Here is a 144,179-nt window from a genome sequence, read left to right as displayed (position 1 = left end):
AAAGTGACTTTGCTATTCTGTGACTTTCCCATGAAAGCTTTGTCCCTAATCTCACTGCTGTCTTTTTTTTGTTATTTAGTCGACTACTACTACCACTTCTCCTGCCACTACTACCATTACTTCTACAACTCTTTCTACTCAGGTAAACCTAAACTGTTCCTCATGATATTTTTATTTCTTTTTTATTTTGTTTTATTTTAAAGTCATGATAATTTTATATGTTTTTAGTTTATGACATTGTTTTATTATCTTGTATGTACTCTTTTATTGATTAATGTTATTCATGTATTTTTTATTGATGTATATTATATTGTTGTGAACCAGTATGATTGTATGAATGCATCAGTCTATACAATTAAAAAAGCAAATAAATAAATACATGTTATTGATTCACATTAATAGATGCAAGGTGTTACTGTATCAGTTAATTCCCTTTTCTAACCTCTGTTTCTATTCTCTCTTGTATGTTGACAATTTCCTTCACAAATCACTAATAAATAGAGCAATACTCCCCCGCCTGCGCACACACTAGAAATCTGTCCTGTTGAGATTCTCCCTCTCTGAGTTTCTGCCGCATTGGATATAAGAACACAAAACTTTCACTCACAAACCAACACCTACTTCTTATGCCAAACCATCCCCTCACCCACATTGTCTTTACTGATCTCTCAACCCTCTCTGAAATAATCTTCACCTGAATTTTACCACAACATTGGCAGAATGTGGCAATTCTGCTTCCATGAACCCCCAATTCATTCTCCTCCCCCCAACATTAATGCAGCTTTAGGGGAGTCTATGTTATGTTTAAATGTTCACACAAACTTAACTGGGACTATTTTACTACAGACATTTACCCATGTAAATCCAGGTTGCATCAGATGTTTACAGAAACTGAGTCCCAGTCTATTTTAGTAGAGACTTATAGATATAAAACCTGGTTTTATGGTCACCTCTAAAAAAAAAAAATTGTGTCTCAGGCTATTTTCGTACAGACATTTATTTATTTTTATTTATTTATTTAATTTGTTTACTAATTTTTTCTTTACCACCTGTAACAGAAAAACAGTGCTAAGTGGTAAGCAATAAGACAAATAGTAAAAAATAACATGTTACAAATATTTCCAAGCATTAAATAACATGATCATAAAAGCTTGCATAATTAAAATACCTCAAGGAAAAGCAAGATGAAAGAAATATGCCTTCAACTGTTTCCTCAAGAAGAACATAAGAACATAAGAAATTGCATTGCTGGGTCAGACCAAGGGTCCATCAAGCCCAGCATCCTGTTTCAAAATGGACATGAAGTCTCCAAGATTCTTCTGCATCGGCAAATACTCCTGTGCTGAATGTTATTCAGATGCCCCTGAGGAAACTTGTTATGCGAAACACCGGCCGTGTTGTTGGGCTGTGTTTATACTATGTATTGAGAGAGTGCTCATCAACTTACCTTCTTCACATTGTCAATGGAGTGGAGCATTCAATTAATTTTGTTTCTTTGAAAGTCATCTTGACTGAATTTTTATGATATATTTGAAAATTCAAAAAAATCTACAAAAAATTAGTTCAATTAATAAATATAGATTTTAGAGTGATGGTGAATGATTAGAGGTCCGGTTGGATTTTGGGTGGAAATCACAACGTCTGGCTTGATGACACCGTCACTATAGGCAAAAATTTAAATTTGAATCAGTTTCCCTTTTTTGTTGACGGTAATTGAAGTCTCCCATTATTACTGCACTACCAATTTGGTTAGCTTCCCTAATTTCTATTAGCATTTCACTGTCCATCTCACCATCTTGACCAGGTGGACGGTAGTATACTCCTATCACTATAGTCTTCCCCGACACACAAGGGATTTCTACCCATAAAGATTCAATTTTGTATTTAGTCTCATGCAGGATGTTTATCCTGTTGGACTCTATGCCATCCCAGACATAAAGCACCACACCTCCTCCCGACTGCTCCTCTCTGTCATTGCGATATAATTTGTACCCCAGTATAGCACTGTCCCATTGGTTATCCTCTTTCCACCATGTCTCTGAGATGCCAATTAAGTCTATGTCATCATTTACTGCTATGCATTCTAATTCTCCCATCTTACTTCTTAGACTTCTGGCATTAGCATACAAACATTTCAAAGTTTGTTTTTTGTTTGTATTTTCATTCTGCTTTTTAATTGATAGGGATAAGTTAGAATTGTTTAGCTCAGGTGAGTTTTTAGTTACAGGCACTTGGACTACTTTTCTAATTATTGGAACCTCACTGTCGGGATGCCCTAATTCTAATGCATCATTAGTATCCTTTGAAGATACCTCTCTCCGAACCATGCGCTGCTGAGCGACTGTCGGCTTTCCCCTTGTTTCTTGTTTAAAAGCTGCTCTATCTCCTTTTTAAAGGTTAGTGCCAGCAGTCTGGATCCACCCTGGTTAAGGTGGAACCTATCCCTTTGGAAGAGACTCCCCCTTCCCCAAAAGGTTCCCCAGTTCCTAAGAAAAATGAATCCCTCTTCCATGCACCATCGTCTCATCCACGCATTGAGACTCCGGAGCTCTGCCTGTCTCTGGTGACCTGCGCGTGGAACAGGGAGCATTTCAGAGAATGCTACAGTTTGTGGCTGATGTTTATAGTCAATGATCAAGGGAATGAAAATTAAATAATGGACGGACTACAACATAGGAGCAACAGAAAGACCATCCTGCCATCCAAAACCCAAGTCTCAGGAACCCATAGCAGATCCAATATATGACCTCCCCAATGAGTGGGAGAGTTGATAAGCTGGGACAGATCTATGGAATTAAGAAGTAAAAAAAACTCAGTAATACAAGATTAAGCAGTGTTACCTTATTTATACACAGAAATCAATTTACCAGCATACATTTATATAAAATGAGCCCCAGGCTATTTTAGTACAGACATTTACAGATATAAAACCAGGTTACATACACACAAACTGAGCAAAGATATATTTTAGTGCAGACGAGACTTAAAATCCAGTGGATGATAAGAAGAAAACCAGAAGGAGGATGGAACATCTGCTGCTGATCTTGGAAGCTTTTGCTTCTGATGCTCGGATCAGGTCTGATATCTCCTGATGTGGGAGGTTACTTTTATGTGTAAACCACATCGTGTTATGCACTACAATGGAGCTCCCACAGGGACTCCCTTTACTGAGGGTTCTAAATAAGAAGGATATAAATAAAAAACAAAACCTTAGAATGTACCAAAGTCTCATGGTGATCAGGAGTTTGTTTCTCACCCTGGTGCATCTTCTGTAAAGTGACTTTGCTATTCTGTGTCCTTCCCAGGAGAGATTCTTCCCTAATCTCACTGCTCTCTGTTTTTTTTTTTTTTTTTTAAATAGACAACTCCCGGCTCTACTACTACAACTACTACTACAACTCCTACCTCTACTACTACCATTACTCCTACCACTCTTTCTACTCAGGTAAACCTAAACTTTTCTGCATGATATTTTTATTTATGTTTTTTGCTTGATAATGTTATATATTTTTCTTTTATTACATTGTTTTATAACATTTTATGAACTCATTGATTAATGTTATTTATGTATCTTTTCTTCATGTTTATTATATTGTTGTGAATTGGTCTGATTGTATCTAAATAATTAAATAAATAAAAGATATTGATTCACATTAATTGATGCAAGGAGTTACAGTATCAGTTAATACCTTTTTCTAATCTCTGTTTCTATTTCTTCTGTATGTCCTTAAGAAATCACTAATACATTCAATTTCCTGATTTTACTAATTATAACAATTCTTAATCAGCATGAATCCTCTGGTAGTGAAATAGTAAATGATGGTAGATACAGAGCAATACCTCCCCCCCCCCACCCCCACCCCACTCCACTCCACACACTGGAAGTCTGTCCTATTGGGATTCTCCTGCTCTGAGTTTCTACTGCATTGGATAGATGAGCAAAACATTTTCACTCACAAACCAACACCTACTTCCTATCCCAAGCCTTCCCTTCACTCACATTGTCATTACTGATCTTTCATTCTTCTCCCCATCCCTGGCCTCTGAAATAACATTGTAAACTGGTGTGAAGGTAAATACCAACATCGGTATAGAAAATTAAGTAAATAAATAAAAATGAATAAATAAATATTCACCTGAATTTCACCACAACATTGGCAGCATGTGGCAATTCTGCTTCCACGAACCCCCAATTCAGTCTCCCCCCTCCCCTCCAGCATTATGCATCCTAGGGGAATCTAGGTTGCATTTATTAATGTTGGCAGCCAGGATATGCCCCTCCCATTCACCCCATCTTCCATCTTTTCCCTATCCCATTATGACACGAGTGTCTTCCACACCTTAATAATACATGGGACTCCATAGTGGGTAACAATGGCTGCAGCTTTATTAACAAAACACTAACAATATTTATTGTACCAGAGCCATGGGAAAAACCATGCAGTATCAACGCGCTTCTTGCAATCATCCATCCACCGCACGTCGAGCAAGGGGTACCACACCTCCAGGCACTTCCACACCCCACAAACCTGTTGCCAGTCATCCTATACTGAACATAACCCACTAGGGATGTGAATCATTTATGTGACGATTGAAAATATTGGACGATATTTTCAATTTCATCAGATATCGGGGGGTCCCCGATAGCGATAGGAAACTCCACGATTAATTTTGTGGGTTCTCTTATCATTATAGGGGGGGGGGGCAGGAAGAAAGGGCACTTACAAAAACACAGCCCGACCCTTTAAAATTAGTTCTTTAATATCCCCCCACCCCCGGACCCCCCCCCCCCCCCCCCCCCCCCCCCCCCCAATTTTTAAGTACCTGGTTGTCCAGTGGGGGTCCCAGGAGCGTTCTCCCACTCTCGGGCCATCGACTGCCAGTAAACAAAATGGCACCGATGGACCTTTGCCCTTAGCATGTGACAGGGTATCCGTGCCATTGGCCGGCCCCTGTATGGCGTGGGCCATTCAGTGATCCTACCATGTGACAGGGGCCGGCCAATGGCATGGCCCCTGTCACATGCTAAGAGCAAAGGGCCATCAGCGCCATTTTGTTTACTGGCAGCCGACAGCCAGAGAGTGGGAGAACGCTCCCGGGACCCCCACTGGACCACCAAGTACTTACAAATTTTTTTTTTGGGGGGTTGGAGGGGTCCGGAGGGTGGGGGGATACTAAAGAACTAATTTTAAAGGGTCGGACTGTGTTTTTGGGTTATCAGCTCGGCGCAGCCCATAAAAAAAAAACGATTGGACCGTGGGAAAAATAATTTCCCGATAGTCCATGAATCCAAAACCGGAATCAATTCTGGTTCCAATTCACATCTCTATAACTCACCATTTTTCTCCTAATTAATACTTTCGGCATCACATTGCCATGCCACCACAGTTCGGGTATCCCACCACCAGCAAGTGGTAGTTGGTAACTTGCCTCATGCCACCCACCACCCCCCAACTATAGCTGTGGCCATGTATGCTTAGATGCCCAGGCACACCTCAAACTCTTCCTGCATGGAGTTATTAAATAGGCCCTGCCTGATATCAGACAGGTGAATCAGATCATCCCGATACAGCCCTTTGCATTACATATCGGTCCACTCATGCTAGATCTGATGACCACTAAACTCTCCATGTGCCTATCTACCAATTCAACTTCTGGTGCCCCCTGTTCCATAGTCTCGAATCGCGCCATTTTTTCCAGATATCTGACCATACCAGGAAAGTGTGCTTGAAAAGTGCATCTATCAACTAGAGGACTTCCCTGATAGCCTTCAACAGATACCTAGTGGGCACCCTGTCCAGGTCGTTACCACCTAAGTGAATGACAATGACTTGTGACTGAGTAGGAGTATCTGCCTGTTGCCTCAGCAGTGGTACAGTTGTTCCCATATCATACTGCAATAACCAATCCATTTGATGTGTACCCCATATGATGTCAGCCCAGGGTGCACCCCTTAGGGCTTCTCACTTGCTCTTTTGGCTGACCAATGAACGAAGGAGTCCAATGATCCAGAAGTCCTTCACCCATTGGGACCCCTGTAACATAAATGACAATATTGTTAGTTGCACTCAGCCCCATTTCTAATGTACAGGTAAACCGTCGCTGACGCCCATCTTCCTATCCTCTGTATTGTTTCCTTGCTTAAACCTGACCTCTCATCGCTGGTTGCTGCATCGATCCAGAAGTATTGAGGTCCGAACTCAGATTGTTTGAAACCCAATTGAGTCAATGCCTTCTTGAGCACTGCCGTGAACTGATACCTCATGGGCGGTGCCCCATTGGCATGTGTCAACAAATGATTCCCTCCCGCCATTCTGCATGCCAAATAATGTTCAGAATTACCTAGTGAAATGTGACCTTGGACTCGACCCTCCTCAGGCATAATGCAACCCCCCTACCTTCCTGATCGGTTTTTGAACGGTTTATTAGAGCAATCACCGCACCGTCCCTAATATGCCCATTCCCTGCTAGTAGGCCATTGGGCCAGTGTCTTCTTTGAAGCCCGCTACCAACTTGCTGACCCTCAGTGCTCCGAAGAATGCCAGGGAGAAGGCAGCTCTAAAGAGGTGACTCAAACTCTTAACTGCAGTCTGCAGGTAAAGTATTCCATAACCGCATAAGCATCTTGTGTGTGATAGGCTTCCTGCCGTCCTTCACATGACCCACTCCCTGACTCCACCCAGACAGGATCTTCCTTATCAAGAAGTCTCTGGTCGGGTCACCCCACTCTTGCACCTTGATGAAAAAAGTGAAGCCGGTAAGGTGGTTAGTAACCATACCCCTGGAGACCCCCACTTCCTTCACCCTCACAATGTAGTGCACTATCATGTTCAGCAAAGCCAGTGTTGTGGGAACGCTGGTAGCGATCCCATCTCTGAGGAATTTGTGTGCCCCTGGCCCATGATGCAACCGCAGAGGAGCTCCGGGAAACACAGAGGCAGGTGAGAAGTGTCCCAGCATGGGCTGAAGATGTCGGCATGTTGGCCCTGACCACTGCCGAACCTGATCAAAGAGAAGAGAGACCCAACAACACAATGTTGGTCTCTGGAATAGTCCTCCAACCACTCGATAGCCCTTTCTGACCTGCTGCATGTGAGCAGCAACTGCAACAGGATGGACAGTGGTTGAAGGACGAGGACTCAAATGAAGACATGAAGTGAGACAAGACTCTGGAATACATGGAGTGAGATGAGACTCTGGAATATGAGGAGTGAGACGATACTCTGGATACGTGGAGTAAGATGAGACTCTTGACGTGGAGTAAGACGAGGTTCTGGATACATGGTCACATAGAGAAGAAACACAGGAAGAGACTTGAGTTGCTTGAAGAGTACTGAGTCACTACTGTCATGTCATGCGCCCTACACAGCCAAGATGAACTGGTCACGGACCACGCAGGTAGGTGCGCCCTACACAGCCAGACAGGGCTGGTCGCGGACCACGTTAGTGGTTCCCCACTCAAGTTGCTTGCATAATGCTGAGTCTGAACTGCCACATCACGTACTCTACACAGCCAGTGAAGGCAGGTCATGGACCACACTGGTGGTTCCCTACACAGGAGGAAAAGAAGATGAAGCGAAGACTCCGACGAGGCCTGGACCGAAGCGTGTCCTACACAGCCAATCAAGGCCAGGCACGGACCACACCAAGATGGAACGGGAAACAGAGTTCATTCATGAAGTGGAGGCAAGTCGAGGACTCCGAGGATTCAGGCAAGGTTCAGGATTCGAGGGAATACCTCTGCGACGAAAAGTCAGGATAAGGAAGCTGTAACCTATTGGAGACTTGCGCTGCCAGGTAGAAAATCATCTGGAGAAAGGAGACATCAAGACAAGAAATCATCTGACGACGAACATCTGGAACACAGTTAGATGAGACAAGAGACCAGAAGAAGGATGAAGACCCGGGATCCCACATAAAATGAAGTGCCTTGGAGAAGCTGAAGACGTGAAGACCTAAGGAGGACTGGCTCCTTGCAAAGCCAAGGTTGAAGTGATGATGAGCCCCTTTTGTAGGGCTGAAGAGGTGACTCCCTCAATGACATCAGAAGCAGACCACGCCCCTCGCTGTCCCTTTAAGAAGGGAAGTAAGATGCAGCCTCGCCCCCTAGGAGGAAGGCATGAAGTGCAGGACCATGGACAGCTGCGATGCTACACAGGAGATGCTGAAGTAGAGCTGGAGCAGGAACCAGGCCTCAAAGCAGGCCCCGAAGTGGAAGGTGGCTTCCAGGCCGCTGAAGATGGACCAAGTATGGCTCCAGGTGCCAGGCAAAGCCAGGGATGATGGCCCTCTCCCCACGGAGGGACCGAGGTAATGTCAGTGGCCTCAGGGCCACATGGGGATGCCTATCGGCTACTTCCTAGCTGCATAGGAAGTAGCAGCGTGGCTCCTGCCATGAGAGGAGCGGGTTGGCGGCCTCCTGGCTGCGTAAAGAGTAATAGCACGGCTCCAGCTGCATGGGAAACACGTTGGCAGCCTCCGGGCCACTTAGGGTGAAACAGCACAGCTCCAGCTGCGTGAAGAACATCAGTGGCCTCTCAGTTGCTTAGGAGCACGGTCTATGGCCTCATGACCACAGGATAGCCCCGAGCTGCTCCAGCCACGTTTGAGAAGTGGTGGCAGCCTCCAGGCCATGATGGAAAAGAAGAGCTCCAGCCACACTGAGGAAGCAGCTAAAAAGATCGCAACAGCCAGGCACTGTGCCCAACCTAATTCCTTTAAAAATGCCTGTACATGCTCATATCCTCAAGAATAGGTGGCCCACATAGCAGGAGCTACTGCATTGTGCAACAATTCCTTGGTGGTCACATCCCAAGGGTCCTTAGGCACTCCAGAAACCTCATGGCTTCCTGGTCTGCAGTTAGAACCTCCATGCAAAATGAATCCTATTTAGCACATGATAAGGCATTAGCCACACCGTTGATTGCTCCAGGCATGTGGCATACCCTAATGGTCATGATTAAGGGCAAACACTGCAGAACTATCTCCCTGCACAGCTCGCCAACCAGAGGGCACGTCACAGAATGTCTATTGATGACTTCGACAACAGCTCGATTGTCACAACAAAATATTATTCATTTGTAGGTTAGCCGCTTACACCATATAACCAGGGCCACCCGCTTAGGAAACAACTTGAGGAATGTTATATTCCTTGTTAAACCCCTTTCCTTCCATGGTACTTGCCAGGGTTCAGCACACCATAAACCTTGAAAGTATACGCCAAATCCTCAACCACCTGAGGCATCAGAGTAAATGCCCAGATCACAATTGGAAACCGGGGGGGAGGGGGTATTGTCATATAGACACTTTGTATTTATCCAGGAAGTTGGCCCACACTTCCAAATCCCTCTTAATGGATGAGGACATGTGAATAAAGTGATGTGGCCTACTAATTACCACGGTAGCCTGTGACAATCTATGGTGAAATACCTTTCCGATGGGGATGGCCCAGCACATGAAATTAAGACTGCTGATGAGTGACTGTATACCTGCTAAAGTCAACTTCTTTGCTGAAGTCAACTTCTTTGCTGCTGACACATTTCTAACCATTTCCCTCAGCTTGCATAACTTGTCAGCCCGGAAACTGGATGCCATCTCCTAAGAATCCAACTCAATGCCCAAGAAAGACAGAGTCATAGAAAGGCCCTCGGTGTTGCCCCTGGCTAATGGAATTCCAAACTCATAACAACATAAGAACATAAGAAATTGCTATGCTGGGTCAGACCAAGGGTCCATCAAGCCCAGCATCCTGTTTCTAAAAGAGGCCAAGCCAGGCCTTAAGAACCTGGCAAGTACCCAAACACTAAGAAGATCCCATGCTACTGATAGCAGAGGTCATTCCCTAAAACAACTCGATTAATAGCAGTTAATGGACTTCTCCTCCAAGAACTTATCCAAACATTTTTTAAACCCAGCTACACTAACTGCACTAACTACAACCTCTGGTAACAAATTCCAGAGATTAATTGTGCATTGAGTGAAAAAGAATTTTCTCTTATTAGTCTTAATTTCATGGAGTGCTCCCTAGTCCTCCTATTATCCGAAACTGTAAATAACCGATTCACATCTACTTTTTCAAGACTTCTCATGATTTTAAAGACGCCTATCATATCACCTATCAGCCATCTCTTCTCCAAGCTGAACAGCCCTAACCTCTTTAGCATTTCTTCATAGGGGAGCTGTTCCATCCTCTTTGTCATTTTGGTCACCCTTCTCTGTACCTTCTCTAGTGCAACTATATCTTTTTTGAGATGCGGCGACCAGAATTGTACACAGTATTCAAGGTGGGGTCTCACCATGGAGCAATATAGAGGCTAGGGATGTGAATCGTGTCCTCGATCGTCTTAACGATCGATTTCGGCTGAGAGGGGGAGGGAATCGTATTGTTGCCGTTTGGGGGGGTAAAATATCGTGAAAAATCGTGAAAAATCTAAAAATCTAAAAATCGCAAAACCGGCACATTAAAACCCCCTAAAACCCCACCCCCGACCCTTTAAATTAAATCCCCCACCCTCCCGAACCCCCCCCAAATGAGTTAAATAACCTGCGGGTCCAGCGGCGGTCTGGAACGGCAGCGGTCCGGAACGGGCTCCTGCTCCTGAATCTTGTTGTCTTCAGCCGGCGCCATTTTCCAAAATGGCGCCGAAAAATGGCGGCGGCCATAGACGAACACGATTGGACGGCAGGAGGTCCTTCCGGACCCCCGCTGGACTTTTGGCAAGTCTCGTGGGGGTCAGGAGGCCCCCCACAAGCTGGCCAAAAGTTCCTGGAGGTCCAGCGGGGGTCAGGGAGCGATTTCCCGCCGCGAATCGTTTTCGTACGGAAAATGGCGCCGGCAGGAGATCGACTGCAGGAGGTCGTTCAGCGAGGGTTCCGGCGCCTCGCTGAACAACCTCCTGCAGTCGATCTCCTGCCGGCGCCATTTTCCGTACGAAAACGATTCGCGGCGGGAAATCGCTCCCTGACCCCCGCTGGACCTCCAGGAACTTTTGGCCAGCTTGTGGGGGGCCTCCTGACCCCCACGAGACTTGCCAAAAGTCCAGCGGGGGTCCGGAAGGACCTCCTGCCGTCCAATTGTGTTCGTCTATGGCCACCGCCATTTTTCGGCGCCATTTTGGAAAATGGCGCTGGCTGAAGACAACAAGATTCAGGAGCAGGAGCCCGTTCCGGACCGCTGCCGTTCCGGACCGCCGCTGGACCCGCAGGTTATTTAACTCATTTGGGGGGGGTTCGGGAGGGTGGGGGATTTAATTTAAAGGGTCGGGGGTGGGTTTTAGGGGGTTTTAGTGTGCCGGCTCACGATTCTAACGATTTATAACGATAAATCGTTAGAATCTCTATTGTATTGTGTTCCATAACGGTTTAAGACGATATTAAAATTATCGGACGATAATTTTAATCGTCCTAAAACGATTCACATCCCTAATAGAGGCATTATGACATTTTACATTTTATTAACCATTCCCTTCCTAATAATTCCTAACATTCTGTTTGCTTTTTTGACTGCTGTAGTACACTGAGCCGACTATTTTAAAGTATTATCCACTATGATGCCTAGATCTTTTTCCTGGGTGTTAGCTCCTAATATGTAACCTAATATCGTGTAACTACAGCAAGGGTTATTTTTCCCTATATGCAACAACTTGCATTTGTCCACATTAAATTTCATCTGCCATTTGGATGCCCAATCTTCAAGTCTCACAAGTTCCTCCTGTAATATATCACAATCCGCTTGTGATTTAACTCCTCTGAATAATTTTGTATCATCCACAAATTTGATAACGTCACTCATCGTATTCCTTTCCAGATCATTTATAAATATATTGAAAAGCACCGGTCCAAGTACAGATCCCTGAGGCACTCCACTGTTTACCCTTTTCCACTGAAAATATTAACCATTTAATCCTACTCAGCGGAGAAAACCTGAAATTCGTTTTGGACCCCCCAGGGCTGACAAACAGGAGGTTGTGCATGTAATGAATGACATTTGGGATGTCAGTCCTCTGCTCAATAGAGATGTGCAATTGTTTATCACGAATTAGGCAATTGCAACCAAATTGCCTAATTTAAGTTAAACCCCCTCCCTCCCCCCCATCCCGATCCCTCCCCAAATCTTACTAACATCCCTGGGGGTCAAGAGGGGTCCCGGGTTCCATTTGTCCCTCCGTGCCCAGTGTGCCACTGCCAGCCGTGCTCAAAATGGTGCCGAATAGCCTCTGAACTACTATGTCACAGGGGCTACCGGCGCCATTGGTCAGCCCCGTCTCACATGGCCATTGGCGCCATCTTGTGCTCATACCATGTGACAGGGGCTGACCAGTAGCGCCAGTAGCCCCTGTGACATAGTATGGGCAAAGGCTATCGGCGCCATTTTGATTCCTGGCATCCGATGGCACGAGTGCAGGAGATCGCTCCCGGACCCCCGCTGGACCCCCAGGGACTTTTGGCCAGCTTGGGGGGGGCCTCCTGACCCCCCCAAGGCTTGCCAGCGGGGGTCTGGGAGCGATTTCGTTGTCGGCTGCCGGTGGATAAGAAAGTTTTTCTATTAATCTAAATTTCCCTGGCTCCTTTTTAGGAGCCACCATCAAGGGAGAACATATCTTCTCCGGGAATGGTGAGTCTGTGAAGGGCCCAGCCATCCTTCCCAGTGCTATCTTGTCATTAATCTTCTGCTTGACTATTCCCATGTGCCGCACTGCAGAGCTCACATTGCTAACTGTGCCCCTAGGAATTTTTCCCTGGAAAGGAATTTGGAACCCCCATTGAAATCCCTGCCAGATCTTGACCACTGCACAATGCTCGGGGTACAAATCAAGCCATGCCCTCATGCTTTCCAATTTAATCAGAGTTGGTGTTCTACCGTGCAATCTGCAGGAATTTGGATTTGGTTGATCTCCCGGCATTAAGCTTCTAACTGCATGAACTGTTGGATGAAACCCCGCGCAAACCGAACAGGCATGCCTGAACTTGCAATCCTGAAAACTGCAAGTGGACCTGTTAAAACATCAGCATACCTTGTTATTGCCTGACGCTGGGGAAGGGGCGACCTGACTGTTATGGTTCTGTGATGCAGACTCCCTCGCACCCACACCCGGTGCCTTATTCTTCATCTTCCTCAGCCATAGTCCCACATCTTGGGTGCTCCATGACATGAAGCTATTCTCCTCCATATTTTCTCTAAAGCACTCATCATAGTTCAACCATGCCTACCCCTCATATTTCGTATAGGCCTCGAGTATTGTATCGGCATAATTCAGCATAGGCCTCTATTGGCTAGAATCGTTCTGCCCCACCACGCTAGTCATTCTTAAGAAAACCATGATACAATTAACTATGTTCCTAGGAACCTTGTCGCTGGACCCACTTGCGACAGCCCTGCCCTTTCCTCTCTTCCTATCATCATTCTTCCTCCTTCCTTCAAGTAAGGTGAAAATATCTATTTATTTTATTATTTTATTTAGTGTTTTTTCTTGACTGACCTTCATCAGAGATATCATGCCGGTTTACATGTAACAGGGGAAAACAAAGAAGGAAGAGAACAGTTACAAAAAACAGGATAAAGAGGAACTGGAAGGTGCAAAGGAGAGTGCACAGAGGAAAGAGAGCATTAGGCATGAATGCGATATAGCAAACTTATATACACAATAGGAGTCCCAAAATTTAAGTTGGGATGTAAAAGTGCAAGTATCCAATGGCATGTACAATGTATAGACAAATTAAATAAACTATAAAATTCACAGGATTCGGTTGTCGTGTGGCAGCACAGAATGCACAGACAATGCTTTACACACAAGAGAATAGGGATGTGAATTGTTTTTTGATGATTTAAAATATCGTCCGATATATTTTAAATCGTCAAAAATCGTTAGGGCCACGATACAATACCAATTCCCCCGATTTATCGTCAAAAAATCGTAAATCGGGGGAAGGGGGAGGGCAGGAAAACCGGCACACTAAAACACCCTAAAACCCACCCCCGACCCTTTAAATTAAATCCCCCACCCTCCCGAACCCCCCCAAATGCCTTAAATTACCTGGGGGTCCAGCGGCACACTAAAACACGGCACACTAAAACCCCCTAAAACTCACCCCGACCCTTTAAATTAAATCCCCCACCCTCCCGAACCCCCCCCCAATGCCTTAAATTACCTGGGGGTCCGTAGCCTTAAATTACCTCCGTAGCGGCGGTCCGTAGCTAAATCGGGGGAAGGGGGGAGAGCAGGAAAAGCGGCACACTAAATTGTGTAGTCTTCAGCCGGCGCCATTTTGCAAAATGGCCGCCGCAAAATGGCGGCGGCCATAGACCAAAACGATTCGACGCAGGAGGTCGTTCCAGACCCCCGCTGGACTTTTGGCAAGTCTTGTGGGGGTCAGGAGGCCCCCCCAAGCTGGCAGGAGGTCGTTCAGCGAGGGTTCCGGACCCCGGCTGAAGGACCTCCTGCAGTCGATCTCCTGCCGGCGCCATTTTCCGTACGGAAAACAATTCGCGGCAGGAAATCGCTCACGGACCCCCGCTGGACCCCCAGGAACTTTTGGCCAGCTTGGGGGGGCCTCCTGACCCCCACAAGACTTGCCAAAAGTCCAGCAGGGGTCCGGAACTACCTCCTGCGTCGAATCATTTTGGTCTATGGCCGCCGTCATTTTGCGGCGGCCATTTTGCAAAATGGCACCGGCTGAAGACTACACGATTTAGTGTGCCACTTTTCCTGCTCTCTCCCTTCCCCCGATTTAGCTACAGACCGCCGCTACGGAGGTAATTTAAGGCATTTGGGGGGGGGGGGTTCGGGAGGGTGGGAGATTTAATTTAAAGGGTCGGGTGGGTTTTAGGGGGTTTTAGTGTGCCGTGTTTTAGTGTGCCATGTTTTAGTGTGCCGCTGGACCCCCAGGTAATTTAAGGCATTTGGGGGGGGGGGGGTTCGGGAGGGTGGGGGATTTAATTTAAATGGTCGGGGTGGGTTTTAGGGGGTTTTAGTGTGCCGGCTCACGATTTTAACGATTTTCACGATACTTTACACACCCAAACGGCAACAATACGATTCCCTCCCCCTCCCAGCCGAAATCGATCGTTAAGACGATCGAGGACATGATTCACATCTCTACAAGAGAATATATCTAAGGCTGACTGGGGGAGATAGAGGGGGGGGGGGAGAAGGCTGAGAGGATCTCTATGGAGGTAAGGTTGATAGATGGAGATAGAATGATAGGTTATTGAATAGAGGATTTAAGGGTAGGTTTGTTTAAAGAGCCATGTTTTGAGTTTTGTTTTAAATTTGTGTGCACACTACTGTAGTCTGAGTTTGGGTGGCATGTTGTTCCAAGCATAGGGGCCGGTGATGGAAAAGGCACGCTCATTTGTAGATTTGGAGATTTGGAGATTTGGAGAGAGAGTGTGGTGAGTACCTTTGTAAGAGAATCTGGTGGATCTGGTTGCAGTGTGGAGAATTGTGTCTTTCATCCAGTACATGTTTTGGTTGTGGAGGGTTTTGTGTATTATTGTGAGAATCTTGTAAGTTATGCGCTGTTGGATGGGGAGCCAATGCAGATCTTTGTGTATAAGGGTGAGGTGGTCACATTTACGAGAGTTTGTGAGAATTCTCACAGCTGCGTTTTGTAGGAGTTGGGGAGGTTTAATAGTGGCTTTGGGTAGACCAAGAAGGAGGGAGTTGCAGAAGTCTATTTTGGACATGACCGTGGCTTGCAGAACTGTACGGAGGTCACTGAGGTGGAGGAGGGGTCTGAGTTTTTTTTTAGAGTATTGAGTTTAAAGAAACAATCTTTCATGGTTGAGCCAATGAATTTTTGTAGGTTAAGGCGGCTATCAATTATGATACCTAGATCTCAGGCTTGGAGTGAGAAGGAGGTGCTTGCAGGGGGAGTGCTCAAGGAGAGATTGGGAGAAGAGATTATGAGAAGTTCAGTTTTAGATGTGTTAAGGGCGAGGTTTAGAGAGGTGAGGAGGCTATTTATAGATGAAAGTGCGTTTTCCCATCTTTGAATGGTGGAGGCTAGGGAGTCGGTGATAGGGATGAGTATTTGTACGTCATCCGCATAAATGAAGTGTGTGAGGTGAAGGTCGAGCGAGAGGCATCAGGCTATAAACAAGCAAGCTTGTGAAATCCCGCTGAGACAATGTATCTGGTAGAGAAAGAATACTGAATGTGATTCTTGATACACCTCTGAGCAAACCAGTCTGATTATTAAGCCCCTGAAGTAGCTCTGTCAAATGAGCAAAACTCGGCCAAAGTCGGGCTTTATTGGTTACCACAACTTCTGATCAACTTCTTCAGGATCAATATGATTGCTCAACCTTGTCTTCAAAACAACTTCCCATCAAATATGTTGAAAGCAGATTTCCCTGTAAATGTGTTGTCAGGTATCAGAGTGCTTCATATATATTTTTTATGTCTTCGCAACTTTCCACATTTTTGTGTGACAAATTTCCACCTGTTGTAAGCTCTTCTCCTATTGCTTAATTGGAAAGTAGGCTTTAGGACTCCATTCCTATTATATATTGACCTAATTTTTGCTAGATTATTTTCTTTTGTTAAAAATAGGTTTCCTGAGATTACGGGATTGTTCCTGGTATCGAGGATTAAGATATAAGAGATAATTTCCTCTTTTTTTTCTAGATATTTCTGTTTAGGTCTATTTCAATTGTCTCTTTCTTTTGCTATTCAAGTGATTTATTGAAATGTATTTGAAATGCATAGAAATAAAAAAATATATGTTTGAAAGCAAGAGAGAACCATTCCTCCGATGCCCAGTGATTGAAATTGGTCTGGAAGAATGGTATGATCCATACAATCAAATGCAGCTGAGATATCCAAGGAACCAAAATAAGAGAATTAGCTTTGTCAAACTGCAATAAAATATAATGTAGAGAGCCAGATGCAGTGTTATGGTGCTATGGTTGGCCTGAAAAACATGTAGTTATGATTAGAAATGTGAATCGTAACCAGAATCGGTTCCGGTATCAGATTCGTGGACCATCGGGAAATTATTTTTTCCGTGGTACAATCATTTTTTTTTTTTATTGGCTGCACTGAGCCCATAACCCAAAAATACAGCCAACTCTTTAAAATTAGTTTTTTAGTGTCCCCCCACCATCCGGACCCCCCAACCCCCCAAAAATGTTTTTAATACCTGGTGGTCCAGTGGGGGTCCCGGGAGCATTCTCCCACGCTTGGACCATCAGCTGCCAGTAAACAAGATGGCGCCAATGGCCCTTTGCCCTTAGCATGTGACAGGATTTCCGTGCCATTGGCCGGCCCCTGTCACATGGTAGGAGCAATGGATGGCCGGCGCCATCTTTAAAAATGGCGAGAGCCATCCAGTGATCCTACCATGTGACAGGGGCTGACCAATGGCACTGATAGCCCCTGTCACATGGTAAGAGCAAAGGGCCATTGGCGCCATTTTGATTAGTGGCAGCCGATGGCCCGAGTGTGGAAGAAAGTCTCGAGAACCCCACTGGACCACCAGGTACTTAAAAAAATTTTTGGGGGTTGGGGGATACTAAAGAACTAATTTTAAAGGGTCAGGTTGTATTTTTGGGTTACTTCTAAGTGCCCTTTCTTCCTGCCACCCCCCCCCCCCCCCCCGCATAACGATAAGAAAACCCACAAAATTAAACGTGGGGTTTCATATCGCTATCGAGGACCCCCCAATATCTGACGAGACAGAAAATATTGGACGATATTTTCAATCGTCTGATAAACGATTCACATCCCTAGTTACGATGCAAAACATGATCGCCCTCTACAAACTCTACAAGTTACACCAAAGCCAACCATTCCAAAAGTTTAGCAAGAGTTGTGAAGTTAGAAATAAGTGTCTAAATGGTAACTAACTCAATAATCAGATTAGATTTCTTCAAAACACATTTTGCCAAACAAGTGCTTGTTTGGCAAAATCTGAAACAACACAGGATTAAGGTAGAAATGGGACTATAATCAAGTGAACAATGAGAAGAACATAATGATTTGAAGATGACCCTACCTCAGTAGAGCCAATAAACCCAATATTTGCCAACCACAGTCTCAGAATCAGATGCAGTATGATTAGCAATAGGACTACAAAGAGCAGCTGCCAATGAGTTTGTCTTTTCCAAACAGTAAGATGGAAATGATTCACTATCTACCCCAGTTATGATTATGGAACTACATAGAGACTGCAAAGGTTTACTGACTATGGCAAAGTGTTCCCGAGAACGATTGAGAGCTGACTGTAAATGAGAAGTTTAATAAGTCATCTTGCAAGAGTCAAATGAGCTTGATCGAAGCATGAGGTATCTTGTAATCAGTAGCAGTTGGATCATCAGGGTGTGTCAGAGCATCTTGTATGTCATTTGAATTGGTTAGGTTCAAATGTAAATCAAGTAACTTGATGTCTAACATAAAGTGATTTGGTCTCCTTAAGAGCAGAATTATGGTCAAGAGTGGTGCTCAGGGCACTACAGAAAGGATTTACACTCTGATTGATATAATCTACTTCTTGTTCAAGATTGGGTAAGACTGAAGCCCATTCTGAAGAAAATTTATAAATGTCAATGTGCAAATGAATCTTCTGCACGGGCAATGCTTCATTTAGTGGCTGATATTTGTAGTCAATCATCAAGGAAAAAGAAAGTAAATAAAGGACAGAGTATAACACAGGAGCAACAGAAAGACCATCAATCTTGCCGTCCAAAACCCAACCCATAGCAGAACTAATATATGACCACCCTGATGAGTGGGAGAGTTAATAAGCTGGGACAGGGCTATAGAATTAAGAAGTGAAAAACCTTGGTAATATAAGATTTAGCAGTGTTACCTTATTTATACACATAAAACCAGGTTTCAAGCAAATATTTATATAAAACGAGCCCCAGTCTATTTTAGTACAGACATTTACAAACATAAAACCAGGTTACATGCAGACATTTACACAAACTGAGCCCCAGGCTATTTTAGTCAAACATTTTCACACATAAAACCAGGTTACATGCATACATTTACACAAACTGAGCCCCAGGCTATTTTAGTACAGACATTTACACACATAAAACCAGGTTACATGCATACATTTACACAAACTTAGCCCAGGCTATTTTAGTACAGACATTTACACACATAAAACCAGGTTACATGCATACATTTACACAAAGTGAGCCCCAGGCTATTTTAGTACAGACATTTACACACATAAAACCAGGTTACATGCATACATTTACACAAACTTAGCCCAGGCTATTTTAGTACAGACATTTACACACATAAAACCAGGTTACATGCATACATTTACACAAACTGAGCCCAGGCTATTTTAGTACAGACATTTACACACATAAGACCAGGTTACATGCATACATTTACACAAAATGAGCCCAGGCTATTTTAGTACAGACATTTACACACACAAGACCAGGTTACATGCATACATTTACACAAACTGAGCCCAGGCTATTTTAGTACAGACATTTACACACATAAGACCAGGTTACATGCATACATTTACACAAACTGAGCCCAGGCTATTTTAGTACAGACATTTATACACATAAAACCAGGTTACATGCATACATTTACACAAACTGAGCCCAAGCTATTTTAGTACAGACATTTACACACATAAGACCAGGTTACATGCAGACATTTACACAATCTGAGCCCAGGCTATTTTAGTACAGACATTTACGCACATAAAACCAGGTTACATGCATACATTTACACAAACTGAGCCCCAGACTCTTTTAGTACAGACATTTACACACATAAAACCAGGTTACATGCATACATTTACACAAACTGAGCCCCAGGCTATTTTAGTACAGACATTTACACACATAAAACCAGGTTACATGCATACATTTACACAAACTGAGCCCCAGACTATTTTAGTACAGACATTTACACACATAAAACCAGTTTACATGCATACATTTACACAAACTGAGCCCCAGGCTATTTTAGTACAGACATTTACACACATAAAACCAGGATACCTGCACACATTTACACAAACTGAGCCTCAGGCTATATTAGTACAGACATTTACACACATAAAACCAGGTTACATGCACACATTTACACAAACTGAGCCTCAGGCTATATTAGTACAGACATTTACACACATAAAACCAGGTTACATGCACACATTTACACAAACTGAGCCCAGGCTATTTTAGTACAGACATTTACACACATAAAACCAGGTTATATGCATACATTTACACAAACTGAGCCCCAGACTATTTTAGTACAGACATTTACACATATAAATCCAGGTTACATGCATATATTTACACAAACTGAGCCCCAGGCTATTTTAGTACAGATATTTACACATATAAAACCAGGTTACATGCATACATTTACACAAACTGAGCCCCAGACTATTTTAGTACAGACATTTACACACATAAAACCAGGTTACATGCATACATTTACACAAACTGAGCCCCAGGCTATTTTAGTATAGATATTTACACACATAAAACCAGGTTACATGCAGACATTTACACAAACTGAGCCCCAGGCTATTCTAGTACACACATTTACACACATAAATCCAGGTTACGTGCATACATTTACACAAACTGAGCCCCAGGCTATTTTAGTACAGACATTTACACACATAAAACCAGGTTACATGCATACATTTACACAAACTGAGCCCCAGGCTATTTTAGTATAGATATTTACACACATAAAACCAGGTTACATGCAGACATTTACACAAACTGAGCCCCAGGCTATTTTAGTACAGACATTTACACACATAAAACCAGGTTACATGCATACATTTACACAAACTGAGCCCCAGACTATTTTAGTACAGACATTTACACATATAAATCCAGGTTACATGCATATATTTACACAAACTGAGCCCCAGGCTATTTTAGTACAGACATTTACACATATAAATCCAGGTTACATGCATACATTTACACAAACTGAGCCCCAGGCTATTTTAGTATAGATATTTACACACATAAAACCAGGTTGCATGCAGACATTTACACAAACTGAGCCCCAGGCTATTTTAGTACACACATTTACACACATAAAACCAGGTTACGTGCATGCATTTACACAAACTGAGCCCCAGGCTATTTTAGTACAGACATTTACACACATAAAACCATGTTACATGCATACATTTACACAAACTGAGCCCCAGGCTATTTTAGTACAGACATTTACACACAGAAATCCAGGTTACATGCATATGTTTACACAAACTGAGCACAGATATATTTTAGTACAGATATTTATACATATTAAACAGAATGAAACTTGAAATCCAATGGATGATAAGAGGAAAACCAGGGAAAGGAGGGAACATCTGCTGCTGATCTTGGAAGCTTTTACATCTGATGCTGGAATCTGGTCTGATATCGCATGATGTGGGATGTTACTTTTGGGCCTGATTTTAAAAAGCATTTACTCACTTAAAACTGGATTTTTCTCGAGTAAATGCACTTTACTCGTATAAGTGGGCTTTTCAAAATTGCTACAATACATGCCATTGAATTGTCCATAGGATTTACTCAAGTAAGTGCACTTTACTCGAGTAAATGGCTTTTGAAAATTGCTACGATAGTATGTCACATTTACATGCGTAACTCCTTTGAAAATGACCCCCTATATGTGTCAACTAAAGGAAAAGGGAGAAGCATATAATTACTTAGAAAAGATTGCCCACTTAAATGTTCATCGATCTATTTTTTATTTTTGTTATATTTTTGTATTCAGTTTTTTCAAATATTTAAAAGGAAAACTGAACCGCATCAGCAAGCCAGCCAGCTATTTCCTGTAACTGAAAAACTGAATTAAAAAATATAACGAAAATAAAAAATAGATCTATGAACATTTAAGTGGGCAATCTTTTCTAAGTAATTATATGGTTCTCCCTTTTCCTAGTGTATATTATTTGTGGGATTACCCTGCTCTATAGGTTTTCACTTTTATGTGTAAAGCACATCATGTCGTGCACTACATCGGAGATCCCACAGGGACTCCCTGCACTGGGAGCTCTAAATGGGAAGGATATAAATACAAAACAAAACCTTAGATTGGACCTGTCTCTTGGTGATCAGGAGTTTGTTTGTTTCTCACCCTGGCGTCTCTGTATGGCCGGCGCCATTTTGCATTACGGCAACACAATTCGAGTGCAGTAGGTTGTTCCCGGACCCCTTCTGGACTTTTGGCAAGTCTTGTGGGGGTCAAAAGGCCCCCCCAAGCTGGCCAAAAGTCCCTGGGGATCCAGCGGGGGTCCAGGAGCGATCTCCTACGCTCGTGATGTCTGGGGACAGGAACCAATATGGCGCCGGCACTACCTTTGCCCTGTCATATGACAGGGCAAAGGTAGCGCTGGCGCCATTTCTATCAACCCGTGGCCCGAGAGTGGAACATCACACCCGGACCCCCCCACTGGACCCCAGGTAATTTAAGACATTTTGGGGGGTTTGGGAGTGTGGGGGATTTATTTTTAAGGGTCGGGGTGGGTTTTAGGGTTGTTTTAGTGTGCCGGTTTTCCCGCCCACCCCCTTCCCCTCCCCCTTCCCCCGATTTACGATTTTTGACGATAAATTAGGGGAATTCCTATTGTATATCGCCTTTAATGATTTTTGACGATTTAAAATATATCGGCTGTTATTTTAAATCATCAAAAAACGATTCACATCCCTAATAAATACAAAACAAAACCTTAGATTGGACCGAAGTCTCATGGTGACCTGGAGTTTGTTTCTCACCCTGGTGCATCTTCTGTAACGTGATTTTGCTATTCTGTGACCTTCCCAAGAAAGCTTTGTCCCTAATCTCACTGCTGTTTTTGTTTTTTTTTTTATTTAGTCGACTACTACTACCAGTACTGCTAGCACTACTACCACTCCTCAGGTAAACATAAACTATAACTCATAATATTATTTATTCACCTTCTTTGATGCAAGGCTTAAACTATTCCCTCCTGTATGTTGACAATTTCCTTCACAAATCACTGATATAACCACCTTCACGATTTTACGATTTTACCAATTCTTAATCATCATGAATCCTCCAGTGGTGAAATAGTAAATTATGGTAACTACAGACCAATGCCCTCCACCATCATACACACACACAAACTGGAAATCTGTCCTCTTGAGATTCTTCCTCTCTGATTTTCTACCTCTTTCCATAGATGAGAATAAAACGGCCACTAACAAAGCAACACCTGTTCCCCATCTCCCCTCCTTCCCCTCACCCACATTGTCTTTACCAATCTCTCAACTCTCCCCCCATCGCTGGATTCTGAAATAATCTTCACCTGAATTTTACCACAACATTGGCAGAATGTGGCAATTCTGCTTCCATGAACCCCCAATTCAATCTCCTCCTCCCAATATTATGCCACTTTAGGGGAGTCTACGTTGCTTTTATTTTTACAAAAACTAACCAACAATATTGTAGTACAGAAATTTACACACATAAAACCAGGTTACATGCATACATTTACACAAAGTTAGCCCAGGCTATTTTAGTACAGACATTTACACACATAAAACCAGGTTACATGCATACATTTACACACACTGAGCCCCAGGCTATTTTAGTACAGACATTTACACACATAAAACCAGGTTACATGCACACATTTACACAAACTGAGCCTCAGGCTATTTTAGTACAGACATTTACACATATAAAACCAGGTTACATGCATACATTTACAGAAACTGAGCCCCAGGCTATTTTAGTACAGACATTTACACACATAAAACCAGGTTACATGCACACATTTACACAAACTGAGCCACAGGCTATTTTTGTACAGACATTTACACACATAAAACCAGGTTACATGCATACATTTACACACACTGAGCCCCAGGCTATTTTAGTACAGACATTTACACACATAAAACCAGGTTACATGCATACATTTACACAAACTGAGGCCCAGGCTATTTTAGTACAGATATTTACACACTTAAAACCAGGTTACATGCATACATTTACACAAAGTTAGCCCAGGATATTTTAGTACAGACATTTACACACATAAAACCAGGTTACATGCATACATTTACAGAAACTGAGCACCAGGCTATTTTAGTACAGTCAGTTACAAACATAAAACCAGGTTACATGCATACATTTACACAAACTGACCCCCAGGATATTTTACTACAGACATTAACACACATAAAACCAGGTTACATGCATACATTTACAGAAACTGAGCCCCAGGCTATTTTAGTATAGATATTTACACACATAAAACCAGGTTACATGCAGACATTTACACAAACTGAGCCCCAGGCTATTTTAGTACAGACATTTACACACATAAAACCAGGTTACATGCATACATTTACACAAACTGAGCACCAGGCTATTTTAGTACAGACATTTACACACATGAAACCAGATTACATGCATACATTTACACAAACTGAGCCCCCGGCTATTTTAGTACAGACATTTACACACACAAAACGAGGTTACATGCATACATTTACACACACTGAGCCTCCGGCTATTTTAGTACAGACATTTACACACATAAGACCAGGTTACATGCATACATTTACACTAACTGAGCACCAGGTTATTTTAGTAAAAACATTTACACACATAAAACCAGGTTACATGCATACATATACACAAACTGAGCACAGGCTATTTTAGTACAGACATTTACACACATAAAACCAGGTTACCTGCATACATTTACACAAACTGAGCACAGGCTATGTTAGTACAGACATTTACACACATAAAACCAGCTTACATGCAGAGATTTACACAAACTGAGCCCCAGGCTATTTTAGTACAGACATTTACTCACATAAAACCAGGTTACATGCATACATTTACACAAACTGAGCCCCAGGATATTTTAGTACAGACATTTACACACATAAAACCAGGTTACATGCATACATTTACACAAACTGAGCCCCAGGATATTTTAGTACAGACATTTACACACATAAAACCAGGTTACATGCATACATTTACACAAACTGAGCCCCAGGCTTTTTTAGTACAGACATTTGCACACATAAAACCATGTTACATGCATACATTTACACAAACTGAGCCCCAGGCTATTTTAGTACAGACATTTACTCACATAAAACCATGTAACATGCATACATTTAAACAAACTGAGCCCCAGGCTATTTTAGTACAGATATTTACACACATAAAACCAGGTTACATGCAAACATTTACACAAAGTTAGCCCAGGATATTTTAGTACAGACATTTACACACATAAAACCAGCTTACATGCAGACATTTACACAAACTGAGCCCCACACTATTTTAGTACAGACATTTACACACATAAAACCAGGTTACATGCATACATTTAAACACACTGAGCCCCAGGCTATTTTAGTACAGACATTTACACACACAAAATCAGGTTACATGCATACATTTACAAAAACTGAGCCCCAGGCTATTTTAGTACAGACATTTACACACATAAAACCAGGTTACATGCATACATTTACACAAACTGAGCCCCAGGCTATTTTAGTACAGATATTTACACACATAAAACCAGGTTACATGCATACATTTACACACACTGAGCCCCAGGCTATTTTAGTACAGACATTTACACTCATAAAACCAGGTTACACGCATACATTTACACACACTGAGCCCCAGGCTATTTTAGTACAGACATTTACACACATAAAACCAGGTTACATGCATATATTTACACACACTGAGCCCCAGGCTATTTTAGTACAGACATTTACACACATAAAACCAGGTTACATGCATACATTTACACACACTGAGCCCCAGGCTATTTTAGTACAGACATTTACACACATAAAACCAGGTTACATGCATACATTTAAACAAACTGAGCCCCTGGCTATTTTAGTACAGATATTTACACACATAAAACCAGGTTACATGCACACATTTACACAAACTGAGCCCCAGGCTATTTTAGTAGAGACATTTACACACATAAAACCAGGTTACATGCATACATTTACACAAACTGACCCCCAGGATATTTTACTACAGACATTAACACACATAAAACCAGGTTACATGCATACATTTACACAAACTGAGCCCCACACTATTTTAGTACAGACATTTACACACATAAAACCAGGTTACATGCATACATTTAAACACACTGAGCCCCAGGCTATTTTAGTACAGACATTTACACACACAAAATCAGGTTACATGCATACATTTACAAAAACTGAGCCCCAGGCTATTTTAGTACAGACATTTACACACATAAAACCAGGTTACATGCATACATTTACACAAACTGAGCCCCAGGCTATTTTAGTACAGATATTTACACACATAAAACCAGGTTACATGCATACATTTACACACACTGAGCCCCAGGCTATTTTAGTACAGACATTTACACTCATAAAACCAGGTTACACGCATACATTTACACACACTGAGCCCCAGGCTATTTTAGTACAGACATTTACACACATAAAACCAGGTTACATGCATATATTTACACACACTGAGCCCCAGGCTATTTTAGTACAGACATTTACACACATAAAACCAGGTTACATGCATACATTTACACACACTGAGCCCCAGGCTATTTTAGTACAGACATTTACACACATAAAACCAGGTTACATGCATACATTTAAACAAACTGAGCCCCTGGCTATTTTAGTACAGATATTTACACACATAAAACCAGGTTACATGCACACATTTACACAAACTGAGCCCCAGGCTATTTTAGTAGAGACATTTACACACATAAAACCAGGTTACATGCATACATTTACACAAACTGAGCCCAGGCTATTTTAGTACAGACATTTACACACATAAAACCAGGTTACATGCATACATTTACACAAACTGAGCCCCAGGCTACTTTAGTACAGACATTTACACACATAAAACCAGGTTACCTGCATACATTTACACAAAGTGAGCCCTGGCTATTTTAGTAGAGACATTTACACACATAAAACCAGGTTACATGCACACATTTACAAAAACTAAGCACAGGATATTTTAGTACAGACATTTACACACACAAAATCAGGTTACATGCACACATTTACACAAAGGGGTAGATTTTTAAACAACGCGAATAGGCGTACTTTTGCTGGCGCATCAGGCGCAAGCAAAAGTACGCTGGATTTTAGTAGATACGCGCGGAGCCGTGTGTATCCACTAAAATCCTGGATCGGCGCGCGCAAGGCTGTGAATTCTGTATAGCCGGTGCGCGCCGAGCCGTGCTGCCTACCCCCGTTACTTCTAAGGCCACTCCGAAATCGGAGTGGCCTTGGAGGGAATCCTCTAACGCCCTCCCCTCATCTTCCCCTCCCTTCCTCTATCTAACCCACCCGGCCGGCCCTGTCTGCACCCCCCCCCCCTTACCTTTCTCCGGGGATTTACGCCTCCCGGAGGGAGAAGTAAATCCCCGTGCGCCAGCGGGCCTCTTGCGTGCCGGGCCGCGACCTGGGGGCGGGTACCGAGGGCGCGGCCACGCCCCCGGACTGCCCCAGGCCGTAGCCACGCCCCCGGACCCGCCCCCATAATGCTGCCGACACGCCCTCGAAACGCCGCGACGACCGGGCCCGCCCCCGACAAGCCCCCGACACGCCCCCCTCGGAGAACCCCGGGACTTACGCGAGTCCCGGGGCTCTGCGCGCGTCGGTAGTCCTATGTAAAATAGGCTCACCGGCGCGCAGGGCCCTGCTCCCCTAAATCTGCCCGGTTTTGGGCGGATTTAGGCGAGCAGGGCTCTGAAAATCCGCCCCAAAGTGAGCCCAGGCTATTTTAGTAGAGACATTTACACACATAAAACCAGGTTACATGCAGACATTTACACAAACTGAGCACAGATATATTTTAGTACAAACATTTATACATATTAAACAGAATGAGACTTGAAATCCAATGGATGATAAGAGGAAAACCAGTAGAAGGAGGGAACATCTGCTGCTGATCTTGGAAGCTTTTACATCTGATGCTGGAATCTGGTCTGATATTGCATGATGTGGGATGTTACTTTTATGTGTAAACTCAAGGAAAAGGGAGAAGCATATAATTACTTAGAAAAGATTGCCCACAAATGTTTATAGATCTATTTTTTATTTTTGTTATATTTTTGTATTCATTTTCTTCAAATATTTAAAAGGAAAACTGAACCGCATCAGCAAGCCAGCCAGCTATTTCCTGTAACTGAAAAACTGAATTCAAAAATATAACGAAAATAAAAAATAGATCTATGAACATTTAAGTGGGCAATCTTTTCTAAGTAATTATATGGTTCTCCCTTTTCCTAGTGTATATTATTTGTGGGATTACCCTGCTCTATTGGTTTTCACTTTTATGTGTAAACCAAATCGTGTCGTGCACTACATCGGAGATCCCACAGGGACTCCCTGCACCTGGAGCTCTAAATGGGAAGGGTATAAATACAAAACAAAACCTTAGATTGGACCGAAGTCTCGTGGTGACCTGGAGTTTGTTTCTCACCCTGGTGCATCTTCTGTAAAGTGACTTTGGTATTCTGTGACCTTCCCAGAAAACTTTGTCCCTAATCTCACTGCTGTCTTTTCTTTTTTTTTTATTTAGACGACTACTAGTACCAGTACTGCTAGCACTCCTTCCACTACTATTCCTTAGGTAAACCTAAACCTTTGTTCATGATATTTATTAACTGTTATCAGTTAATTCCTTTATCTAATCTCTGTTTCTGTTCTCTCCTGTATGTTGATACTTTGTTTCACAAATGGCCGGTAAATCCAGCTTCCTGACTTTATTGATTTAAACAATTTGTACTCAGAATGAATCCTCCAGTGCTGAATTAGTAAATTACAGTAGATAGAGACCAATGCCCTCCTCGCACACAGTATGTCCAGCTGAGATTCTCCCTCTCTGAGTCTCTGCCACGTTGGATAGATGAACACAAAATCTTCCACTCACAAACCAACACCTGCTCCCCATCTCCCCTCTCCCCATCGCTGGCCTCTGAAATAATCTTCACCTGAATTTTACCACAACATTGGCAGAATGTGGCAATTCTGCTTCCATGAACCCCCAATTCATCATCCTCCCCCCAACATTATGCAGCTTTAGGGGAGTCCTGGGGTTCAGTGCCGTCACCGTGTGCATTAAACTGGAGGTTCTGGGAGGAGACCCGATCCTGCTCTGGTTCTGTGATTGCTGTGGAGGGGGGTGAGAGCTGTTTCCTGTGGGGAAAGATTGGGGAGGGGAGCAGACGTGACTCTTACTCCAGCAAATACCTGCAGCCTCCTTCCTTACAGCCGGAGTCCTCTAGGATTTCTGTTTATTAATCAGAGAACAGGAATGGGACCGGTCTTCAGTACAGAAATATTGCATGGATGAAAGGGAGCATGGACATATAGAAAATATAAAAGCAGTGCAATAGAATTTAATAACCAGGTACAGTCAATGCCAATAAGCAGCCAATCAGAAACTTCTGCAGATTAGCGGTGTTTCTGATGCTGACCTTTCAACAGACTTCCCACATTTGGGAAGCAGGAAAAAGATGACAATGACATGGGGAGGTGTGAATCAAATGATAGGGATGTTACAGAGTTATTTACACTTTCGGATAATAGAAGGACTAGCGGGCATTCCATGAAGTTAGCAAGTAGCACATTTAAGACTAATTGGAGAAAATTATTTTTCACTCAACGCACAATAAAGCTCTGGAATTTGTTGCCAGAGGATGTGGTTAGTGCAGTTGGTGTAGCTTGGTTCAAAAAAGGTTTGGATAAGTTCTTGGAGGAGAAGTCCATTAACGGCTATTAATCAATTTTACTTAGGGAATAGCCACTGCTAATGATTGCATCAGTAGCATGGGATCTTCTTAATGTTTTGGTACTTGCCAGGTTCTTGTGACTTGGATTGGTCACTGTTGGAAAAAGGATGCTGGGCTTGATGGACCCTTGGTCTGACCCAGCATGGGTCTTATGTTCTTAATAAGTAATCAGGACTCTCCCATAGCGCAACCAGAGGAAACGAGCAGCGAGTTAGCTTCTCCCCATGGTGCCCTCGGATCATCCCCCTCATTAATAGAGCTCCACTCTCACTGATCCCTTCAGAAGATTTTGTATTTTTCTGTCTCGGGCTGACCCTGCTCTGTATTTATTGCTCTTATTCTCTCTTTCAGTGAGTCCTGGTCCATACCTGAATATCAGCCGATGGATCTGCAAAGTGATGGCTGACAGCTGAATCCTCTCTGCTCCTTCTTGCTCAGTACAAGGGATCTTCTTCCATTTCTGCTGGCACATGAAGCATCTTCTCCTCCAGAGACTTCTCATGATTCTGCTCTCCCTTGTATCGCTTCTTCAATAAATCAAAAGCATTGACATTCCTGTGTCTTCTAATTTGTTCCTTTTCTCATATCAGGGAAATGGGTGATTTGAGGACACTGTGATTTAGGCTTTCCCATTTCCCAAGGGTTTTGTTTAATGTTCTTTATTCATAAGACATTGAGAGAAAAAAACGTATCCAAGAGAAATGTTGTATAGGAGAACAGACAGAGATTTGTCACCAAACAATGCAGGACTGTCCGGACTCATGGTTCTCTGAGCTTGCACTATACATAGTAAATAAACAGCTGCTGTCCCACTAGCACATTTTATTTAGAATAGAAACCCACCCTTTCACTCTCCCCCATTAACTCCATCCAGGTCACACATTCTAACATCCACACATCACATCCCTAACCCCTCCCCGGCTCCCCCAGCAAGAGATATTTCATTTACCATTTAACCGTGGATCCCCTGTGATGGTTGTCCCTGGATAACTCTTCCAGAGATGATATCTCACATTTACACATTGCTTGCTCACTGTTATTCTGGCACATTATACACTTTCAGGTTTTCCCTACACGGGGGAAAGTTGCCTTTCAAGGCCCTCACATTGCATTTATATTTTCCCATGGTAATGTCTCTTGGTACACAGCACTGATAATCACAGCATGAAGAATAAGAAAGTCATCACTCAATAATCCATACAAAAGTTGTATGGTGGTTTTCATCATTTCTCTTTTACTACTCTTAACAGAAACATTGAGTAACCTGCCCAGAGCAGCATTTCCAGCATGGGAAGCTTGTTGGGCAGACTGGATGGACCATTTGCCCTTTTTACTGCCGTCATTACTATGTTACTAATAAGGTGCAATGATTAAATAAATTCTTTACTGCTGTGTGCTTCACTTTTAAGATAGTACAAATGCTCTTAGTAAGTTTGTGGCTTCTTCCATTCTTTATTAAACGCAGATGTTCTTCCAATTTCATTATATTCTTCTAATTAATTGATTTCTTCCCTCTCATTGGGTTCATGGGCAAAGCTGTGATGCTTCCCTCCCATGGCACTTGAAGTATCAATGATGTCCTTTTAAAGCTTTCAGTCTTGTATCTCCTACCTCTTTCTGTAGTATCAGGGATGATAACTCTTACGCCTCACTCTCCCAATCTTCAGTAGGTGCTCCTGAGCATCTGAAGTGGTCCCTCTCCCATCCTTCTGTCCTCTTTCTCCTTCTTTCTCTCGGGTTGGTTGGACTTTGTCCTCTCCTTGGATCTTTGATGATCTCAGGTCCCTCTTGCATGAAGGAAACCTCTTCCATTGGTTAGAAGATTCAGCTTAACTGAGTCCAAAAGGATTTGGCTCTCTAGTTAAATAACTTAAAGGGTGGGAAGAAACTTTCATCGAAAACAAAAGTCTCCATGGAGCTTAAAGATAAGAAAAATAAAAACCAGAGCGCATCTCCAGATATGCTGCCTCCTCAAAAGCAAAGAGCATACACAGGGGTAAAATGGTGATCCCTCTGGGAAACACTGTGACTCTTCCACATGGGGAGCTGAAAACCCACAGTCACCACTCTGCCACCCCCAATCCCAATTGGTACATCCTATCCAACTTCTAGTAGGGAACTAATAGGATCCCTACAGATCTGTAACCCAGACTTAGTAATGATTGCTTTTTGTTTTCTGGCAATCATAAAATGACTCCAGTCTGTTTTATTCTCTTCAGGTTCCTTTTGAGCTGCAGTTTTCACATCCACTCTTTCTAATACCAATAAATCTATCATCTTGTCCAACCATAAATTTAGTGATTGCGGAGTTTCTTCAATCCACATATCAATCAGGAGTGCCGTATGTCAAAACAGCTTGAAGCTGTCGTAGGTTTCCCCAAGGGCAGTCAGAGAAGGACGTCCCTTCTGGAGAAAATCCACTTAGGTCCCAAAACTCAGCTCTGCGTCTTACTGTCAGATATACTTAAAAATCCTTTAGAAATAAAGACGTCGATACCAAAACCAAGGGCGGAAGCAGGAGACAAGATCAGGAAGCAAGCTGGGTCGAAGACAGAAGCAATCCAGGAGTTGCAGCAGCTAGCAGTCAGGAAAACCTGAAGAACCTCGTTGCAAGGCGAGGTCCTCCCAGCAGCGTCTGACGTCACCCGGGGAGCTGACCAGCAATTCCTGCGCTGGCCCCTTTAAATGTGGAGCCCCTGGCGGGCGGGCGCGCCTAGGGGGTGGGGCCAACCGCGGGCCGACGACAGCGTCTCCCTCCCCTGGGGAGCGCTGCGGCAGGCCGCGAACCAGGCCCGGTCGCCCCTGGATGATCCCCTGCGGCTGGGATGACCCGAGGGAGGCGCGCTGCTGCCGGCCCGGGCCAAGAGGTAGGGGAACGGCCCGGGATCGTAGCAGCACATGTGTGCACATTTGCAGGCTTGCGTACATGGCTGCGGTGATTTCAAAACATATGTGCGTCTATGCGCGTTTGCTTGTGCTTGTTTTAAAACTGGCTCTTCATACACACATTTGCACACAATTTCAAATTAACGTGCACATGTGCACACAAATATCGCCTTCCACAAGTGGGGGGATTTTGCTAGACACGGGCCCCGACACGATTACCTCTTTTCCCTGTTCACTCCCACTCACCCTAGTAAAGGAGAGGACTTCCTAATCACCCTATCTAACCTGCTTCCCTGTTACCCTGTTAACCCCGACCTGTAACACCTCGCTGACAACCCTATTTTTTTTTTATTTCAAGGCAGAAGTAATGTTACATGACCGGGGATCCTGGCGTGTGCTTGTGTGCACATAGATTTACATGCAGACTTCATGGTACAGATCCATTCTACCAATGTGCCGCCCATGCCGTGTGCAGACCATGGCCATGCCTCACACAATTTTGTGAAAATCTTTGGTGCGCATACCAGGAGGTACGCGCGTACTCGCATTGGTTTTAAAGTCACATGCATATCTCCTGACTTTGGCGCACGTAGGAGTTTCAAAATTGACCAGTTGGTGAGCCAGCAGTCTCAGAAGTGCTCTTGTTCCACGTGCAGAACGCCAGAGTCTCAATGCGTGGATGAAATGATGGTTCAGGGAAGAAGGTTTTAGATTTGTTAGGAACTGGGCATCATTTTGGGAAAGACGGGGTCTTTTCCAAAAGGATGGGCTCCACCTTAACCAGAGTAGAACCAGGCTGCTGGCACTAACCTTTAAAAAGAAATAGCGCAGCTTTTAAAATGATGGGGGAAAGCAAACAGTCACTCAAAAATGCAGGGTTCAGAATGGTGCATCTTTGAAGGATACTAAGAGAACAGGGAAAATAGGGCATCCAAGGAGAGAGGTTGCAATACATGCCAAAGGGGACCAGGCGCCTTTAAGGAAAGAGCAGAAAGATTCCACATTCCCCCTGATGAGCAGATTGTTAACAAATACAAGCTAAAACATTTGCAGGAAACAAAATGCAATGTTGAATATTTATAGATAGAAATTCCAAATGACAAGGGGAATAAAATAGTAGTGGGGGTGTATAACCGTCCACCTGGTCAGAAAGAACGAACAGACAATGAAATGCTAAAATAAATTAATGAAGCCAACAAAATCAGCAGCACAGTAATAACGAGTGATTTCAATTACCCCAGCATTGACTGCATGACTGTCATATCAGAGGTAAAGTTCATAGAGTGGAGGAGTAGCCTAGTGGATAGAGCAGCAGGCTATAAATCAGGAGACCAGGGTTTAAATCCCGCTGTTGCTCTTTGTGACCTTGGGCAAGTCACTTTACCCTCCTTTGCCTCAGCTACAACTTAGAGCATTAGCCCTCTGGGGATAGGGAAATACCTCAAGAACCTGAATGTAATCCACTTTGAATTGCTACAGAAAGTAGAATATAGATTAAATAAATAACTGCTGCATGGAGCAGCTGGTAGAGAAACAAAAAGAGGGATAACTATTTTAAACCTAGTCCCTAGTGGAAGGCAGGATTTGGTGAGTAAGGTAACAGTGTTGGAGTCCCTTGGCAATAGTGTATTACATTTGATGGACTGCAGCAAAGTCCCACAAGCTGCCACACTCACCCCCTATCTCTGACTCATGCTGCTGAGGACCTTCTGTCACTGCACACCACCCACCACTGCTGATGCATCCAGGCTGCAGCCTTCTCAGAGGAATGAATGCACACATGTGCGTGCATAATATGCATGCAGTAGCAGGAAACACCGAGTTGCACATCCAGAAATGTCAGACTCCTGTCCCACAAAAACAAAGGCTCCACAGCAGTTCCTAGCCTCAGTAATGGGTCTCTTGCTTGAACAGTGCATTTTGCTCCTGCGTCCCTGATTATCCTATGTTCCAGCTTGTTCCTGTTCCTGCCTCCTGTGTTATAGCCTTGCCTCATCCAGCCTAGCCTTGCCCAACCTTGAGTCCTCCTATTTGTCTTCTCCAGTGTGTCTTGTCCACACTTGGCCTGACTCTTCAGATTTTAACCTCTTGCGTGGACCTGCTGCCTGGATCTGACCCCTTGCCTGGACCTGATTACTCTTGCGTGCCGCCTGTTCTGACCTTGGCCTAACTCCGTTAGTTTGCTCCATGCCCAGATCCTGGTGTGCTCTCAGACTTTCATCATCTTTGCCATGCCTAAGAACTGCTGGCCACCTGAACCCAACAGTTCCACCTGCAGGTGAGGTGGCTGGTAAAGGTGAAGTACCAGACTGTACCATTACAGGACAAGTTTGCCATATGCTGGTGTAGGCCTTGGGGGTTCTCACTCAAGGCTATGACAACTATACTGCAGCAGCAAGTGCTCGCTCACTCACCTGCCACCATTCACAGATTGCCTCCAGCCTCTGCCATCGCCAGCTTGGCACACCAGCTCCAAGAGCAGAAGGAGCAGCTACATACTATGGCCTGATATCTTCAGGGCATTGCCGTCCCGCCTGCTCTGGCTCTGACACCGGTCTTGCAGCCTGCTACTCCTACTCTCCATCTATCTCCTCCTCCAAGGTATGATGGAGATCCACTAAATTTAGAGGCATCCTTAACCAATGTTGGCTGCAATTCAAGTTCAAAGAATCCTTGTTTCTGACCGACTGAGTCAAAGTGACTTACATTCTTTCTTTATTGGGTGGAAGTGTGCTGGTTTGGGGCTCATCCCTTTGGGAAAGGGATGATCCACTCTTGGGGCACCTGGGCCACTTCCTGAAGGAATTCTGACAAATATTCAGTGAGCCAATAATAAGTTGCATCAACAGTATGAAGGTTTATTGGTTAAGGGTAGTACCCACCACAACAGCAAGTTATCCCCACGCAGTCTTTCCTCATTTCCATCCTCTAGATTTTAGGGATCCACAGAGTTTATCCCATGCCCCTTTGAAATCTTCCACTGTTTTGTTTTCACCGTCTCTTCTGGAAGGGCATTCCAGGCATCCACAACCCTCTCCATCAAGAAATATCAGGAAATATTTCTTGATGGAGAGGGTTGTGGATGCCTGGAATGCCCTTCCAGAAGAGACGGTGAAAACAAAACAGTGGAAGATTTCAAAGGGGCATGGGATAAACTCTGTGGATCCCTAAAATCTAGAGGATGGAAATGAGGAAAGACTGCGTGGGGATAACTGTATTGGTTCTTAGTCATCCTCCCTGGAGTTTCATTTTGTGACCCTTAGTTCTACTGGTTGCTTTCCAGTGGAGAAGGTTTATTGAATGTGCATCTTTAAAACATTCAGGTATCTGAAGGTCTGTAACATATCTCCCCTGAACCTCCTCTCTTCCAGGGTATATATATTTAGGTCTTTCAACCTCTACTCATAACTCATTTGATGAAGACCCCCTATCATTTTTGTCACCCCTCTCTGGACCGCCTCCATGCTGTGTCTGTCCCTTTTATTTATTTATTTATTTGTTTGTTTATTTACTTATTTATTTATTTAGGCATTTTTATATACCAAAATATGTTGGGAACATCACCTCGATTTACATTTAACTAAATATAGCAAGAAGCTTCACAGGGAACCCATACAGACTCCAGAACTGAAAACAGTACTCCAGGTGAGGCCTCACCAAGGACCTGTATGAGGGGATTATCACCTCCTTTTTCTTACTGGTTATTCTTCTTTCTACACAGCCCAGCATTCTTCGGGTTTTAGCTATCACCTTATCACATTGCTTTGTCGTCTTCAGATCGCCACACACTACTACCCCAAAGTCCCTCTCTTGCTCTGTGCACAACAACCCTTCACCCCCATCACATACATCTCTTTTGGATTACCACACCCCAGATGCAATGCTCTGCACTTCTTGGCATTGAATCCAGCAGCCATATCTTAGACCACTGTTCAAGCTTTCTTTAATCACATCTCATTCTCTCTACTCCTTCCGGCGTGTCCACTCTGTTGCAGATCTTAGTATCATCCACAAATAGACAAGCTTTACCTTCTATCCCTTCCTCAATGTTGCTCACAAAGATATTGAACAGGATTGGTCCCAACACCGATCCTTGCAGCACTCCACTTACCACTGTTCTCTCTTCAGAGTAGGTTCCATTTACCATAACACTCTGGTTTCTATCCATCAACCAGTTTGTAATCCAGGCCACCATTTTGGCGCTCATTCCCAAGCTTCTCATTTTATTCACAAGCCTCCTATGTGGGACTGTATCAAAAGCTTTGCTGAAATCCAAGTAGATAACATCGAGCTCTCTTCCTCGATCTGTTTCTTTAGTCATCCAATCAAAAAAATCAATCAGATTTGTCTGACAGGACCTTCCCCTGGTGAATCCCTGCTGCCTTGGGGCCAGCAATCCTCCTGACTGTAGATAGTTCACTGACCTTTCCTTCAGCAGAGTCTCCTTTAATTTTCCCACCAATGCTAACCAGCCAGTAGTTTCCAGCCTTCTCTCTGCTCCCACTCATGTGAAGCGGGACCACCACCGCTCATCTCCAGTCACTCGGTACTATTCCTGTTTCCAGGGATCTATTGAACAGGTCACATAGCGGATCCGCCAGTACATCTCTGAGCTCCCTCAGTATCCTGGGATGAATCCCATCAGGCCCTATGGCTTTGTCCACTTTCAGTTTCCCCAGCTCTTCCCATGCATTCTCTTCTGTAAATGGAGTTTTGTCTACTCCACCCCCCTCCAATGTCTTGTTAACTAGCATTTTGCCCTTGTAATTGTTCCTTTTAGTTTGGTTCCACCTCTCCCTTTTTCACGCATATGATATGCCATACTAGGTCAGACCAAGGGTTCATTAACCCAGTATCCTGTTTCCAACAGTGGCCAATCCAAGTCACAAGTACCTGGCAAGTACCCAAACACTAGATAAATCACAGGTTACTATTACTTATTAATTACCATAATAGCAGTTTATGGATTTTTCCTCTAGGAACTTATCCAAACCTTTTTTAAACCCAGTTACACTACCTGCATTAATCATATCCTCTGGCAACGAATTCCAGAGCTTAACTTTGCGCTGAGTGAAAAATAATTTTCTTTGATTTGTTTTAAAAGAGCTACTTGCTATCTTCATGTAATGCCCACGGGTCCTCCTAATAATTGAGAGATTAAATAACTGATTTACGTTGTCTTTTCATGATTTTGTAGGCTTCTATCATATCCAGACTCAGTCATCTCTTCTCCAAACTGAACAGCCCTAACTTCTTTAGCCTTTCCTCATAGGGCAGCTTTTCCATTCCCCTTATCATTTTGATCGACTTTCTCTGCACTTTCTCCAGTGCAACTATATCCTTTTTGAGATGTGGTGACCAGAGCTGCACACAACATTCTGTTGCACCCATCGGTCACAGATGGCTGCGACCGCTGTTGTTCACCTCATGTTTCTCTGAACTAACTTCGATGGGTAATCTCGCGGCCTCTGCCCACTATCGCCAGCATGCCTGCCTCTGTTCCTCGGCCTCCCTGGATGGCATGGACACTGCCGACCGCCATCTTGCCCTTGGAGTTCCTTAGGCGCAATACAGAGGCATTATGACATTTTCCGTTTTTTTCAACATTCCCTTTCTAATAATTCCCAACATTCTGTTTGCTTTTTTTGACTGCCGCAGCACACTGAACCGACAATTTCAATGTGTTATCCACTATGACGCCTAGATCTCTTTCTTGGTTAGTAGCACCTAATATGGAACGTAACATTGTGTAACTATAGCATGGGTTATTTTTCCCTATATACATCACTTTGCACTTTTCCACGTTAAATTTCATCTGCCATTTGGAAGCCCAATCTTCCATTCTTGCAAGGTCCTCCTGCAATTCATCACAATCTGCTTGAGATTTAATTACGCTACATAATTTTGTGTCATCCGCAAATTTCATCAACTCACTCATTGTACCCCTTTCCTGATCATTTATAAATATATTAAAAAACAACCATCAAAGTAAAGCTCCCTGAGGTACTCCACTCTTTACCTTTTCCCACTGTGAAACAGACCATTTAATCCTACTCTCTGTTTCCTCTCTTTTAACCAGCATGCAATCTGCAAAAGGACATCACCTCCTATCCCATGACTTTTTAGTTTTCTTGGAAGCCTCTCCTTTGGAACTTTGTCGAATGCCTTCTGAAAATCCAAATATACTACATCTACTGGTTCACCTTTGTTCACATGTTTATTCACTCCTTCAAAAAAATGTAGGATATTTGTGAAGAAAGAATTCCCTTCAGCAAATCCATGTTGGCTGTGTCCCATCAAAACATGTCTATCTAAAGGTTTTGTGATTTTATTCTTTATAACCATTTCCATGATTTTTCCCAGCACTGAAGTCAGACTCACTGGTTATAGTTTCCTGGATCACCCCTGGATCTCTTTTTAAATATAGGGGGCTACTTTGTCCATCTTCTAATCTTCAGGTCATTGGATGATTTTAATGATAGGTTGCAAATTAATTGACATAGGTCTGACATTTCAGTTTTTAGTTCTTTCATAAGCCTGAGATGTATACCATTTGGTCCAGGTGATTTCTTTCAGAAACCTGGGGTGTATACTATCTGGTCCCAGTCTTCTAGTTCTCCCTCCAGGTACTTCCCCATTTTATGAAAGTCTGTATATTTGAAATTCCCAACTTCATATTCCCAAATTCAAAACGCGGGTCTTTGTGTGAGCTCTCCGGATCCTATTTGCAATATCAACCCATACCGTTTGATGATCACTGGTGCTGAGGTGGGCATCCTCCTGGACATTAGAGACATTATCCCCATTAGTGATGGCTATGTAAAGTATAATTCCCTCCCTCATGGGTTCCATTACCATTTGTTTGAACAAAGCCCCTTGTAGGGCGTCCACTATCTCTTTTCTTCTGGTAGATTCCACAGAAGGGATACATCCAGTCTATGTCTGGCAGATTAATATCTCCCTTCTTTCCCACCTTTTGGATGCCCAACCAGATCTCTGCCTAGTCCTTCCATTTGAGTCAGAGGCCTGTTAACCATTCCAGTAAAAACTGGATGCACCATTATCTTTTTTTAGAACGGCCCATAATGCTTCTTCTCAAACCCATGTCCCTTGCATTTCAGTTGCTTGGATATTGTTTTTGACATAAAGAGCTCCTCAATATTTAAAAAGGGCTCCAGGGGCGATCCGGGAAACTACAGACCGGTTAGCCTGACTTCAGTGCCAGGAAAAATAGTGGAAAGTGTTCTAAACATCAAAATCACAGAACATATAGAAAGACATGGTTTAATGGAACAAAGTCAGCATGGCTTTACCCATAGTGGAAAGTGTTCTAAACATCAAAATCACAGAACATATAGAAAGACATGGTTTAATGGAACAAAGTCAGCATGGCTTTACCCAGGGCAAGTCTTGCCTCACAAATCTGCTTCACTTTTTTGAAGGAGTTAATAAACATGTGGATAAAGGTGAACCGGTAGATATAGTATACTTGGATTTTCAGAAGGCGTTTGACAAAGTTCCTCATGAGAGGCTTCTAGGAAAAGTAAAAAGTCATGGGATAGGTGGCGATGTCCTTTCGTGGATTGCAAACTGGCTAAAAGACAGGAAACAGAGAGTAGGATTAAATGGGCAATTTTCTCAGTGGAAGGGAGTGGACAGTGGAGTGCCTCAGGGATCTGTATTGGGACCCTTACTGTTCAATATATTTATAAATGATCTGGAAAGAAATACGACGAGTGAGATAATCAAATTTGCAGATGACACAAAATTGTGCAGAGTAGTTAAATCACAAGCAGATTGTGATAAATTGCAGGAAGACCTTGTGAGACTGGAAAATTGGGCATCCAAATGGCAGATGAAATTTAATGTGGAAAAGTGCAAGGTGATGCATATAGGGAAAAATAACCCATGCTATAATTACACGATGTTGGGTTCCATATTAGGTGCTACAACCCAAGAAAGAGATCTAGGTGTCATAGTGGATAACACATTGAAATCGTCGGTTCAGTGTGCTGCGGCAGTCAAAAAAGCAAACAGAATGTTGGGAATTATTAGAAAAGGAATGATGAATAAAACGGAAAATGTCATAATGCCTCTGTATCGCTCCATGGTGAGACCGCACCTTGAATACTGTGTACAATTCTGGTCGCCGCATCTCAAAAAAGATATAATTGCGATGGAGAAGGTACAGAGAAGGGCTACCAAAATGATAAGGGGAATGGAACAACTCCCCTATGAGGAAAGACTAAAGAGATTAGGACTTTTCAGCTTGGAGAAGAGACGACTGAGGGGGGATATGATAGAGGTGTTTAAAATCATGAGAGGTCTAGAACGGGTAGATGTGAATCGGTTATTTACTCTTTCAGATAGTAGAAGGACTAGGGGACACTCCATGAAGTTAGCATGGGGCACATTTAAAACTAATCGGAGAAAGTTCTTTTTTACTCAACGCACAATTAAACTCTGGAATTTGTTGCCAGAGAATGTGGTTCGTGCAGGTAGTATAGCTGTGTTTAAAAAAGGATTGGATAAGTTCTTGGAGGAGAAGTCCATTACCTGCTATTAGGTTCACTTAGAGAATAGCCACTGCCATTAGCAATGGTTACATGGAATAGACTTAGTTTTTGGGTACTTGCCAGGTTCTTATGGCCTGGATTGGCCACTGTTGGAAACAGGATGCTGGGCTTGATGGACCCTTGGTCTGACCCAGTATGGCATTTTCTTATGTTCTTATGTTCTTATGTTCATCCCCCTTTTCTTTCCATTCTGTCCTTTCTTGAAAACGTCTTACCTGGTATGGCCATGTCCCAATCATGAGAATCCATGAATCATGTTTCTGTAACAGCAATAATGTCCAAGTCCACCTCCATCATGAAGGCCTACAATTCTGGGATTTGATTGCCAAAACTATGAACATTTGTGCTCATAGCTTTCCAGCTTTTCTCGTCAAAGTTACTGCTTTTCTTGGAATCCTTTTGTACCTTATTTGGCTGACTTTTGTTATCCCCTTCACCCATTTCCTTGAGATTTGGAGAAAGACATTCCAATGTCCTTCTGCCACCCCTGGCATCTAGCTTAAATGTCTTATGGCATAGGATTTCAATTTATCTCTTAGGATCCTTTTTCTTGCCTCAGACAGATGAAAGCCATCTTTAACATAGAGCCTTTTACTGTTCCATACAAGGCCCCAGCCCCCAGTATTTCCAAAACTTTCTTCCTTGCACCAAGTTTTTAGCCATGTATATAATTTAAGTTTATGGCTTAGTCTCTCTTTCCCATTTCCATGAACAGGTAAGACTTCTGAAAAGTCTATAGTCTTCACCATGGGGTAGATTTTATAAATCTATGCGCGCGTGTACTTTTGTTCGTGCACCAGGCGCAAACAAAAGTACACTGGATTTTATAAGATACGCATGTAGCCACCCGTATATTATAAAATCCGGGGTCAGCGCGCGCAAGGGGGTGCACAAATGTGCACGCCAAGCCCTGCGCGCGCTGCCCGTTCCCTCCGAGGCCGCTCCGAAATTGGAGCGGCCTCGGAGGGAACTTTCCTTCCACCCCCCCGCACCTTCCCCTCCCTTCCTCTACCTAACCAACCCCCCCCCCCCCCCCACGGCCCTATCTAAAACCCCACCTACCTTTATTTGAAAAGTTATGCCTGCCTCCGGGCAGTAGTAACTTATGTGTGCCGGCTGTCTGCTGGCGCGGCAGGCCCTGACACAGGCCACTGTATCGGGGCACTTGGCCACGCCCCCGGACCATCCACAACCCCCCAAACATGCCCCTGAGCCGACACCATGCCCCCTGGCCACGCCCCCGACCTCCCCTTTTTGCAAGCCCTTTTAAAATCCAGCCCCGTGTGTCTAATCTGCTTTGCTAGGGACTGGAAATCTCTCTGTGCCACTTGGATGCTGTTTTTAGCAACGTTGTAGGTTCCCAGTTGGAAGATAATATCAACTTCAGTCTTTGTTTTCTTCTTTGTTCGCATTGACTGTTTGAATAGCATTTCTACTAGGGATGTGAATCGTTTTAGGACGATTAAAATTATCGTCCGATAATTTTAATATCGTCTTAAACCGTTATGGAACACAATACAATACAGATTCTAACGATTTATCGTTATAAATCGTTAGAATCGTGAGCCGGCACACTAAAACCCCCTAAAACCCACCCCCAACCCTTTAAATTAAATCCCCCACCCTCCCGAACCCCCCCCCCCCAATAACTTAAATAACCTGCGGGTCCAGCGGCGGTCCGGAACGGCAGCGGTCCGGAACGGGCTCCTGCTCCTGAATCTTGTCGTCTTCAGCCGGCGCCATTTTCCAAAATGGCGCCGAAAAATGGCGGCGGCCATAGACGAAAAAGATTGGACGGCAGGAGGTCCTTCCGGACCCCCGCTGGACTTTTGGCAAGTCTCGTGGGGGTCAGGAGGCCCCCCACAAGCTGGCCAAAAGTTCCTGGAGGTCCAGCGGGGGTCAGGGAGCGATTTCCCGCCGCGAATCGTTTTCGTACGGAAAATGGCGCCGGCAGGAGATCGACTGCAGGAGGTCGTTCAGCGAGGGTTCCGGCGCCTCGCTGAACGACCTCCTGCAGTCGATCTCCTGCCGGCGCCATTTTCCGTACGAAAACGATTCGCGGCGGGAAATCGCTCCCTGACCCCCGCTGGACCTCCAGGAACTTTTGGCCAGCTTGTGGGGGGCCTCCTGACCCCCACGAGACTTGCCAAAAGTCCAGCGGGGATCCGGAAGGACCTCCTGCCGTCCAATCTTTTTCGTCTATGGCCGCCGCCATTTTTCGGCGCCATTTTGGAAAATGGCGCCGGCTGAAGACGACAAGATTCAGCAGGAGCCCGTTCCGGACCGCTGCCGTTCCGGACCGCCGCTGGACCCGCAGGTTATTTAAGTTATTTGGGGGGGGGTTCGGGAGGGTGGGGGATTTAATTTAAAGGGTCGGGGGTGGGTTTTAGGGGGTTTTAATGTGCCGGTTTTTCGATTTTTTGATTTTTCGATTTTTAATGATTTTTAACGATTTTTCACGATATTTTACCCCCCCCAAACGGCAACAATACGATTCCCTCCCCCTCCCAGCCGAAATCGATCGTTAAGACGATCGAGGACACGATTCACATCCCAAATTTCTACTGGCAGATGATCCCAGAAAGTATTAGGTGAGTTTTCTTTTCTTAAATTGAAATCTATGCAAGTACACCACTTTTGCACTGCTAAAAGAACTCAGTATTAATATTCCACATTACCGTGATGATCTATGCCCCTCAGTTATAAAAGAGACCACTTTTGCACTGCTATAAGAACTCAATATTATTATTCCTCACTACAGTGCCTGCCTATGCTGAGCTAAATAAATACTCCCCTGTGACAAAGTATAAAAGAGAAACCCTCAGGACACCTTAAGGGACTGGTCCCAGGGATCTGGTCCCAGTTCATCTTAAGATAAGGCATTTTGGGTGGAGGACGGCTTCCCTGAGCAAAGATATGGCTTAGGCTCAGAGGAGAACAAAGGGAAGTTCTGGGAAGAAGGAGAAGGAAGCTTCTAATGCTATAACTGACCTGTTGATGTATCGTTTGTTGGAAGTACTGCGAGGTAAGCAGTTTATGTTGTGTTACATTGCTTGTAAATAACTAATTTTATGCAAGGAACAGATGGAGTCCAGACCAATTTATCCTCCAGCAAAGCCTCAGACTACTCGTGCTGCGTCATATCTCCCTAAAGAAATAAACTCAGCCAGTTATAAATAGGCCTCAATTGCTGTAGTTACACAGCCTTTCTTCTAGAGATGGGCAGTCATTTTTTCTAAACAGACAATCACAATGAAATTGTCTATTTCCTCTCATTTCGTGGGGATAGGAAAACAAAGGAGAAATCCCTGAAATTGTGTTCAAAATCCATATTTTGTGTTACTGCATGGAAATGCTGTAACCATGCAGTAATTGAAGTACCCACAGTAAGTGAAGCTACCGTGTGGTGCCTTGCGCTATTGTGCAGTAATGGGAGTTACTATGCAGAAAAGGCCATGCACCCCCTAGTACTTGGGTTACCATGGCTGAAGAAGCTGGGCCACTCTGGAGCTTTCACGTTGGGGTCCAGATTGCCATGGCAAGTGCCTGATGGAAGTTTCTCCAATACCCTGCATGCCAACTACCCTATTGTTGCCTGGGTTGCCACCTCAGCATGCATCTTTCCAAGATGCATTTTCCAAAGCAGCTGCTGATATATTATCTCCACACAGATCATATGATTGCTCTATCAATTTGAAGCCTAACACTGAACCACCAAAGGAAGGGTTTACCCCCTCTCCGTAGTGGAGAATAAAGCGATGTCAGAATACATCTAGGAGAATCTTCACAAAGGCTTCATAAGACCATCCAAGTCTCCTGCTGGTGCAGGCTTCTTCTTCTTGGGGAAGAGGACAGAACCTTACGTTTATGGATTGACTATTGTGGTCTAAACAAGATCACTGTAAAAGAATGCTATTCCTTACCACTCATCTCAGAGCTATTCGATAGACTACAGGGAGCCAAGATATTCTCCAAACTTGATCTCAAAGGAGCCTATAACCTTGTTCATATTTGCTCTGGTGACGAATGGAAGACAGCTTTTAACACCCGGAATGGACACTTTGAATACCTGGTGATGCCCTTTAGTCTGTGCAATGCCCCGGATGTCTTCCAAAACATGATGAATGACATCCTGTGTGACTTACTCTACCAATGTGTCATTGTGTACTTAGATGACATCTTGATATTTTCCCTGACTACCCATATGGAAGATGTCAAGAGAGTGTTGCAGAGTCTGTGTGAGAACCGCTTATATGCCAAGCTGTCTAAATGCGAATTCCACAAGGAATCTGTGCCTTTCTTAGGGTGCATTGTTTCGAACAAAGGGTTCCAGATGGATCCTCGAAAGCTTGAGAGTATTCAAAAATGGACTCAGCCCACTGGTCTAAAAGCTCTTAGATGATATCTGGGATTTACCAACTGCTACAGAACTTTCATCAAGAATTACTCCTCATTAACTGTTCCCTTAACAGCACTAACTAAGAAAGGTGCCAACATTGCCAATTGGTCTATGGAGGCTGTTACATCATTTCAGAAACTAAAGGACACCTTCTCAAGTAAACCAAGTCTCCACCATGCGGTTCCTGAACGTCCCTTCATTGTGGAGGTTGATGCCTCAGATGTTGGCATAGGGCCTGAGCTAAGCCAGACCAGTGACTCTAAAATCTTGCATCCATGTTCCTTCTTCTCCAGACGCTTCACGCCAGCAGAAAGGAACTACGACATTGGAGATAAGGAACTACCGGTGATAAAGATGACATTTGAGGAGTGGTGCCCCTGGCTTGAAGTTGCACAACATCTGATCACTGTTTTCACTGATCATAAAAATCTGGAGTACCTCCGCCATGCCCAGCACCTCAACCATAGACAGGCGAGATGGTCCCTGTTCTTCAACATATTTGACTGCACTGAAATATCGCCCTGGAGATAAAAACATCAGAGCAGATGCCCTATCTCTCTTGTTTCTCTCTGAAGACGTACCTGATGAACCTCAGCACATCATCGACCCGAAAAGAGTTATTATATCAGCTACTCATCCAGTGCCCTCAGGCAAGACCATCGTACCCATCAACCTATGAAAGAAACTGTTATCATGGGCCCACGACTCCAAATTGGCTGGACATCCTGGTCAACGAAGAATTCTGGTTAAGCTACAGAAATACTACTGGTGGCCATCCAAAAAGGAGGACACTGTTGCGTACGTGGCTTCCTGTTCCAATTGTGCCAGACAAAAACCTCCGCCCCCACAGACTTTGTGGTGGAGTTACCACTCTCTGGAGGTAACAATACCATCTGGGTTACAGTGGATCATTTTTCAAAGATGGCTTACTTTATGGCTCTTGCGGGCTTGCCTTCAGCTATAGAATTTGCAAAACTATTCATCAGCCACATCTTTCACCTACACGGCATGCCTAAACACATTGTCTCAGACAGAGGAGCTCAATTCACAGCTAAATTCTGGAAGGCATTGTGCAAGAAGTTTGACATCTCACTTGACTTCACATTGGATTACCATCTTCAGTCGAATAGCCAAACTGAGAGAACATAAGAACATAAGAATATAAGAAATTGCCCTGATGGGTCAGACCAAGGGTCCATCAAGCCCAGCATCCTGTATCCAACAGAGGCCAAACCAGGCCACAAGAACCTGGCAATTATCCAAACACTAAGAAGATCCCATGTTACTATGCAATTAATAGCAGTGGCTATTCCCTAAGTAAACTTGATTAATAGCCGTTAATGGACTTCTCTTCCAAGAACTTATCCAAACCTTTTTTGAACCCAGCTACACTAACTGCACTAACCACATCCTCTGGCAACAAATTCCAGAGTTTTATTGTGCGTTGAGTGAAAAAGAATTTTCTCCAATTAGTCTTAAATGTGCTACTTGCTAACTTCATGGAATGCCCCCTAGTCCTTCTATTATTCGAAAGTGTAAATAACCGAGTCACATTTACTCGTTCAAGACCTCTCATGATCGTAAAGACCTCTATCATATCCCCCCTCAGCCGTCTCTTCTCCAAGCTGAACAGCCCTAATCTTCAGTGTTTACTGAAGAGGATGTTCTGAAGGTACCCGTACTGGGGAAGGTTTTCATGGGTAATGATTCAGATGTACTGAATCAAATCATGGTGAACCTAGAAGATGTGGTAGACCTGATTGACAAATTGAAGAGTAGTAAATCAACTGGACTGGATGGTTTAAACCCCAGAGTTCTGAAGGAATTAAAAAATGAAATTTCAGACCTATTAGTAAAAATTTGTAAACTATCATTAAAATCATCCATTGTACCTGAAGACTGGAGGATAGCAAATGTAACCCCAATATTTAAAAAGGGCTCCAGGGGCGATCCAGGAAACTACAGACCGGTTAGCCTGACTTCAGTGCCATAAAAAATAGTGGGAAGTGTTCTAAACATCATAATCACATAACATTCAGAAAGACATGGTTTAATGGAACAAAGTCAGCAAGTCTTGCCTTACAAAAACTGCTTCACTTTTTTGAAGGAGTTAATAAACATGCGGATAAGGGTGAATCGGTAGATGTAGTATACTTGGATTTTCAGAAGGCATTTGACAAAGTTCCTCATGAGAGGCTTCTAGGAAAAGTAAAATGTAATGGGATAGGTGGTGATGTCCTTTCATGGATTGCAAACTGGCTAAAAGACAGGAAACAGAGAGTAGGATTAAATGGACAATTTTCTCAGTGTAAGGGAGTGCGCAGTGGAGTGCCTCAGGGATCTGTATTGGGACCCTTACTTTTCAATATATTTATAAATGATCTGGAAAGAAATATGACGAGTGAGGTAATCAAATTTGCAGATGATACAAAATTGTTCAGAGTAGTTAAATCACAAGCAGATTGTAATAAATTGCAGGAAGACCTTGTGAGACTGGAAAATTGGGCATCAAAATGGTAGATGAAATTTAATGTGGATAAGTGCAAGGTGATGCATATAGGGAAAAATAACCCATGCTATAATTACACAATGTTACGTTCCATATTAGGTGCCGTGCTACTAACCAAGAAAGAGATCTAGGCGTCATAGTGGATAACATATTGAAATCGTCGGTTCAGTGTGCTGCGGCAGTCAAAAAAGCAAACAGAATGTTGGGAATTATTAGAAAGGGAATGTTGAATAAAACGGAAAATGTCATAATGCCTCTGTGTCGCTCCATGGTGAGACCGCACCTTGAATACTGTGTACAATTCTGGTTGCCACATCTCATAAAAGATATAATTGTGATGGAGAAGGTACAGAGAAGGGCTACCAACATGATAAGGGGAATGGAACAGCTCCCCTATGAGGAAAGACTAAAGAGGTTAGGACTTTTCAGCTTGGAGAAGAGTCGGCTGAGGGGGGATATGATAGAGGTGTTTAAAATCATGAGAGGTCTAGAACGGGTAGATGTGAATCGGTTATTTACTCTTTCGGATAGTAGAAAGACTAGGGGGCACTCCATGTTGTTAGCATGGGGCACATTTAAAACTAATCGGAGAAAGTTCTTTTTTACTCAACGCACAATTAAACTCTGGAATTTGTTGCCAGAGGATGTGGTTAGCGCAGTTAGGCATAATCTGATCCGGCATATTTAATATTTGAGTAATATAAGATCTAAATAGTTCTAATGCATTCATCTTTCCAATAATAGGGAAATTAATTACTCGTAGATTTAATATGCGTGAGTAATTCTCTAGGTTCTCCATCTTTCTCTGTAACTCATTCCCACTTTTTATCTGCACCACTTGTATCTTTTCAACTTTCAATAGACGTTGTTCTACTTCCTTAATTTGTTTTTGCTGAGCCATCAATATATCCGAATTGCCCTTAGCTACTTTATTAGTTTCTTTTACTACCTCAGTTAGTTTTTTAATAGAGGAATCCATTTTTATCAAAAATTCCAAACAGTTTCCAAGATGATAATTGGTGGTCTTACAATCACTTCTTTATTAAGAACATTTGTAAGCAATAATTACAGAAAGAAGGAGGACACCTCCATAAAATATAAACTAATAGGAAATCTCTGACCCTCGCAGAGTTACACTCTCACTTATTTATATAGTCCCTGAATTCAAAACCTACTTTATTAAGAACATTTGTAAGTAATAATTACAGAAACAAGGAGGACCCCCTCCCATAATATATAAACTAATAGGAAATCTCTGACTCTCGCAGAGTTACACTCTCACTTAGTCCCTCAATTCAAAACCTACTTTATTAAGAACATTTGTAAGTAATAATTACAGAAACAAGGAGGACCCCCTCCCATAAAATATAAACTAATAGGAAATCTCTGATCCTCGCAGAGTTACACTCTCACTTATTTATATAGTCCCTCAATTCAAAACCTACTTTATTAAGAACATTTGTAAGTAATAATTACAGAAACAAGGAGGACCCCCTCCCATAAAATATAAATTAACAGGAAATCACTGACCCTCGCAGTTACACTCTCACTTATTTATATAGTCCCTCAATACAAAACCTACTTTATTAAGAACATTTGTAAGTAATAATTACAGAAATGAGGAGGACCCCCTCCCATAAAATATAAATTAACAGGAAATCACTGACCCTCGCAGAGTTATACTCTCACTTACTTATATAGTTCCTCAAATCAAAACTACTTTATTAAGAAAATTTGTAAGTATTAATTGTTGCGGACAGAACGGTGGACCCTTGGGCCGGCCTGGCGGATTGTGCTGATAGGAAGAGAGAGGTCCAAGCAGATGGATCAGGCTGGGAGGCAGAACCAAGACAGAGATGGAGGTGGAGTCTTCACCCTGGAAGTCCAAGATCCCCCCGAGAGGAGCCCGAGAGGACCTGAACTTCTGGGACTTAGGTGGCGGCAGCGAGACGTGAAGAGAAGATGGAATCTTCAACCTGGAAGTCCAAGATCTCTCCGGGAGGAGCCCGAGAGGACCTGAACTTCTGGGACTTAGGTGGCGGCAGTGAGATGAGACGAGAAGACAGGCCAGCAGTCGAGGCAGGTGGCAGATACGGAGAATAGGGAATGGAGCCAGAGTCAAGAACCAGAGAAGCTAACCAAGGAGAATCCGAATGCGTAGTGGGATCAGGAGCAGCAGGATCAGGATCAGGAATGGCAGGAGCAGGATCAGGAACAGCGAGACTAGGATCAGGAACAGCAACTCGACTCTCAGAGATCTGAGGAACCTCGTTGGAATGCAGTTTCCCTTAGGCAGACACCGACCTTAAGTACTCTGCCAGCATCTGACATCAACTAGGGGGCGGGCCAGAACTTCCTGTTGCTGGAGCTTTAAAAGGTCATCCCTTGCGCGTGTGCATGCCCCCGGGAGGGGCGGAATCTAGATCGGGGCTCGGCGGCGTCTCTCTCATTGAGATGCCGCCGCAAAGAGGCCTGGTAGGCCTAATAAATGCCGAACCCCGTCACCTCCTACAGTGGGGAAAGAAAGGTAAGGACCCAGTCGCTAGTCTAGCAACCGGGACCGCAACAGTACCCCCCCTTACGCCCCCTCTTCAAGGGACCCGGTTTACCAGGATGTTCCAAGTGGAACTTTTGCAGAAGAGATTTGTCTAGGATGTTGCGAGCGGGCTCCCAGGTGTTCTATTCTGCACCGCAACCTTCCCAAGACAGCAAGTACTTCTAGGGACAGTTGAAGTAACGTACGTCAACGACTTCTCAAACCTGGCATGTAGGGTCAGTAGCAGGGGGGGAAGCCACAGGATCAGGTGGTCTACGATAAGGACTACAGGTTTTAAAAGGGAGACATGAAATGCATTGTGAATACATAGAGTAATAGGCAGGAGTAAGCGATAGGAAAACATTACAACCCTCTCAGCAATTCAGAATTGCCCGCAGAATTTAGGTGCCAATTTTTTAGAGGGCAACCGGAGGTGAATGTTCTTGGTGCTGAGCCAAACTCTGTCTCCGGGAAGGAATACTGGTGCTGGTCGACGATAATAATCGGCATACCTTTTGGCGGAGTTTGCTGATGCAGTGAGTTTGGACTGGATGGAACTCCAGAGTCTATGCAATTGCTGAGCAGACAGCTGGGCTGCCAGTGACAGCACAGACACTGACAGCGGTAGCAATGGTTTAAGTTGCTTCCCATATACTACTTGAAAGGGGGACTTTCCAGTAGCCGAGTGAATTTGGTTATTGTATTAAAACTCGGCCCATGGTAGTAACTCTACCCAGTTTTTCTGTCTGTCATTAACAAAGGCGTGAAGAAATGTCTTTAAGGAGCGGATCAGGCACTCAGTTAGGCCTTTACTCTGGGGATGAAATGTGGTAGAGAAGCTGAGTTGAACCCCAAACATTTTGCATAGAGCTTTCCAGTAACGGGCCATAAACTGGGGGCCCTGATCAGAAACAATGTCCTGCAGAAGTCCATGAATACGGAAGATGTGTTGTGCGAATAGAAGTGCTAACTCTGCTGCAGATAGCAGTTTGGCCAACGGGACAAAATGAGCCATCTTGGAAAAACGGTCCACCGTGACCCAAATGACCTTCTTCCCTTTGGATGTAGGCAAATCTACTACAAGGTCCATAGCTATATGAGTCCAAGGTTCAGTAGGTACAGGCAGTGGTTGCAATAACCCCCAAGGTTGACCTATTTGAGATTTTTGTCCGAGCGCAAGTGGGACAGGAACTCACATAAGTACGAACGTCTTGCCTCATGTTTGGCAGTTCAACAAGTCCAATGTCCTGTCTCGACTAGTGTGGCCACCAGACAGAGAATCGTGAGGCCAAATTAGGACCCTCTTACGGAGACACTTTGGAACTATTGTCTCACGATCACAGTGACTCACGATCACAGTGACTAAGTTGATCTTGGCGGGATCCAAGATGTATTGGGGATGCTCCTCCTCCCCCTCTAGCTCTGTAGTTCAGGACTCACGATCACAGTGACTAAGTTGATCTTGGCGGGATCCAAGATGTATTGGGGATGCTCCTCCTCCCCCTCTAGCTCTGTAATTCAGGAAAGGCATCCACACGGATGTTTTTGGATGCTGGATGGTAGTGAAGAGTAAAATCAAAATGATTAAAGAAAAGAGATCACCGGGCTTATCTAGGGTTCAGCCATTGGGCTTGACACAGGAACTCCAGGTTTTTATGATCCGTGTAGACTCTGATAGGGTGAGTTGCTCCTTCTAGCCATTGCCTCCACTCCTCAAAGGCTAGTTTTATTGCCAAGAGCTCCTTGTCCCCTATACTGTAGTTACACTCAGCGGTGAGAATCTTTTGGAGAAATAGGAGCATGGGAGCAGCTTGCCTGTATCTGAGTGTTGGCTGAGTATTGCTCCTACGGCAAGCTAGAAGCATCTACTTCCACAATGAAAGGGCGTTGCAGGTCCGGATGATACAAACAAGTGTCCAAGAAGAAGGCTTGTTTTAAATCCTCAAAGGCTCGGTAAGCTGCTTCAGGCCATTCCTTAGCATCTGCAACTTTACGAGTCAGTATGTTAAGGGGTGTAACTCGCAGGGAGTAATGAGGAATAAACTGCTTGTAGAAGTTCGCGAATCCAAGGAAATGCTGTAAGGCTTTCACCCCCACGGGACGGGGCCAGTTTGTGATAGCTGAGACTTTCTCTGGATCCATGTGAAAACCAGTAGATGAAACGATGTAAACCAAGAAGGGAAGCGACTCACATTCGAACATACATTTCTCAAGTTTTGCATACAGGTGATTATATTTCAAGACTTGTTTGCTTAACATATTGGCAATGGGACTCCAGATCTTGAGAATAAATTAGAACGTTGTCCAGGTATACTATGACATAAGAGTGCAGCATCTCTCGCATCACCTCATTCATGAGATTTTGGAAGAGTGCCAGAGCATTACATAAGCCAAACGGCATTACCAAATACTCATAATGCCCATCTCTTGTGTTAAAGGCAGTCTTCCATTAATCTCCCGGATGGATGTGAACTAGGTTGTAGGCTCCCCGTAGATTGAGTTTGGTAAAGACTTTGGCTTGCTGCAGTCTGTCCAAGAGTTCAGGAATCAATGGAAGAGGGTACCGATCTCACTTGGTAATGGCGTTTAAGCCTCTGTAATCAATACCTGGTCTGAGTGTACCATCCTTTTTCCCCAGCTGGTGACCGAGAGGGTCATATAAATCCTTTGGCGAGGTTCTCAGAGATGTACTCGGGCACTGCGCGTGTCTCTGGCAAGGATAAAGGATACACTCTACCACGGGCGGCGTGGTGCCTGGTAGTAAGTCTATGGCGCAGTCAAAGGGACGATGACGTGGCAAAATCTCCGCTTTCTTTTTTGAGAAGACCTCTGCAAATTCCATGTAGGGCGTAGGAGGCAAGATGGACATACTTAGCATGGGCATGACAGAAGGCCTCAGAACTTTGAGATAGTTGGAGAAGCAGAAGGAACTCCACTGAGGTATTTGTAAGGAGTCCCAATGAATTATGGGGGAATGCTTCTGCAACCATGGTAAACCCGGTACCACCGGGTGAACAGCCTTTTCCAACATCAGGAAAGATATCTCCTCTGAATGCAGCGCTCCAGCCCAGAGAGTCAGAGTAGCTAGAGAATCAGAAATACTCCCTTGGAGGACTGTACCTCAGATAGAAGTGATTCTAGCAGGGGCTTCTGAGGAACAGTAGGTAACCGCAGCTGTTGCAACAAATCAGACACGATAAAGTTTCCACCCGCTCCAGAGTCGATGAAGGCTAGAGTGTGGAAAGACCCTCCAGGGTATTCTAGAGTCACTGGTACAGTACACTGAGGAGCAGAATTAACACAGCCTAGGAGTAGCTCCCCTGAACTGCCTAGGCTTTGGCGTTCTCCGGACACTCCATGCACTGGGCTAAAACGTGGCCCTTGCTGCCACAGTATAGACAAAAGCCCAATGCACGGCATCGTCGCCTTTCCTCCGCAGTCAATGGCGTGCGGCCCAACTGCATTGGTTCTTCAGCTAACAATTCTGGGTGAGACGTCCCCTGACTTGAGGGTGTTGTCATAGGTCTAGAGAAGACAGCTGCCAAAGATATGGGACGGCGTAGTGATCGTCCCTCCTTTGGCCTTTGCTTGAGGCGATGGTCAATCCGGCCCGCTAAATCGATGACCTCATTGAGATGGTCAAGAATGTCTCTGGTGGCCAACTCGTCCTTGATGCGACTTGACAAGCCTTCCAAAAAGACTCCCCACAGGCTGTCATCATGCCAGCCTACCTCCATTGCAAGAGTGCGAAACTTGATAGCGTAGTCTGCCAGGGAACGAGATCCCTATCTTAGCTGTAATAGCTCTGATGTAGCTGTTGGCAGGCGTGTGGGTTTGTTGAAGGCTTCCTTGAAATTGAGAACAAACTGCTGTAGGTTATTCAACAATGGATCCTGGCACTCCCACATCGGTGAAGCCCAACTCAACGCCTTCTGCTCCAACAAAGACAGAATATAGGCTACCTTCACCGAATCTGATGGGAATTTACCAAGAAGTACCGAGAACCTTATATTGCAATGGTTCAAGAATTCCCGGCAGCCCTTGGCATCGCCCGCATAGCGGGTGGGGGTAAGGAGCTAAGTGGGAATAGTTACGCTTACTGTGGGAACCGGAGGTTGCACCGGTGGTGGCTCTGGCAGAGTGGCATCCAGCCAATTTGCTAATCGTTCGACGGTGGCAGCCAGAACGTCGAGGCAGTGCTGCTGCTGCTGCAGTCATTGGGCCAGCCTGGGAATGGCTTGCAATCCGGAGATGTCCACCGGCTCCATGGCCTTGCAAACGTTTGCGGACAGAATGGTGGACCCTTGGGCCGGCCTGGCGGAGTGCGCTGATAGGAAGAGAGAGCTCCGCAAAGATGGATCAGGCCGGGAGGTGGAACCAAGAAAGAGATGGAGGTGGAGTCTTCACTGTGGAAGTCTGAGATCCCTCCGAGAGGAGCCCGTGAGGAACCAGACTGCTGGGACTTAGGTGGCAGCAGTGAGACAAGATGAGAAGACAGGCCAGGAGTCGAAGCAGGCGGCAGACACGGAGAATCGGGAGCGGAGCCAGAGTCAAGAACGAGAGAAGCTAACCAAGGAGAATACGGAAGTGGAGCAGGATCAGGAGCAGCAGGATCAGGATCAGGAACAGCAGGAGCAGGAGCAGGAACAGTAGGACCAGGATCAGCAACAGAAGGATCAGGAACAGCAATTCGACACCCAGGGAACTGAGGAATCTCATTGCAAGGGAACTTCCCTTAGGCAGATGCCAGCCTTAAGTACTCTGCCAACGTCTAATGTCATCTAGGGGGCAGGCCGGAGCTTCCTGTTGCTGGACCTTTAAAAGGTCCTCCCTCGTGTGCGTGCCCCCAGGAGGGAGGACCTTTAAAAATGTCGTCCATCGCATGCGTGTCCCCGGGAGGGACGGAGTCTAGATCGGGGCTCGGCAGTGTCTCCCTCATGGAGAGGCTGCTGCGGAGAGGCCTTGCGGGCCAAAGAAACGCTGAGCCCCGTCATAGCCAACAGCGGGGAAGAAAGGTAAGGACCTGGTTGCTAGTCTAGCGACTGGGAACGCAACAATTAATTACAGAAACAAGGAGCATAGCCCCATAAAATATAAACTAATAGGAAATCTCTGACCCTCACAGATTTGTCTCACTTATTTACATAGTCCCTCAATTCAAAACCTACTTTATTAAGAAAATGTGTAAGTAATAATTACAGAAACAAGAAGGATAGCCTCATAAAATATAAACTAATAGGAAATCACTGACCCTCGCAGAAATACACTCTCACTTATTTATATAGTCCCTCAATTCAAAACCTACTTTATTAAGAACATTTGTAAGTAATATAGAAACAAAGAAACATAGAAATGGTGGCAGAAGAAGACCAAACGGCCCATCCAGTCTGCCAGGCAAGTTTTTCACTTTTTTTTTCTCATTCTTATCCGTTACTCTTGCCTCTTAGTAACCTTTTGATTCTATTTCCCTTCCACCCCCACCATTAATGTAGAGAGCAGTGTTGGAACTGCCTCTAAGTAAAATATCTAGCTTAATTAGTTAGGGGTAGTAACCGCCGCAATAAGCAAGCTATACCCATGCTTATTTGTTTACCCAGACTAAATAATTCAGACCTTGTTGGTTGTTGTCTGTATATAGATCTACTTTTCCTCATTCCACCTGCCGTTGAAGCAGAGTGTTATGCTGGATATGCATTGAAACTGAACAATGAGACTTCTCCCCTGCCGTTGAAGCAGAGAACTATTCTGGATATGCGTGATGTATTAGTCTTTCTCCCCTGCCGTTGAAGCAGAGAACTATGCTGGATATGCATTGAAAGTGAAGAACCAGGCTTATTCGGTTTGGGGTAGTAACCACAGTAACAAGCCAGCTACTCCCCGCTTTTTTTGTGAATGCAAATCTTTTTCCACATTTCCTCTTGCCGTTGAAGCAGAGCAATGTTGGAGTCGCATTAACCATGTGTATGTTTATTGAATAAGGGAATTATCTCCAGGCAGTAGCCGTTATTCCCGTGAGTCACCCACTCTTCATTCACATCCTCTAGACTTTATGGATCCACAGTGTTTATCCCACGCCCCTTTGAAGTCCTTCACAGATCTGGTCTTCACCACTTCCTCCGGAAGGGCATTCCAGGCATCCACCACCCTCTCCGTGAAGAAATACTTCCTGACATTGGTTCTTCCTCCCTGGAGCTTCAAATCGTGACCTCTGGTTCTGCTGATTTTTTTCCGACGGAAAAGGTTTGTCGTTGTCTTTGGATCATTAAAACCTTACAAGTATCTGAAAGTCTATATCATGTCACCTCTGCTCCTCCTTTCCTCCAGGGTGTACATATTTAGATTATTCAATCTCTCCTCATAAGTCATTCGATGAAGACCATTCACCCTTTTGGTCACCCTTCTCTGGACCGCCTCCATCTTGTCTCTGTCTCTTCGGAGATACGGTCTTCAAAACTGAAGACAGTACTCCAGGTGAGGCCTCACCAAGGACCTGTACAAGGGGATAATCACTTCCCTTTTCCTACTTGATATCCCTCTCTCTATGCAGCCCAGCATTCTTCTGGCTTTAGCTATCACCTTGTCACATTGTTTCGCCGACTTCAGATCATTAGACACTATCACCCCAAGGTCTCTCTCCTGCTCCGTGCACATCAGCCTTTCTCCCCCCATCGAATACAGTTCATTTGGATTTCCACTCCCCATATGCATGACTCTGCACTTCTTGGCATTGAATCTCAGCTGCCATATCTTCGACCACTCTTCCAGCTTCCTTAAATCCCGTCTCACTCTCTCCACTCCTTCCGACATGTCCACTCTGTTGCAGATCTTAGTGTCATCCACAAAAAGACAAACCTTACCTTCTATCCCGTCCATAATGTCGCTCACAAAGATATTGAACAGGACCGGTCCCAACACGGATCCTTGCGGTACACCGCTTAAAACCGCTCTCTCTTCAGAGAGAGTTCCATTTACCATCACACATTGTCTTCTGTCCATCAACCAGTTTGCAATCCAGTCACCACGTCGGCACTCATTCCTAAGCTTCTCATTTTATTCACCAGTCTCCTGTGCGGGACCGTATCAAAATATTTGCTGAAATACAAGTAGATGACATCAAGTGCTCTTCCTTGATCCAATTCCTTGGTTACCCAGTCAAAAAAGGCTATCAGATATGTCTGACAGGATCTTCCCCTGGTGAATCCATGCTGCCTCTGGTCCATCAATTCTCCGGACTGTAGATAGTTCACTATTTTCTCTTTCAACATTGACTCCATTACTTTTCCCACCACTGAAGTGAGGCTAACTGATCTGTAGTTACCAGCCTCTTCTCTGTTCCCACTCTTGTGAAGCGGGACCACCAACGCTCTTCTCCAATCACTCAGCACCACTCCCGTTTCTAGGGATCTATTGAGCAGGTCACACAGCGGACCCGCCAGTAGGGATGTGCAGAGCAAAAGTTTATGTTCATAAGTCCATAAGTCGAAAGGGGGTCCCATTTGCGGTCAATATGGACATATGGAGAATTCCATAAGTTGAGTCTATGTCCATACGTGCAAATAAAAATTTAAACCCCTCACCCTCCTTAATCCCCCCCCCCCCCCAAGACTTACCAAAACTCCCTGGTGGTACAGCAGGGAGTCAGGATGCCATTTCGGAACTCCTTTGCGAGGGGCACGTGACGTCGGCGTCACGTCGGAGTGACGCGGTGTCACGTGATTCCCCACGCGATCGCTCCAGGGGACCCTCGTTGCACCCAAAAGAAACTTTTGGCCAGCTTGGGGGGGCCTCCTGACCCCCCCAAGCTGGCCAAAGTTCCTTTTGGTGCAACGAGGATCCCGGAGCGATCGTGCGGGGAATCACGTGATGCCGCGTCACGTCGGAGTGACGCGGCGTCACGTGATTCGCCGCGCGATCGCTCCGGGGGACCTCCTGACCCCCCCAAGCTGGCCAAAAGTTCCTTTTGGGTGCAACGAGGGTCCCCCGGAGCGATCGCGCGGGGAATCACGTGACGCCGCGTCACTCCGATGTGACGCCGACGTCACGTGCTCCTCGCAAAGGAGTTCAGAAATGGCGTCCTGACTCCCTGCTGTACCACCAGGGAGTTTTGGTAAGTCTTGGGGGGGGATTAAGGAGGGTGAGGGGTTTAAATTTTTATTTAGGATAAACAATCGCGATTTCCAACTTATTCAACATAGCTATGTTGAATAAGTTGGAAATCCGATCGTTTTCGCCTCATCACTTTTTTAAGTTAAAAAAAAAAAAAAGTTGCGTTTTACATTTAAGTTCAAAACGAATGCACACCCCTACCCGCCAGCACATCGCTGGCGGGTAGGGGTGTGCATTCCTGGGATAAACTTCATCAGGCCCCATGGCTTTGTCCACTTTAATTTTCTCCAGCTCTTCCCATACATTTTCTACTGTAAATGGAGTTACATCTACTCCACTCCCCTCCAGTTTCTTGTTAACTAGCGACGGTTATTCTCAAGGGTCCTGTTTAGTGAACACAGAAATGAAGTATTCGTCTAATATATCTCTGCCATTTCTTCGTCTCTCTCCACACATTGATCCTTTCCATCTTTCAATTTCGCTATACCACTTTGAACTTTTCTGTTTTCACTGATGTATCTGAAAAATGTTTTGACACCTCTCTTTACCTACTTGGCAATCCTTTCTTCTGCTTGACTTTTTGCCATCTTGATTAATTTCTTCGCCTCCCTCAGTTCTACCAGATATTCTTCTTTGTGCTCCTCCTTTTGGGATCTTTTATATTTCTTGAACGCTGTTCTTTTAGCCTTTATTTTGTCAGCCACCTCCTTTGAGAACCAGATAGGTTTCATTTTTCTTTTGCTTTTCTTTACTTTTCTTACTAGCGGGCCGATAAAGTAAAGTCCGCGGGAGAGCGGACGAACGCCCGCTCTCCCGGCACGCGCACCGGCCCTTCGCTGGTGCGCGCGATTCTCTATTTAAATTAGGTGACGCGGTAGATCCGGATAAAAGGAGGCGCTAGAGACTCTAGCGCGTCCCTAGCACCTCCTTTTTGACAGGAGCGGTGGCTGTCAGAGGGTTTGACAGCTGATGCTCAATTTTGCCGGCATCAGTTCTCGAGCCCGCTGACAGCCACGGGCTCGGAAACCGGACGCCGGCAAAATTGAGCGTCTGTTTTTCAGCTCGACAGCCGCGGGCCGAATTCTATTTTTTTTTTTTTTTTTTACTTTTTTTACTTTTTGGGACCTCTGACTTAATATCACTATGATATTAAGTCGGAGGGTGCACAGAAAAGCAGTTTTTATTGCTTTTCTGTGCACTTTCCCGGCGCCGGAAGAAATATTGCCTACTTTTGGGTCAGCGCTAATTTCTGATAGTAAAATGTGTGACTTGGCTGCACATTTTACTTTCTATATCCCGCGCACATACCTAGTAGTGCCCTCAACATGCATTTGCATGTTGAGGGCACTACTAGGTGCTGCGGGTAAGCCCTATTTGTTCAGAAACAAGGAGGACCCCCTCCCATAAAATATAAACTAATAGGAAATCTCTGACCCTCGCAGGGTTACCCTCTCACTTATTTATATAGTCCCTCAATTCAAAACCTACTTTATTAAGAACATTTGTAAGTAATAATTACAGAAACAAGGAGGACCCCTCCCATAAAATATAAACTAATAGGAAATCTCTGACCCTCGCAGGGTTACCCTCTCACTTATTTATATAGTCCCTCAATTCAAAACCTACTTTATTACGAGCATTTGTAGGTAATAATTACAGAAACAAGGAGGATCCCCCTCCCATAAAATATAAACTAATAGGAAATCTCTGACCCTCGCAGAGTTACACTCTCACTTATTTATATAGTCCCTCAATTCAAAACCTACTTTATTAAGAACATTTGTAGGTAATAATTACAGAAAGAAGGAGGACCCCCTCCCATAAAATATAAACTAATAGGAAATCACTGACCCTCGCAGAGTTACACTCTCACTTATTTATATAGTCCCTCAATTCAAAACCTACTTTATTAAGAATATTTGTAAGTAATAATTACAGAAACAAGGAGGACCCCTCCCATAAAATATAAACTAATAGGAAATCTCTGACCCTCGCAGGGTTACCCTCTCACTTATTTATATAGTCCCTCAATTCAAAACCTACTTTATTAAGAACATTTGTAGGTAATAATTACAGAAACAAGGAGGACCCCCTCCCATAAAATATAAACTAATAGGAAATCTCTGACCCTCGCAGAGTAACACTCTCACTTATTTATATATCCCTCAATTCAAAACCTACTTTATTAAGAACATTTGTAAGTAATAATTACAGAAACAAGGAGGACCCCTCCCATAAAATATAAACTAATAGGAAATCTCTGACCCTCGCAGAGTTACACTCTCACGTATTTATATAGTCCCTCAATTCAAAACCTACTTTATTAAGAACATTTGTAAGTAATAAATATTTATTTATTTATTTATTTATTTATTTATTTTATTTTAAAACATTTATATACCGGCATTCGTTGTGGACATCATGTCGGTTTACAGTCAACAAGTTAAGTTAGGAAAATTACATTTTAACAGGGAAGTTCAACTGGGAGATGGGGTAACGAAAGGCAGCTAAGAAGGACAGAGTAAAAACCAACAAACAGAAACAAGGAGGATCCTCCTCCCATAAAATATAAACTAATAGGAAATGTCTGACCCTCGCAGAGTTACACTCTCACTTATTTTTATGTTCGCAAAGGTTGAACGAGATAACAATTCCTCACCCTCTGAGAGTGTGTCACTCAGGTATAATTACTCTTCTCAAACATTTACAGAGAAGGAATATAAAGGCTGAACTGAACCATCTTTCCCACATCCCTCATTACCTCCTGATATTTGTGTTTAATGGAAAGAGGATAATTTCACAAGGGACTCACAGTATTGTGCTCAGGAATGGCCTTTAACAAAAGGAATAAATGTATCCAGCCTGTCCAGAGGTTCCTGGTAATGTGGCACTGTCCAAATATGAAGCGAGCCTGTGGCCCCGCTACTCTGCCGTCCCTGCAGATTTCCTAAATAACCTTGCTGGACCGTGCACTGTCCGACTTCCAAGCCCCTTCAGAATGTAAAACTGATGATGAATGGCCGCAAGTAAGGATACCACATCCCTTTCCTTGGTTACTTTTTAGATACAAATTATGGCTATTTCTGGCTCCCTGCCCCCCACACATGCACACACACACACACACACACGCACACTCATACACTCATGCATACGCACATATACATGCACACACACATATATACAAATACAAGCACACATACACACACACAAGTACACAAACAAACACGCTCACATACATACATACACACACACACATACACTCACGCACATACGCACACACACAAACATGCACATACATACGCTCACTTGCAGAAACACATGCACATATGCACACACACACATGCATGCACACGCACACGCACACACAAACATATACACACACACACCCGCACACACAAGCGCACACATGCACACACAGTTGCACACTCCTTCTCTAGTACTCAATGTCAAGTTTCCACCTTCCCTTAGATTGCTCTGGAACTACCCCGATCCTAAAATCTGCAAGCAGGAGTGAGTTATACATTGTCAGAAGTTCCCACAGTTTATGCTCCCAGCAATGCCAGAGGGGCGGCAGGATGGGATACCCTGGGGCTGGGGCCCAGGAACACGGGATATGTGAGGGACCAGACTATGGGCCTCATTTTCAATCCGTACGGAAAATGGCGCCGGCAGGAGATCGACTGCAGGAGGTCGTTCAGCGGCGGTCCGGAACCCCCGCTGAACGACCTCCTGCAGTCGATCTCCTGCCGGCGCCATTTTCCGTACGGAAAACGATTTGCGGCAGGAAATCGCTCCCGGAACCCCGCTGGACTCCCAGGAACTTTTGGCCAGCTTGGGGGGGCCTCCTGACCCCCACAAGACTTGCCAAAAGTCCAGCGGGGGTCCGGAACGACCTCCTGCGTCGAATCGTTTTGGTCTATGGCCGCCGCCATTTTGCGGCGGCCATTTTGCAAAATGGCGCCGGCTGAAGACAACAGGATTCAATTGAGGGGGCCGTTCCGGACCGCCGCCGTTCTGGACCACTGCTGGATCCCCAGGTAATTTAAAGCATTTGGGGGGGGGGGGGGTTCAGGAGAGTGGGGGGATTTAATTTAAAGGGTCGGGGGTGGGTTTTAGGGGGTTTTAGTGTGCCGGTTTTCCTGCCCTCCTTCCCCCGATTTACGATTTTTTAACGATAAATCGGGGGAATTGGTATTGTATCGTGGCCCTAACAATTTTTGACGATTTAAAATATATCGGACGATATTTTAAATCGTCAAAAAAACGATTCACATCCCTACTAGTTAGCCAGAAACCTTTTATCTGAGTAACTTCAGACCAGCTAATGAGCAGGTCTAACTTATCCAGTTAACTTAACCAGATAAGTTCAAATATTGCTACTTTTCTGGCTGAATTAGCTGGATAAATAGCTCCTCCCTGAAATGCCCATCTCCCAGATAAGCGGCAGCCCCTGTATGCAGTTAGATACTCAGCCACTGCCACTTAGCTAGGTAAGTCCTTACTCATCTGGCTAAGTGACGCTGAATATCAATCTTAGAATAAGTTGGTAACATGGCCTCTCACTAATTATATTTGTCTGATTGTGGGGAGTTGGTTGGATCGTATACAAACTTACAGACATTAGTGTCATGCAGGAATGCTATTGGTTTAAAAACCTGTTTCAGGTAAACGTGTCACTGCATCTTTGGTGATTAAGTGTCTGACGTGTAATCCGCTTATTGCAGAGAAAGAAACCGTGAATGAAGACATAGCAAGGAAGCCTGTAGTGATTGATTTTTGATCTTCTAATGAAGATTTCCCCTGATGTAGATTACATGAAAAAATGGACAGTTCTGGTTTTTATCTCTGCAAGTTGGCAGCATTGAGATTAGTATTTGGCCATTGGTTATTTTAACTGCGGAAGGAAAACTTTATCAAAACATTTGGACAGAGACTTTTTAGGACTGATTAATTTTATAACATGAATCATCATAAGAACATAAGAAAATGCCATACTGGGTCAGACCAAGGGTCCATCAAGCCCAGCATCCTGTTTCCAACAGTGGCCAATCCAGGCCATAAGAACCTGGCAAGTACCCAAAAACTAAGTCTATTCCATGTAACCATTGCTAATGGCAGTGGCTATTCTCTAAGTGAACTTAATAGCAGGTAATGGACTTCTCCTCCAAGAACTTATCGAATCCTTTTTTAAACACAGCTACACTAACTGCACGAACCACATTCTCTGGCAACAAATTCCAGAGTTTAATTGTGCGTTGAGTAAAAAAGAACTTTCTCCGATTAGTTTTAAATGTGCCCCATGCTAACTTCATGGAGTGTCCCCTAGTCCTTCTACTATCCGAAAGAGTAAATAACCGATTCACATCTACCCGTTCTAGACCTCTCATGATTTTAAACACCTCTATCATATCCCCCCTCAGTCGTCTCTTCTCCAAGCTGAAAAGTCCTAACCTCTTTAGTCTTTCCTCATAGGGGAGTTGTTCCATTCCCCTTATCATTTTGATATATGTGTACAGTTCTAAGAACGATGGTCTTTCCTTGTAAGAACAGGAGTTGCTCACTGTTTCATTATTTACAAGGAAGGATATTTTGTACTGTTCCATGAAGATGTTCAGTCTAAATGCTCTGAACGTCCCTGCTTCTGATCAGAGATGTCCTGCACTTCATGCTTTCAGTCACATCATGGTGTGTTCCAGTTCTTTCATATTTACCTTTAGGAATAAAAACAATAATATACATGTCAACATCACTTCCACAGGGAGCCAAGAGAGCCAGGCCGAGCAGCCCCACACTTCCTGTCCACGGCGCCCAGCAGTCTCCGTCTGTCTTCCAGTTCCCTGTTGCACACAACACCGCAACTGCCTTAACTTCCGGTCAAGTGCCCCCAAGGTGAGCGCACACAACACAGCTTCAAATTTAAAGGGCCCGCGCTGGGAAAATCTCTCATGGCCCCTCCGAATGATGCTCCAGCTCCTCCTATTTAAGGCAAGCTCTGTAGTAACCAGCAGTACTGCCAGGTCAGGAGGGGAAGGGGACAAGAGAATGGCACAGAATAGCTCTTCTCTGCTCTGCTCTAGTTTGGTGCTTCCTGCTCTAGTCCTTCCCCTCTGATTCCTTCCCCAGCCCATCCCTTCTGCATTTTTAGTAACCATCAGTACTGCCAGGTCAGGAAGGGGAGGGGGAGATGAGATTGGATAGAATGGCTCTTCTCTGCTCTGTTCTATTGAGGTGCTTCCTTCAGTCCTTACCCTCAATCCTCTGCAGTGCTGCTCAATTGCAATGTGACCAGGAAGGCAAGAGCCACATGTGGCTCCATAGACAACTGTTGGCCATAGAGGTAAAAACTCACAGCATAGAAAAGCCATTCTTTTTTAGACTCATCTCCCCCTACTTCTCCTGACCTGGCAGTACTGCTGATTGTACAGAGGCAGTAGGAAGAGGCTGGGGAAGTGATCAGAGGGGAAGGACTGGAGTAAGAAGTACCACAATAGAACAGAGCAGAGAAGAGCCATTCTGTTCCAGTCTCTCCTCCCCCTCCTGTCCTGACAGTACTGCTGGTTACTACAGAGGCAGAAGGGAGGGGCTGGGGAAGTAATCAGAGGGGATGGACTGGAGCAGGAAGCACCACAATAGAACAGAGCAGAGAAGAGCCATTCTGTTCCAGTCTCTCCTCCCCCTCCTGACCTGCCAGTACTGCTGATTCTACAGAGGCAGAAGGGAGGGGCTGGGGAAGTGATCAGAGGGGAAGGACTAGAGCAGGAAGCACCACAATAGAACAGAGCAAAGAAGAGTGGGAGTGGAGGTGGCATGAGATAGCCAGGGATGGGGATAGAAGGGGTTGAAAAGAAAGGTGAAAGGCCATAGAAGGATGTGAGAAAGCCAGGGTGAAGTCTATGTGTGCAAAAGAGTCACACATAAATGGAGGGAAATGGAGGTAAAATGGTGTAAAATGAGGTAAAATGGAGGGAAGGTGAGAAAACAGAAATAGCATGAGGGTGAGACAGAGATGGTGATGAGGATGTGTGTGTGAGAGATGAAGAGAGAGTGAGGATTGGTGTCAGTCAGAGATACTGAAGGCAGAAGGGAGATTGAGAGAAGAGGTGAGGGGGGTAACAGAGCTAGAAGGGGTGATAGGGCAAAGGGGAAAATGGAAGCTAGAGGTGCGATTGGGTGGAGGAATGAGAGAGCCATTCAAAACAGGAAAAATCCTTCCTTTTAACATACCAGCATGCTATCACTGATTTACGATGCGCTATCATTGATCAGATTATTCCATCATGGAAGGATGTCGATATTGTTGCTCTTCTTAATCATTACGAGCAATACTGGATTTTCACTTTGTTTGTAATTGATTGCCTTAAATGAAGATTTGGAGTCGTTCTCTATGATTTAGTGAGGGAGAGGAAGACATTCAAAGGAAAATGTCTAAGTAAGATATCGGATAAGACGTACCTGATGAAATTAAAAGGGATATTCAGTACATGGCTGTGCTGCTCAATATCCCCAAATAAGTCACTAGTTAGCCAGAAACCTTTTATCTGAGTAACTTTAGACCAGCAAATGAGCAGGTCTAACGTATCCAGTTAACTTAACCAGATAAGTTCAAATATTGCTACTTTTCTGGCTGAATTAGCTGGATAAATAGCTGCTCCCTGAAATGCCCATCACCCAGATTAGCGGCAGCCCCTGTACGCAGTTACTCAGCCACTGCCGCTTAGCTAGGTAAGTCCTTACTCATCTGGCTAAGTGACGCTGAATATCAATCTTAGAATAAGTTGGCAACATGGCCTCTCACTAATTGTATTTGTCTGATTGTGGGGAGTTGGTTATATTGTATACAAACTTACGGACATTAGTGTCATGCAGGAATGCAATTGGGTTAAAAACCTGTTTCAGGTAAACGTGTCACTGCATCTTTGGTGATTAAGTGTCTGACGGGTGCTCCGCTTATTGCAGAGAAAGAAACCGTGAATGAAGACATAGCAAGGAAGCCTATAGTGACTGATATTTGATCCTGTAATGAAGATTTCCCCTGATGTAGATTACATGAAAAAATGGACAGTGCTGGTTTTTATCTCTACAAGTGGGCAGCATTGAGATTATTATTTGGCCATTGGTTATTTTAACTGCAGAAGGAAAATTTTATCAAAACATTTGGACAGAGACTTTTTAGGACTGATTAATTTTATAACATGAATCATCATTAGATATATGTGTACAGTTCTAAGAACGATGGTCTTTCCTTGTAAGAACAGGAGTTGCTCACTGTTTCATTATTTACAAGGAAAGTTATTTTGTACTGTTCCATGAAGATGTTCAGTCTAAATGCTCTGAGCGTCCCTGCTTCTGATCAGAGATGTACTGCACATCATGCTTTCAGTCACATCATGGTGTGTTTAAGTTCTGCTTTCATATTTACCTTTAGGAATAAAAACAATAATATACATGTCAACATCACTTCCACAGGGAGCCAAGAGAGCTGTGCGGCTGTGGGAGTGTCCTGATGTTGACGCACTCCGGCGTCAAATGGGAGTAGCAAAATGCAACAGATTCCCAACACGGAGAGGCTTCATTTTTCTTTTTCAGGTGTGGAAACTCACATGTCCATGGTACAGGGCCAAAGGAGCAGGCAGCAAAACCCCGCCCCCACCCACCCCAGACTGCCCATGTCCTTTGGTTCCTAGTCTTCCCTCTTACCATAGGGATTCGAGCGATCTAATTAGATTGCTGGAAGATCTTAATGTTTCATTGGAAGGAGTTGCTTTGGTTAGTATTGACGTGGTGTCGTTATACACCAATATCCCTCAGGATGCTGCCCTACAAGTGATAAAGGATAAATTACTAGAAAGGGGGATCAGAGAACAAACTCCAGTGTATTTCATAGTCACTTTAGCTACCATTGCTTTAAAGCAGAATTTCTTCTTGTTTGATGGGTTCTATTACCAGCAGGTGGGTGGCACGGCGATGGGGGCAACGATGGCTCCCCAGCGTTGCTTGTCTGTATGCAGGGTGGTTCGAACAAAGGTGGTTGGAAGTTTGTCCGTATAGACAGCACTTATTACTGTGGCGTCATTTTATAGATGACATTATTATCCTGTGGACAGGAGGGCAGGAACAGTTTCAAGAATTTGGAAGTTGGTTGAACAATTGTGACCCTTTGTTACAGTTTACATACACCTTTGGGGGTTCAAAGGTTGTATTTTTGGACATTCAGATTATTATTGAATCAGGGCGGGTTTTTTTCACAATTTATAAAAAACCCACCGATAGGAATACACTACTAAGCTACGCCAGTTGCCACCCCGGTAAATTAATTGATAGTATTCCATATGGGCAATTCCTGCAGTTAAGAAGGCTCTGATCCACGATCACAGAGTTTAAGGAACGATCTAAGGAGATGGGGCAGAGGTTCCTAGATAGAGGATATCCAGAGCAGGTTGTCCAGCAGGCCCTAAAACGGGCCAGATGGAATAATAGGGACCTTTTATTAAATCCACAGAAGAAAACACAATCAAAAAGATTGACCTGTGTTTTACCATTCTCAGAAGGGATACAGGAGGTGGCGCTGAGTATTAAAAAGAATTGGCACATTTTACAAACATATTCAGTGTTCAAAGACCGGCCATTGGTAGCTTACAGATGGGGTAGCAATATTAAAGACAGAGTGGTTCATTCCTTCTTTAAATCAGTAGAAGAGATGAGCACTGAGGAGGTGGATCATTTTCCCTGTAACTCCTGTGCTATGTGTATTGTTGCTCACACTAATATTCAAATTCCAATAGCCAGAAATACAAACTTTTATATATGGGAAAGACAACATTTTTATAGAATATAAGAGTGCCTTATAGAACATAAGAGTACTTTGAATTGTTCAAAAATGGAAGCACCCTTAGAGCAACATTGCACAGAAAAGGGCCAAACCTTCGAAGAGCTTAAATGCACAGTGCTTGACGTTTTAAAGAACGACCAACGAGGGGGTAATGCTAACCTAAGGCTGCTGCAGAAAGAACAGAAGTGGATTTTTAAACTAAGGACGGTTCAGCCTGAGGGACTGAATAAAGAAGTCGATTGGTCGATATACCTAACAGGAAGCTGATTGGCAGGAAGTGAGGGAGTGGGACCTGTTTAAAAGGACTTGGTTCTGGAGGGGAGTGTCTGAGCTAGAGGCGCCATCTTTGAATCAGTGTGCTGTGGGAAGGAGCCGGCTACGGCCGAAAAACTGAAAGTAAGTCGGACTGTTTGAGTAGCAGTGCTATGAGACTAAAGGAAAGACATGTTTAAACGCTTTTGTGTGCGAGTAGTAAGTTCAATGTGTCTTGCCTGATCGGAGATTCCCCTGAAGAAGGCGGGAACAACCGCCGAAACATTGCCGATGTCGGGAGGTATAACAGCGTGTATACAGCGACACAGTACTGTAATAAAACAGCAAGTATACTTTACAGCGGCAGACAGCACCGTAATAAAACAGCAAGCAAAGCGCCAGTGAGTGCGATTGTGATGTGTAAAAGTGGCACCGAGAGATAGTGGATGAAAAGACAAAAGAATGAAAATTTGGAGCACTTTGGTGTCCGGGATTAACCAAGATAAGTAGGAACAAGCGTAATTGTGGATTTAAATTTGGTAACACAAGTGGGAGATTGAAGTCTTTTAAAAAAAAATTATAATTAATGGGAAAGAGTAAATGAGGTGACTGTGAGTGCCATATACACGAAACTGGTTGCAGCCCTTGGTGAGCAAGAGGCAGACGACTGTAAGAGCACATTGTTTTCTGATACAATTTCCCAAAAGTAATTTTGAGAGTATTTAATTCTAGAAAATGTGAATGATAGGTTCCTCTAAGATTGGGGTTAGTTAATTGTAGATTTACATTGAGAGGACTTATAAGCCTAAGGATTACAATAATTTGTGAGTTCATTGCAAAAAAATGTATTAAACATCATTCAATACTGTTTTCCTCTTCACAAGGCATTTCACATTGTTGCGCCCGTCGGTCGCAGACGGAGGAGCCCTCTGTTGCTCACCTCTCTTCTCTCCAATCCATGGATTCTGGGTAAGTTGGCTGCCTCCGCTTCCGAACGCTGACCTCCCCGGCGCCTCTGAGCCAGCCTGGGTGATTGCATTCACCATTTTGAGTCAGGAGTTACCTAGGGCATGCACGTGCATGCCCGCCCCCTTCTTATGCACGTCATGGCGGGAACCTCAAGGCTGTCCCCTCCGCATGACGTCATCTGCCTATGTGTATACAACCTCTCTTCTCATTTCCTTCTATGAGTTAGCATGGAAGTCCTTCCTGCTGATTTTGCCTCACTACAGACGCTCTTAGCTCAGTGTTCCTGTCTCGGACGACTCAGGTACCCGCTCCTCGGGGGCCTTGCCGCGTTCCAATCCTCTGTTCCACAGAGGACCTTCTCCTCAACTGCCTACTTCTCTCAGAGTGAGTACCATTGCTGTCCGCCCTGTCTCTCTCTCTCTCTCACCATCTACTGTTTGGATTCACGGTGTACCCTGCTCTGCGGTCCACTACCGGATCTATCTCTCTCTGGCCTACCATCTGTTGTGTGCATTCACGGCATACCCCACTCTGTGGACCACTATCGGATCTTCATGCTACCTCAACTCAGTGAGAGTAGGCCTCTGCGCCACCCACGCTGCGGAATTCTGATGAGATATCATCTGGATCCTTCCCCCTCTGTGCAAAGGTTCTCTGCCCGCTCCTCAGGCAGCATTCATCACTTGCGGTACAATAAAGACTCTCTATATTCTGTGTGTATTACTGCTGGGAGTCTGCCTATCGTAGCATCTCTTGTTGCGACCAAGGGCCCAAGTTTCAAGCCAAATTATAACACACATTCAATACAGAGAAGAAAAAACATTGAAGGGGAGATTTTTTTCTGTCACTGTGTACAGAATGAGAGAAAGCTAGTAACTTTTAAAACAAAGGGGCTTAGAAAAAACCTGCTTCCAATTCTGCCATCATTAAAAGTGACAAGGACATTTCTAATGTCGTACTAGTGGATGCATTTTTGGGAGTAGGGTGCTTTGGGCTGTACATCCAGTGAGATCATCAAAAACAGGAAGAGTCTATCAATTCTGTCATCATTAAAAAGCAACAGGGCCTTTTCTGCTGATGTTCTAGGGGACATATTTTTTGAGGAGTGTGGTGAGGGTTGGACTTCCTACAATGTCATACCAGTGACATCATAGGGGATTGGTTTGGGACAGGATGTGGGAGAGGCCACTCCATTTAATTCTATGGGGTAGGAGGAGTGTGGGCGGAGTTAGGGGTGGCCAGGAGCAAGAGGGGGTATCATTTGGGATGGGAGGAGTGGGAGGGGCAGGAATACATCCATTCATTTCTATGGGAGTGGGCAGAGTGGGCAGTGTTTAGTCCAGAAGTGAAGGCTGATTAACTGACATCAGTCTTGCGTGACAATGTACCCATAGACTACTTACATGTATGCACTTATGCTGGCTCATGCAAATGGATGAGGCCATTTTATAATATACGTGTGTATATGGGTATATGATATATAATCGGCTGTATGCACGTTCATGTGCACGCAATTTTTTATAGACACAAGCTTGTACACACAAATGCCAGATCTACCATGTAAGTGGGAGGATTTCATTAGATTCATGCGCTGATGCAATTGCCAGTTTCCCCAGTCCATTCCCAGTTCACTAAGGTAAAGGCTAGGACTTCCTACCCCCCCCCCCCCCCACCATTAAATGTATCCCTTTTACCATATTAGCCCCAAACCTTCAAACCCCACTGACTCGCCCTCATTTCCTACTTTAAAACGTACATTCCATCCACAGCAGAAGAAAGGTTACGAGATAGGGGACTCCAACGTGCACTTGTGTGCATAAATACTTATGCACATAATGTGGGTTACAGATCCGGAATGCCCATGTCCCACCAATACCCCAACCAGATTCCACTTACACTCCTCTTTTTTGTAAAAAAAAAAAATGTGTGCACATACTAGGAGATATGAGCCTGGTGACACGCGTAAAGTTCCGGGACGCGTGTAAGTGACGTGGCTTGCAAAAAGGGGTGGGGAGGGGGCAGGACATGGGCAGTCTGGGGTGGGTGGTGGCGGGGTGCGAGGGTCCAGGCACAGCAGCCATTTGCCGTTGTGCTTCGGATCGTGTGCCGGCAGTCGGCCAGCATGCACAGCTTACTTCAGCCCCAGGGCTGAAACAACAAAAACAAAAGAAAAGAGATACGGGGGAAAGGGCGGGGGAGGTAGGGGAAGGGAAGGAGGGGTGGGGATAAGGGAACGGGAGAAAGCAGCGTGGATCGGAGCAATTGTGCACCCCCTTGCTCGCGCCTACCCTGGATTTTATAACATAGAAACATAGAAACATAGAAATGACGGCAGAAGAAGACCAAACGGCCCATCCAGTCTGCCCAGCAAGCTACACACTTTATCCATTTTTTTTTATTTCCCTTTTTCTCTCTCCCATCTGGGTAAGAGTATGGGGCAGGGGTGTGGCCTGCTTGTTGCAGCAACCGCTGCAACAAGCAGGCCACACCCCTGCCCCATACTCTTACCCACCCCTGTTTTTTTTTTTGTTTATTGTTTTTTTTTGGAGATGGCAGCCCTCAATACTTCCGCTCCGTGAAGGTGGAACTCCAACTACTGGCATCCCGCTCCGTGAATGCCTCTGTGGCTACTGCCGCTCAGTGCAGTGTTTTGCTGCCTCCTCTTTATTCACGCCCTCTAGACTTGATGGATCCACAGTGTTTATCCCACGCCCCTTTGAAGTCCTTCACAGTTTTAGACTGCACCACTTCCTCCAGAAAGGCATTCCAGGCATCCACCACCCTTTCCGTGAAGAAATACTTCCTGACATTGGTTCTTAGTCTTCCTCCCTAGAGCCTCAGCTCGTGACCTCTGGTTCTGCTGATTTTTTTCTGATGGACAAGGTTTGTCATTGTGGATCATTAAATTTTTTCAAGTATCTGAAAGTCTGAATCATATCACCCCTGCTCCTCCTTTCCTCCAGGGAGTACATATTTAGATTCTTCAATCTCTCCTCATACGTCATGCGATGAAGATCCTCCATCTTCCTGGTCGCCCTTCTCTGTACCGCCTCCATCTTGTCTCTTTGTAGATACGGTCTCCAGAACTGAACACAGTACTCCAGGTGAGGCCTCACCAAGGACCTGTACAAGGGGATAATCACTTCCCTTTTCTTACTCGATATTCCTCTCTCTATGCAGCCCAGCATTCTTCTGGGTTTTGCTATCGCCTTGTCGCATTGTTTCGCAGACTTCATATCATTAGACACTATCACCCTAAGGTCTCTCTCCTGCTCCGTGCACATCAGCCTTTCCCCCCCCCCCCCCCCCCATCGAATACAGTTCATTCGGATTTCCACTCCCCATATGCATGACTCTGCACTTCTTGGCATTGAATGTCAGCTGACATATCTTCGACCACTCTTCCAGCTTCCTTAAATCCCGTCTCATTCTCTCCACTCCTTCCGGGGTGTCCACTCTGTTGCAGATCTTAGTGTCATCTGCAAAAAGACAAACCTTACCTTCTATCCCGTCCGCAATGTCGCTCACAAAGATATTGAACAGGACCGGTCCCAACACCGATCCTTGTGGTACACCACTTAACACCGCTCTCTCTTCAGAGAGAGTTCCATTTACCATCACACATTGTCTTCTGTCCGTCAACCAGTTTGCGGTCCAGGTCACCACCTCGGCACTCACTCCTAAGCATGTGCATGCTTGTGCGCTCATGTTATAAAATCAGGCAGATATGTGCGCGCAACCTTTTAAAATCTACCCCTATGCACGTCCTTGCGCTTTTTTAAATCTGCGAGGCCTGGCCTGGCTGGACTTGTGCATGAATCTCACAGCTTCGGTGTATGTAGGCCTTTTAAAATTCACCTTTTAGCAGTTTAGACTTTCGGCTCAGTGTGCGTAGTTATACGTGTGAATTCAGTAACATCGCCGTGCCGCTGAATGAACATTATAACTTAGCCGGAAAGTTCTAATCGGTTAAATTACTTGTACGTCCACTTTTGAATAACCACCCCTTTAAACCTAAATGAATGCATTCAAACATAGCTAATTAGGTTTAAAGTTATCTGGCAAAAGGTAGCCAGATAATTGTATTAATTGATATGCAGTGGGACATTAATCCCATTGAATTTACTGGTTAGCTTCTCTGACTAATTTTACCTGGTTAAGTAATCCATTGTCAGAATATTTGAATATTGGTCTCTTCGTTATCAAAATCATGATTATATTAATTATGTTAAACTAATTTTGGTCTCTGAAAGGCGAATAACAGGAAATATTCAGGTATTTAACAATAGCACTAATAAAAAGGCCAGAGCAAATATTCATAACAAAATGGTATTTGAGGTGGACAGGAAAGGCAGCTGTCATAGAAACTCCTCTAATGTCCTCCTCCCCACCCATAACCATGCCCAGGAATACTGTCTCCCAAATATATACCTGCTAAACATTATATCTGCAAACATCACTTTTCCTTGACTTGTCATTACCAGCACCACTAGGGAGATCGCCCAGCTGTTACCCAAACATGCTTGAGCACCTGCAGGTGGCTGTTTCTCATCTTTTCTGCCATTAACTGCGAGTGCAGCATTGCCAAACTGCCACCCATGTAATGGTCCATGCTTATTGTGAACTGCTTCAGTCTTATATGTGGAAATCAGCACATAAATCTATATAACTGAATAAAATAAATAAGTGACCTGCTACCAATTATACCTGTTATGTTTGTGACCCTAAATAATATAACATGTGATCTCTATCTGAACGAAAGTGTACACTCAGTATTATACAAATTAGACATCGATATAACAGGTCATATTTTCGACCAATTATACCTGTGACATATCAAAACCCTGCTGCTACTCCTTGCTGTTCAGTCTTGCAATCTCTCTCATGGAGCTATAAACAGTTGCAGTTCCAAATTGGTTTTGCTGCCTGCTCCTTTGGCCCTGTACCGTGGACATGTGAGTTTCCACACCTGAAAAAGAAAAATGAACATAACACTCCCCTATTTCTTTAACCTGCATCTCCCTTCTGCAGGGCATTGCACACGGTATCTGTCCTAAGTCTGCTTGAATTCTGCTCTGGTCATGGTTTTCTAATTATCAATCCTACTATTACCCTCTGAATAAAGAATTTGGAAACCTCTCTCCCCTCCAACTTAATGTCCCTGGTGCTTTATCCATGAGTTCCATTTTCTTCTAAAAATGCTTCCTTCTTCTTACTGTAATGTCTCCTTTTACTTTTAACTTTCAGTGAGTACACTCTGAGTGCCTTAAGCCTCTCCATGTTGGGAATCTGTTCCGTTTTGCTACTCCCATTTGACACCGGTGTGTGTCAAAATCACGTTACTCCCACAGCCACACAGCTCTCTTGGCTCCCTGTGGAAGTGATGTTGGCATGTATACTATTATTTTTATTCCTAAGGTAAATATGAAAGCAAAGCTGGAACACACCATGATGTGACTGAAAGCATGATGTGCAGGACATCTCTGATCAGAAGCAGGGACGCTCAGAGCATTTAGACGGAACATCTTCATGGAACAGTACAAAATAACTTTCCTTGTAAATAATGAAACAGTGAGCAACTCCTGTACTTACAAGGAAAGACCATCTTTCTTAGAACTGTACACTTATATCTAATGATTCATGTTATAATCAGTCCTAAAAAGTCTCTGTCCAAATGTTTTGATAAAGTTTTCCTTCTGCAGTTTAAATAACCAATGGCCAAATACTAATCTCAATGCTGCCTACTTGTAGAGATAAAAACCAAACCTGTCCATTTTTTCATGTAATCCACATAAGAGGAAAATCTTCATTAGAAGATCAAAAATCAGTCACTTCTGGGTGCCTTGCTAGGCTTCATTCACGGTTTCTTTCTCTGCAATAAGCGGTGCACCCGTCAGACACTTAATCACCAAAGATGCAGTGACACGTTTACCTGAAACAGGTTTTTAACCCAATTGCATTCCTGCATGACACTAATGTCCGTAAGTTTGTATACGATCCAACCAACTCCCCACAATCAGACAAATATAATTAGTGAGAGGCCATGTTGCCAACTTATTCTAAGATTGATATTCAGCGTCACTTAGCCAGATGAGTAAGGACTTACCTAGCTAAGTGGCAGTGGCTGAGTATCTAACTGCATACAGGGGCTGCCGCTTATCTGGGAGATGGGCATTTCAGGGAGGAGCTATTTATCCAGCTAATTCAGCCAGAAAAGTAGCAATATTTGAACTTATCTGGTTAAGTTAGCTGGATAAGTTAGACCTGCTCATTAGCTGGTCTGAAGTTACTCAGATAAAAGGTTTCTGGCTAACTAGTGACTTATTTGGGGATATTGAGCAGCACAGCCATGTACTGAATATCCCTTTTAATTTCATCAGGTACGTCTTATCCGATAACTTACTTAGACATTTTCCTTTGAATATCTTCCTCTCCCTCACTAAATCATAGAGAACGACTCTAATTCTTCATTTAAGGCAATCGATTTCAAACAAAGTGAAAATCCAGTATTGTTTGTAGTGATTAAGAAGAGCAACAATATCGACATCCTTCCATGATGGAATAATCTGATCAATGATAGCGCATCGTAAATCTGTGATAGCATGTTGCTATGTTAGAAGGAAGGTTTATTCCTGTTTTGAATGTCTCAGTCATTCCTCCACCCAATCACACCTCTAGCTTCCATTTTCCCCTTTGCCCTATCACCCCTTCTAGCTCTGTTACCCCCCTCAACTCTTCTCTCAATCTCCCTTCTGCCTTCACTATCTCTGACTCTCACCGATCCTCACCCTCCCTTCCCTTTCACCCCCTCTGGATCTCTCATACACACATCCTCATCACCATCTCTGCCTCACCCTCATACTATTTCTGTTTTCTCACTCTCCCTTCCCTTTCACCCCCTCTGGATCTCTCACACACACATCCTCATCACCATCTCTGCCTCTCCCTCATGCTATTTCTGTTTTTTCACCCTCTCTTACCTTTCACCCCCTCTGGATCTCTCACACACACATCCTCATCACCATCTCTGCCTCACCCTCATGCTATTTCTGTTTCCTCACCCTCCCTTCCCTTTCACCCCCTCTGGATCTCTCACACACACATCCTCATCACCATCTCTGCCTCACCCTCATGCTATTTCTGTTTTCTCACCTTCCCTCCATTTTACATCATTTTACACCATTTTACCTCCATTTTCCTCCATTTATGTGTGACTCTTTTGCACACATAGACTTCACCCTGGCTTTCAACCATTCTTCTATGGCCTTTCACCTTTCTTTTCAACCTCTTCTATCCCCATCCTTGGCTCTCTCATGCCACTTCCACTTCCACTCTTCTCTGCTCTGTTCTATTGTGCTGCTTCCTACTCCAGTCCTTCCCTCTGATCCATTCCCCAGCCCCTCCCTTCTGCCTCTGTAGTAACCAGCAGTATTGCCAGGCTAGGAGAAGGAGGGGGAGATGAGACTAAAAAAGAATGGCTCTTCAATGCTGTGAGTTTTTACCTCTATGGCCAACGATTATCTCTGGAGCCACATGTGGCTCTTGCCTTCCTGGTCACATTGCAATTGAGCAGCACTGCAGAGGACTGAGGGTAAGGAATGAAGGAAGCACCTCAATAGAACAGAGCAGAGAAGAGCCATTCTATCCAATCTCATCTCCCCCTCCCCCTCCTGACCTGGTAGTACTACTGGTTACTAAAAATGCAGAAGGGATGGGCTGGGGAAGGAATCAAAGGGGAAGGACTAGAGCAGGAAGCACCAAAATAGAGCAGAGCAGAGAAGAGCTATTCTGTGCCATTCTCTTGTCCCCTTCCCCTCCTGACCTGGCAGTACTGCTGGTTACTACAGAGTCAGAGCTTGCCTTAAATAGGAGGAGCTGGAGCATCATTCGGAGGGGCCACGAGAGGATTTCCCAGCGCGGGCCCTTTAAATTTGAAGTTGTGTTGTGTGCGCTCACCTAGGGGGCACTTGACCGGAAGTTAAGGCAGTGGTGATGTTGTGTGCAACAGGGAGCTGGAAGATGGACGGAGACAGCTGGGTGCGCGCCAGGAAGTCTGGGGCTGCTCGGCCTGGCCGGTGTTGGGAGGAGAGGTCGGCGATTGCAAGTTTCCAGTTCACTTTTTGTCTGCTCGGTTCTACTTATACTTTCTGGAATCTTTATTTGGAGAGGGTCTCTCTGCATTCTGCATCCGTGAGCGAGGCGAGGTATTCTGCTCGTGTGCTGAGCTGTAAGTACAAAAGGGCTGTGGATGGCTTGTGCTGTTTTATAATCATTGCTTCATCCTGCTGCCATCTTAGTTCTCCATCCCTGGCTGGGATCTCTTGATGAATGATTTCCATTTTCCACTCACCCTGAGATAGCAGTGGTTTGGGGGGAGGGATGCCACACAAATGTTATTTCTCACACATAATCATATTTAGTTAGTCACTTACACACGTTCTCTCAACACACTCTCTGTTTATGATGCTTTTCACTGATTTATGATGTTCTAAAACCGCTTTTCATCTCACCTTGTGTTCCATTGCTTTTTTTTTTTTATTTAGTTTGTGACACTTCTGGCTGCTACCTCTGTGCCCTCATCTGCCTCCGGGAAGCCTCGGTCCAAGAAGCCCAATTGTCTGAGGAGGATTTGGACCTCCTCGCATGTCTGATCCTCCTGGGGGAAGATTTACTGTTTCCCCCCTCAGTTCTCCTGCCAAAATCCAGTATAATAAAGCCTGAGGGGTCTTCTGAGAGGAGTTTAACAAAAGAAAGCATCCTTCCCTCATGACATTGCTTCTGAGTCTCCCCACTTGTAGCATCATATCATGACCCCAAGTTCTACAGCTTTACTCCCATCAGAAAAGGTTTGATTTCTGTACATTAATAATACCATTTTCATAGTTAAAAGTCTATATCATACTCCCTCATCTTGAATCTCCTTTTTGGTAAATCTATTTAGGTCAGTTTGTCTCATTTCATAGATTTTCCATTTATGTTCATCTGTTTCATTTTGAATTCAGGACAGAGAATGTTATGTGATTTGTACACGTGTCCTTCCTTGGATTAATAATAATCAAGAACATAAGAACATAAGAACATGCCGTGCTGGGTCAGACCAAGCGTCCATCAAGCCCAGCATCCTGTTTCCAACAGTGGCCAATCCAGGCCATAATAACCTGGCAAGTACCCAAAAAACTAAGTCTATTCCATGTTACTGTTGCTAGTAATAGCAGTGTCCATTTTCTAAGTCATAAGAACATAAGAAATTGCCATGCTGGGTGAGACCAAGGGTCCATCAAGCCCAGCATCCTGTTTCCAACAGAGTCCAAACCAGGCCACAGGAACCTGGCAAGTACCCAAAAACTAAGAGGATCCGATGCTACTGATGCAATTAATAGCAGTGGCTATTCCCTAAATAAACTTGATTAATAGCCATTAATGGACTTTTCCTCCAAGAACTTATCCAAACCTTTTTTGAACCCAGCTACACTAACCGCACTAACCACATCCTCTGGCAACAAATTCCAGAGCTTTATTGTGTGTTGAGTGAAAAAGAATTTTCTCCGATTAGTCTTAAATGTGCTACTTGCTAACCTCATGGAATGCCCCCTAGTCCTTCTATTATTCGAAAGTGTAAATAACCGAGTCACATCTACTCATACAAGACCTCTATTGATGTTAAAGACCTCTATCATATCCCCCCTCAGCCGTCTCTTCTCCAATCTGAACAGCCCTAACCTCTTCAGCCTTTTCTCATAGGGGAACTGTTCCATCCACTTTAAGTCAACTTAATAGCAGGTAATGGACTTCTCCAAGAACTTATCCAATCCTTTTTTAAACACAGCTACACTAACTGCACTATCCAAATCTTCTGGCAACAAATTCCAGAGTTTAATTGTGCATTGAGTGAAAAAGAACTTTCTCCGATTAGTTTAAAATGTGCCACATGCTAAATTCATGGAGTGCCCCCTAGTCCTTCTATTATCCGAAAGAGTAAATAACCGATTCACATCTACTCGTTCAAGACCTGTCATGATTTTAAACAACTCATTCAACACCTCTCGTGATGTTAAAGACATCTATCATATCCTCCCTCAGACGTCTCTTCTCCAAGCTGATGTCCTAACCTCTTTAGTCTTTCCTCATAGGGGAGCTGTTCCATCCCCTTTATCATTTTGGTTGCCCTTCTCTGTACCTTCTCCATCACAATTATATCTTTTCTGAGCTGCGGTGACCAGAATTGTACCCAGTATTCAAGGTGCGGTCTCACCATGGAGCAATGCAGAGGCATTATGACATTTTCCGTTTTAGTCTCCATTCCCTTTCTAATAATTCCCAACATTCTGTTTGCTTTTTTGACTGCCACAGCACACTGAACCGATGATTTCAATGTGTTATCCCTTTGACGCCTAGATCTCTTTCTTTGCTGGTAGCACCTAATATGGAACCCAACATTGTGTAATTATAGCATGGGTTATTTTTCCCTTTATGCATCACCTTGCACTTATCCACATTAAATATCATCTGCCATTTCGTTGCCCAATTTTCCAGTCTCACAAGGTCTTCCTCCAATTTATCACAATCTGCTTGTGATTTAACTATTCTGAACAATTTTGTATCATCTGCAAATTTGATTACCTCACTCGTCATTTATCTTTCCAGACTATTTATAAATATATTGAAAAGTAAGGGTCCCAAAACAGATCTCTGAGGCACTCCACTGCCCACTCCCTTCCACTGAGAAAATTGTCCATTTAATCCTACTCTCTGTATCCTGTCTTTTAGGCAGTTTGTAATCCACGAAAGGACATTGCGTCAGTTAGAGCATCGCTGTGATCTTTCTCAGAGAAGCTCATGATCAAATTTAGGATGTTTGCACTTGTACAAGGCTTGAAATTTGGAGAGGCTCCAAAGATCTCACAAATGACGACACCATTTGCGTTGTCTCCTGAGATCCTGGGTGGAGTGAGGGGGGCATTCAGTGAATATATGAGCTCGAGCACTGACTTCCCTTCTCAGACTCCTCTGTGTATCGAAGCTCAGAACTCAATATACAACCAATCAAGCCATGAAGATTGCAGTTGCCTTTCTGGTGGTGGCTCTCATCTGCTTCTGTCAGGGTAAGTATTCTTTATATTATCAAATAATATTGAGCAGAAATCTCCAGGCTTAATGAAGTTGATAGGATGCAGAAAACTCCTGAGCACCTATTTGATTTACTCTCTCCCTCAGACCCATAAAGTATTTTTTTAAATATACTTTATATTTTAACAGACTGGAATACATTTGAGAGCAAATTATAGAATAAAATGAGAGTAACATTCTTACATATTCCCAAAATATAATACTCAGGTACTTTTCAGGCACCAAAAAACATCAGAAAACATGGAGGGGTTTAACCCTGACGGCCCACACAGGATGCTCTGGATTTATTTTTGCTAATAGTCCCAGAATGTCCTCCAGATGTGATTATATTTATCAGTTGTTTCCCTTAAGGAATTAGTAATTTTCTCAGTGATTTCAATTTCAACCATGTGGGAAAGCTATTTAGATTTGCTGGGAGCTCGCTTCCCCATCAACACAATTGTGTAACTGGCAGCATGAATACAGTGAATAATAAGAAATGTATCCATGGCTGAGATTGTTTCCATGGTATCTTTCCAATATCCAAACAACCCCACACAGGGATTTAGAGAGAAATACTTATTACACATTAACCTATTTCCCATTCAATATCCTGCCCAAAATGCTCCACTAGAGGACATGGCCACCAAGCATGCAAGCATGTACCTTTTAGCCTGCAACCACACAAACACAATGGGGAAGCAGATCTAGAGAAGGAGGTAAAACCATAGGTATTGGTATAATCAAATCAAAAGCTTAACCATGAGGTAAGATCTTTTTGGACATATTGATATGGAGTGCGCCTCCCTCCATATGTCTCCCAATCCATGTCATCCAGTGTAAGCTGCAGGTCATCACTCCACAGCCATCTCAGAGAGGTAATTCTATCAGGGTCCTCATCTGTATCAGTTATAGAATTGTAGATATGAGATATAGCCCTCCCCTCTTGGGAATGATCACTCAAAAATCTCTCCAGAAAATGCAGTGCCCGGATCCACCCTTTACCCTTCAATCTTCCCAAAGCATCTCTCATCTGTAAGAAAAGGTGATGAGCATTCTCCATGATCCAGGACTGATTCACCAGATTGCTAAAGGCCACTCTATTGTCTCCCTGCACATTTATAAATGTATTGGAGACCACATTGTTGCCAATTTACCACATCATGAAAAAAGGAGCAGTAAGAGAGGGATATTTAGCCAGGAGCATCACTGGAGAGCATTCTGTCCAGAAGATGCTCACAAATCTACAGACCACTTCCACCAAACATTAACTCTGTGTGTGCAATAAGGTGGTTGCTTTTATGGACTCTCCTAGCACCTACAGAAAGAGAAGCAATGGTCGTTCTATTCCCTCCATTTGTTCCCTTTACAATTGGAACCATTCACTAGGACCTCTGGATTGAACCACTCTCATAGACACCAGTCCTGCTGCCCAGTAATAACACTGGGGATCCCACAACCCCATGCCACCCTGTGACTTAGGCCTGCACAACATGGTCAATTTAATATCTGCCACCTTGTGGTGCCAAATAAAACCCCGCAATTACCCATTCAAAGATGTAAAAAGAACTGGGGAACTACACATGGGAGAAGCTGGAACAAGAACAGCAACTAAGGTAGTATACAAATCTTATCTAGAATTATCTGCCCCGACCAAGTAATATGCAATTCAATCCAGTCCTTGTGGTCCTTCTTTACATCAGAAAGCAGTTGTGAATAATTTAACCTAAATACATTTCTAAAATTGGTAGAGAACCAAATGCCCAAGTATGTAAACACACTGACGACATGCCTGAAATGCCACAAGCTTCTAGGCATGTAGGTCCTACCTCCAAAAAGAAAGAGCTCAGAATTTGCATAGTTAATTTGATATCCTGACAATATCCCATAATCTCCCAAGAAGTGCATTAAAGTAGGGCCAGAGCTATCCAGTTGTGTCAGATACACCAAGATGTCATCTGCATATAGGGATACATGATGCTGAACCCCATCAACTCTAATCCCGTGGATCCCCCAATGGCCACAGATAGTATAGGCAAGGCTTTGATGGCTATATCAAATAAGTGAGGTGATAAGGGGCTTTGATGGCTATATCAAATAAGTGAGGTGATAAGGGGCTCCCCTGTCACATTCCACTAGCCATTGAGAAAGGGATGTTGTTGTGAACCTGCTAGGGAGTTAGCAATCTGTTATGAATCTAGCTGCTACGAAGGGAGGAGTTAGCAATCTGTAAGGTTGCTAGTCCTATGGAAAGAGAAGTTAGCAATCTGTTATGCTTCAGCTTCCTGTGGAAGGAGGAGTTAGCAAACTGTTATGATCTACTCCTCAAGAAGGGAGGAGTTAGCAATCTGATATGCTCAGCTCCTATAGAGGGAGTAGTAAACAATCTGTTAGGGTTTAGACTGCGGAGTAGCAATTTGTTTGAATTTGTTGCTGAAGACTCCTGATGGAGAAGGAGTATCAATCTGTTACCAGCAGAGTGCTTGGAGAGGACACTCAGCTGTAGAGGAATGTAGATAGGTGGATCCTTGGCCCAATGGCAGATGACTGCGCCCCCAGGAGGATATCCTGAGAGGGACCACAGGCTAGGCTTGGGTATGGAGACAGACACAAATAATTATGTTATTAGACAAGCTAGTAGATCCACCAGCAGTGGCAGTAGTGAGCTGATATGCCCGGCAAGGCTGAAGTACTTCAGGTACTGGAACAGCGATCCCAAGGTTGCTGAGCTGTAGAGAAACTATAGATAGTGAGTAGATAGGGTATGCTGTGTTCATAGCCAGAACTAGAATGCAAAACTCACATAAGGTCTTTAGGAAGCTCAGTAGTTGGAAGGGGTTAGGCCCTCGAGGAGCGAGTACCTGGTTCCAGGGAAAGCTCTGAGAGAGCGATGGTAACTCACAATTGTCTGTATCTGTGATAGCTTCCAGGCAGTAGAGAATCTTCAGAGTGTTCAGGAACATGGGCCCTCGAGGAGTGAGTACTGGTTCCTATCTGCAATCTGAAATAAAGAAAAGAGAGCGAAGCCCCCGAGGAGCAGTTATTTTAATTTAGTTTAGTTTATTAGCATTTCTATACCGTTGCATCAGACATGCCTTCACAACGGTTTACAAATTGAAACATTCAGGAAATATAATATTTTATAAAATAGTAACAGCTAAAAACTACATAGAAAAAGAGAATAAATACATTAGCTGTTAGAGTAAAAGAAAATCAAATAAAATTAATTTAAAACATAACTAACAGATAGAATCTCTATCAGTAATAGGCATGTGGTATATTCTGGTGTTTCACAGCTAATATCTAAGGTTTCATGCTCTGTGAAAATGTTTCATACTCAGCAAAGGCACATTTGAATAACCAAGTTTTCAATTCAAATTTAAATTGCTTTTTTTCTGCTGAGAGTCTCAGGTGTGTTGGTAATAAGTTCCAAACTTTTGATCCCGCAATAGATATAACACGTTCTCTTACATGTCTGAGCTTTGCTCATTTAAATGTAGGGACTGATAAAAGCCCCTTATTCTCGGATCACAAGTCTCTCTGCGGTACATGGAGATGCAGGGAGGTATTCAGCCATTCAGTTTGTTCTCCATATATAACATCGTGAACTATACAGTCAATTTTATATTGAGTTCGATACTGAACTGGAAGCCAATGCAATTTGATCAAGGTAGGGGTAATATGGTCATATTTTCGTTGACCTGTCAATACTCGCGCGGTCGCATTCTGCAAGACCTGAAGAGGCCGAATACTGGAGGCCGGTAAACCAAGAAGTAAAGAGTTACAACAATCTATATTTGTAAAAATAAGAGCTTGTAGGTCAGACCTAAAATCTTTATGTATAAGAAAAGGCTCTAACTTTCGTAAGGTTAGCAGTTTGAAATAGCCATCTCCTTAGTTTTGTAGCTATATGTTTTTTCAAACAAAACTCTGTGTCGACAATAACTCCTAAATCCCATGTATGAAGTGAAGGGCATATTTTAATATTATCATTAAATGACAATGCTGGAATGATGTTAAAATGAAGTTTTCGTTCTAATAAAACAATTTCTCTCTTGTCCATGTTTAAAATTAATCGTAAATGCTGAAGTAATTTTTTTTTAATGATGACATATAAACTTTAATAATTTCTAATGTGTCCTCTACTGACATTTCTATGGGAACCAAGAATTGTATGAAATTTTAAACCTATACCATTTAAAAAATGACAAATTGGTAAAACATAGACGTTAAAAAGAGAGGCAAATAATGTAGAACCCTGAGGACCTCCTGTATACAGAGGAATTTTATAGGAGGTTGAGTTGTTAATTTTAACTTGGTACAACCGATTGTTAAGAAAGGAGGCAAACCAATTTAAGACAGTGTCCGAGGAGGCAGAGTAGCTTGGACAAATCCTTGCTAACTCGATATGTTATTAAATTCCGAGACCTTTTATATTAGAAGCGGAAGACGTCATCTCAGGGTGACACCCCCGAGGTTCACACCCTTGCTGGTACATCAATCGGAGCGCATGCGCGCCCTATGTCATCAGGAACATGGTGGATCCGCAGCGTTGTGCTGGTCTGGGGACGCCGGAGGGAGACGGCAAGAAGATGCCGCGGCAGCTAACCATCCATCAGAGCTGGAGGGAGTCGCCACAGAGGTAAAGAGTGCAGAGTGAGGGTGTCGAGTAGCGACAGCGCAACATTACCCCCTTCAAAGGGCAATCTCCTCTTCGGGTACCTGGCTTAGGTATTAAAGGATGCGTGAGGTGAAACTGATGAAGCATCTCTTTGTCCAAGATATTGGTCTGAGGCTCCCAAGATCAAATCGGGGCCATAGCCTTCCCAATCAGAAGATATTCAAAAATATTGCCACTGATGTGAACATCCAGAATCTCTTTGATCTTGATGTCTAATTCGTCTTCTGCACAGTGACAGATGGATCGAGATTTGGGCAAATCTTTCAGAGTGTTATTGATGATATCAGCAGCAATGGGTAGAGCTGCAGTGGACGTCACTGAGGAATTCAGTGGAAGTGGTGATGCTGAAGAATGTCCAAAATCCACTTCTAAAGATGACTCTCCAGTAGAAGATGCTGGATGAGAGATGGTAGTATAGCAGTAATGGCTAACTGCTAAAGACGCCACTGAGACTTCAACGGAAGTGGCGATGTTGGGCACGTCCAACCCCACTTCTAAAGGTAACTTATTCAGTAAAGTAACTGGATGAAGTGTTGAATTCAGCACCAATGAGTAGCTGCTATAATGTCACTGAAACTTCAACAGAAGTGGCAATGTTGGGGTACGTCCAAAATCCACTTCTGGATAACTCTTCCGTAGATGAAGCTGGAAGAGAGATGATGGCAGCACCAGCAATTCAAACAGGCTGGTAGCTAGAGATATCTTCCTGTGCTGTAGTGCTTCAGACACGACTTCTGAGTGAAACAATTGTAGCAGATATCTCTAAGTTATAGACCATGAAGACGGTAAAGATGTAGAGCGCCATCTAGCCATGGCGAACATAGCAACCGCTATGAATATCAGCAGCCAGGAGTAAAACTGCTGTGGACTTCATTAAGATCCTCAAGAGAAGTGGTGATGTAAAGGAACATCGAATGTCCACTTCAAGTTGTGATACAATAATGGATCTTCTAATTTGACAAAGGAACTTCTCAGGTCTACCACAAGACATCTGAGAATAAGGTTGCCTCCTGCCCCTGAGTCTACCAGGGCAGGGGTCCTAACCGTTGCTGGTTCATAGGTCACAGAGACTGAATAAGAGAGCGGAGGAGATAACGCAGTATGGCCCAACAACAGTTCTCCCGCGGGACTTAGGCCAATCCGTTTCCCAGACGAATGGGGCATGAAGAGACATCATGGCCGGACTGACCACAGTACATGCACAGGCCACATTTCTTCCAAAATCTTCTCTCCTCTGAGGTCAAGTGACCATGACCAAGTTGCATTGGTTCATATTTAACAACAGCAGGAATTGCTGGGCCCATCCGAGGTGCAGGGGTACTGGCCTGTTTCAACCCAGTTAACACCTTAGGCCAGAGTTCCTTCACCTTGTCTCAGAGCCGACAATCAATCCGAGTAGCAAAAGCTATCAATTCTTCCAGTGAGTCAGGTGTATGGCGAGCGGCCAGCTCATCTTGTCTTGTCTTGTCTTGTCTCGGAGCCGACAATCAATCTGAGTAGCTAAAGCTATCAATTCTTCCAGTGTCAGGTGTCTGGCGAGCGGCCAGCTTGTCTTTCAAGTGGGTATCCAGGCCTCTGCAGAAGAGAGTAGGGATGTGAATCGTGTCCTCGATCGTCTTAACGATCGATTTCGGCTGGGAGGGGGAGGGAATCGTATTGTTGCCATTTGGGGGGGTAAAATATCGTGAAAAATCGTGAAAAATCGTTAAAAAATCGAAAAATCTAAAAATCGAAAAACCGGCACATTAAAACCCCCTAAAACCCACCCCCGACCCTTTAAATTAAATCCCCCACCCCCAAATAACTTAAATAACCTGCGGGTCCAGCGGCGGTCCGGAACGGCAGCGGTCCGGAACGGGCTCCTGCTCCTGCATCTTGTCGTCTTCGGCCGGCGCCATTTTCCAAAATGGCGCCGAAAAATGGCGGCGGCCATAGACGAAAAAGATTGGACGGCAGGAGGTCCTTCCGGACCCCCGCTGGACTTTTGGCAAGTCTCGTGGGGGTCAGGAGGCCCCCCACAAGCTGGCCAAAAAGTTCCTGGAGGTCCAGCGGGGGTCAGGGAGCGATTTCCCGCCGCGAATCGTTTTCGTACGGAAAATGGCGCCGGCAGGAGATCGACTGCAGGAGGTCGTTCAGTGAGGCGCCGGAACCCTCGCTGAACGACCTCCTGCAGTCGATCTCCTGCCGGCGCCATTTTCCGTACGAAAACGATTCGCGGCGGGAAATCGCTCCCTGACCCCCGCTGGACCTCCAGGAACTTTTGGCCAGCTTGTGGGGGGCCTCCTGACCCCCACGAGACTTGCCAAAAGTCCAGCGGGGGTCCGGAAGGACCTCCTGCCGTCCAATCTTTTTCGTCTATGGCCGCCGCCATTTTTCGGCGCCATTTTGGAAAATGGCGCCGGCCGAAGACGACAAGATGCAGGAGCAGGAGCCCGTTCCGGACCGCTGCCGTTCCGGACCGCCGCTGGACCCGCAGGTTATTTAAGTTATTTGGGGGGGGTTCGGGAGGGTGGGGGATTTAATTTAAAGGGTCGGGGGTGGGTTTTAGGGGGTTTTAGTGTGCCGGCTCACGATTCTAACGATTTATAACGATAAATCGTTAGAATCTGTATTGTATTGTGTTCCATAACGGTTTAAGACGATATTAAAATTATCGGACGATAATTTTAATCGTCCTAAAACGATTCACATCCCTAGAAGAGAGTCTTGAGACATCTGGGGTCCCAGCGAAGTTCTGCTGCAAGAGTCTTGAATTCTATGGCAAATTCAGCCAATGATCTGTTGCCTTGCTTCCAGTCCACTAAAGCAAACCCAGCAACAGACATACGAGCAGGGTCATCAAAAACGGATTTAAACAAGTCCATAAATCCTTCTATGTCCTGCAAAATAGGGTCCTTGCATTCCCACAAGGTAGATGCCCATGACAAAGCTCTCTCATCCAAGTATGACAGGATGTAGGTGGTCTTAAAAAGGTCCGTGGAAACAATGAAGGCTGTAAGGTGAAATGCAAGCTGCACTGGTTCAAAAAGCCCCGAGTCTTCTGGACTTCTCCGGAGAAGCGAATAGGAGCAGCCAGTGGAACCGCAGTCTTTAAAGTTATCTCCTGTAACTGACCTTCTTGGGTAGAAACTGTGCCTTGTATCTTCTGTGTATGAATCTGATGGAATGCTGCAGTAAGTTTCTCCAAGGTTTCTTGCTGTTCTGAGATGCGTTGAGCCTGCAAAGCTGAGAGGTGTGCCGGGTCCATGGGGTTACTGATATCTCATACCTTAAGCTGGATTCCCAGGAGCACTGCTTCTCCAATTTGAAGCCGAATCCACTGGAGTTAGCAATCTGTTATGAATCTAGCTCATACGAAGGGAGGAGTTAGCCATCTGTTATGGACTAGTTCCTGAGGAAGGATGAGTTAGCAATTTGTTAGGTTTCTGCTCCTATGGAAGGAGGAGTTAGCAATCTGTTATGCTTCAGCTTCCTGTGGAAGGAGGAGTTAGCAAACTGTTATGATCTACTCCTCAAGAAGGGAGGAGTTAGCAATCTGATAAGCTCAGCTCCTATAGAGGGAGTAGTAAACAATCTGTTAGGGTTTAGACTGTGGAGTAGCAATCTCTATGAATCTGTTGCTGAAGACTCCTGATGGAGAAGGAGTAGCAATCTGTTACCAGCGGAGTGCTTGGAGAGGGCACTCAGCTGTAGAGGAATGTAGATAGGTGAATCCTTGGGCCGATGGCAGATGACTGTGCCCCCAGGAGGATATCCTGAGAGGGACCACAGGCTAGGCTTGGGTACAGAGACAGACCCAAATAATTATTTTATTAGACAGGTTAGTATAACCACCAGAGGTGGCAGTAGTGAGCTGATATGCCCGGTAGGGCTGAAGTCCCTCAGGTACTGGAACAGCGATCCCAGGGTTGCTGAGCTGTAAAGAAACTATAGATAGTGAGTAGACAGGGTATGCTGTGTTCATAGCCAGAACTAGATGACAAAACTCACAAGATCTTTAGGAAGCTCACTAGCTGGAAAGGGTTAGGCCCTCGAGGAGCGAGTACCTGTTTCCAGGGAAAGCTCTCAGAGAGCGATGGTAACTCACAATTGTCTGTATCTGTGATAGCTTCCAGGCAGTAGAGAATCTTCAGAGTGTTCAGCAACATGGTCCTCGAGGAGCGAGTACCGGCTCCTATCTGCAATCTGAAATAAAGAAAAGAGAGCGAGGATCCCGAGGAGCGGGTATCCCTGGTAAGTCCGAGGAGGCAGAGTAGCTTGGACGAATCCTTGCTAACTCGATCTGTTAGCAAATTCTGAGACCTTTTATATTGGAAGCGGATGATGTCATCTCAGGTGGACGCCCCCGAGGTTCGCGCCCTTGCTGGTAATCGGAGCACGCGTGCCGCTGTACGTCATCAGGAACATGGTGGATCCGCAGCGTTGTGCTGGTCTGGGGACGCCGGAGGGAGACGGCAAGAAGATGCCGCGGCAGCTAACTGTCCATCAGATCCGGAGCGAGTCGCCACAGAGGTAAAGAGGAGTGAGGGTGTCGAGCAGCGACCGATGTAACAGATGTAAATTGATGTAAATATATGCCTTAGAGCATATGTAGAGGGCAGGCACCAAATTATTAAATTTCTCTGGAAACCCAAGCTTCTCCAGCACTTGGAATAGATGCAGCCAGTGGATCCAATCAAATGCCTTATTGGCATCCACGGCCAGGATACTTCATTTAGAATATTAAAGAGTCTTCTAGTATTCTCCACAGACCAGCATCGTTTAATAAATCCCCTCTGATCCCTATTAATATAGAGTCATTTTTGGTACAGCTGATTTTAAAAGGTATGCGCATGGCGTACATTTGTGCACGCTACCCAGCGCGCACAAATGTACACCTGATTTTATAACATGCGCGCGCAGCTGCACCCATGTTATATAATCTAGGGTCGGCGCGCACAAGGGGTGCACAATTGTGCTCCTTGCTTGCGTCGAGCCTGCTCCGAGCCGCGCTGCCTTGTCCCGTTCCCTCCCAGGCCTCGGGGGCATCAGACTGGCCTTGGATGGAACTTTCATACCCCCTACCCCACCTTTCCTTCCCTTCCACTACCGCCCCCGCCCATTCCCCCCTACCTTTTATGCCTTACTTCAGCCACTGGCCAAACCCCTTCCCCACCGCCGGACCACCCCTTTTGTAAAGCCCCGGGACTTACACGCGTCCCGGGGCTTTACACGCGCTGCTGGGCCTTTTTAAAATGGGCCCAGCGCGCTTAAGGTTGGTTTTGCATGGAAATCCGTCAGATTTACGTGCATAACCTTTTGACAATCCAGCCAACATGGATGAGATGTATCAGATAGTAGTCAGTAGGCATGAACATTATTAGCAATCTCTCTGTACTGTCTTAGAGTTTAGCACAAGACAAACAGCACACTTCCTGGAACAACATATTTGATTATCCATAGAATATCTCCATGCTCTTCAGAAGTGAATGATCAACCAGTATTACCCTCTGACTCCTAGTTTCAGTGGATGTTGAATCCTCAACTTTTTTCTTCTGAGCTTAGGATGGTTCCTCCTCCTCCATCTCCAGTGCTCAGTACCATTTCTTGAACTCAAAGGAAACTGAAGTCAAGGCAGTTATATAAGCCAAGGCCTATATAATTTAGCAATTTTCACAGCACCGGCATGTGCCATTGCGGCACCCTCGATCCTCCATTAACCCAATCAAAACCAAACCAACTCCCTCCACTCAAGTCTCTCCCACCTCCTGCCCCTTTCCATTATGCAGCTCAGTGTAATAGAGACCAGCCGGAGTTTGAAAGCAAAGTGATATTTTATTGGTTTACAATTAAGACCACAGCAATCAATACCAGTAGTAAAATTATCAAACCAATATTCTAAACAATATCACCCCTATTTGTAATCAATTAAAAGTCAACAACCAGGTTTGGCTGTGCTGCCACTCATAATACCTTTCTTTCCACTGAAAAATATCTTACAAAAGTATAACAAGGAACCAGTACCAATCAACAGGGCACCAGCCGTAAAAACTCCCAGCACCCATCGTAGTAAATGCAGGCAGTTAAGCCATTGAAGCTTGCCCCGCTGCAGGGCTCAGCCTTGAGATCACGGCCCAATGAAGCACCGTATTCACTGATGAACGAGTGGGGTGTGATCACTCATAGAACCCACTTTTTGGATGGCCATTCAAGCTCACCATATCACAGTCTTAATTCATCTTACACTTGACACTTGGGAGCAGGAAAATACTTTGCTGCATGACCCTTTCCATACCAGGTTCTCATCATCCGGTCAGGGACGGCCACCCTCCACCATAACCCGAGTCGGTGACACCTTGCTTGCCAAGGGCTCCTCACTTTCAATGCTGTGGCCATAGTAGAATGATAAACCATCTATTGCCACCTGCAGATCGTTATTAAATATGTCAAGGCTTTTATCCAAATAGTGAATCCCATCCGGCCTATACAGGCTGGAACAGCTTTCATCAATAATTTCATGCAATACACGTTCCCCCAACAGTACTCATAAATTTCTGCATCCTCCTATTCAATTTCCTGAGGCTTCGGTCTATAGCGTGATGCGATCTCTCATTGCGCCACACCCTACATAGGATGATGAAGGACCAGACAGCACAAATTACCGGTAATACCCGGTGATAAATATGCAGTCTTTTGGGAATGTTTGAACCAGTTCTGTTCTATGGGTTGTAATGTCATTCCCTCCTAGGTAGAGGATAATGACTCATAGGGAGGCCTGCGACCTTTTCATCTATAGTAGTAATGGCATTAACTGGTCCCACCGTATCCCATGCTGATCCATCCAGATTAGCAATGTAACCCTGGATGTCAAGTCAGGAGTTCTCTCAATTGTTTCACTAAAGCCTTATGGGACCAAAATATGAAGGAATGACCACAAATCTATACTCAGTGAGGGACTTGAATATTACCAGCGAACAAAATAAGAAACATAAGAAAACATAAGAAAATGCCATACTGGGTCAGACCAAGGGTTCATCAAGCCCAGCATCCTGTTTCCAACAGTGGCCAATCCAGGCCATAAGAACCTGGCAAGTACCCCAAAACTAAGTCTGTTCCATGCCTGCATTATTATAGAAAACAGATGTATCATCCGTCAAGTTAAGGTCTTTATAATATTTAATTCAGCTGGACACCAACAATCAGTAGACATAATCTGGTGTGGAGGCAAGCCCAGCTCGGCTGCAGTTGCCACCACTATACAAAATGAATGCGTGCCATAGACTGCCGCTACCGTTGGGATAATGCTGCTCAGCAGACCACAGAGACTGTGTGTGGGAGTGGGGACCTGAATGTTTTGCAGAAACAGCATGTGACAGCGGCTGTATATGAGAGAGAGAGCATGAGACAGTGAGAGCCTGTGCTTGAGCAAGACAGCATGTGGGAGTGAGAGAGAGCCTGTGTGTGTGGGAGTCAGACAGCATGTGGCAGAGAGTAGGGATGTGAATTGTTTTTCAACGATTAAAATTATCGTCCGATAATGTTTATATCGTCTTAAATCGTTATAGAACACGATACAATAGAAATTCTAACGATTTATCGTTAAAAATCGTTAAATCGTGTTACTGCGCACTAACTTGAGTTAGTGCGCACTAACTCCCCGTTAGTGCGCACTAACTCGATTTAGTGCGCACTAACTGAAAATGATACAAATAAACACTTTCCAGGTCACTGAAGGTCAGTTAGGAATGAATATGTGTTCCTATTGGCTGGCTGCCCTCTTATCTATTGATGTTACCAAGGTTACCACTGAGGTGATGGTTGGGGGGATGGGAAATGGAACTGGAAACTAACGAACACCAACAGAAAATGAAACAAAGTGTTCATACTTCCCAGGTCAGTAAAGGTCACTTAGGAATGAATATGTATGTATGTATTCCTATTGGCTGGCTGTGCTCTTATCTATTGATGTTACCAAGGCTAATACTGAGGTAATGGTTGGGGGGGATGTGAAATGGAAACAGTTGGAAGCTTGACAAAAAAAGTAATGTAATGATCAGCACTCACGTGACTAGAACTTGTTTGTTTATTATTTTTGTTAGCAGGCACCTGAAATGCTAGTGCATGTTGAATTTGCCAATCACTGTGCATTTTAGAAAGGTGGTCCTGGCTGGAACTGTACACAGTTCAAATATATGTAATTGATTGTTGGTAAGTGTATTTTTTAAGTAGCCACACTGGCACAAGTATGTTTACTTTTCCTCCTACTTAACTCACTAGCTCAGCTTTGTAAGAAGGGCTTCTCTGCTTGTGTGTTGTTTTTGTTTGGTGTGAGGAGAGCAGAAACATCAGATCTTTATTCAATCTACTACAGTCATCTCTTACAGTGCCCTATCCCTATTAATACCAGGAGTGTTGTGATCTTCCTGCACACAGTGCCCTAACCCTGATACCAGTCTGAGACAGCTCCCTCCCTGCATTACTAGTGAGAGGCTGGCTTCACAGACAGGGGGGAGCTGCCTGACCCTCACTCCTGACTTCCCCCATGTCCCAGCTAGTGAATGGTGTGTGGGTGAGGGGGGGGGGAGGATGGTGAAGTCTGAGACAGCTCCCTCCCTGCATTACTAGTGAGAGGCTGGCTTCACAGACAGGGGGGAGCTGCCTGACCCTCACTCCTGACTTCCCCCATGTCCCAGCTAGTGAATGGTGTGTGGGTGAGGGGGGGGGGGGAGGATGGTGAAGTCTGAGACAGCTCCCTCCCTGCATTACTAGTGAGAGGCTGGCTTCACAGACAGGGGGGAGCTGCCTGACCCTCACTCCTGACTTCCCCCATGTCCCAGCTAGTGAATGGTGTGTGGGTGAGGGGGGGGGGGGAGGATGGTGAAGTCTGAGACAGCTCCCTCCCTGCATTACTAGTGAGAGGCTGGCTTCACAGACAGGGGGGAGCTGCCTGACCCTCACTCCTGACTTCCCCCATGTCCCAGCTAGTGAATGGTGTGTGGGTGAGGGGGGGGGGGGGAGGATGGTGAAGTCTGAGACAGCTCCCTCCCTGCATTACTAGTGAGAGGCTGGCTTCACAGACAGGGGGAAGCTGCCTGACCCTCACTCCTGACTTCCCCCATGTCCCAGCTAGTGAATGGTGTGTGGGTGAGGGGGGGGGGGAGGATGGTGAAGTCTGAGACAGCTCCCTCCCTGCATTACTAGTGAGAGGCTGGCTTCACAGACAGGGGGGAGCTGCCTGACCCTCACTCCTGACTTCCCCCATGTCCCAGCTAGTGAATGGTGTGTGGGTGAGGGGGGGGGGGGGGGGGAGGATGGTGAAGTCTGAGACAGCTCCCTCCCTGCATTACTAGTGAGAGGCTGGCTTCACAGACAGGGGGGAGCTGCCTGACCCTCACTCCTGACTTCCCCCATGTCCCAGCTAGTGAATGGTGTGTGGGTGAGGGGGGGGGGGGGAGGATGGTGAAGTCTGAGACAGCTCCCTCCCTGCATTACTAGTGAGAGGCTGGCTTCACAGACAGGGGGGAGCTGCCTGACCCTCACTCCTGACTTCCCCCATGTCCCAGCTAGTGAATGGTGTGTGGGTGAGGGGGGGGGGGGAGGATGGTGAAGTCTGAGACAGCTCCCTCCCTGCATTACTAGTGAGAGGCTGGCTTCACAGACAGGGGGGAGCTGCCTGACCCTCACTCCTGACTTCCCCCATGTCCCAGCTAGTGAATGGTGTGTGGGTGAGGGGGGGGGGGGAGGATGGTGAAGTCTGAGACAGCTCCCTCCCTGCATTACTAGTGAGAGGCTGGCTTCACAGACAGGGGGGAGCTGCCTGACCCTCACTCCTGACTTCCCCCATGTCCCAGCTAGTGAATGGTGTGTGGGTGAGGGGGGGGGGGGGAGGATGGTGAAGTCTGAGACAGCTCCCTCCCTGCATTACTAGTGAGAGGCTGGCTTCACAGACAGGGGGGAGCTGCCTGACCCTCACTCCTGACTTCCCCCATGTCCCAGCTAGTGAATGGTGTGTGGGTGAGGGGGGGGGGGGGGGGAGGATGGTGAAGTCTGAGACAGCTCCCTCCCTGCATTACTAGTGAGAGGCTGGCTTCACAGACAGGGGGGAGCTGCCTGACCCTCACTCCTGACTTCCCCCATGTCCCAGCTAGTGAATGGTGTGTGGGTGAGGGGGGGGGGGGAGGATGGTGAAGTCTGAGACAGCTCCCTCCCTGCATTACTAGTGAGAGGCTGGCTTCACAGACAGGGGGGAGCTGCCTGACCCTCACTCCTGACTTCCCCCATGTCCCAGCTAGTGAATGGTGTGTGGGTGAGGGGGGGGGGAGGATGGTGAAGTCTGAGACAGCTCCCTCCCTGCATTACTAGTGAGAGGCTGGCTTCACAGACAGGGGGGAGCTGCCTGACCCTCACTCCTGACTTCCCCCATGTCCCAGCTAGTGAATGGTGTGTGGGTGAGGGGGGGGGGGGAGGATGGTGAAGTCTGAGACAGCTCCCTCCCTGCATTACTAGTGAGAGGCTGGCTTCACAGACAGGGGGGAGCTGCCTGACCCTCACTCCTCCGGGGTATTGTGATCTTCCTGCACACAGTGCCCTATCCCTGATACCAGGGGTGTTGTGATCTTCCTGCATGCAGTGCCCTATCCCTATTAATACCAGGAGTGTTGTGATCTTCCTGCATGCAGTGCCCTATCCCTGATACCGGGATGTGTGCAAGAAGATCACAACACCCCCGGTATCAGGAATAGGGCACTGTGTGCAAGAAGATCACAACACCCCCAGTATCAGGAATAGGGCACTGTGTGCAGGAAGATCACAACACCCCTGGTATTAGGGATAGGGCACTGTGTGCAGGAAGATCACAACACTCCTGGTATTAATAGGGATAGGGCACTGTGTGCAGGAAGATCACAATACCCCTGGTATCAGGGTTAGGGCACAAGTTCTAGTCACATTGACTGATCAACATTACTTGTTTTGTCAAGCTACCAACTGTTTCCATTTCCCATCCCCCATATACTGTCAGTAGGAAACTTGGTAACATGAATAAATAAGAGGGCAGCCAATAGGAATACATATTCATTCCTAAACTGACCTTAACTGACCTGAAAAGTGTCAAATTGTATCATTTTCAGTTAGTGCGCACTAACTCCCAGTTAGTGCGCACTAACTCGAGTTAGTGCGCACTAATCGGAAAAAATGATTTTTAACGATTTTTTAACTAAAAAATCGTGCCTAAGACGATTTTCTTGCCCTGCCACACGATTTCTATCGTTAAGACAATATGGAAAACGATTCACATCCCTAGCAGAGAGAGACTGTGTGTATGAATGATTGTATGAGAGAGAGCATGAGAGAGTGAGAGCCTGTGTGCTGTGTGTATGTGATAAAGAAAGCATGTGAGAATGAGAAACTGACTGTGTGTTTGAGGGAAGAAGACAGATGGAGAGAAAAGAAATAGAAAAAAAGACACTATAAAAGGAATTGGCAAAAAAAATAAGAAAGGGAAGATGGAAAAAAAAAAAGCATGTGACCAACCGAATAGAAAACTAAGATCAGACAGCAAATGTAAAAAAAAATAAATTACTTTTTAGTGATTGGCACATGTAATCTTTGGGAATGTGCAAGAGTAGCACTTTCTCTATGCAGATCTCACAATGTACGAGATCAGCATAGAGGAAGTGGAAGCCCAAGGGGTCTGCACAGAGGAGGCAGCAGAATGGGCTTCAGTGCCAATAGTAGCAATCAGCACCTCCGCAATAGCCACGCGGCAGCAGTGACAGTGGCAGCAGAGGAATGAGAGAGGCTCTGAGGTTGCTGGCAAAAGAAAGAGAGGGGGTCCTTTAGTGTGTGCATGTGTATGAATGGGAGTCTGCCTGGGGGTGTATGTGTGTGAATGCATGGGTGCCTGCCTGAGGGTGTGTCTGTGAATGAGAATGTATGGGTGTCTTCTTGGGGTTTGTATGTGTGAGAATAGGCGCCTGCCTGTGTGTGGTATATGTGTGTGTGAGAATGAATTGGTGCCTGCCTGGGGGTCTGTGTGTTTGAGAATGAATGTGTGCATGCCTGGGGGATGGGGAGGGAGTGGTGTGAGAATGACTAGGAGCTTGCCTGTGTGTGTGTGTTTGTGTGAGAATGACTGGGAGCTTGCCTGGGTGGGTGTGTTTGTGTGTATGTGAGGGAGCCAGTGAGAGTGAGAGCATGAGTGTGTATGAGAAAATCCAGGGGAGTAAGAGTTTGTGTGGGGGGAGGTGGAGGGGGAGAGAGTATCTTAGAGCCTGACAGTGTGTCAGTGTCTGTGAGAGCGAGTGGTTATGGGGGTATAAGAGCATTTATTTATTTATTTATTTAAGGTTTTTTTATATACCGAGGTACGTCAGCAGACATCACCTCGGTTCACAAATTAACATAACTTAGCAACAAGCTTTACAATGAAAATATCAATTCTAACAGAGCATAGGTTAACAGGGGCTGGAGTGGATAATGTGTATGCATGAATGTGTATGTATGTGACAGTGGATGTGTGAGAGAGAATGGACATGTGAGTATGTGTGAGAGAGAGAGGATAACCTCCTAATCCTCGACAATATCAGGGTGACTGGAAATCAAGAGCTCCCACAGAAGGGGACAGCAGGGGCTTTTTAAAATCCTTATTAGTTTTAATTATTGGGTGTTATTGATATATGTGCTGTTTTGTAATATTTTATTGGTGTTTGGGAAATTGTAAAAAAATGTATATGATTTTAATTAATAGAAATTCTATTTATCAGTAGTTTTAAAATATTCTTTTATTAGTATGGTTTTACTATTATAACTGATGCTTTATGTTTCTTGATTTTATTGTTTTATGAGGAATGGTGGTTCTGTTTTTCCATTGTTAATACACAGAGTCTGGCTTCTTGGGGTTTCCATTTCAGTTTTTTCTAATTTGTGCTCCTTTATTTTGTATTCTGTATTTGGTGAGGGTCTGTCTCTGCTCTGTGTGTGTGACCATGATGAGAGATTCTTCTATCATATAGTGTCTGTATAGAGATCTATAGCAATTGGGTTTGTTTTGTTTCCTCAGTAGGTGGTGTATTGGTATTCTAGGACCCAGTGTAATATTTGCCCTTGCTTATTCACAGGTAGGGTTATTGTTGTTTGAGTCTTTGGTGTTATTACTGTTATGTTATGATGGGATTGCAGTATAGATTGTGAGTGTTTTTTGCAGGGTTTTGTGTTAGTTTACAATGTGCCTGGCAGTGGAAGGTGTTTGTGCTGCTGTTACTGTGAGGTGACACCAAAATTTGAAAATATCTCTTAGTATGATGAGCTGTAAGGGAAACATCCAAGCTCCATTGTTTGGGGGAATTTCAGTAGATACACAGAGTTACTTAGGGAATTAATAGCAATTAATAGCATGGGATCTTCTTAGTGTTTGGGTAATTGCCAGGTTCTTATGGCCTGGATTGGCCACTGTTGGAAACAGGATGCTGGGCTTGATGGACCCTTGGTCTGACCCAGTATGGCAGGTTCTTATGTTCTAATGATAGTTTCAGAGAAACAGCCGTCTTCAGTTACACAGAATGTTTCTGTTCTGGCACAGACCCAGTTCTTTCCAATGCTTTTTCAATAGAACAACGCTTATGCGACTCACTAAAAACATTCAGAGGACTTTTGAAAGCCTTTCTATTTCAGCTGGCATATATGTGACACACTTTCATTTTCTACATCCAATTCTTTTTACTGCCTGACTGTTCATTTTAACTTTTGAATGCATCTTACAGTTAATTTATATTTTTTATTTTTGATGTTATAAAGTATGTTTTCTTGTCTATTGCTTACACATTTGTAGTGTTAAGTGATTAACAAATCTTAATAAATATAAATGTAAATGTAAATCTCTTTATTTTTCTCATGCCGCTGCTTTCCTCGATACTGCAGGTGCTGCTGCTGCCCCCTTAAATGGACCCGTTGAGGACACAGCGGAAAAGCCTTTGGTAAGTGTGCATGAGCAGCACTAAGTTCACTTTTTATAGCTTTGTTGTTACAAAGAATGTTCAAGTTATAAAAAATTTAACAAGGGCAACTTCCACAGCCAAGGCCTTGATCCACAACTACCCCCTCCCTATTCCCCCAGGCTTGATTCACCCCTGAACCTCCATGAACCCCGATTGGGGGTTATCAATCGGGGGTATTCAAGGACTCTTGATACCGCAGGATTGGAGAAGAGCGATTGTTTTCCTGCTTCATAGCGGTAGCACAGAGGAGGCTGGAAACTATAGGCCGGTTACCCTCCCCTGAATGGTGGAAAAAGTAATGGAGACTTTGCTGAAGGAAAGGATAGTAAACTATGCTCAATCTGATGTGCTTCTTTTTATCTGCCGGGTCGGACTTTGGGTCGACGACCGTGGAAATCTTCATTTTCCAATGGGTCATTTTTATATTTTTTGGCAATTTTCACCGACAAAAAATGGAAAAACCCCCACACCAATCCTTCAAATGTACTTAAATACAACCCCCCCCCCCCCCACCATCCTGATTCCCCCCCCCCCCCCGACTTACTAAAAGTCCTGATAGTCCAGTGGGGTCCCGTGAGCGATCTCTCCCTCTCGGGCCATCAGCTGCCAGTACACAAAATGGCGCCTGTTGCCCTTTGCCCTTACCATGTGACAGGGGCTACCGGTGCCATTGGTCAGCCCCTGTCACATGGAAGGAGCAATGAATGGCTACATAATTTTAATTTAAAAAGAGAACATGATCTATGCAATACCAAATTAAGATATAATAGATACATTTCAATGCTATTAATAGCGAGTACATTTTCAATCATTTTCTGCAGTTTTTTGGGTGTTCATTAATAAGTTCTGACCTGAAGAGCTTTCCATTTTTAAGATTTAAACATATATATTGTCTATCAGCTTACAAAAGCCTTTTACCCTATGAGGAGATAGGTTGGGCAAAACTTAATCATTAAATATTCATCCAGTGAAAAAATAATAATATAATAAAATAACTAAAACCAATCGCAAAGTAAAATGAATTACATTAATGGTATTATATAAATCAATAAACACAGAACTATATCAATGGTTACTTTAAGAACAGTAAAATAGTACTGGAGATTTGATAACTATTTATATATCAGCTTAAAAATAAAAATAGATTGATCGCATAATCAACACTGAAAAGGACTTATATATAAAACTTAGGGACTCTGTGACGCACATATAATATATGATTCAGGCCAAAATCTCAGAAAAGTTGTGAAATCAATTTCTTGATTCTGTCCTAGGGGGATAACAGTTTTTTTTTTCAAATATCTTTATTGAAGCATGGTAATACATTGCAACAAAATTAGTAAATACAACCAAGAATACGCCTCCAACTTTTTTCGACTCCAAGTAGTAGGAATGCAAAAATAAATTAGAATGTAACTCTGGGAGGGTTAGTGATTTCCTATTATTTTATATTTTATGTTGGTATCCTCCTTGTTGCATTCATTCTAACTTACAAATTATCTTCCGGACCCCCGCTGAACGACCTCCTGCATTCGATCTCCTGCCGGCGCCATTTTCCGTACGGAAAACGATTCGCGGCAGGAGATCGCTCCCAGACCCCCGCTGGACCCCCAGGGACTTTTGGCCAGCTTGGGGGGGCCTCCTGACCCCCACAAGACTTGCCAAAAGTCCAGCGGGGGTCCGGAACGACCTCTTGCAGTCGAATCGTGTTGGTCTATGGCTGCCGCCATTTTGCGGCGGCCATTTTGCAAAATGGCGCCGGCTGAAGACAACGCGATTCAATAGCAGGAGACCGTTTCGGACCGCCGCTGGACCCCAGGGTAATTTAAGGCATTTGGGGGGGAATTTAATTTAAAAGGGTCGGGGGTGGGTTTTAGGGGGTTTTAGTGTGCCGGTTTTCCTGCCCTCCCCCTTCCCCCAATTTAGCTACGGACCGCCGCTGGACCCCAGGGTAATTTAAGGCATTTGGGGGGGTTCGGGAGGGTGGGGATTTAATTTAAAGGTTCGGGGGTGGGTTTTAGGGGGTTTTAGTGTGCTGGTTTTCCTGCCCTCCCCCTTCCCCCGATTTAGCTACGGACCGCCGCTGGACCCCAGGGTAATTTAACGCATTTGGGGGGGGTTTCGGGAGGGTGGGGGATTTAATTTAAAGGGTCGGGGATGGGTTTTAGGGGGTTTTAGTGTGCCGGTTTTCCTGCCCTCCCCCTTCCCCCGATTTACGATTTTTTGACGATAAATCGGGGGAATTGGTATTGTATCGTGGCCCTAATGATTTTTGACGATTTAAAATATATCGGACGATATTTTAAATCGTCAAAAAAACGATTCACATCCCTACTGGACAGAGATCTGGTTGAAGACATCCAAAAGGTAGGAAATAAGGGAAAAGTGGTGATCGTTGGAGACTTTACTATGCCAGATATAGACTGGAGAATCCCATCTCCAGAATCTAATAATAGTAGAGAAATAGTGGATGTGCGCGCCGGGAGAGCGGGCATTTGTCCACTCTCCCGCGGACTTTACTGTATCGGCCCGCTAGTTAGAAAAGTAAAGAAATGCAAAAGAAAAGTAAAGAAAAGCAAAAGAAAAATTAAACCTATCTGGTTCTCAAAGGAGGTGGCTGACAAAATAAAGGCTAAAAGAACAGCGTTCAAGAAATATAAAAGATCCCAAAGGGAGGGGCACAAAGAAGAATATCTGGTAGAACTGAGGGAGGCGAAGAAATTAATCAAGATTGCAAAAAGTCAAGCAGAAGAGAGGATTGTCAAGAAGGTAAAGAGAGGTGACAAAACAGTTTTCAGATACATCAGTGAAAAGATAAATGTTCAAAGTGGTATAGTGAAATTGAAAGATGGAAAAGATCAATGTGTGGAGAGAGACGAAGAAATGGCAGAAATATTAGACGAATACTTCAGTTCTGTGTTCACTAAAGAGGACCCTTGAGAAAAACCGTCGCTAGCTAACAAGAAACTGGAGCGGAGTGGAGTAGATGTAACTCCATTTACAGTAGAAAATGTATGGGAAGAGCTGGAGAAACTGAAAGTGTACAAAGCCATGGGGCCTGATGAAGTTTATCCCAGGATTCTGAGGCAGCTCAGAGATGTGCTGGTGGGTCCGCTGTGTGACCTGTTCAATAGATCCCTAGAAACAGGAGTGCTGCTGAGTGGAGAAGAGTGTTGGTGGTCCCGCTTCACAAGAGTGGGAACAGAGAAGAGGCTGGTAACTACAGACCAGTTAGCCTCACTTCAGTGGTGGGAAAAGTAATGGAGTCAATGTTGAAAAAGAAAATAGTGAACTATCTACAGTCGGGAGAATTGATGGACGAGAGGCAGCATGGATTCACCAGGGGAAGATCCTGTCAGACAAAATCTGATAGACGTTTTTGACTGGGTAACCAAGGAATTGGATCAAGTAAGAGCATTTGATGTCATCGACTTTGATTTCAGCAAAGCTTTTGATACGGTCCCGCACAGGAGACTGGTGATTAAAATGAGAAGCTTAAGAATGAGTGCCGAGGTGGTGGCCTGGATTGCAAACTGGTTGACGGACAGAAGACAATGTGTGATGGTAAATGGAACCTTCTCTGAAGAGAGAGCGGTTTTAAGTGGTGTACCGCAAGGAACCGTGTTGGGAACGGTCCTGTTCAATATCTTTGTGAGCGACATTACGGACGGGATAGAAGGTAAGGTTTGTCTTTTTGTGGATGACACTAAGATCTGCAACAGAGTGGACATGCCGGAAGGAGTGGAGAGAGTGAGACGGGATTTAAGGAAGCTGGAAGAGCGGTTGAAGATATGGCAGCTGAGATTCAATGCCAAGAAGTGCAGAGTCATGCATATGGGGAGTGGAAATCTGAATGAACTGTATTCGATGGGGGGAGATAGGCTGATGTGCACGGAGCAGGAGAGAGACCTTGGGGTGATAGTGTCTAATGATCTGAAGTCGGCGAAACAATGTGACAAGGTGATAGCTAAAGCAGGAAGAATGCTGGGCTGCATAGAGAGAGGAATATCAAGTAGGAAAAGGGAAGTGATTATCCCCTTGTACAGGTCCTTGGTGAGGCCTCATCTGGAGTACTATCTTCAGTTCTGAAGACCGTATCTCCGAAGAGACAGAGACAAGATGGAGGCGGTCCAGAGAAGGGTGACCAAAAGGATGAATGGTCTTCATCGAATGACTTATGAGGAGAGATTGAAGAATCTAAATATGAACACCGTGGAGGAAAGGAGGAGCAGAGGTGACATGATACAGACTTTCAGATACTTGTAAGGTTTTAATGATCCAAAGACAACAACAAACCTTTTCCGTTGGAAAAAAATCAGCAGAACCAGAGGTCATGATTTGAAGTTCCAGGGAGAAAGACTCAGAACCAATGTCAGGAAGTATTTCTTCACGGAGAGGGTGGTGGATGCCTGGAATGCCCTTCCAGAGGAAGTGGTGAAGACCAGATCTGTGAAGGACTTCAAAGGGGCGTGGGATAAACACTTTGGATCCATAAAGTCTAGAGGACGTGAATGAAGAGTGGGTGACTCACGGGAATGACGGCTACTGCCTGGAGATAACTCCCTTATTCAATAAACATACACATGGTTAATGCGACTCCAACTTTGCTCTAAGCTTTAACGGCAAGAGGAAACGTGGAAAAAAATTTGCATTCACAAAAAAAGTGGGGAGTAGCTGGCTTGTTACGGTGGTTACTACCCCAAACCGAATAAGCCTGGTACTTCACTTTCAATGCATATCCAGCATAGCTCTCTGCTTCAAAGGCAGGGGAGAAAGTCAGACACTTCACTTTCAATGCATATCCAGCATAAATCTCTGCTTCAACGGCAGGGGGAATGAGGAAAAGTAGATCTATATACAGACAACAACCAACAAGGTCTGAATTATTTAGTCTGGGTAAACAAGTAAGCATGGGTATAGCTTGCTTATTGCGGCGGTTACTACCCCTAACTAATTAAGCTAGATATTTTACTTAGAGGCAGTTCCAACACTGCTCTCTACATTAATGGTGGGGGTGGAAGGGAAATAGAATCAAAAGGTTACTAAGAGCCAAGAGTAATGGATAAGAATGAGAAAAAAAAGTGAAAAACTTGCTTGGCAGACTGGATGGGCCGTTTGGTCTTCTTCTGCTGTCAGTTCTATGTTTCTATGTTTCTATATTACTTACAAATGTTCTTAATAAAGTAGGTTTTGAATTGAGGGACTATATAAATAAGTGAGAGTGTATTTCTGTGAGGGTCCCTTATTTCCTATTAGTTTATATTTTATGGGAGGGGGTCCTCCTTGTTTCTGTAATTATTACTTACAAATGCTCTTAATAAAGTAGGTTTTGAATTGAGGGGACTATATAAATAAGTGAGACTGTAACTCTGCGAGGGTCAGAGATTTCCTATTAGTTTATATTTTATGGGAGGGGTCCTCCTTGTTTCTGTAATTATTACCTACAAATGCTCTTAATAAAGTAGGTTTGAATTGAGGGACTATATAAATAAGTGAGACTGTAACTCTGCGAGGGTCAGACATTTCCTATTAGTTTATATTTTAGGGAGGTGTCCTCCTTGTTTCTGTAATTAATAGAGATGTGGAATCGTTTATCACAAATTAGGCAATTTCAATGAAATTGCCTAATTCATCAACCTAATTCATTAGGTTGGTTCCTTGTGAACCAGCATGATGGGACTTCTGTCTTGAATGTTGGTATATAAAAAAACTTAAATAAATAAATAAATAAATCATGGATCGGGGGCACCGAACCCTTTCACGGATTTTCCCCGAATTTCGGGGAAAATCCATTTTTCGGGTTTGTACAGGGGGAGGGGCACATTTTATTTTTTTCAATTAAAAACCACCCCAAGCATTACTATTAACTATAATACAACCCCCCCCCCCCCCACACACACACACACACACACCCCATCTCGATCCCTCCCCAAGACTTACTAACATCCATGGTGGTCCCGCAGGGTCCCGCGAGCGATTTGTCCCTGCGAACCCAGCGTGCCTGCCTTGCTCAAAATGGCGCCGATAGCCTCTGACCTATATCTGGCCAAAAGTCCCTGGGGTCCAGCAGGGGTCCCGGCGTGATCTCCTGCCCTCGAGCCGTCGGCTGCCAGTAATCAAAATGGCACCGATAGCCTTTGCCCATACTATGTCACAGGGGTTACCGGCACCTTTTGTCATCCCTATCACATGGTAGGAGCACTATATGGCGCTGATGGTCATGTGACAGGGGCTAACCAATGGCATTGGTAGCCCCTGTGACATAGTAGGTCAGAGGCTATCGGCACTATTTTGAGCGAGGCAGGAACGCCGGGCACGGAGAGACAAATCGTTTGCGGGACCCTGCTGGACCGCCAGGGATCTTGATAAGTCTTGGGGAGGAATCGGGATGGTTGGGGGTGATGTATTTAATGTTTTTTAGTAATTTTTAATGCTTTGGGAGAGGTTTTTTTAGCTTCGTTTTCCCGCATCATTTTTTGGGCCGGTTTTGGTTTTCCCCGTTTAGTTTTTCTAAAAAACTAACCGAGGAAAACCGAACTTTACCCCAAAAAATGACCCGCTAGTAAAAAATAAAGCTCATCTCTGGTAATTAGGGATGTGAATCGTTTTCCATATCGTCTTAACGATAGAAATCGTGTGGCAGGGCAAGAAAATCGTCTTAGGCACGATTTTTTAGTTAAAAAATCGTTAAAAATCGTTTTTTCCGATTAGTGCGCACTAACTCGAGTTAGTGCGCACTAACTGGGAGTTAGTGCGCACTAACTGAAAATGATACAATTTGACACTTTTCAGGTCAGTTAAGGTCAGTTTAGGAATGAATATGTATTCCTATTGGCTGCCCTCTTATTTATTCATGTTACCAAGTTTCCTACTGACAGTATATGGGGGATGGGAAATGGAAACAGTTGGTAGCTTGACAAAACAAGTAATGTGATCAGTCAATGTGACTAGAACTTGTGCCCTAACCCTGATACCAGGGGTATTGTGATCTTCCTGCACACAGTGCCCTATCCCTATTAATACCAGGAGTGTTGTGATCTTCCTGCACACAGTGCCCTATCCCTAATACCAGGGGTGTTGTGATCTTCCTGCACACAGTGCCCTATTCCTGATACTGGGGGTGTTGTGATCTTCCTGCACACAGTGCCCTATTCCTGATACCGGGGGTGTTGTGATCTTCTTGCACACATCCAAATATCAGGGATAGGGCACTGCATGCAGGAAGATCACAACACTCCTGGTATTAATAGGGATAGGGCACTGCATGCAGGAAGATCACAACACTCCTGGTATTAATAGGGATAGGGCACTGCATGCAGGAAGATCACAACACCCCTGGTATCAGGGATAGGGCACTGTGTGCAAGAAGATCACAATACCCCGGAGGAGTGAGGGTCAGGCAGCTCCCCCCTGTCTGTGAAGCCAGCCTCTCACTAGTAATGCAGGGAGGGAGCTGTCTCAGACTTCACCATCCACCCCCCCCCCCCTCACCCACACACCATTCACTAGCTGGGACATGGAAGTCAGGAGTGAGGGACAGGCAGCTCCCCCCTGTCTGTGAAGCCAGCCTCTCACTAGTAATGCAGGGAGGGAGCTGTCTCAGACTTCACCATCCTCCCCCCCACCCTCACCCACACACCATTCACTAGCTGGGACATGGGGGAAGTCAGGAGTGAGGGTCAGGCAGCTCCCCCCTGTCTGTGAAGCCAGCCTCTCACTAGTAATGCAGGGAGGGAGCTGTCTCAGACTTCACCATCCTCCCCCCCCCCCCTCACCCACACACCATTCACTAGCTGGGACATGGGGGAAGTCAGGAGTGAGGGTCAGGCAGCTCCCCCCTGTCTGTGAAGCCAGCCTCTCACTAGTAATGCAGGGAGGGAGCTGTCTCAGACTTCACCATCCTCCCCCCCCCCCCTCACCCACACACCATTCACTAGCTGGGACATGGGGGAAGTCAGGAGTGAGGGTCAGGCAGCTCCCCCCTGTCTGTGAAGCCAGCCTCTCACTAGTAATGCAGAGAGGGAGCTGTCTCAGACTTCACCATCCACCCCCCCCCCCTCACCCACACACCTTTCACTAGCTGGGACATGGGGGAAGTCAGGAGTGAGGGTCAGGCAGCTCCCCCCTGTCTGTGAAGCCAGCCTCTCACTAGTAATGCAGGGAGGGAGCTGTCTCAGACTTCACCATCCTCCCCCCCCCCCCTCACCCACACACCATTCACTAGCTGGGACATGGGGGAAGTTAGGAGTGAGGGTCAGGCAGCTCCCCCCTGTCTGTGAAGCCAGCCTCTCACTAGTAATGCAGGGAGGGAGCTGTCTCAGACTTCACCATCCACCCCCCCCCCCCCTCACCCACACACCATTCACTAGCTGGGACATGGGGGAAGTCAGGAGTGAGGGTCAGGCAGCTCCCCCCTGTCTGTGAAGCCAGCCTCTCACTAGTAATGCAGGGAGGGAGCTGTCTCAGACTTCACCATCCTCCCCCCCCCCCCCCCCTCACCCACACACCATTCACTAGCTGGGACATGGGGGAAGTCAGGAGTGAGGGTCAGGCAGCTCCCCCCTGTCTGTGAAGCCAGCCTCTCACTAGTAATGCAGGGAGGGAGCTGTCTCAGACTTCACCATCCTCGCCCCCCCCCCCTCACCCACACACCATTCACTAGCTGGGACATGGGGGAAGTCAGGAGTGAGGGTCAGGCAGCTCCCCCCTGTCTGTGAAGCCAGCCTCTCACTAGTAATGCAGGGAGGGAGCTGTCTCAGATTGGTATCAGGGTTAGGGCACTGTGTGCAGGAAGATCACAACACTCCTGGTATTAATAGGGATAGGGCACTGTAAGAGATGACTGTAGTAGATTGAATAAAGATCTGATGTTTCTGCTCTCCTCACACCAAACAAAAACAACACACAAGCAGAGAAGCCCTTCTTACAAAGCTGAGCTAGTGAGTTAAGTAGGAGGAAAAGTAAACATACTGGTGCCAGTGTGGCTACTTAAAAAATACACTTACCAACAATCAATTACATATATTTGAACTGTGTACAGTTCCAGCCAGGACCACCTTTCTAAAATGCACAGTGATTGGCAAATTCAACATGCACTAGCATTTCAGGTGCCTGCTAACAAAAATAATAAACAAACAAGTTCTAGTCACGTGAGTGCTGATCATTACATTACTTTTTTTGTCAAGCTTCCAACTGTTTCCATTTCACATCCCCCCAACCATATTGGTAACATCAATAGATAAGAGCACAGCCAGCCAATAGGAATACATACATACATATTCATTCCTAAGTGACCTTTACTGACCTGGGAAGTGTGAACACTTTGTTTCATTTTCTGTTGGTGTTCGTTAGTTTCCAGTTCCATTTCCCATCCCCCCAACCATCACCTCAGTGGTAACCTTGGTAACATGAATAGATAAGAGGGCAGCCAGCCAATAGGAACACATATTCATTCCTAACTGACCTTCAGTGACCTGGAAAGTGTTTATTTGTATCATTTTCAGTTAGTGCGCATTAAATCGAGTTAGTGCGCACTAACGGGGAGTTAGTGCGCACTAACTCGAGTTAGTGCGCACTAACACGATTTAACGATTTTTAACGATAAATCGTTAGAATTTCTATTGTATCGTGTTCTATAACGATTTAAGACGATATAAACATTATCGGACGATAATTTTAATCGTTGAAAAACGATTCACATCCCTACTGGTAATTAATATTTACAAATGTTCTTAATAAAGTAGGTTTTGAATTGAGGGACTATATAAACAAGTCAGAGTGTAACTCTGCGAGGGTCAGTATTTCCTATTATTTTATAGGTTATGGGGCTATCCTCCTTATTTATGTAATTATTAATTAATTCTTTTTTTAATAAAGTAGGTTTTGAATTGATGGACTATATAAGTGAGAGTGTAACTCTGTGATGGTCAGAGATTTCCTATTAGTTTATATTTTATGGGGCTACCCTCCTTGTTTCTGTAATTATTACTTACACATTTTATTTAAAAAGTGGTTTTGAATTGTGAAACTATATAAATAAGTGAGAGTGTAAATCTGCGAGGGTCAGAGATTTCCTATTAGTTTATATTTTATGGGAAGGGAGTCCTCCTTGTTTCTTTAGATGTAACTTACACATTTTCTTACTGAAGTAGGTTTTCAATGGAAAACACAAAATTATGTGCTCTGTTTGCCATCTCAGGATGCAGCTTCTCTTACCCAAAGAGGGGGAGGCAAATATCAGCCCCAACTTTTACCCATCTAAAGGTTCAGTAAAATAATTTGAAATTGCCCTCAGAATACAGGCCTGGTATGATTTGGAGATGATAAATTCTGTGTGTGTTTTGTCATTAGTTTTATATATTGTTTGTTTGTTTATTTTATGTTTTTTGAACTATGTTTTATATTATCATATTTTTTTTACTGTTAAATTTTTAAGTTGTTATGTCTAGATTATGTTTGTTTTATTTTTGTTAACTGTTTTGATTAATCTCCAGAATGTAAAAGCAGTATACAAACATTTTTTAATAAATAAAATAAATAAATATTTATCCTGATATATCCTGGTTTGGTAATTTGGGGGGAACTCTGAGATGTACATTTTTCTCTTACCCTGCAGGTTCCTCCTGCTCCATTGGGTCTCCCGCTCAGGTGGAAGCAGTGATGGACTCCTGATGGCCAAGAGCCCTCATTCACAATTACCCCAGGATGTTCCTCTGTTTTATAATCCCCAACCCTTGCTGTGCCCCTCATCATACCCAGTGTTATCATTGCAGAGGAAGTCCTGGGCTGAGACCATGCACTCGGCACCCTCAATGATGGCCACTAAATCTGGCCACAGGGTGTCTACTTTCAGCAGGACACCAGAGGTCAATCAATGATAAGGACAGCATGACCAGGACATGTTCCCCCCAGGGTCTGTGAACGCTGCCTCTGCAACCAGGAGAGCCGAAAACACAAAATCAGAATTTTAATCTCTTCTGTTTCTATTTCTTTCAGACACTAAAGTATGGAGTTGCATTGGGTAATATAGTGGTAAGAGCAATTTACTAAATTACAAATAATTTCAGAAACTGTCGTGTAATTTAAACCTAATTTTTCACGTTGTATATAATAATTGTATGGGTATTAATCCCAACTCAGCTTCCTGGAACACTTCCATGCAGGATGGGAATAAAGATATACCTGCAACCATTTACACACACTGAGCCCCAGGAGATCTTCTTCAGCAATTTACACACAAATAACCAGGTTACATGCATACATTTACACAAACTGAGCCCCAGGCTATTTTAGTACAGACATTTACACATATAAAACCAGGTTACATGCACACATTTACACATATGTAGCCCCAGGCTATTTTTGTACAAACATAAACTCACATAAAACCAGGCTACATACATACATTTACACAAACTGAGCCCCAGGCTATTTTAGTACAGACATTTACACATATAAAACCAGGTTACATGCACACATTTACACATATGTAGCTCCAGGCTATTTTTGTACAAACATAAACTCACATAAAACCAGGTTACATACATACATTTACACAAACTGAGCCCCAGGCTATTTTAGTACAGACATTTACACACATAAAACCAGGATACATGCACACATTTACAAATATGTAGCCCCAGGCTATTTTTGTACAAACATAAACTCACATAAAACCAGGTTACATGCATACATTTACACAAACTGAGCCCCAGGCTATTTTAGTACAGACATTTACACACATAAAACCAGGTTACATGCAGACATTTACACAAACTGAGCCCCAGGCTATTTTAGTACAGACATTTACACACATAAAACCAGGTTGCATGCAGACATTTACACAAACTGAGCCCCAGGCTATTTTAGTACAGACATTTACACACATAAAACCAGGTTGCATGCAGACATTTACACAAACTGAGCCCCAGGCTATTTTAGTATAGACATTTTCACACATAAAACCAGGTACATGCATACATTTACAGAAACTGAGCCCCAGGCTATTTTAGTATAGACATTTTCACACATAAAACCAGGTTACATGCATACATTTACACAAACTGAGCCCCAGGATATTTTAGTATAGAAATTTACACACATAAAACCAGGTTACATGCATACATTTACACACAGTGAGCCCCAGGCTATTTTAGTACAGACATTTACACACATAAACCAGGTTACATGCATACATTTACACAAACTGAGGCCCAGGCTATTTTAGTACAGACATTTACATACATAAACCAGGTTACATGCATACATTTACACAAACTGAACCCCAGGCTATTTTAGTACAGATATTTACTCACATAAAACCAGGTTACATGCATACATTTACACACACTGAGCCCCAGGCTATTTCAGTACAGACATTTACACACATAAAACCAGGTTATATGCACACATTTACACACACTGAGCCCCAGGCAATTTTAGTACAGACATTTAAACACATAAAACCAGGTTACATGCAGACATTTACACAAACTGAGCCCCAGGCTATTTTAGTACAGACATTTACTCACCTAAAACCAGGTTACATGCAGACATTTACACAAACTGAGCCCCAGTCTATTTTAGTACAGACATTTACACACATAAACCAGGTTACATGCAGACATTTACACAAAATGATGTTATAAAGTATGTTTTCTTGTCTATTGCTTACACATTTGTAGTGTTAAGTGATTAACAAATCTTAATAAATATAAATGTAAATGTAAATCTCTTTATTTTTCTCATGCCGCTGCTTTCCTCGATACTGCAGGTGCTGCTGCTGCCCCCTTAAATGGACCCGTTGAGGACACAGCGGAAAAGCCTTTGGTAAGTGTGCATGAGCAGCACTAAGTTCACTTTTTATAGCTTTGTTGTTACAAAGAATGTTCAAGTTATAAAAAATTTAACAAGGGCAACTTCCACAGCCAAGGCCTTGATCCACAACTACCCCCTCCCTATTCCCCCAGGCTTGATTCACCCCTGAACCTCCATGAACCCCGATTGGGGGTTATCAATCGGGGGTATTCAAGGACTCTTGATACCGCAGGATTGGAGAAGAGCGATTGTTTTCCTGCTTCATAGCGGTAGCACAGAGGAGGCTGGAAACTATAGTTCCGGTTACCCTCCCCTGAATGGTGGAAAAAGTAATGGAGACTTTGCTGAAGGAAAGGATAGTAAACTATGCTCAATCTGATGTGCTTCTTTTTATCTGCCGGGTCGGACTTTGGGTCGACGACCGTGGAAATCTTCATTTTCCAATGGGTCATTTTTATATTTTTTGGCAATTTTCACCGACAAAAAATGGAAAAAGCCCCCACACCAATCCTTCAAATGTACTTAAATACAACCCCCCCCCCCACCATCCTGATTCCCCCCCCCCCCCGACTTACTAAAAGTCCTGATAGTCCAGTGGGGTCCCGTGAGCGATCTCTCCCTCTCGGGCCATCAGCTGCCAGTACACAAAATGGCGCCTGTTGCCCTTTGCCCTTACCATGTGACAGGGGCTACCGGTGCCATTGGTCAGCCCCTGTCACATGGAAGGAGCAATGAATGGCTACATAATTTTAATTTAAAAAGAGAACATGATCTATGCAATACCAAATTAAGATATAATAGATACATTTCAATGCTATTAATAGCGAGTACATTTTCAATCATTTTCTGCAGTTTTTTGGGTGTTCATTAATAAGTTCTGACCTGAAGAGCTTTCCATTTTTAAGATTTAAACATATATATTGTCTATCAGCTTACAAAAGCCTTTTACCCTATGAGGAGATAGGTTGGGCAAAACTTAATCATTAAATATTCATCCAGTGAAAAAATAATAATATAATAAAATAACTAAAACCAATCGCAAAGTAAAATGAATTACATTAATGGTATTATATAAATCAATAAACACAGAACTATATCAATGGTTACTTTAAGAACAGTAAAATAGTACTGGAGATTTGATAACTATTTATATATCAGCTTAAAAATAAAAATAGATTGATCGCATAATCAACACTGAAAAGGACTTATATATAAAACTTAGGGACTCTGTGACGCACATATAATATATGATTCAGGCCAAAATCTCAGAAAAGTTGTGAAATCAATTTCTTGATTCTGTCCTAGGGGGATAACAGTTTTTTTTTTCAAATATCTTTATTGAAGCATGGTAATACATTGCAACAAAATTAGTAAATACAACCAAGAATACGCCTCCAACTTTTTTCGACTCCAAGTAGTAGGAATGCAAAAATAAATTAGAATGTAACTCTGGGAGGGTTAGTGATTTCCTATTATTTTATATTTTATGTTGGTATCCTCCTTGTTGCATTCATTCTAACTTACAAATTATCTTCCGGACCCCCGCTGAACGACCTCCTGCATTCGATCTCCTGCCGGCGCCATTTTCCGTACGGAAAACGATTCGCGGCAGGAGATCGCTCCCAGACCCCCGCTGGACCCCCAGGGACTTTTGGCCAGCTTGGGGGGGCCTCCTGACCCCCACAAGACTTGCCAAAAGTCCAGCGGGGGTCCGGAACGACCTCTTGCAGTCGAATCGTGTTGGTCTATGGCTGCCGCCATTTTGCGGCGGCCATTTTGCAAAATGGCGCCGGCTGAAGACAACGCGATTCAATAGCAGGAGACCGTTTCGGACCGCCGCTGGACCCCAGGGTAATTTAAGGCATTTGGGGGGGAATTTAATTTAAAAGGGTCGGGGGTGGGTTTTAGGGGGTTTTAGTGTGCCGGTTTTCCTGCCCTCCCCCTTCCCCCAATTTAGCTACGGACCGCCGCTGGACCCCAGGGTAATTTAAGGCATTTGGGGGGGTTCGGGAGGGTGGGGATTTAATTTAAAGGTTCGGGGGTGGGTTTTAGGGGGTTTTAGTGTGCTGGTTTTCCTGCCCTCCCCCTTCCCCCGATTTAGCTACGGACCGCCGCTGGACCCCAGGGTAATTTAACGCATTTGGGGGGGGGTTTCGGGAGGGTGGGGGATTTAATTTAAAGGGTCGGGGATGGGTTTTAGGGGGTTTTAGTGTGCCGGTTTTCCTGCCCTCCCCCTTCCCCCGATTTACGATTTTTTGACGATAAATCGGGGGAATTGGTATTGTATCGTGGCCCTAATGATTTTTGACGATTTAAAATATATCGGACGATATTTTAAATCGTCAAAAAACGATTCACATCCCTACTGGACAGAGATCTGGTTGAAGACATCCAAAAGGTAGGAAATAAGGGAAAAGTGGTGATCGTTGGAGACTTTACTATGCCAGATATAGACTGGAGAATCCCATCTCCAGAATCTAATAATAGTAGAGAAATAGTGGATGTGCGCGCCGGGAGAGCGGGCATTTGTCCACTCTCCCGCGGACTTTACTGTATCGGCCCGCTAGTTAGAAAAGTAAAGAAATGCAAAAGAAAAGTAAAGAAAAGCAAAAGAAAAATTAAACCTATCTGGTTCTCAAAGGAGGTGGCTGACAAAATAAAGGCTAAAAGAACAGCGTTCAAGAAATATAAAAGATCCCAAAGGGAGGGGCACAAAGAAGAATATCTGGTAGAACTGAGGGAGGCGAAGAAATTAATCAAGATTGCAAAAAGTCAAGCAGAAGAGAGGATTGTCAAGAAGGTAAAGAGAGGTGACAAAACAGTTTTCAGATACATCAGTGAAAAGATAAATGTTCAAAGTGGTATAGTGAAATTGAAAGATGGAAAAGATCAATGTGTGGAGAGAGACGAAGAAATGGCAGAAATATTAGACGAATACTTCAGTTCTGTGTTCACTAAAGAGGACCCTTGAGAAAAACCGTCGCTAGCTAACAAGAAACTGGAGCGGAGTGGAGTAGATGTAACTCCATTTACAGTAGAAAATGTATGGGAAGAGCTGGAGAAACTGAAAGTGTACAAAGCCATGGGGCCTGATGAAGTTTATCCCAGGATTCTGAGGCAGCTCAGAGATGTGCTGGTGGGTCCGCTGTGTGACCTGTTCAATAGATCCCTAGAAACAGGAGTGCTGCTGAGTGGAGAAGAGTGTTGGTGGTCCCGCTTCACAAGAGTGGGAACAGAGAAGAGGCTGGTAACTACAGACCAGTTAGCCTCACTTCAGTGGTGGGAAAAGTAATGGAGTCAATGTTGAAAAAGAAAATAGTGAACTATCTACAGTCGGGAGAATTGATGGACGAGAGGCAGCATGGATTCACCAGGGGAAGATCCTGTCAGACAAAATCTGATAGACGTTTTTGACTGGGTAACCAAGGAATTGGATCAAGTAAGAGCATTTGATGTCATCGACTTTGATTTCAGCAAAGCTTTTGATACGGTCCCGCACAGGAGACTGGTGATTAAAATGAGAAGCTTAAGAATGAGTGCCGAGGTGGTGGCCTGGATTGCAAACTGGTTGACGGACAGAAGACAATGTGTGATGGTAAATGGAACCTTCTCTGAAGAGAGAGCGGTTTTAAGTGGTGTACCGCAAGGAACCGTGTTGGGAACGGTCCTGTTCAATATCTTTGTGAGCGACATTACGGACGGGATAGAAGGTAAGGTTTGTCTTTTTGTGGATGACACTAAGATCTGCAACAGAGTGGACATGCCGGAAGGAGTGGAGAGAGTGAGACGGGATTTAAGGAAGCTGGAAGAGCGGTTGAAGATATGGCAGCTGAGATTCAATGCCAAGAAGTGCAGAGTCATGCATATGGGGAGTGGAAATCTGAATGAACTGTATTCGATGGGGGGAGATAGGCTGATGTGCACGGAGCAGGAGAGAGACCTTGGGGTGATAGTGTCTAATGATCTGAAGTCGGCGAAACAATGTGACAAGGTGATAGCTAAAGCAGGAAGAATGCTGGGCTGCATAGAGAGAGGAATATCAAGTAGGAAAAGGGAAGTGATTATCCCCTTGTACAGGTCCTTGGTGAGGCCTCATCTGGAGTACTATCTTCAGTTCTGAAGACCGTATCTCCGAAGAGACAGAGACAAGATGGAGGCGGTCCAGAGAAGGGTGACCAAAAGGATGAATGGTCTTCATCGAATGACTTATGAGGAGAGATTGAAGAATCTAAATATGAACACCGTGGAGGAAAGGAGGAGCAGAGGTGACATGATACAGACTTTCAGATACTTGTAAGGTTTTAATGATCCAAAGACAGCAACAAACCTTTTCCGTTGGAAAAAAATCAGCAGAACCAGAGGTCATGATTTGAAGTTCCAGGGAGAAAGACTCAGAACCAATGTCAGGAAGTATTTCTTCACGGAGAGGGTGGTGGATGCCTGGAATGCCCTTCCAGAGGAAGTGGTGAAGACCAGATCTGTGAAGGACTTCAAAGGGGCGTGGGATAAACACTTTGGATCCATAAAGTCTAGAGGACGTGAATGAAGAGTGGGTGACTCACGGGAATGACGGCTACTGCCTGGAGATAACTCCCTTATTCAATAAACATACACATGGTTAATGCGACTCCAACTTTGCTCTAAGCTTTAACGGCAAGAGGAAACGTGGAAAAAAATTTGCATTCACAAAAAAAGTGGGGAGTAGCTGGCTTGTTACGGTGGTTACTACCCCAAACCGAATAAGCCTGGTACTTCACTTTCAATGCATATCCAGCATAGCTCTCTGCTTCAAAGGCAGGGGAGAAAGTCAGACACTTCACTTTCAATGCATATCCAGCATAAATCTCTGCTTCAACGGCAGGGGGAATGAGGAAAAGTAGATCTATATACAGACAACAACCAACAAGGTCTGAATTATTTAGTCTGGGTAAACAAGTAAGCATGGGTATAGCTTGCTTATTGCGGCGGTTACTACCCCTAACTAATTAAGCTAGATATTTTACTTAGAGGCAGTTCCAACACTGCTCTCTACATTAATGGTGGGGGTGGAAGGGAAATAGAATCAAAAGGTTACTAAGAGCCAAGAGTAATGGATAAGAATGAGAAAAAAAAGTGAAAAACTTGCTTGGCAGACTGGATGGGCCGTTTGGTCTTCTTCTGCTGTCAGTTCTATGTTTCTATGTTTCTATATTACTTACAAATGTTCTTAATAAAGTAGGTTTTGAATTGAGGGACTATATAAATAAGTGAGAGTGTATTTCTGTGAGGGTCCCTTATTTCCTATTAGTTTATATTTTATGGGAGGGGGTCCTCCTTGTTTCTGTAATTATTACTTACAAATGCTCTTAATAAAGTAGGTTTTGAATTGAGGGACTATATAAATAAGTGAGACTGTAACTCTGCGAGGGTCAGAGATTTCCTATTAGTTTATATTTTATGGGAGGGGTCCTCCTTGTTTCTGTAATTATTACCTACAAATGCTCTTAATAAAGTAGGTTTTGAATTGAGGGACTATATAAATAAGTGAGACTGTAACTCTGCGAGGGTCAGACATTTCCTATTAGTTTATATTTTAGGGAGGTGTCCTCCTTGTTTCTGTAATTAATAGAGATGTGGAATCGTTTATCACAAATTAGGCAATTTCAATGAAATTGCCTAATTCATCAACCTAATTCATTAGGTTGGTTCCTTGTGAACCAGCATGATGGGACTTCTGTCTTGAATGTTGGTATATAAAAAAACTTAAATAAATAAATAAATAAATCATGGATCGGGGGCACCGAACCCTTTCACGGATTTTCCCCGAATTTCGGGGAAAATCCATTTTTCGGGTTTGTACAGGGGGAGGGGCACATTTTATTTTTTTCAATTAAAAACCACCCCAAGCATTACTATTAACTATAATACAACCCCCCCCCCCCCCACACACACACACACACACCCCATCTCGATCCCTCCCCAAGACTTACTAACATCCATGGTGGTCCCGCAGGGTCCCGCGAGCGATTTGTCCCTGCGAACCCAGCGTGCCTGCCTTGCTCAAAATGGCGCCGATAGCCTCTGACCTATATCTGGCCAAAAGTCCCTGGGGTCCAGCAGGGGTCCCGGCGTGATCTCCTGCCCTCGAGCCGTCGGCTGCCAGTAATCAAAATGGCACCGATAGCCTTTGCCCATACTATGTCACAGGGGTTACCGGCACCTTTTGTCATCCCTATCACATGGTAGGAGCACTATATGGCGCTGATGGTCATGTGACAGGGGCTAACCAATGGCATTGGTAGCCCCTGTGACATAGTAGGTCAGAGGCTATCGGCACTATTTTGAGCGAGGCAGGAACGCCGGGCACGGAGAGACAAATCGTTTGCGGGACCCTGCTGGACCGCCAGGGATCTTGATAAGTCTTGGGGAGGAATCGGGATGGTTGGGGGTGATGTATTTAATGTTTTTTAGTAATTTTTAATGCTTTGGGAGAGGTTTTTTTAGCTTCGTTTTCCCGCATCATTTTTTGGGCCGGTTTTGGTTTTCCCCGTTTAGTTTTTCTAAAAAACTAACCGAGGAAAACCGAACTTTACCCCAAAAAATGACCCGCTAGTAAAAAATAAAGCTCATCTCTGGTAATTAGGGATGTGAATCGTTTTCCATATCGTCTTAACGATAGAAATCGTGTGGCAGGGCAAGAAAATCGTCTTAGGCACGATTTTTTAGTTAAAAAATCGTTAAAAATCGTTTTTTCCGATTAGTGCGCACTAACTCGAGTTAGTGCGCACTAACTGAAAATGATACAATTTGACACTTTTCAGGTCAGTTAAGGTCAGTTTAGGAATGAATATGTATTCCTATTGGCTGCCCTCTTATTTATTCATGTTACCAAGTTTCCTACTGACAGTATATGGGGGATGGGAAATGGAAACAGTTGGTAGCTTGACAAAACAAGTAATGTGATCAGTCAATGTGACTAGAACTTGTGCCCTAACCCTGATACCAGGGGTATTGTGATCTTCCTGCACACAGTGCCCTATCCCTATTAATACCAGGAGTGTTGTGATCTTCCTGCACACAGTGCCCTATCCCTAATACCAGGGGTGTTGTGATCTTCCTGCACACAGTGCCCTATTCCTGATACTGGGGGTGTTGTGATCTTCCTGCACACAGTGCCCTATTCCTGATACCGGGGGTGTTGTGATCTTCTTGCACACATCCAAATATCAGGGATAGGGCACTGCATGCAGGAAGATCACAACACTCCTGGTATTAATAGGGATAGGGCACTGCATGCAGGAAGATCACAACACTCCTGGTATTAATAGGGATAGGGCACTGCATGCAGGAAGATCACAACACCCCTGGTATCAGGGATAGGGCACTGTGTGCAAGAAGATCACAATACCCCGGAGGAGTGAGGGTCAGGCAGCTCCCCCCTGTCTGTGAAGCCAGCCTCTCACTAGTAATGCAGGGAGGGAGCTGTCTCAGACTTCACCATCCACCCCCCCCCCCTCACCCACACACCATTCACTAGCTGGGACATGGGGGAAGTCAGGAGTGAGGGACAGGCAGCTCCCCCCTGTCTGTGAAGCCAGCCTCTCACTAGTAATGCAGGGAGGGAGCTGTCTCAGACTTCACCATCCTCCCCCCCCCCTCACCCACACACCATTCACTAGCTGGGACATGGGGGAAGTCAGGAGTGAGGGTCAGGCAGCTCCCCCCTGTCTGTGAAGCCAGCCTCTCACTAGTAATGCAGGGAGGGAGCTGTCTCAGACTTCACCATCCTCCCCCCCCCCCCTCACCCACACACCATTCACTAGCTGGGACATGGGGGAAGTCAGGAGTGAGGGTCAGGCAGCTCCCCCCTGTCTGTGAAGCCAGCCTCTCACTAGTAATGCAGGGAGGGAGCTGTCTCAGACTTCACCATCCTCCCCCCCCCCCCTCACCCACACACCATTCACTAGCTGGGACATGGGGGAAGTCAGGAGTGAGGGTCAGGCAGCTCCCCCTGTCTGTGAAGCCAGCCTCTCACTAGTAATGCAGGGAGGGAGCTGTCTCAGACTTCACCATCCACCCCCCCCCCTCACCCACACACCTTTCACTAGCTGGGACATGGGGGAAGTCAGGAGTGAGGGTCAGGCAGCTCCCCCCTGTCTGTGAAGCCAGCCTCTCACTAGTAATGCAGGGAGGGAGCTGTCTCAGACTTCACCATCCTCCCCCCCCCCCCCCCTCACCCACACACCATTCACTAGCTGGGACATGGGGGAAGTTAGGAGTGAGGGTCAGGCAGCTCCCCCCTGTCTGTGAAGCCAGCCTCTCACTAGTAATGCAGGGAGGGAGCTGTCTCAGACTTCACCATCCACCCCCCCCCCCCTCACCCACACACCATTCACTAGCTGGGACATGGGGGAAGTCAGGAGTGAGGGTCAGGCAGCTCCCCCCTGTCTGTGAAGCCAGCCTCTCACTAGTAATGCAGGGAGGGAGCTGTCTCAGACTTCACCATCCTCCCCCCCCCCCCTCACCCACACACCATTCACTAGCTGGGACATGGGGGAAGTCAGGAGTGAGGGTCAGGCAGCTCCCCCCCTGTCTGTGAAGCCAGCCTCTCACTAGTAATGCAGGGAGGGAGCTGTCTCAGACTTCACCATCCTCCCCCCCCCCTCACCCACACACCATTCACTAGCTGGGACATGGGGGAAGTCAGGAGTGAGGGTCAGGCAGCTCCCCCCTGTCTGTGAAGCCAGCCTCTCACTAGTAATGCAGGGAGGGAGCTGTCTCAGACTTCACCATCCTCCCCCCCCCCTCACCCACACACCATTCACTAGCTGGGACATGGGGGAAGTCAGGAGTGAGGGTCAGGCAGCTCCCCCCTGTCTGTGAAGCCAGCCTCTCACTAGTAATGCAGGGAGGGAGCTGTCTCAGATTGGTATCAGGGTTAGGGCACTGTGTGCAGGAAGATCACAACACTCCTGGTATTAATAGGGATAGGGCACTGTAAGAGATGACTGTAGTAGATTGAATAAAGATCTGATGTTTCTGCTCTCCTCACACCAAACAAAAACAACACACAAGCAGAGAAGCCCTTCTTACAAAGCTGAGCTAGTGAGTTAAGTAGGAGGAAAAGTAAACATACTGGTGCCAGTGTGGCTACTTAAAAAATACACTTACCAACAATCAATTACATATATTTGAACTGTGTACAGTTCCAGCCAGGACCACCTTTCTAAAATGCACAGTGATTGGCAAATTCAACATGCACTAGCATTTCAGGTGCCTGCTAACAAAAATAATAAACAAACAAGTTCTAGTCACGTGAGTGCTGATCATTACATTACTTTTTTTGTCAAGCTTCCAACTGTTTCCATTTCACATCCCCCCAACCATATTGGTAACATCAATAGATAAGAGCACAGCCAGCCAATAGGAATACATACATACATATTCATTCCTAAGTGACCTTTACTGACCTGGGAAGTGTGAACACTTTGTTTCATTTTCTGTTGGTGTTCGTTAGTTTCCAGTTCCATTTCCCATCCCCCCAACCATCACCTCAGTGGTAACCTTGGTAACATGAATAGATAAGAGGGCAGCCAGCCAATAGGAACACATATTCATTCCTAACTGACCTTCAGTGACCTGGAAAGTGTTTATTTGTATCATTTTCAGTTAGTGCGCATTAAATCGAGTTAGTGCGCACTAACGGGGAGTTAGTGCGCACTAACTCGAGTTAGTGCGCACTAACACGATTTAACGATTTTTAACGATAAATCGTTAGAATTTCTATTGTATCGTGTTCTATAACGATTTAAGACGATATAAACATTATCGGACGATAATTTTAATCGTTGAAAAACGATTCACATCCCTACTGGTAATTAATATTTACAAATGTTCTTAATAAAGTAGGTTTTGAATTGAGGGACTATATAAACAAGTCAGAGTGTAACTCTGCGAGGGTCAGTATTTCCTATTATTTTATAGGTTATGGGGCTATCCTCCTTATTTATGTAATTATTAATTAATTCTTTTTTTAATAAAGTAGGTTTTGAATTGATGGACTATATAAGTGAGAGTGTAACTCTGTGATGGTCAGAGATTTCCTATTAGTTTATATTTTATGGGGCTACCCTCCTTGTTTCTGTAATTATTACTTACACATTTTATTTAAAAAGTGGTTTTGAATTGTGAAACTATATAAATAAGTGAGAGTGTAAATCTGCGAGGGTCAGAGATTTCCTATTAGTTTATATTTTATGGGAAGGGAGTCCTCCTTGTTTCTTTAGATGTAACTTACACATTTTCTTACTGAAGTAGGTTTTCAATGGAAAACACAAAATTATGTGCTCTGTTTGCCATCTCAGGATGCAGCTTCTCTTACCCAAAGAGGGGGAGGCAAATATCAGCCCCAACTTTTACCCATCTAAAGGTTCAGTAAAATAATTTGAAATTGCCCTCAGAATACAGGCCTGGTATGATTTGGAGATGATAAATTCTGTGTGTGTTTTGTCATTAGTTTTATATATTGTTTGTTTGTTTATTTTATGTTTTTTGAACTATGTTTTATATTATCATATTTTTTTTACTGTTAAATTTTTAAGTTGTTATGTCTAGATTATGTTTGTTTTATTTTTGTTAACTGTTTTGATTAATCTCCAGAATGTAAAAGCAGTATACAAACATTTTTTAATAAATAAAATAAATAAATATTTATCCTGATATATCCTGGTTTGGTAATTTGGGGGGAACTCTGAGATGTACATTTTTCTCTTACCCTGCAGGTTCCTCCTGCTCCATTGGGTCTCCCGCTCAGGTGGAAGCAGTGATGGACTCCTGATGGCCAAGAGCCCTCATTCACAATTACCCCAGGATGTTCCTCTGTTTTATAATCCCCAACCCTTGCTGTGCCCCTCATCATACCCAGTGTTATCATTGCAGAGGAAGTCCTGGGCTGAGACCATGCACTCGGCACCCTCAATGATGGCCACTAAATCTGGCCACAGGGTGTCTACTTTCAGCAGGACACCAGAGGTCAATCAATGATAAGGACAGCATGACCAGGACATGTTCCCCCCAGGGTCTGTGAACGCTGCCTCTGCAACCAGGAGAGCCGAAAACACAAAATCAGAATTTTAATCTCTTCTGTTTCTATTTCTTTCAGACACTAAAGTATGGAGTTGCATTGGGTAATATAGTGGTAAGAGCAATTTACTAAATTACAAATAATTTCAGAAACTGTCGTGTAATTTAAACCTAATTTTTCACGTTGTATATAATAATTGTATGGGTATTAATCCCAACTCAGCTTCCTGGAACACTTCCATGCAGGATGGGAATAAAGATATACCTGCAACCATTTACACACACTGAGCCCCAGGAGATCTTCTTCAGCAATTTACACACAAATAACCAGGTTACATGCATACATTTACACAAACTGAGCCCCAGGCTATTTTAGTACAGACATTTACACATATAAAACCAGGTTACATGCACACATTTACACATATGTAGCCCCAGGCTATTTTTGTACAAACATAAACTCACATAAAACCAGGCTACATACATACATTTACACAAACTGAGCCCCAGGCTATTTTAGTACAGACATTTACACATATAAAACCAGGTTACATGCACACATTTACACATATGTAGCTCCAGGCTATTTTTGTACAAACATAAACTCACATAAAACCAGGTTACATACATACATTTACACAAACTGAGCCCCAGGCTATTTTAGTACAGACATTTACACACATAAAACCAGGATACATGCACACATTTACAAATATGTAGCCCCAGGCTATTTTTGTACAAACATAAACTCACATAAAACCAGGTTACATGCATACATTTACACAAACTGAGCCCCAGGCTATTTTAGTACAGACATTTACACACATAAAACCAGGTTACATGCAGACATTTACACAAACTGAGCCCCAGGCTATTTTAGTACAGACATTTACACACATAAAACCAGGTTGCATGCAGACATTTACACAAACTGAGCCCCAGGCTATTTTAGTACAGACATTTACACACATAAAACCAGGTTGCATGCAGACATTTACACAAACTGAGCCCCAGGCTATTTTAGTATAGACATTTTCACACATAAAACCAGGTACATGCATACATTTACAGAAACTGAGCCCCAGGCTATTTTAGTATAGACATTTTCACACATAAAACCAGGTTACATGCATACATTTACACAAACTGAGCCCCAGGATATTTTAGTATAGAAATTTACACACATAAAACCAGGTTACATGCATACATTTACACACAGTGAGCCCCAGGCTATTTTAGTACAGACATTTACACACATAAACCAGGTTACATGCATACATTTACACAAACTGAGGCCCAGGCTATTTTAGTACAGACATTTACATACATAAACCAGGTTACATGCATACATTTACACAAACTGAACCCCAGGCTATTTTAGTACAGATATTTACTCACATAAAACCAGGTTACATGCATACATTTACACACACTGAGCCCCAGGCTATTTCAGTACAGACATTTACACACATAAAACCAGGTTATATGCACACATTTACACACACTGAGCCCCAGGCAATTTTAGTACAGACATTTAAACACATAAAACCAGGTTACATGCAGACATTTACACAAACTGAGCCCCAGGCTATTTTAGTACAGACATTTACTCACCTAAAACCAGGTTACATGCAGACATTTACACAAACTGAGCCCCAGTCTATTTTAGTACAGACATTTACACACATAAACCAGGTTACATGCAGACATTTACACAAAATGAGCCCCAGGCTATTTTAGTACAGACATTTACCCACATAAAACCAGGTTACATGCATACATTTACACAAACTGTGCCCCAGACTATTTAGTACAGACATTTGCACACATAAAACCAGGTTACATGCATACATTTACACAAACTGAGCCCCAGACTATTTTAGTACAGACATTTACACACATAAAACCAGATTACATGCATACATTTACACTAACTGAGCCCCAGACTATTTTAGTACAGACATTTACACACATAAAACCAGATTACAATGCATACGTTTACACAAACTGAGCCCCAGGCTATTTTAGTACAGACATTTACACACATAAAACCAGGTTATATGTATACATTTATACAAACTGAGCCCCAGGCTATTTTAGTACAGACATTTACACACATAAAACCAGGTTATATGCATACATTTACACAAACTGAGCCCCAGACTATTTTAGTACCGACATTTACACACATAAAACCAGATTACATGCATACATTTACACTAACTGAGCCACAGACTATTTTAGTACAGACATTTACACACATAAAACCAGATTACAATGCATACGTTTACACAAACTGAGCCCCAGGCTATTTTAGTACAGACATTTACACACATAAAACCAGGTTACATGCATACATTTACACAAACTGAGCCCCAGGCTATTTTAGTACAGACATTTACACACATAAAACCAGGTTATATGCATACATTTACACTAACTGAGCCCCAGACTATTTTAGAACAGACATTTACACACATAAAACCAGGTTACATGCATACATTTACACAAACTGAGCCCGAAGCTATTTTAGTACTGACATTTACACACATAAAACCAGGTTACATGCATACATTTACACAAACTGAGCCCAAGGCTATTTTAGTACAGACTTTTACACACATAAAATCAGGTTACATGCATATATTTACACAAACTGAGCCCCAGGCTATTTTAGTACAGACATTTACACACATAAAACCAGGTTACATGCACACATTTACACAAACTGAGCCCCAGGCTATTTTAGTACAGACATTTACACACATAAAACCAGGTTACATGCATACATTTACATAAACTGAGCCCCATGCTATTATAGCTCAGACATTTATGCAAATAAAACAAGGTTACATGCATTTTTTCCCCTTGTTTAACAATTGTCTCACCAAAACTACATACTCTGCTTATTTTGGGTACATTTATGCTTGAAAATGCCATATGCACTTAGGTTTATGCACATATTAGGTAGACAACTGTGTTTAGTTTGTATTGTGGTGAAACTTATTAATCAGCTTTCTACCCCCCTCACCTCATACCCATCACTGACTCTATTTCTAAAACCATGGATTTCTGGAACGATACTCTCCAGTCCATAAACAATCTCCTTTCTTCCATCCACCTAGCTCTCAACACTACTAAAACTGAAATCATGCTCATCTCACCCCTTAACCACTCGATCCTTCCCCCGCTTTCACAGTTCCAATTTGCACAACAAGTCCGTGATCTGGGTATCATTCTCGATGGGCACTTCACACTGAAGAAATTTATCAACAACATACTAAAAGATGGCTTCTTTAAACTTCATACACTAAAAAAACTAAAACCCTTACTACACCCCCCCCCCCCCCCGATTTCCAAACAGTGCTCCAAACCACCATCTTCGCCAAAACCGACTACTGCAACTCCCTTCTCCTCTGCCTTCCTAACAACGCCATTCACCCCATTCAAATTTTACAAAACACAACAGCCCGAATCTTGACCAACTTACGCAGACACGACCATATTACACCTGTTCTAAAAGATCTACATTGGCTCCCAATAGCTTCCCGTATACAATATAAGACTCTCTCTCTCATCCACAAGGCTTTATACAATCCTGAAATGAACTGGTTTAATGTATCCTTCTGCTTACACCAGTCTAATAAGCCTACTAGACACGCACATCTCGCAACTATGCCCATCCCTTCCCCTAAACTCTACAAACTAACATCTACCAGAGCCCGTGCAATATCGATAGCCGGGCCGACCCTTTGGAACACAATGCCAGTTGAACTACGGCAAGAGGAATGCCTCAAATCGTTCAAGCGGAAGCTCAAGACCTGGCTCTTCGCCAAGGCATACACCTAATTTCTCCCTTCCTCTCCACTGCCCACCCTTCCTCTCCTCTGCCCCCCTCTTCTGGCCCTCTATCCCCTCACTTCGCCCTTCTCCTACCTTTTTCTCCCCCCCTTACCTCATACACTTTTTCTCCCCCCCTCACCTCGTTCCCTTCCCTCTGCTCGCCACTCCCCCCTCTCCTCCTAGCACTCCTAAATTGCTTATCTCTTAGTGTCTTCCATTTGTACATATGTATATATTTACAAACCTCGTTGATTATTTAATGCAAATTTCCCCTTGTTATTCACACCCTCATTTATTCATTTGTTAACTTGTTTTATTTGTTCAATGTAAAGCGCCATGCCTGGCGTTTGTTTGTGTTACACTGTAAACCGATGTGATATCCTGGATGAATGTCGGTATATAAAAATTTTTAAATAAAAATAGAAATAATTAAAGCAATATATACATAGAATCAGATATAAAATGTGAAAGAAACATAAGAAGTTAATTGTTAATACATAAAAATAATAATGAAATATAAAATATTATAAAGAAAACAAGAAATAAATCAATAAGATATAGAAAAAAGAAAGCATACAATAAATGTGTAAAAGCCAATAGAAAAAAACCTACTGAAGAGGTCGGTGTGCTCACAGTAAAATCATGTGCAAGACAGCAGAGATTAAACACTGGGAGGAGAGTTAGGTGCAGGAATGGGGGATGGTAAGAAAACGAGTATCAGCAATCACATATTTTCTGAAAGAGCCTCCTTTTTAGGCCTTTTCTAAATCTGGAAGAATCTTTTTCCAAATGTAGGAGAAGCAGGAGGGAGTTTTAAAGACTAGGTGCAGGATCAAAGAAATTCATTTCTAATGTGGGCTCAATCATAATTCTTTAAGGTTCGGAACTGGTTAAAGCTCTTCTTGAGAATAATTGAACATCAGATTAACCTGATATGAAGGAGGACTCTTACTCTATTTATTCATTTATTTATTTAAATGTTTTTATGTACCGACATTCATCGGGATATATCACATTGGTTTGCATTATAGCTCGTGAATAATGTGACTCAGATGTCTTATTATTATTACATTATAACATTATAACAGTGAAACAGAGGGGACAGTTTGGAATTTGATTCTGAGAATCAAACCTACATTGTTAAATCTTAACAGGGGGGTAATTGCATTGTAACTAAACAAAAAATAACTTATTAAACAAATTTGGAAGTTCAGTCTGGCTGTTTGGAACTTGGTCAGTAAGACCAGGGAGTTCACCTTGTAGTATAGAAACTTGATTAGGGCACTTAAGTCTGGGAAAAGAACATACATAGTGGCTTCGTAACATGGTAATAATTCTATTGTGGCAAGAAATTTATAAGGCAAATTCAAACTAAAGTCATACATTGAGGCATAGTAACTTAGGCCTGGATTTATCAAAATGCGGTAAATACCGCATGCGATCGGAAAAGGGGCGTATTTTATGCTAATCAAGTATTTATCGCAATTGGCGATAAATATCTCTGCGAAGAAGCTCGTGCGAAAACCGTTCATATTCTGTGATAAGGGCCAAGTAGTTCCTGCATCCCACCAGCTATTCTGGCCAGGCTCTCTCTCTCTCTCTCTCTCTCTCTCTCTGTCCCCCTCCCCCCGGGGCTCTGGAGCCTTCAAAGTGTAAAATAAGCCTTACGGGACACATCGCAAATGGCGAAGACACTACTTCACATGGTCACGGCCGGTATCGCACAGCCTAACGCATCTGAAAGAGGTGTTGTTAAAATTTGCGTTATGGCTGTGCGATACCTCTTCGCAGCCAGCCTAACCCAGCCCACTCTCCGCCCCTACTCCGCCCATTTTGTAATTTGCATCGCACCATACGAAATGGTGTGATCGCATGCGGTAAACACGTTTTCGCATGCGTTAAGGGCTGATCGCATGCGATAAAAGGCCTATCGCATGCGAAAACGGGGCTTTTCGCATGCGATAAGCCCTTAACGCATGCGAAAACGCCTTACCGCAGTTTGATAAATGACCCCCTTAGTTAGAGAGCTTTAGACTGAGTGGAGAACATCCGCTGTGGCGTCATAGCATCAAAGTAGTAACATGTATCCAGAAACTTGGAAAACAAGTTGGAACTTGAGTCTAACAAGGGAACCTATGTGGTGGGATAGAAAAAAACTAAACAGAAGAGCTACAGGGTGAAAGCAGAGCTTTGGAGGCGGTGCTTAATTTTGGGGGGATGAGAGATTAGTTCATGTGGATCTGCATAGGGACAGTGGATGTTAAGGGGCAGAGCTGATTGGAGCTTAGTATGTGGTGATTTAACATACAGTTTGGTAGGCTTTTTGGAATAACCAATTTTCAAGTACTTTTTGAATGACTGGGTAGAGGGTTCCAGTCTGAGTTGAGCGGGAAATTTGCTCCATAGGGAAGGGCCCGCTGTTGAGATGGTGCATTCTCTGGTTGTGGTGAGGTGGGCTAGTTTTGTGGAGGGGATGGATAGCAGGCCGGTGTTCTTAGACCGAAGATTTCTGTGGGAGTCATGATGGTGGAGGGTGGCCTTTAGCCATTCGATCTTTTCATTGTTGATGGTCTTGTGCAGAAGTGTTAGGGTCTTGTATTGTACTATACAGGGAGCCAATGGAGCTCTTTCAGAATGGGTGTGATGTGTGAGGATCGATTGCTGTTTGCGAGAGATCTGGCTGCTGCATTTTGCCTTAAATTATTTATTAAATTATTAACTAAATTAAATTATGCATTAAAAGTCACACAGCCAATTTTACATTGAATGCATCTGGTGAAAGGAAGTCAGGATAGATCCTTTAGTAAGGATGAACCAGGATCATATTTTTCTTCCCCAAAATTAGCTTAGCTGCAATCCTATGAATGAGTTGCAGTTTGTGATGCAGCTTAGCTGTGAGGCCATAGTATAGAGCAGAGATTCTCAATAGGTGTGTCGCGACAAACCAGTATGTCACCAAACACCAGCAGGTGTGTCACAGATCCCGGTGTCCCACTGCCCCACTTGTGCTTTCCTTCTCCCCAGGGACGGGGCCAAAGAGCGGAGAGACCCTGTACGCTGCCTCCAGAGGCCAGGCCATGGGAGGCTGAAGAGTAGAGAAACCCTGTACACTGCTGGAGGCCAGACCAGAGGCAATTGATAAGCAGAGGCCAGGCTTATTGGGCCAAAGAATGAGGCGAGGCTCCATGTGAGCTTGTATGTGTATGAGTGGCAGCTTTGTGTGTGCACATGGTAGAATGGGTGCCTGGGTGCATGAGTGGCAGCTTTGTGTGTGGGGGGTAGAATGGGTGCCTGGGTGTATGAGTGAGAGCTTGTATGTGTGTGGTACAATTGGTGCGTGAGTGGCAGCTTTGTGTGTGTGTGTGTGTGTGGTAGAATGGGTGCCTGGGTGCGTGAGTGGAAGCTTTGTGTGTGTGGGGTAGAATGGGTGGCAGGGTGCGTGAGTGGCAGCTTTGTGTGTGTGTCTGTGTGTGTGTGTGTGTATGGTAGAATGGGTGCCTGGGTGCGTGAGTGGAAGCTTTGTGTGTTTGTGTGGTAGAAATGATGCCTGGGTGCGTGAGTGGCAGCTTTGTCTGTGTGTGGTAATATGGGTGCTTGGGTGCGTGAGTGGAAGCTTTGTGTGTGGGGGGTAGTATGGGTGCCTGGGTGCATGAGTGGAAGCTTTGTGTGTTTGTGTGGTAGAAATGATGCTTGGGTGCGTGAGTGGCAGCTTTGTCTTTGTGTGGTAATATAGATGCTTGGGTGCGTGAGTGGAAGCTTTGTGTGTGTTGGGTAGAATGGGTGGCTGGGTGCGTGAGTGGCAGATTTGTGTGTGTGGGGTAGAATGGGTGCATAGGTGCGTGAGTGGAAGCTTTGTGTGTGGGGTGTAGGATGGGTGCCTGGTGCATGAGTGGCAGCTTTATGTGTGTGTGTGGTAGAATGAGTGCGTGAGTGGAAGCTTTGTGTGTGGGGGGTAGAATGAGTGGTTGGGTGCGTGAGTGGCAGTTTTGGGTGTGTGTGTGGTACAATTAGCACGTGAGTGGCAGCTTTGTGTGTGTGTGTGTGTGTGTGTGTGTGTGTACGGTAGATTGGGTGCCTGGGTGCGTGAGTGGAAGCGCTGTGTGTTTGTGTGGTAGAAATGATGCCTGGGTGCGTGAGTGGCAGCTTTGTCTGTGTGTGGTAATATGGGTGCTTGGGTGCGTGAGTGGCAGCTTTGTCTGTGTGTGGTAGAATGGGTGCGTGAGTGGCAGCTTTGTCTGTGTGTGGTAGAATGAGTGTGTGAGTGTAAGCTTTGTGTGTGAAAGCTTTGTGTGTGAAAGCTTTGTGTGTGAAAGACTTCAAAGGGGCGTGGGATAAACACTGCGGATCCATAAAGTCAAGAGGCCGCCAATGAAGAGTGGGTGACTCGCCAGAATGATGGCTATTGACACAATACCCTTATTAAATAAACATACACATGCTTACTGTGACTCCTACATCGCTCTAAGCTTCAACAGCAAGAGGTAATGGAAAAAAGGATTTGCACTCACAAAGAGGGGAGTAGCTGGCTTGTTACGGCGGTTACTACCCCAAACCAAATATGCCTGATACTTCACTTTCAATGCATATACAGCATAGCTCTCTGCTTCAATGACAGGGGAGAAGAATAACTGATACTTCACACATCCAGCAGAGCTCTCTGCTACAACGGCAAGGGAGAAGAAAAAGGGTTCGCACTCAAAACGCGGGGAGTAGCTGGCTTGTTACGGCGGTTACTACCCCAAACCAAATGTGCCTGATACTTCACTTTCCATGCATATCCAGCATGGTTCTCTGCTGCATCGGCATGGGAGAAAGACTGATACATCACGCATTTCCAGCATAGCTCTCTGCTTCAACGGCAGGGGAAAAAAAAAATTAACAAACAAACAAACAACAAACAACGGCAGGGGGAAAAAACAAAAACAAAAACAAAAAACTGATGCTTCACGCATATCCTGCATAGCTTCAACGACAGGGGTGAAGAAAAAAAGGATTCGCAATCACAAAGCGAGGAGTAGCTGGCTTGTTACGGCGGTTACTACCCCAAACCAAATGTGCCTGATACTTCACTTTCAATGCATATCCAGCATGGCTCTCTGCTTCTACAGCAGGGGAGAAGAAAAAAAAAACCAACAAGAGCTGTACAACATAGTCTAGGTAAAACAAATAAGCATGGGTGTAGCTTGCTTATCGCGGCGGTTACTGCCCCTACTACCCCTAACTAATCAAGCTTGATATTTCACTTGCATGCAGCTCCATCACTGCTCTCTACATTAATGGTGGGGGTGGAAGGGGAATAGAACAAGGAGCTAAGAGTAACAGATAAGAATGAGAGAAAAAATGTGTGAGGCTTGCTGGGCAGACTGGATGGGCCATTCGGTCTTCTTCTGCCGTCATTTCTATGTTTCTATGTTTCTATAGTATGGGTGGCTGGGTGCGTGAGTGGCAGATTTGTGTGTGTGTGTGGTAGAATGAGTGCATGAGTGGAAGCTTTGTGTGTGTGGGGTAGAATGGGTGGCTGGGTGCGTGAGTGGAAGCTTTGTGTGTGTGTGTGGTAGAATGAGTGCGTGAGTGGAAGCTTTTGTGTGTGTGGCAGAATGGGTGGCTGAGTGCGTGAGTGGAAGCTTTGTGTGTGTGTGTGGTAGAATGAGTGCGTGAGTGGAAGCTTTGTGTGTGTGTGGCAGAATGGGTGGCTGGGTGCGTGAATGGAAGCTTTGTGTGTGTGTGTGGTAGAATGAGTGCGTGAGTGGAAGCTTTGTGTGTGGGGGGTAGAATGGGTGGCTGGGTGCGTGAGTGGAAGCTTTGTGTGTATGTGTGGTAGAATAAGTGCGTGAGTGGAAGCTTTGTGTGTGGGGGGTAGAATTGGTGGCTGGGTGCGTGAGTGGAAGCTTTGTGTGTGTGTGTGGTAGAAATGATGCCTGGGTGCGTGAGTGGAAGCTTTGTGTGTGTGTGTGGTAGAATAAGTGCGTGAGTGGAAGCTTTGTGTGTGGGGGGTAGAATTGGTGGCTGGGTGCGTGAGTGGAAGCTTTGTGTGTGTGTGTGGTAGAATGAGTGCGTGAGTGGAAGCTTTGTGTGTGGGGGGTAGAATGGGTGGCTGGGTGCGTGAGTGGAAGCTTTGTGTGTTTGTGTGGTAGCAATGATTCCTGGGTGCGTGAGTGAAAGCTTTGTGTGTGTGTGTGGTAGAATGAGTGCGTGAGTGGAAGCTTTGTGTGTGGGGGTAGAATGGGTGGCTGGGTGCGTGAGTGGAAGCTTTGTGTGTATGGGGTAGAATGGGTGCCTGGGTGCGTGAGTGGAAGCTTTGTGTGTGGGGGGTAGAATGGGTGCCTGGGTGCGTGAGTGGAAGCTTTGTGTGTGGTAGAATGAGTACGTGAGTGGCAGCTTTGTGTGTGTGTGTGGGGGGGGGGGGGGTAGGATAGGTGCCTGGTGTGTGAGTGGCAGCTTTCTGTGTGTGTGTGGTAGAATGAGTGCTTGAGTGACAGCATTTTGTGTGTCTGGTAGAATGGGTGCCTGGGTGCGTGAGTGGAAGCTTTGTGTGTGTGTGGTAGAATGAGTGCGTGAGTGGCAGCTTTGTGTGTGTGTGTGTGTGTGGGGGGGGGGGGTAGGATAGGTGCCTGGGTGCATGAGTGGCAGCTTTATGTGTGTGTGTGGTAGAATGACAGCATTTTGTGTGTGTGGTAGAATGGGTGCCTGTGTGCGTCAGCGGCAGCTTTGTGTGTGTGAGGTAGAATGTGTGCCAGGGTGCATGAGTGGCAGCTTTGTGGGTTGTGGTAGAATGGGAGCAAGAGCATTTGTGTGTGATTGAGAGAGAGAGAGTGTTGCGTCTGTCGGTACTAGACGGCTTTGCCCCATTTGCCTCACATTATTCAAGGATCCTCCTGCTTACCTAGGAAAGATGGCTACCGCAGAGTCTACAAGCCAACCTCTCTGGCGTCCCCAGAACAGCCCGCCATTGATCCTCCTGGCGTCCCCAGAACAGCCCGCCATTGATCCTCCTGGGTACCTACTACGGTGCGCGCATGTACGCAACACACGTCTTTGTACCACCCTTGGCACGAACCTCGAGAGCGTTCCCTCATGCTGACATCATGCCATCCGGGTATATTACCTTCTCTAGTTTGCTAGTTCATTGAGTTACCAAGGACTCAAATTTGTTCTTGTCTACGCTACTCTTTTGCTTCGGTGCTGCCGCTGGAAGCTCTCTCTCTGCCCTTTGGGGTAACTGCAAATCTGGGTATCTGCTCCTCGGGGGCCCTCTGCTTTATTTCTGGTGCCTTACAGGAAACAGTACTCGCTCCTCGAGGACCTTCTCTCCCTGCCTCGGTGCCTGTACCTTCTACAATATACCTGGTGGAATCAGATGCCAACAGCAAACATCTAGGGCCAGATTTTAAAACTTATGCGCAGGCATAAATTTGTGCGCATAACCTGGCGCACACAAATCTACTCCTGATTTTATAACATGCGCGTGCAGCCCTGTTAAAGATGGCGCCAGCGATCCAGTGCTCCTACCATGTGATAGGGGCCGGCCAATGGCAAGGATACCCTGTCACATGGTAAGGGCAAAGGGCCATCAGCGCCATTTTTATTAGTGGCAGCCGATGGCCGAGAGTGGGAGATCGCTCCCCGTGCCCCCACTGGACAACCAGGTAAGTTTAAAAAGTTTGGGGGGGGGGTCGGGAGGGTGGGGGAGGCTAAAGGGGGTCAATTTAAAGGGTCGGGTGTTTTTTTCTTTTTATCGGCGCCATTTTTTTAGTGGCAGCCAAAATAGTGCCGATGGCCCAAGAGCGGGAGTTCGCGCCAGGACCCCCCGACTGGACCACCAGGTTATTTAAAACATTTTGGGGGGTTCGGGAGGGTTTAGGGGTTGTTTGGGGTGCCGGATTTTCTGCCCTCCCCCCTCCCCCGATTTACGATTTTTCACAATAAATCGGGGGAATTTCTATTGTATCGAGGCTCTAACGATTTTTGACGATTTAAAAAATATCTGACGATTTTTTTAAATCGGCAAAAAACGATTCACATCCCTAGTATCCCATCCTGCCGCCCCTCTGGCATTGCTGCGAGCAGAAACCGTGGGAACTTCTGACAATGTATAACTCACTCCTGCCAAGAAAACAAACCGGTAGCCGATCCAAGGTAGCTGTTAGCAATGAAAACGAGTAGATGGATCGGAGTAAACAAATTTATTCAAGCATGCCCGTCTGTGGCAGAGTTTCGCTCAGAGCTCTGCTTCAAAACCAAAGAAATTCTTTGAGCTATTTCGACTTGATGTTTTAAGCCAATTGATGTGGCTTGTAAGCCCCTGGCAGCTCTCTGAGCGAAACTCGGCCAGAGTCGGGCATGCTTGAATAAATTTGTTTACTCCGATCCATCAACTCGTTTTCATTGCTAATAACACACTCCTGCCTGCAGATTTTGGGATTGGGGCAGTTCCAGAGGAATCTAATGGAAGGTGGAAACTTGACACAGTTGTTGCAGATTAGAGAAGGAGTGTGCAACTGTGTGTGCATGTGTGTGTGTGTATGTGTGCATGTGTGTGTGTGTGTATGTGGGGGAGCAGGGAGCCAGAAATAGCCACAATTTGTATCTAAAAAATAACCGAGGAAAGGGATGCGGTGACCTTACTTGCGGCCATTCATCATCAGTTTTACATTCTGAAAGGACTTGGAAGTCGGACAGTGCACGGTCCAGCAAGGTTATATAAGAAATTTGCAGGGAGGGCAGAGGAACGGGGCCACAGGCTCGCTTCATATTTGGACAGTGCCACATTACCAGGAACCTCTGGGCAGGCTGGATACATTTATTCCTTTTGTTAAGGCCATTCCTGAGCACAATACTGTGAGTTCCTTGTGAAATTATCCTCTTTCAATTAAACACAAATATCAGGAGGTATTGACTATTGAGGGATGTGGGAAAGATGGTTCAGTTCAGCCTTCATATTCCTTCTCTGTAAATGTTTGGGAAGAGTAATTATAACTGAGTGACACACTCTCAGAGGGTGAGGAATTGTTTTCTGGTTCAACTTTTGGGAATATAAAAATAAATCACTGTAACTCTGCGAGGGTCAGAGATTTCCTATTAGTTTATATTTTATGGGGCCATACTCCTTGTTTCTCTAATTATTACTTACAAATGTTCTTAATAAAGTAGGTTTTGAATTGAGGGACTATATAAATAAGTGAGAGTGTAACTCTGCGAGGGTCAGTGATTTCCTATTAGTTTATATTTTATGGGAGGGGTCCTCCTTGTTTCTGTAATTATTACTTACAAATGTTCTTAATAAAGTAGGTATTGAGTTGAGGGACTATATAAATAAGTGAGAGTGTAACTCTGCGAGGATCAGTGATTTCCTATTAGTTTATATTTTATGGGAGGGGGTCCTCCTTGTTTCTGTAATTATTAGTTACAAATGTTCTTAATAAAGTAGGTTTTGAATTGAGGGACTATATAAATAAGTGAGAGTGTAACTCTGCGAGGGTCAGAGATTTCCTATTAGTTTATATTTTATGGGAGGCGTCCTCCTTGTTTCTGTAATTATTACTTACAAATGTTCTTAATAAAGTAGGTTTTGAATTGAGGGACTATATAAATTGGAGATGTGAATCGTGTCCTCGATCGTCTTAACGATCAATTTCGGCTGGGAGGGGGAGGGAATCGTATTGTTGCCGTTTGGGTGTGTAAACTATCGTGAAAATCGTTAAAATCGTGAGCCGGCACATTAAAACCCCCTAAAACCCACCCCCGACCCTTTAAATTAAATCCCCCACCCTCCCGAACCCCCCCCCCCCAAATGCTTTAAATTACCTGGGGATCCAGCGGTGGTTCGGAACGGCGGCGGTCCAGAACAGCCCCCTCAATTGAATCGTGTTGTCTTCAGCCGGCGCCATTTTGCAAAATGGCCGCCGCAAAATGGCGGCGGCCATAGACCAAAACGATTCGACGCAGGAGGTCGTTCCGGACCCCCGCTGGACTTTTGGCAAGTCTTGTGGGGGTCAGGAGGCCCCCCCAAGCTGGCCAAAAGTTCCTGGGGGTCCAGCGGGGTTCCGGGAGCGATTTCCTGCCGCGAATCGTTTTTCCTTACGGAAAATGGCGCCGGCAGGAGATCGACTGCAGGAGGTCGTTCAGCGGGGGTTCCAGACCGCCGCTGAACGACCTCCTGCAGTCGATCTCCTGCCGGTGCCATTTTCCGTACGGAAAACGATTCGCGGCAGGAAATCGCTCCCGGAACCCCACTGGACCCTCAGGAACTTTTGGCCAGCTTGTGGGGGCCTCCTGACCCCCACAAGACTTGCCAAAAGTCCAGCGGGGGTCCGGAACGACCTCCTGCGTCGAATCGTTTTGGTCTATGGCCGCCGCCATTTTGCGGCGGCCATTTTGCAAAATGGCGCCGGCTGAAGACAACACGATTCAATTGAGGGGGCCGTTCCGGACCGCCGCCGTTCCGGACCACCGCTGGATCCCCAGGTAATTTAAAGCATTTGGGGGGGTTCGGGAGGGTGGGGGATTTAATTTAAAGGGTCGGGGGTGGGTTTTAGGGGGTTTTAGTGTGCCGGTTTTCCTGCCCTCCCCCTTCCCCCGATTTACGATTTTTTGACGATAAATCGGGGGAATTGGTATTGTATCGTGGCCCTAACGATTTTTGACGATTTAAAATATATCGGACGATATTTTAAATCGTCAAAAAACGATTCACATCCCTAATATAAATAAGTGAGAGGGTAACTCTGCGAGGGTCAGAGATTTCCTATTAGTTTATATTTTATGGGAGGGGGTCCTCCTTGTTTCTGTAATTATTACTTACACATTTTCTTAATAAAGTAGGTTTTGAATTGAGGAACTATATAAATAAGTGAGAGTGTAATTCTGTGAGGGTCAGAGATTTCCTATTAGTTTATATTTTATGGGAGGGGGTCCTCCTTGTTTCTGTAATTATTACTTACAAATGTTCTTAATAAAGTTGGTTTTGAATTGAGGGACTATATAAATAAGTCAGAGTGTAATTCTGTGAGGGTCAGAGATTTCCTATTAGTTTATATTTTATGGAGGTGTCCTCCTTGTTTCTGTAATTATTACTTACAAATGTTCTTAATAAAGTTGGTTTTGAATTGAGGGACTATATAAATAAGTGAGAGTGTAACTCTGCGAGGGTCAGAGATTTCCTATTAGTTTATATTTTATGGAGGTGTCCTCCTTGTTTCTGTAATTATTACTTACAAATGTTCTTAATAAAGTTGGTTTTGAATTGAGGGACTATATAAATAAGTGAGAGTGTAACTCTGCGAGGGTCAGAGATTTCCTATTAGTTTATATTTTATGGAGGTGTCCTCCTTGTTTCTGTAATTATTAGTTACAAATGTTCTTAATAAAGTTGGTTTTGAATTGAGGGACTATAGAAATAAGTGAGAGTGTAACTCTGCGAGGGTCAGAGATTTCCTAGTATTTTGTATTTTCTGGGAGGGGGTCCTCCTTGTTTCTTTAGATGTACCTTACCACAGGGTGTCTACCTTCAGCAGGACAGCAAAGGTCAATCAATGACAAGGACAGCATGACCAGGACTCGTTCCCCCCAGGGTCTGTGAACGCTGCCTCTGCAACCTGGAGAGCAGAAGACTCGGGTCGCTGGTACAAAATCTGCATTTTAATCACTTCTGTTTCTATTTCTTTCAGAAAGGAATTTTTTATTTCAATTTAGATGGTATACCGGTAAGAGCAATTTACTAAATTACAAATAATTTCACAAACCGTCATGTAATTTAAAACTATTTTTTTCACATTGTATATAATAATTTTATTTTCTGGTTCAACTTTTGGGAATATAAAAATAAGTCATACTGTAACTCTGTGAGGGTCAGAGATTTCCTATTAGTTTATATTTTATGGGAGGGGTCCTCCTTGTTTCTGTAATTATTACTTACAAATGTTCTTAATAAAGTAGGTTTTGAATTGAGGGACTATATAAATAAGTCAGAGTGTAACTCTGTGAGGGTCAGAGATTTCCTATTAGTTTATATTTTATGGGAGGGGGTCCTCCTTGTTTCTTTAGATGTAACTTATACATTTTCTTACTGAAGTAGGTTTTAAATGGAAACACAAAATTGTCTGCTCTGTTTGCCATCACAGGATGCAGCTTCTCTTACCCCTAGAGGGGGAGGCAAATGTCAGCCCCCACTTTTACCCATCTAAAGGTTCAGTAAAATCATTTGAAATTGCCCTCAGAATTCAGGCCTGGAATGATTCAGAGATGATAAAGTCTGTGTGTGTTTGGGTATTAGTTTTATATTTATCCTGCTATATCCTGGTTTGGTAATTTGGGGGAACTCTGAGATGTACATTTTTCTCTTACCCTGCAGTTTCCTCCTGCTCCATTGGGTCTCCTGCTCAGTTGGAAGCAGGGAGGGACTCCTGATGCCATGAGCCCTCATTCACAATTACCCCAGGATTTTCCTCTGTTTTATAATCCCCAACCCCTGCTGTGCTCCTCATCACATCCAGTGTTATCATTGCAGAGGAAGTCCTGGCCCGAGACCCTGCACTCGGGACCCTCAATGATGGTCACTAAATCTGGCGACAGGGTGTCTCCCTTCAGCAGGACAGCAGAGGTCAATCAATGACAAGGACAGCATGACCAGGACTTGTTCCCCCCAGGGTCTGTGAATGCTGCCTCTGCAAGCTGGAGAGCAGAAGACTCAGGTCGCTGGCACAAAATCTGCATTTTAATCACTTCTGTTTCTATTTCTTTCAGGAAAGAATAGTTCAAATTCAATTTTGGTAATTTAGTGGTAAGAGCAATTTACTAAATAATTTAACAATCTGTCATGTAATTTTTCACATTCTATATAATAATTGTATTTCTGTGTTTGTGTATGTGTGTGTGTGTGTGTGTTTATGTGTGTGTGAGTGTGTGTGTGCGTGATTGTGTGTCTGTGTGTCTGTGTATTGTGTGTGTACCTTGTAATTCATCCCTTGTTCAGCTCCTCCTAAATCTACAGATACAATAAGGGGGTAATTTTATAATAGCAGCAATAGCAGTAAATTCTGAGGGTAGATTGCACCCACGGACATTACCAAGTATTTTCAAACATATTTACTCACATAAGAAGGATAATTAACAGAGCACACGCTCACGTTACATTGCACAAAGTAGAGTGCAAATTGTGCTGGGGGATTTATATGTATATTTTTTTATTACAGTGTTTGGGTTTTAATACCAACTCAGCCCGCTGGAACAATTCTCTACAGGATGGGCAAAATAGGATACCTGCAATCATTTACACATACTGAGCCCCATTTTATTACATTACAGCAATTTACACAGAAATAACCAGGTTACATGCATACATTTATATAAACTGAGACCCAGGCTACATTAGTACAGATATTATACACATAAAAACAGGATACCTGCACATGTTTATACAAACTGAGCCCCAGGAGATCTTCTTACAGACATTTACACACATAAAACCAGGTTACATGCCTACATTTACACAAACTAAGCCGCAGGCTATTTTAGTACAGACATTTACACACATAAAACCAGGTTACATGCAGACATTTACACAAACTGAGCCCCAGGCTATTTTAGTACAGACATTTACACACATAAAACCAGGTTATATGGATACATTTACACAAACTGAGCCCCAGACTATTTTAGTACAGACATTTAAACACATAAAACCAGGTTACATGCATACATTTACACACACTGAGCCGCAGGCTATTTTAGTACAGACATTTACACACATAAAACCAGGTTACATGCATACATTTAAACAAACAGAGCCCCAGACTATTCTAGTACAGACATTTACACACATAAAACCAGGTTACATGCATACATGTACACAAACTGAGCCCCAGGCTATTTTAGTACAGACATTTACACACATAAAACCAGGTTACATGCACACATTTACACACACTGAGCCGCAGGCTATTTTAGTACAGACATTTACACATATAAAACCAGGTTACATGCATACAAACTGAGTCCCAGGCTATTTTAGTACAGACATATACACTAGGGGTGTGCATTCGTTTTGAACTTAAATGTAAAACACAACTTTTTTTTTTTTTTAACTTAAAAAAGTGATGAGGTGAAAACGATCGGATTTCCAACTTATTCAACATAACTATTTTGAATAAGTTGGAAATCGCGATTGTTGATCCTAAATAAAAATTTAAACCCCTCACCCTCCTTAATCCCCCCCCCCCAAGACTTACCAAAACTCCCTGGTGGTACAGCAGGGAGTCAGGACGCCATTTCTGAAGTCCTTTGCGAGGAGCACGTGACGCGGCGTCACGTGATTCCCCGCGCGATCGCTCTGGGATCCTCGTTGCACCCAAAAGGAACTTTTGGCCAGCTTGGGGGGGCCTCCCCCCAAGCTGGCCAAAAGTTCCTTTTGGGTGCAACGAGGATCCCAGAGCGATCGCGCGGGGATAGGCTCATGGAAGTAACTAGCTGCAACTTTATGAAGACTATAAATACTTCAGTACATCCTTATCCCATTCCCATAGGGTTGTAGTAGGATTCAATTAATTCAATTTATAGTGTCTGACGCTTTTTTTAAAACTTTGCAATTTGCCAAACTTTGGCTTTGACTGGTTGGTTTGCAAAGGTGCTACTGTGTCTGCCTAAGCTGTCCACACAGCCTACTCAGGGTTCTCATTTGAGATGGCTCCATAGTCCCACCACATGTTATCAATATAGCCTATCTGCTGGCAACCGATTGCATAGTCCAGCAATATCCAGCATTTTCACTTAACTTTGCCTGACCACTTTTACTCAAGGGACACTTTCACTTTGGCAACATAGCCCCACGTTGATAGCATTCTGGCAGAGAAATGCTTTATACTTTATTAAATTTAAAATGGAGGTTTAAGTCTCCAGACCTTCAAGTCTTTGGCCTCCTTAAGCAAATCAAAAAAAACAATCTTTCATCCACTTATCTCAGGGTTTCAAAATACAATCAAATATAGAATTTATGGCCCTAGCTAAAGGGCTATGATCTTCTGGGATCCTCGTTGCACCCAAAAGGAACTTTTGGCCAGCTTGGGGGGGCCTCCCCCCCCAAGCTGGCCAAAAGTTCCTTTTGGGTGCAACGAGGATCCCAGAGCGATCGCGCGGGGAATCACGTGACACCGCGTCACTCCGACCTGACGCCAACGTCACGTGCTCCTCGCAAAGGACTTCAGAAATGGCGTCCTGACTCCCTGCTCTTCCACCAGGGAGTTTTGGTAAGTCTTGGGGGGGGGGGGATTAAGGAGGGTGGACATATACTCAACTTATGGAATTCTCCATATGTCCATATTGACCGTAAATGGGACCCCCTTTCGACTTATGGACTTATGAACATAAACTTTTGCTCTGCATATCCCTAATATACACACATAAAACCAGGTTACATGCATACATTTACACAAACTGAGCCCCAGGCTCTTTTAGTACAGACATTTACACACATAAAACCAGGTTACATGCATACATTTACACAAACTGAGCCCCAGGCTATTTTAGTACAGACATTTACACACATAAAACCAGGTTACATGCATACATTTACACAAACTGAGCCCCAGGCTATTTTAGTACAGACATTTACACACATAAAACCAGGTTACATGCATACATTTACACAAACTGAGCCCCAGGCTATTTTAGTACAGACATTTACACACATAAAACCAGGTTACATACATACATTTACACAAACTGAGCCCCAGGCTATTTTAGTACAGACATTTACACACATAAAACCAGGTTACATGCATACATTTACACAAACTGAGCCCCAGGCTATTTTAGTACAGACATTTACACACATAAAACCAGGTTACATGCATACATTTACACAAACTGAGCCCCAGGCTATTTTAGTACAGACATTTACACACATAAAACCAGGTTACATGCATACATTTACACAAACTGAGCCCCAGGCTATTTTAGTACAGACATTTACACACATAAAACCAGGTTATATGGATACATTTACACAAACTGAGCCCCAGACTATTTTAGTACAGACATTTAAACACATAAAACCAGGTTACATGCATACATTTACACACACTGAGCCACAGGCTATTTTAGTACAGACATTTACACACATAAAACCAGGTTACATGCATACATTTAAACAAACAGAGCCCCAGACTATTCTAGTACAGACATTTACACACATAAAACCAGGTTACATGCATACATGTACACAAACTGAGCCCCAGGCTATTTTAGTACAGACATTTACACACATAAAACCAGGTTACATGCACACATTTACACACACTGAGCCGCAGGCTATTTTAGTACAGACATTTACACATATAAAACCAGGTTACATGCATACAAACTGAGTCCCAGGCTATTTTAGTACAGACATATACACTAGGGGTGTGCATTCGTTTTGAACTTAAATGTAAAACACAACTTTTTTTTTTTTTTAACTTAAAAAAGTGATGAGGTGAAAACGATCGGATTTCCAACTTATTCAACATAACTATTTTGAATAAGTTGGAAATCGCGATTGTTGATCCTAAATAAAAATTTAAACCCCTCACCCTCCTTAATCCCCCCCCCAAGACTTACCAAAACTCCCTGGTGGTACAGCAGGGAGTCAGGACGCCATTTCTGAAGTCCTTTGCGAGGAGCACGTGACGCGGCGTCACGTGATTCCCCGCGCGATCGCTCTGGGGAATCACGTGAACTTTTGGCCAGCTTGGGGGGGAGGCCCCCCCAAGCTGGCCAAAAGTTCCTTTTGGGTGCAACGAGGATCCCAGAGCGATCGCGCGGGGATAGGCTCATGGAAGTAACTAGCTGCAACTTTA

At 44.3% G+C, this 144,179-nt stretch overlaps 2 long non-coding RNA genes across 2 annotated transcripts; both read left to right on the top strand.

Moving 5' to 3' along the window:
• Positions 1–80,852: 80,852 nt before the first annotated feature.
• On the top strand, positions 80,853–110,663 carry LOC115079111. Its single transcript, XR_003853195.1, has 3 exons — positions 80,853–80,972; positions 99,554–99,609; positions 110,626–110,663. It is a non-coding gene; the product is annotated as an uncharacterized LOC115079111 (long non-coding RNA).
• A 1,707-nt stretch (positions 110,664–112,370) lies between these two features.
• On the top strand, positions 112,371–140,135 carry LOC115079108. Its single transcript, XR_003853194.1, has 4 exons — positions 112,371–112,458; positions 123,587–123,622; positions 139,017–139,052; positions 140,092–140,135. It is a non-coding gene; the product is annotated as an uncharacterized LOC115079108 (long non-coding RNA).
• Positions 140,136–144,179: the final 4,044 nt, after the last annotated feature.

This window comes from Rhinatrema bivittatum, chromosome 1, assembly GCF_901001135.1.
Source record: "Rhinatrema bivittatum chromosome 1, aRhiBiv1.1, whole genome shotgun sequence".
NCBI lineage: Eukaryota > Metazoa > Chordata > Amphibia > Gymnophiona > Rhinatrematidae > Rhinatrema > Rhinatrema bivittatum.
Note: the sequence above shows the minus strand (reverse complement) of the source record. Positions and strands in the feature narration are given on the sequence as shown.